Raw genomic sequence first — 144179 nt, forward strand, 5'->3', positions numbered from 1 at the left:
AAAAATGTAATATGTAAAAATGTAATATTACTTAACATAATTATGATAATAATAATATAACATTACATTGAAGTATAATGTCTGCTTTTCTACTACGTTTCTCTTCTCTTCTTTCCTTTTTTAGTGGTCAGCCGATCGGAGGGGTCACGTGCCCCTCATCCCCCCCCCGTAGTTACGCCACTGGGCGTGTGTACCCTTACTCTTTTCATATAAGAACGACGAGTATCAATTATATAAATATAAAGTATATTTTTACCAGCCACTCCAAAACAAGCAATAGTGTCTCTGTTGATTGCAGCCACAAATGTATTTTGGTCTCCGAAAAGCAAAAGATGTGCAAATAAGATTTAAATTGGTAATTATTTTCCTTCGAAATGCCAAAATCTGAAGTTTTAGAGCTGAATAAAACGCTAGATACACGATTTTTTTACATCATTTTTGCGGACTTATTGGCACGATTGCATAGTGTGCACATCCTAAAAGTTCTCGCAGAATTTACTCTGATTTCAACCATTTGATATGGGCTATTGTTTTCAAACTAAAATGAAAATTTCCAAAATGTTTTAGGCAACTTATTGTTGGTTTTGGGTGGCCCTTTTCGTTTTCTTATAGGTTTACTTTCAGAACAAACGTCGTTGTGTTAGATAACCCAAAAAAGTGCAATATGTGCCTACCTATTACTTCTATTTTATCAGAGCAATTTTCCGTTACTGATAAATCATGCCCTTCCCTCAACTGAATTCATCCAATAATCTTGCCTCTATTCTTGAATCTTGCAGATCTCCACAGCGTGCTGGGGGCAAACTACAATGACTGGTATGTCCGGGTTTTTCATGGCTTCTCTGCTAAAGGACATGAGTTGTGTTCGATTGACCTTTGAGTTGTTTGCAGCAACAAACTCCTTGCTTTGTGAAAAATCGTCTCAAATATCAGGAAGAAATTGGAATCTTAATATGGGGCACCGAGTGTAAACCAATGTACCTAAAAAAAAACCATGCGATTCTTATTTTGTTACAAAATAAATGGACAGTCATGGTTTTATAACACGGTCAATAGACAATCATAATTTTGTTACGAAACTGACTCTCAACGGGGGCCGATGTGTGTGTGTGTGTGGGGGGGGGGTTGGATGTGAGGGCGCTTTTTGTAAATGAAATAGTAATGCAGCTTTTAGAATGCATGAATTGTTCACCCCGTAAAATAATCTTGACTTCTTTTTCTGGAGGAATATATCACGCATAGGCAAGGGCCACTTTTTTGTGCTTGTTAAATTGTTCGTAGAACAAAATTCCCGCAATTTTGATTTTAGAAGACCTTTTACTTTGGGGTGGATGGTCAAAGCAGTGATTTAAAAAAAAAAACTCCTCAAAAAAGTTTGGAAATCTGATTTTGATCGATCATCCATCCTCAGTTTTAGTAAATATCAATTTAATTAGATCATCTAATTTCCTTTAAAATGATACCATACATGATATGATTATGGTTCACATTGAGGGGACGTGCCTTGAAATATGGGGCAAGGTCAAAATTCAAAAGTTGCAAAATGACCCAATATTGAAAGTCACTGTTCTTTTATGCGTGGTGATGAGTGAGTTTCTCAGAGGTTTTTTTTAATTGTTTTCATGCACATTAACATCAGCATAAACATGGAATCAAACACACCTCTGCACAATAAAACACATAGCAAATAAACCATATCTACATAAACCACAACAAATCATAAACAAATAAGAAGCAGGGACTTGATTTGAAGGGATTTTCATCTGTATTGACACAGACAAAAGAATAATGTTCCGTATTGACCCTGCATGACTATTTCTGCTCGTTTTGCAGCTTTTCAATTCAGACCTCATTCAACAATTTTGAATCCTGCTCCTTTCGTGATGGCTTGATCATAACAAGCATAATACCATTTAACGAAGATTAAATGATCTTTATAACAATGTCAAATATACATTGTGCAACATTTGGAGTTGAAAGAAATTAATGTCCAAACTCAGATAAAAAAAATGCTCGTTTTGCAGCTTTTCAATTCAGACTTCATCCAGCACTTTAGAATAATGCTTTTTTCCTAATGGAATGATCATAACAACCATGGTGTCAGTTTAAAGAGAACTAAACAATCTTTAAAACATGCATTGTGTAAAATTGAGAGTTTGAAGAAATTTATTGCCAAACTCAGAATTCGTAACTTTTTTTAGGGTTTATATATTGAAACATATGGAAAAAAATGAGGGTTTTCATAAACAAAAATCAGCATATACTAGATATTTTAGAAACAATTTGATATCAGTTAAAATCTACTGTTCTTTCTCTCTTATTTTATTAGACACAACAACAGTAGAAACTACACTGGCAGATACAACAACTCAAGAAACAACACAAGCAACTACAACAGCTGATAGAACAACTGAAGACGGATCTACACCACCTGTCACAACAACTGAAAAATCTACGACAGCTGATACAACAACACAAGAAACTACACCAGCTGATACAACAACTGTTGAAACTACAACGGCTGATACAACAATAGTAGAAACTACACCAGCTGATACAACAACTGAAGAAACTACAACGGCTGATACAAAAGTAGTAGAAACTACAACAGTCGATACAACAACTGAAGAAACTACGACATCTGATACAACAACTGAAGAAGCTACGACATCTGATGCAACAACTGTAGACACTACGTTAGCTGACACAACAACTGAAGAAACTATACCGGCTGATACCACAACACAAGAAACTACACCAGCTGATACAACAGCGGCTAATCCAACAATAGTAGAAACTACACCAGTCGATACAACAACTAAAGAAACTACGACATCTGATGCAACAACTGTAGAAACTACGTCAGCTGACACAACAAATGAAGAAACTACACCGGCTGATACAACAACACAAGAAACTACAGCAGCTGATACAACAACTGTTGAAACTACATCAGCTGACACAACAACTGAAGAAACTACACCGGCTGATACAACAGCACAAAAAACTACACCAGCTGATACAACAAGTGAAGAAACTTCACAAGCCGATACAACACAAGAAACTACACCAGCTGATACAACAACTGAAGAAACTACACAAGCCGATACAACACAAGAAACTACACCAGCTGATACAACAACTGAAGAAACTACGACATCTGATGCAACAACTGTAGACACTAAAGAAGCTTACACAACGACTGAAGAAACAACTTTAGCTGATACAACAACTGTAGACAATACACCAGCTGATGCAATAACTGAAGAAACTAACCAAGCCGATACAACTGAACAAACTACAAAATCTGATGCAACAAATGTAGACACTACATCAGCTGACACAATAACTGAAGAAACTACACCGGCTGATACAACAGCACAAGAAACTACACTAGCTGATACAACAAGTGAAGAAACTACACAAGCCGAAACAACACAAGAAACTTCACCAGCTGATACAACAAGTGAAGAAACTACACAAGCCGATACAACACAAGAAACTACACCAGCTGATACAACAACTGAAGAAACTACTCAAGCCGATACAACACAAGAAACTACACCAGCTGATACACCAACTGAAGAAACTACGACATCTGATGCAACAACTGTAGACACTACAGAAGCTTACACAACGACTGAAGAAACAACTTTAGCTGATACAACAACTGTAGACACTACACCAGCTGATACAACAACTGTTGAAACTACAACGGCTGTTACAACAATAGTAGAAACTACACCAGCTGATACAACAACTGAAGAAACTACAACGGCTGATACAAAAATAGTAGAAACTACAACAGTCGATACAACAACTGAAGAAACTACGACATCTGATACAACAACTGAAGAAGCTACGACATCTGATGCAACAACTGTAGACACTACGTTAGCTGACACAACAACTGAAGAAACTATACCGGCTGATACCACAACACAAGAAACTACACAGGCTGATACAACAGCGGCTAATCCAACAATAGTAGAAACTACACCAGTCGATACAACAACTAAAGAAACTACGACATCTGATGCAACAACTGTAGAAACTACGTCAGCTGACACAACAAATGAAGAAACTACACCGGCTGATACAACAACACAAGAAACTACACCAGCTGATACAACAACTGTTGAAACTACATCAGCTGACACAACAACTGAAAAAACTACACCGGCTGATACAACAGCACAAAAAACTACACCAGCTGATACAACAAGTGAAGAAACTTCACAAGCCGATACAACACAAGAAACTACACCAGCTGATACAACAACTGAAGAAACTACACAAGCCGATACAACACAAGAAACTACACCAGCTGATACAACAACTGAAGAAACTACGACATCTGATGCAACAACTGTAGACACTACAGAAGCTTACACAACGACTGAAGAAACAACTTTAGCTGATACAACAACTGTAGACAATACACCAGCTGATGCAATAACTGAAGAAACTAACCAAGCCGATACAACTGAACAAACTACAAAATCTGATGCAACAAATGTAGACACTACATCAGCTGACACAACAACTGAAGAAACTACACCGGCTGATACAACAGCACAAGAAACTACACTAGCTGATACAACAAGTAAAGAAACTACACAAGCCGATACAACACAAGAAACTTTACCAGCTGATACAACAAGTGAAGAAACTACACAAGCCGATACAACACAAGAAACTACACCAGCTGATACAACAACTGAAGAAACTACAAAAGCCGATACAACACAAGAAACTACACCAGCTGATACAACAACTGAAGAAACTACGACATCTGATGCAACAACTGTAGACACTACAGAAGCTTACACAACGACTGAAGAAACAACTTTAGCTGATACAACAACTGTAGACAATACACCAGCTGATGCAATAACTGAAGAAACTAACCAAGCCGATACAACTGAACAAACTACAAAATCTGATGCAACAAATGTAGACACTACATCAGCTGACACAACAACTGAAGAAACTACACCGGCTGATACAACAGCACAAGAAACTACACTAGCTGATACAACAAGTGAAGAAACTACACAAGCCGAAACAACACAAGAAACTTCACCAGCTGATACAACAAGTGAAGAAACTACACAAGCCGATACAACACAAGAAACTACACCAGCTGATACAACAACTGAAGAAACTACTCAAGCCGATACAACACAAGAAACTACACCAGCTGATACACCAACTGAAGAAACTACGACATCTGATGCAACAACTGTAGACACTACAGAAGCTTACACAACGATTGAAGAAACAACTTTAGCTGATACAACAACTGTAGACACTACACCAGCTGATACAACAACTGTTGAAACTACAACGGCTGATACAACAATAGTAGAAACTACACCAGCTGATACAACAACTGAAGAAACTACAACGGCTGATACAAAAATAGTAGAAACTACAACAGTCGATACAACAACTGAAGAAACTACGACATCTGATACAACAACTGAAGAAGCTACGACATCTGATGCAACAACTGTAGACACTACGTTAGCTGACACAACAACTGAAGAAACTATACCGGCTGATACCACAACACAAGAAACTACACAGGCTGATACAACAGCGGCTAATCCAACAATAGTAGAAACTACACCAGTCGATACAACAACTAAAGAAACTACGACATCTGATGCAACAACTGTAGAAACTACGTCAGCTGACACAACAAATGAAGAAACTACACCGGCTGATACAACAACACAAGAAACTACACCAGCTGATACAACAACTGTTGAAACTACATCAGCTGACACAACAACTGAAGAAACTACACCGGCTGATACAACAGCACAAAAAACTACACCAGCTGATACAACAAGTGAAGAAACTTCACAAGCCGATACAACACAAGAAACTACACCAGCTGATACAACAACTGAAGAAACTACGACATCTGATGCAACAACTGTAGACACTACAGAAGCTTACACAACGACTGAAGAAACAACTTTAGCTGATACAACAACTGTAGACAATACACCAGCTGATGCAATAACTGAAGAAACTAACCAAGCCGATACAACTGAACAAACTACAAAATCTGATGCAACAAATGTAGACACTACATCAGCTGACACAACAACTGAAGAAACTACACCGGCTGATACAACAGCACAAGAAACTACACTAGCTGATACAACAAGTAAAGAAACTACACAAGCCGATACAACACAAGAAACTTTACCAGCTGATACAACAAGTGAAGAAACTACACAAGCCGATACAACACAAGAAACTACACCAGCTGATACAACAACTAAAGAAACTACAAAAGCCGATACAACACAAGAAACTACACCAGCTGATACAACAACTGAAGAAACTACGACATCTGATGCAACAACTGTAGACACTACAGAAGCTTACACAACGACTGAAGAAACAACTTTAGCTGATACAACAACTGTAGACAATACACCAGCTGATACAATAACTGAAGAAACTAACCAAGCCGATACAACTGAACAAACTACAAAATCTGATGCAACAAATGTAGACACTACATCAGCTGACACAACAACTGAAGAAACTACACCGGCTGATACAACAGCACAAGAAACTACACTAGCTGATACAACAAGTGAAGAAACTACACAAGCCGAAACAACACAAGAAACTTCACCAGGTGATACAACAAGTGAAGAAACTACACAAGCCGATACAACACAAGAAAATACACCAGCTGATACAACAACTGAAGAAACTACTCAAGCCGATACAACACAAGAAACTACACCAGCTGATACACCAACTGAAGAAACTACGACATCTGATGCAACAACTGTAGACACTACAGAAGCTTACACAACGACTGAAGAAACAACTTTAGCTGATACAACAACTGTAGACACTACACCATCTGATACAACAACTGAAGAAACTACACTAGCCGATACAATTGAAGAAACCACGACATCTGATGCAACAACTGTAGAAACTCCGTCAGCTGACACAACAAATGAAGAAACTACACCGGCTGATACAACAATTGTTGAAACTACAACGGCTGATACAACAATAGTAGAAACTACACCGGCTGATACGACAACTGTTGAAGCTGCAACGACTGACACAACAATAGTAGAAACTACACCAGTCGATAAAACAACTGAAGAAACGACGAAATCCGATGCAACAACTGAAGAAACTACAGAAGCTTACAAAACGACTGAAGAAACAACTTTTGCTGATACAACAACTGTAGACACTACATCAGCTGATACAACAACTGAAGCAACTACACAAGCCGATACAACTGAAGAAACGACGACATCTGATGCAACAACTGTAGACACTACGTCAGCTGACACAACAAATGAAGAAACTACACCAGCTGATACAACAACACAAAAAACTACACCAGCTGATACAACAACTGTTGAAACTACAGCGGCTGATACAACTGAAGAAACTACGACATCTGATGCATCAACTGAAGAAACTATGACATCTGATGCAACAACTGTATATCCTACATCAGCTGACACAACAACTGAAGAAACTACAACGGCTGATACAACAACACAAGAAACTACACCAGCTGATACAACAACTGAAAAAACTACGATATCTGATGCAACAAATGTAGACACTACAGAAACTTACACAACGACTGAAAAAAAAACTTTAGCTGATACAACAACTGTAGACACTACACCAGCTGATACAACAACTGAAAAAACTACACCGGCTAAAACATCAACACAAGAAACTTCACCGGCTGATACAACAACTGAAGAAACTACACAAGCCGATACAACACAAGAAACTACACCAGCTGATACAACAAATGAAGAAACTACTACATCTGATGCAACAACTGTAGACACTACGTCAGCTGACACAACAAATGAAGAAATTACAACGGCTGATACAACAATAGTAGAAACTACACCAGCTGATACAACAACTGAAGAAACTACAACGGCTGATACAATAGTAGAAACTACACCAGTCGATACAACAACTGAAGAAACTACGACATCTGATGCAACATCTGAAGAAACTATGATATCTGATGCAACAACTGTATACACTACTGCAGCTGACACAGCAACTAGAGAAACTACACTAGCTGATACAACAACTGTAGACACTACAGCAGCTGACACAATGACTGAAGAAACTATGACATCTGATGCTACAATTGAAACTACGACATTTGATGCAACAACTGAAGAAACTACAACGGCTGATACAGCAAAAGTAGATACTACACCAGCAGATACAACACAAGACACTACACCAGCTGATAAAACAACTGTAGAAACTACACAAGCCGATACAACTGAAGAAACTGCGACATCTGATGCAACAACTGTATACACTACAGCTGCTGATACCACAACTGAAGAAACTACACAAGCCGATACAACTGAAGAAACTACGACATTTGCTGCAACAACTGTAGACAGTACATCAGCTGATACAACAACTGTTGAAACTACAACGGCTGATACAACAATAGTAGAAACTACACCAGTCGATACAACAACTGAAGAAACTACGACATCTGATGCAACAGCTGAAGAAACTACAGAAGCTTACACAACGACTGAAGAAACAACTTTAGCCAACTCGACAACTGAAGAAACTACAACGGCTGATACAACAACACAAGAAATTACACCAGCTGATACAAGAACTATAGACACTACGTCAGCTGACATAACAAATCAAGAAACTATTTTAGCTTATACAACAACTGTAGACACAACACCAGCTGATACAACAACTGAAGAAACTACACAAGCTGATACAACTGAAGAAACTACGACATCTGATGCAACAACTGTAGATACTACATCAGCTGACACAACAACTGAAGAAACTACACCGGCGGATACAACAACACAAGAAACTACACCGGTTGATACAAAAATAGTAGAAACTACACCAGCTGATACAACAACTGTTGAAGCTACAACGGCTGATACAACAATAGTAGAAACTACACCGGCTGATACAACAACAAAAGAAAATACACCAGCTGATACAACAACTGAAGAAACTACACCGGCTGATACAACACAAGAAACTGCACCGGCTGATACAACAACTGAAGAAACTACACAAGCCGATACAACACAACAAACTACACCAGCTGATACAACAAATGAAGAAACTACTACATCTGATGCAACAAATGTAGACACTACGTCAGCTGACACAACAAATGAAGAAATTACAACGGCTGATACAACAATAGTAGAAACTACACCAGCTGATACAACAACTGAAGAAACTGCACCAGCTGATACAACAACTGAAGAAACTACAACGGCTGATACAATAGTAGAAACTACACCAGTCGATACAACAACTGAAGAAACTACGACATCTGATGCAACATCTGAAGAAATTAAGATATCTGATGCATCAACTGTATACACTACTGCAGATGACACAATAACTGAAGAAACTACACCGGCTGGTACAACAACACAAGAAACTACACCAGCTGATACAACAACTGAAGAAACTACACAAGCCGATACAACACAAGGAACTAAACCAGTCGATACAACAACTGAAGAAACTACGACATCGGATGCAACAACTGTAGACACTATGTCATCTGACACAACAAATGAAGAAACTACACCGGCTGATACAACAACACAAGAAACTACGCCGGCTGATACAACATTTGTTGAAACTACAACGGCTGATACAACAATAGTAGAAACTACACCAGTCGATACAGCAACTGAAGAAACTACGACATCGGATGCAACAACTGTAGACACTACGTCATCTGACACAACAAATGAAGAAACTACACCGGCTGATACAACACCACAAGAAACTACGCCGGCTGATACAACATTTGTTGAAACTACAACGGCTGATACAACAATAGTAGAAACTACACCAGTCGATACAGCAACTGAAGAAACTACGAGATCTGATGCAACAACTGAAGAAACTATGACATCTGATGCAACAACTGTAGACACTACGTCAGCTGATACAACAACTGAAGAAACTACACAAGCCGATACAACTGAGGAAACTACGACATCTGATGCAACAACTGTAGACACTACATCAGCTGACACAACAACTGAAGAAACTACACCGGCTGATACAACAACAGAAGAAACTACACCGGTTGATACAACAATAGTAGAAACTACACCTGTTGATACAACAACTGTTGAAACTACAACGGCTGATACAACAATGGTAGAAACTACACCAGCTGATACAACAACTGAAGAAACTACAACAGCTGATACAACAATAGTCGAAACTACACCTGCTGATGCAACAACTGTTGAAACTACAACGGCTGATACATCAATAGTAGAAACTACACCGGCTGATACAACAACACAAGAAACTACACCAGCTGATGCAACAACTGTTGTCGCTACAACGGCTGATACAATATTAGAAACTACACCAGCTGATACAACAACTGTAGAAACTACACCGGCTGTTACAACAACACAAGAAACTACACCGGTTGATACAACAATAGTAGAAACTACACCAGCTGATACAACAACTGTTGAAGCTACAACGGCTGATACAACAATAGAAGAAACTACACCGGCTGATATAACAACACAAGAAAATACACCAGCTGATACAACAACTGAAGAAACTGGACCGGCTGATACAACAACACAAGAAACTGCACCGGCTGATACAACAACTGAAGAAACTACACAAGCCGATACAACACAAGAAACTACACCAACTGATACAACAAATGAAGAAACTACTACTTCTGATGCAACAACTGTAGACACTACGTCAGCTGACACAACAAATGAAGAAATTACAACGGCTGATACAACAATAGTAGAAACTACACCAGCTGATACAACAACTGAAGAAACTACAATGGCTGATACAGTAGTAGAAACTACACCAGTCGATACAACAACTGAAGAAACTACGACATCTGATGCAACATCTGAAAAAACTATGATATCTGACGCATCAACTGTATACACTACTGCAGCTGACACAATAACTGAAGAAACTACACCGGCTGATACAACAACACAAGAAACTACACCAGCTGATACAACAACTGAAGAAACTACACAAGCCGATACAACACAAGGAACTACACCAGTCGATACAACAACTGAGGAAACTACGACATCGGATGCAACAACTGTAGAAACTACAGAAGCTCACACAACAAATGAAGAAACTACACCGGCTGATACAACAACACAAGAAACTACACCAGCTGATACAGCAACTGTTGAAACTACAACGGCTGATACAACAATAGTAGAAACTACACCAGCTGATACAACAACTGAAGAAACTACAACGGCTGATACATCAATTGTAGAAACTACACCGGCTGATACAACAACACAAGAAACTACACCAGCTGATGCAACAACTGTTGTCGCTACAACGGCTGATACAACAATAGTAACAATAACTGAAGAAACTACAACATCGGATGCAACAACTGTAGACACTACGTCATCTGACGCAACAAATGAAGAAACTACACCGGCTGATACAACAACACAAGAAACTACGCCGGCTGATACAACATTTGTTGAAACTACAACGGCTGATACAACAATAGTAGAAACTACACCAGTCGATACAGCAACTGAAGAAACTAAGACATCTGATGCAACAACTGAAGAAACTATGACATCTGATGCAACAACTGTAGACACTACGTCAGCTGATACAACAACTGAAGAAACTATACAAGCCGATACAACTGAAGAAACTACGACATCTGATGCAACAACTGTAGACACTACATCAGCTGACACAACAACTGAAAAAACTACACCGGCTGATACAACAACAGAAGAAACTACACCGGTTGACACAACAATAGTAGAAACTACACCAGCTGATGCAACAACTGTTGAAGCTACAACGGCTGATACATCAATAGTAGAAACTACACCGGCTGATACAACAACACAAGAAACTACACCAGCTGATGCAACAACTGTTGTCGCTACAACGGCTGATACAATATTAGAAACTACACCAGCTGATACAACAACTGTAGAAACTACACCGGCTGTTACAACAACACAAGAAACTACACCGGTTGATACAACAATAGTAGAAACTACACCAGCTGATACAACAACTGTTGAAGCTACAACGGCTGATACAACAATAGAAGAAACTACACCGGCTGATATAACAACACAAGAAAATACACCAGCTGATACAACAACTGAAGAAACTGGACCGGCTGATACAACAACACAAGAAACTGCACCGGCTGATACAACAACTGAAGAAACTACACAAGCCGATACAACACAAGAAACTACACCAACTGATACAACAAATGAAGAAATTACTACTTCTGATGCAACAACTGTAGACACTACGTCAGCTGACACAACAAATGAAGAAATTACAACGGCTGATACAACAATAGTAGAAACTACACCAGCTGATACAACAACTGAAGAAACTACAATGGCTGATACAGTAGTAGAAACTACACCAGTCGATACAACAACTGAAGAAACTACGACATCTGATGCAACATCTGAAAAAACTATGATATCTGATGCATCAACTGTATACACTACTGCAGCTGACACAATAACTGAAGAAACTACACCGGCTGATACAACAACACAAGAAACTACACCAGCTGATACAACAACTGAAGAAACTACACAAGCCGATACAACACAAGGAACTACACCAGTCGATACAACAACTGAGGAAACTACGACATCGGATGCAACAACTGTAGAAACTACAGAAGCTCACACAACAAATGAAGAAACTACACCGGCTGATACAACAACACAAGAAACTACACCAGCTGATACAGCAACTGTTGAAACTACAACGGCTGATACAACAATAGTAGAAACTACACCAGCTGATACAACAACTGAAGAAACTACAACGGCTGATACATCAATTGTAGAAACTACACCGGCTGATACAACAACACAAGAAACTACACCAGCTGATGCAACAACTGTTGTCGCTACAACGGCTGATACAACAATAGTAACAATAACTGAAGAAACTACAACATCGGATGCAACAACTGTAGACACTACGTCATCTGACGCAACAAATGAAGAAACTACACCGGCTGATACAACAACACAAGAAACTACGCCGGCTGATACAACATTTGTTGAAACTACAACGGCTGATACAACAATAGTAGAAACTACACCAGTCGATACAGCAACTGAAGAAACTAAGACATCTGATGCAACAACTGAAAAAACTATGACATCTGATGCAACAACTGTAGACACTACGTCAGCTGATACAACAACTGAAGAAACTATACAAGCCGATACAACTGAAGAAACTACGACATCTGATGCAACAACTGTAGACACTACATCAGCTGACACAACAACTGAAAAAACTACACCGGCTGATACAACAACAGAAGAAACTACACCGGTTGATACAACAATAGTAGAAACTACACCAGCTGATACAACAACTGTTGAAGCTACAACGGCTGATACAACAATAGTAGAAACTACACCGGCTGATACAACAACACAAGAAACTACACCAGCTGATACAACAACTGTTGAAGCTATAATGGCTGATACAACAATAGTAGAAACTACACCAGCTGATACAACAACTGAAGAAACTACAACGGCTGATACAACAATAGTAGAAACTACACCGGCTGATGCAACAACTGTTGAAACTACAACGGCTGATACAACAACACAAGAAACTACACCGGCTGATACAACAACTGAAGAAACTACACAAGCCGATACAACACAAGAAACTACACCAACTGATACAACAAATGAAGAAACTACTACTTCTGATGCAACAACTGTAGACACTACGTCAGCTGACACAACAAATGAAGAAATTACAACGGCTGATACAACAATAGTAGAAACTACACCAGCTGATACAACAACTGAAGAAACTACAATGGCTGATACAGTAGTAGAAACTACACCAGTCGATACAACAACTGAAGAAACTACGACATCTGATGCAACATCTGAAAAAACTATGATATCTGATGCATCAACTGTATACACTACTGCAGCTGACACAATAACTGAAGAAACTACACCGGCTGATACAACAACACAAGAAACTACACCAGCTGATACAACAACTGAAGAAACTACACAAGCCGATACAACACAAGGAACTACACCAGTCGATACAACAACTGAGGAAACTACGACATCGGATGCAACAACTGTAGAACCTGCAGAAGCTCACACAACAAATGAAGAAACTACACCGGCTGATACAACAACACAAGAAACTACACCAGCTGATACAGCAACTGTTGAAACTACAACGGCTGATACAACAATAGTAGAAACTACACCAGCTGATACAACAACTGAAGAAACTACAACGGCTGATACATCAATTGTAGAAACTACACCGGCTGATACAACAACACAAGAAACTACACCAGCTGATGCAACAACTGTTGTCGCTACAACGGCTGATACAACAATAGTAACAATAACTGAAGAAACTACAACATCGGATGCAACAACTGTAGACACTACGTCATCTGACGCAACAAATGAAGAAACTACACCGGCTGATACAACAACACAAGAAACTACGCCGGCTGATACAACATTTGTTGAAACTACAACGGCTGATACAACAATAGTAGAAACTACACCAGTCGATACAGCAACTGAAGAAACTAAGACATCTGATGCAACAACTGAAGAAACTATGACATCTGATGCAACAACTGTAGACACTACGTCAGCTGATACAACAACTGAAGAAACTATACAAGCCGATACAACTGAAGAAACTACGACATCTGATGCAACAACTGTAGACACTACATCAGCTGACACAACAACTGAAAAAACTACACCGGCTGATACAACAACAGAAGAAACTACACCGGTTGATACAACAATAGTAGAAACTACACCAGCTGATGCAACAACTGTTGAAGCTACAACGGCTGATACAACAATAGTAGAAACTACACCGGCTGATACAACAACACAAGAAACTACACCAGCTGATACAACAACTGTTGAAGCTATAATGGCTGATACAACAATAGTAGAAACTACACCAGCTGATACAACAACTGAAGAAACTACAACGGCTGATACAACAATAGTAGAAACTACACCGGCTGATGCAACAACTGTTGAAACTACAACGGCTGATACATCAATAGTAGAAACTACACCAGTCGATACAACAACTGAAGAAACTACGACCTATGATGCAACAACTGAAGAAACTACAGAAGCTCACACAACGACTGAAGAAACAACTTTAGCCGACACAACAACTGAAGAAATTACAACGGCTGATACAACAACACAAGAAAGTACACCAGCTGATACAACAACTGAAGAAGCTACAACGGCTGATACAACAATAGTAGAAACTACAACGGCTGATACAACAATAGTAGAAACTACAACGGCTGATACAACAATAGTAGAAACTACACCGGCTGATGCAACAACTGTTGAAACTACAACGGCTGATACATCAATTGTAGAAACTACACCGGCTGATACAACAACACAAGAAACTACACCAGCTGATGCAACAACTGTTGTCGCTACAACGGCTGATACAACAATAGTAACAATAACTGAAGAAACTACGACATCGGATGCAACAACTGTAGACACTACGTCATCTGATGCAACAAAAGAAGAAACTACACCGGCTGATACAACAACACAAGAAACTACGCCGGCTGATACAACATTTGTTGAAACTACAACGGCTGATACAACAATAGTAGAAACTACACCAGTCGATACAGCAACTGAAGAAACTAAGACCTCTGATGCAACAACTGAAGAAACTATGACATCTGATGCAACAACTGTAGACACTACGTCAGCTGATACAACAACTGAAGAAACTACACAAGCCGATACAACTGAAGAAACTACGACATCTGATGCAACAACTGTAGACACTACATCAGCCGACACAACAACTGAAGAAACTACACCGGCTGATACAACAACAGAAGAAACTACACCGGTTGATACAACAATAGTAGAAACTACACCAGCTGATACAACAACTGAAGAAACTACAACGGCTGATACAACAATAGTAGAAACTTCACCAGTCGATACAACAACTAAAGAAACTACGACATCTGATGCAACAACTGTAGACACTACATCAGCTGACACAACAACTGAAGAAACTACAACGGCTGATACAACAACACAAGAAAGTACACCAGCTGATACAACAACTGAAGAAGCTACAACGGCTGATACAACAATAGTAGAAACTATAACGGCTGATACAACAATAGTAGAAACTACAACGGCTGATACAACAATAGTAGAAACTACAACGGCTGATACATCAATTGTAGAAACTACACCGGCTGATACAACAACACAAGAAACTACACCAGCTGATGCAACAACTGTTGTCGCTACAACGGCTGATACAACAATAGTAACAATAACTGAAGAAACTACGACATCGGATGCAACAACTGTAGACACAACACCAGCTGATACAACAACTGAAGAAACTACACAAGCCGATACAACTGAAGGAACTAAGACATCTGATACAACAACTTTTGAAACTACAACGGCTGATACAACAATGGTAGAAACTACAGCAGTCGATACAACAACTGAAGAAACTACGACATCTGATACAACAACTGAAGAAACTACACAAGCCGATACAACTGAAGGAACTAAGACATCTGATACAACAACTTTTGAAACTACAACGGCTGATACAACAATGGTAGAAACAACTTTAGGTGATACAACAACTGTAGACACTACACCAGCTAATACAATAATTAAGGAAACCACACAAGCCGATACAACTGAAGAAACTACGACATCTGATGTAACAACTGTAGACACTACACCAGCTGATACAACAACTAAAGAAACTACACAAGCCGATACAACTGAAGAAACTACGATATCTGATGCAACAACTGTAGACACTACATCAGCTGACAAAACAACTGAAGAAACTACACCGGCTGATACAACAACACGAGAAACTACACCGGCTGATACAACAATAGTAGAAACTACACCAGCTGATACAACAACTGTTGAAGCTACAACGGCTGCTACAACACTAGTAGAAACTACACCGGCTGATACGATAATACAAGAAACTACACCAGCTGATACAACAACTGTTGAAGCTACAATGGCTGATACAACAATAGTAGAACCTACACCAGCTGATACAACAACTGAAGAAACTACAGAGGCTTACACAACAACTGAAGAAACTACAGAGGCTTACACAACGAATGAAGAAACAACTTTAGCTGACACAACAACTGAAGAAACTACAACGGCTGATACAACAACACAAGAAACTACACCAGCTGATACAACAACTGAAGAAACTACGACATCTGATGCAACAACTGTAGACACTACAGAAGCTTACACAACGACTGAAGAAACAACTTTAGCTGTAACAATAGCTGTAGACACTACACCAGCTGATACAACAACTGAAGAAACTATAAAAGCCGATACAACTGAAGAAACCACGACATCTGATGCAGCAACTGTAGACACTACATCAGCTGACACAACAACTGAAGAAACTACACCGGCTGGTACAACAACACAAGAAATAACACCAGCTGATACAACAACTGAAGAAACTACACAAGCCGATACAACACAAGAAACTACACCAGCTGATACAACTGAAGAAACTACGACATCTGATGCAACAACTGTAGACTCTACGTCAGTTGACACAACAACTGAAGAAACTACACCGGCTGATACAACAACACAAGAAACTACACCAGCTGATACAACAACTATTGAAACTACAACGGCTGATACAACAATAGTAGAAACTACACCAGCTGATACAACAACTGAAGAAACTACAACGGCTGATACAACAATAGTAGAAACTTCACCAGTCGATACAACAACTGAAGAAACTACGACATCTGATGCAACAACTGTAGACACTACATCAGCTGACACAACAACTGAAGAAACTACACCGGCTGATACAACAACCCAAGAAACAACACAAGCCGATACAACAACTGAACAAGCTACGACATCTGATGCAACAACTCTAGACACTACAGAAGCTTACACAACGACTGAAGAAACTACTTTAGCTGATACAACAACTCTAGACACTACAAGAGCTGACACAACAACTGAAGAAACTACACCAGCTGATACAACAACTGAAGAAACTACAACGGCTGATAGATCAGTAGTAGAAACTACACCAGCCGATACAACAACTGAAGAAGCTACACCAGCCGATACAACATTAGAAACTATACCAGCTGATACAACAACACAAGAAACTATACCGGCTGATACTACAACAGAAGAAACTACACCAGCTGATACAACAATTTACATAGGTAAAAAGGGGCACTGATACGAAAAACGGCACCTAAGAAATTTGGCACTTGCATACGGCATAAAACGGATCCCTCCCAGGTAGTAGGGGCACATGACATGCTCGTGAGGGGCACTTTTGGGAGTAAAAAGGTGCACTGATATAACAAAGGGAACCTACATGGTAAGGGAGCGCCTGCTAGGACACGAACCGGGTTCTTCTCAGGTCAAAGGGGCACAGAAGACGTCCTTAAGGGAGAATTATTTGTTTAAATTTGGCACTGATACGAGATTTGGCACTTGCTAATACATAAAACGGGTCATTATCAGGTTTAAAGCGCACAGAAAACGTCCTGTAGTGGCCTATAATCCAGGCAGAGCCTGCAGTTATTGGCCTTGCCGTTATGCTGAACGTAAATAGATTTCTGCTCTTTTTAGGCATTTTACTGTCATGAATATTTCTAGTATGTTAAACATTTTTACTTACAAACATTACGAAGGCAAGTTTTTTTGGGGGGCACTAATTTATTAACTAATTAGTATGTGATTTTTGTTTGTAATATTGTTACCGAGGTATCATTTTTTCCCCTCTTATAGAAAACTGTGACATAGATGCAATTCCTTTCTCAAATCAAACAACATCTGATTCTCTGGACCATGATGCAAGTATCGTTATAGCCTGTGACATTGGCTACTCTACCGGTATGGGTATTGAAACAGAGCTTCTGTGTGATAACGGGACCCTTTCTGCACCTGTTCCTGTCTGTTATGGTAAGATCTTATCAATCTTAGATAAATCTGCCAATTCAGTAGAATTTATCAATTCAGACAAACTAGATTTTCAAACTGGCTTTTTTGAATGTGCCATGATCTGACTTGATGGGGTTGTGAAATTAAGAACTGAGTATTTTTTTTTTACTTTAGTCATTTTAAGGATTAATTTCTAAAAGGTTTTGCTCTTTTTAGGCATCTTACTGTTATGAATATTTCTAGTATGTTACAATATTTTCTGTTCAAATATTCCAAAGGCACTTTTTTTTTTTGGGGGGGGGCTCTAACTGATTGAATAATAATTGTTTTTTGTGTTGGTAATGTTGTTACCGTGGTGTCATTTTTTCCCCTCTTATAGAAAACTGTGACATAGATGCAATTCCTTTCTCAAATCAAACAACATCTGATTCTCTGGACCATGATGCAAGTATCGTTATAGCCTGTGACATTGGCTACTCTACCGGTATGGGTATTGAAACAGAGCTCATGTGTGATAACGGGACCCTTTCTGCACCTGTTCCTGTCTGTTATGGTATGATCCCATCAATCTTGGATAAACGTGCCAATTCACAATAATTAATTAATTTAGATAATCTAGATTTTGAAACTGGCTTTTTTGAATGTGCCATTTTGATTTGATGGGGTTGTGAGATTAAGAACTGAGTATTTTATTTTACTTTACTCATTTTAAGGATTATTTTCTAATAGATTTCTGCTCTTTTTAGGCATTTTACTGTCATGAATATTTCTAGTATGTTAAACATTTTTACTTACAAACATTACGAAGGCAAGTTTTTTTGGGGGGCTCTAATTTATTAACTAATTAGTATGTCATTTTTGTTTGTAATATTGTTACCGAGGTATCCTTTTTTCCCCTCTTATAGAAAACTGTGACATAAATGCAATTCCTTTCTCAAATCAAACAACATCTGATTCTCTGGACCATGATGCAAGTATCGTTTTAGCCTGTGACATTGGCTACTCTACCGGTATGGGTATTGAAACAGAGCTTCTGTGTGATAATGGGACCCTTTCTGCACCTGTTCCTGTCTGTTATGGTAAGATCTTATCAATCTTAGATAAATCTGCCAATTCAGTAGAATTTATCAATTCAGACAAACTAGATATTCAAACTGGCTTTTTTTAATATGCCATTCTGACTTGATGGGGTTGTGAAATTAAGAACTGAGTAATTTCTTACTTTGCTCATATAAAAGTTTAATTACTAAAATATTCTTGCTCTTTTTAGTCATTTTACTGTCGTGAATATTTCTAGTATGTTAAACATTGTTTCTTACAAACATTACGAAGGCAAGTTTTTTAGGGGGGGGGGCACTAATTTATTAACTAATTAGTATGTCATTTTTGTCTCACCTGCGAAGCAGAGTGAGACTATAGGCGCCGCTTTTCCGACGGCGGCGGCGGCGGCGGCGTCAACATCTAATCTTAACCTGAGGTAAGTTTTTGAAATGACATCATAACTTAGAAAGTATATGGCCCTAGTTCATGAAACTAGCCATAAGGTTAATCAAGTATTACTGAACATCCAATTAAAGTTTCATGTCACATGACCAAGGTCAAAGGTCATTAAGGGTCAATGAACTTAGACCATGTTGGAGGAATCAACATTGAAATCTTAACCTGAGGTTAAGTTTTTGAAATGTCATCATAACTTAGAAAATATATGGACCTAGTTCATGAAACTTGGACATAAGGTTAATCAAGTATCACTGAACATCCTGCATGAGTTTCACGTCACATGACCAAGGTCAAAGGTCATTCAGGGTCAATGAACTTTGGCCGAATTGGGGATATCTGTTGAATTCCCATCATAACTTTGAAAGTTTATAGATCTGATTCATGAAACTTGGACATAATAGTAACCAAGCATCACTGAATATTTTGTGCAAGTTTCAGGCCTAATGATTAAGGTCAAAGGTCATTTAGGGTCAATGAACTTTGGCCGAATCGGGGGTATCTGTTGAATTACCATCATAACTTTGAAAGTTTATTAGTCTAGTTCATTAAACTTGGACATATGAGTAATCAAATATCACTGAACATCCTGTGCGCGTTTCAGGTCACATGACCAAGGTCAAAGGTCAATGAACTTTGGCCGAATTGGGTGTATCAGTTGAATTACCATCAAAACTTTGAAAGTTTATGGATCTGATTCATGAAACTTGTACATAAGAGTAATCAAGTATCACTGAACATCCTGTGCGAGTTTCAGGTCACATGATCAAGGTCAAAGGTCATGTAAGGTCAATGAACTTTGGCCATGTTGGGGTTTTTTGTTGAACAACCATCATATCTCTGTAAGTTTATTGGTCTAGTTCATAAAAATTGGACATAAGAGTAACCATGTATCACTGAACATCTTGGGCGAGTTAGAGTAGTATTCAAAGTCAGCACTGCTGCTATATTGAACCGCGTGATGCAGGTGAGACGGCCAGAGGCATTCCACTTGTTGTTTGTAATATTGCTACCGAGGTATCCTTTTTTCCCCTCTTATAGAAAACTGTGACATAGATGCAATTCCTTTCTCAAATCAAACAACTTCATATTCTCTGGACCATGATGCAAGTATCGTTATAGCCTGTGACATTGGCTACTCTACCGGTATGGGTATTGAAACAGAGCTCATGTGTGATAACGGGACCCTTTCTGCACCTGTTCCTGTCTGTTATGGTAAGATCTTATCAATCTTAGATAAATCTGCCAGTTCAGTAGAATTTATCAATTCAGACAAACTAGATTTTCAAACTGGCTTTTTTGAATGTGCCATTCTGACTTGATGGGGTTGTGAAATTAAGAACTGAGTAATTTCTTACTTTGCTCATATAAAAGTTTAATTACCAAAATATTCTTGCTCTTTTTAGTCATTTTACAGTCGTGGAATTTCTAGTATGTTAAACATTGTTTCTTACAAACATTACGAAGGCAAGTTTTTTTGGGGGGCATTAATTTATTAACTAATTAGTATGTCATTTTTGTTTGTAATATTGCTACCGAGGTATCCTTTTTTCCCCTCTTATAGAAAACTGTGACATAGATGCAATTCTTTTCTCAAATCAAACAACTTCATATTCTCTGGACCATGATGCAAGTATCGTTATAGCCTGTGACATTGGCTACTCTACCGGTATGGGTATTGAAACAGAGCTCATGTGTGATAACGGGACCCTTTCCGCACCTGTTCCTGTCTGTTATGGTATGATCCTATCAATCTTGGATAAATGTGCCAATTCACAATAATTAATTAATTAAGACAATCTAGATTTTCAAACTGGCTTTTTTTAATGTGCCATTTTGATTTGATGGGGTTGTGAAATTAAGAACTGAGTATTTCATTTTACTTTACTCATTTTAAGGATTATTTTCTAATAGATTTCTGCTCTTTTTAGGCATTTTACTGTCATGAATATTTCTAGTATGTTAAACATTTTTACTTACAAACATTACCAAGGCAATTTTTTTGGGGGGCACTAATTTATTAACTAATTAGTATGTCATTTTTGTTTGTAATATTGTTACCGAGGTATCCTTTTTTCCCCTCTTATAGAAAACTGTGAAATAGATGCAATTCCTTTCTCGAATCAAACAATGGCTGATTCGTTGGACCATGATGCAAGTATCGTTATAGCCTGTGACATTGGCTACTCTACCGATATGGGTATTGAAACAGAGCTCATGTGTGATAACGGGACCCTTTCTGCACCTGTTCCTGTCTGTTATGGTAAGATCCTATCAATCTTAGATAGATCTGCTAATTCGGAAGAATTAATTAATTTAGACAATCTAGATTTTCAAAATGGCTTTTGAGAATGTGCCATTTTGATTTGATGGGGTTGTGAAATTAAAAACTGAGTATTTTTTTATGTCTGATCTCGCGAACACTACGCATTGTGGCTGCGTAGGTGGCTGCTAGCGCTGCCACAATGAGTAGTATTTGCGAGATCAGACGTATCGCTTGCGTTCAGCATAACAGCAAAGACAATAACTGCAGCCTCCCCGTAGATTATAGGCTAGTCCTTCAGTGGCATATCTTGAAGAAATAAAAATGGCACTTATATGATAAAGGGCACTTGGTAACACCTAAAACGGGTCCTCTTTCGATTAAAGGGGCACAGTACATATTCGTGAGGGGGCATTAAAAAGGACACTTTTCAGTACTTCAAAAAGTGTGTGCATCCTCTACTTCTTATACTACTACTAGTACTAGTACTACGGTACTTCTACTACTACTACTACTACTAGTTTTTCTTCGACCTGTAATCTCTATTGTTTCAATGACTGTTTTAGATAATGATGTATGTGACTTGGGAATCGATGACTGTGACATCAATGCACGTTGTGTAAACAGCATTGGAAGCTTCATGTGTGAGTGCAATGATGGATATCAAGGCAGCGGAACCATCTGTTCTGGTAAATACGCTTGTTATGTATATATTTTCCTTTTCCTTATCATAAAACAGTTTGGAAATTGAAAATAATTAAATAGATATATTGTAAATGATGATGAATGTCTCAAAACATTAATCTGTGCACACACTGGCAGATGCTATGTAAATTAACTGGTTTCAATTGGATCCAGGTTGGTAACTGGAAAATTTCCGATTGGAAACCAATTGGAAATCCTTTCCAGTTACCCAACTAGATCCAGATAGGATTTCCAGTTACCCAACTGGTTCCAGTTTTATTTCCAGTTACCCAACTGGTTCCAATTAGAATTCATTTCGAGTTACATATCTTTCAAGTTAGAAGTCATTTTCTCCAGTTACCCAATTGGTTCCAGTTAGGATTTCGAGTTAGGATTTCCAGTTGCCCAACTGGTTCCAGTTAGGATTTTCAGCTACACAACTGGTTCCAGTAAGAAATCATTTCCAGTTGGAAGTAATTTCCAGTAACCCAACTGGTTCCAGTTAGGATTTCCAGTTGCCCAACTGGTTCCAGTTAGGATTTCTAGTTACCCAGTTGGTTCCAGTTAGAAATCATTTCCAGTTACCCAACTGGTTTCAACTGGAAATTGTTGAATTCCAGTTAAAACCAATTGATCCAGTTGAAACCATTGAAACCATGGAAACCAGTTGGAATCCAACTGGTTTCAATTGGCCTTTGCCCCCAGGATCGCCGGCCCTGCATCCTCTACTTCTTATACTACTACTATACTACTAATAATAATTATACTATTGGTACTACTATACCACCACTATTACTACTACTACTTCTACTACTACTACTACTACTACTACTACTACTACTACTACTGCTACTGCTACTACTTTTTCTTCTATATGTAATCTCTATTGTTTCAATGACTGTTTTAGATAATGATGAATGTGATTTGGGGATCGATGACTGTGACGTCAATGCACGTTGTGTAAACAGCATTGGAAGCTTTACGTGTGTGTGCAATGATGGATACCAAGGCAGCGGAACAATATGTTTTGGTAAATGAGCGTGTTATTTCTATATCTTCCTTTTCTTTGTCATTAGAATGTTCCCCCCCCCCCCGCGACGGACGGAAGAACATAGTAAATGTATTAAAAATGCCAGTCAAATGACAATGACAGCTAAAACTACATCTTTGTCGAAAATTTGTGAACCCGAACACAGCAAAACAGTAGTTTCGTCCTTAGTTTCCGAGCTAACGACAAAATGCCTATATTTGATTCAATATTTTTCGACAAAGACTTCTTGGATATTATTTGTCATGACAATAGATTTTCTAGGTTCTTGAATACGCCTTGCGTCTTGGAGTGAAAATTCCGAATTGGTATCATCACGAATACTTAATCACATAACAATCAATTTGTAATTATCATAATGATAATGATCAATGATGTTCATTAATCATTATCATGATGATTATTAATATGACTTAATATTAATAATAGTTATAGCGATGATAATTACCACTGATGACAATGGCCAGTGAGGGGGTATACTGGAGTTCTTTTTCAAGCAACTGTGCTTATGGCCGTCCCCCGACATGCAATGATTAATATTTTTATCATTGTTAACTCATTTGTGTTGTATACACAGAAATAATCAATCGTTAAAAGTTTGTATATGCTCATGGATAGTAACGATCATTTATCGATTTTCATAATTATTATAATAATTCATTTTATTAATGATGACAATAGATAATAATAATCATAAAATACTCCATATTCATATCTTGTTTATGTTTATGATGGGCTGTTACTCAGATCATATACCACACAATCATAACTATCACAATAAAATTTAGATATCAACGAATGTACAACGGGCATCGATGGCTGTGATGTAAACGCCCGGTGTGTGAACATTATAGGAAGTTATACCTGTGAATGCCAAGCTGGATATGATGGCGATGGATTTTCGGTGTTTGCAATGGTGATTATTTTTCTCATTCATAATTATGTTATTATAGTTGCTTTATCTAGCGCGTAGCAAAACAGCCTTTGATATAAAGTAGAAAATAAATTCTTGGAAGTCCCTCATGTAATACCTTGGTCACATTTGCTCTACGGCGGCCGTATGGCGAGTCGAAAACAGTCGCTTTATTCATTTTGATTCAAACCACCCAATATGTAGCTGGTACAATTTTTTTTTTAAACGGCTGTTTTCCACCCTCCGTACGGCCGCCGTAGAATAAGGGCTTAGACGTACATACACTCCAATACCCTGTCTTTGAACCCCATTCACACCATTCCTTGGGTCATAATGGAACCTCTTTTATTTCATCTCCCATACCAAGTTCCATTTTGAGGACATTTTCCCTTTCTCATTGAGTGCTGACCAAACCAGCCACCCTCTCCTTTCCCGTCGGTAAAAAAAAATATCAATTTAATGTCATTTATGCCTGCTAGCACCCCGTTAAAAATGTATTCAAAAATAAATAAAGCGAATTATGTCCAATAAACACTACGCTGCTTTCCTATTGGTAAAATATTGTAGAATGTGTAACAAATAATCTTGTAGGTTTTAGTAGTTAGGACAAATTCTCACTTCCTCCTCGGCTATGGGCCCATGGATGCACATTCTTTCTTTCCTCCGGTTTGTTTTGGGAAAGTATAGCTATATCGGAATCTCTTCTGAAATGACAGAATGTAAAGCAGATTCTTTGGGTTTCAGTGGATAGCACAAACTATCCCTTACTAAGCGACAGGCATGTGATTTTGCATGCTTTCTTTACTAATATTCGCTCGGGGAAAATATAGCTACTTCTGATTATCGTCTGGGAATTGATAGTTGTTCCGTCACTTTCATCTACTGACTATTTGCTTTATTTCATAATTTACTGTTTAGAGCGTATTTACATCGATTATGGCTCCGGGCCTGACCGGTCACTAGGATATGTTCAATACAGCTATCTAGCGTGGTTTACTGTAAGACTGGATACAGGGTTTCCTATCAGCAATGGTCAACTATACACCTATATAACAGTGAGTATCAAAGTACGATATAACGGTGTGGTGGTGCAACATTTCATTCAAGTACTTTGTATCTCAGCCGGGGGGGGGGGGGGTAGGGGTTAAGATTGAGGCGCTCTCACAGACCCAGTGTTGCCGGGGTGAGAAAAAAAGTCTGATGTTCCCCATCCCGCTCGGGATGAAACTTAATTATTTGACCATATACATAGGTCACTAGAACCTTATTCCTGATATACATGGGATAGGGTTTGGCACCAATTAACAGAGCTTGTGCATTATTAAGAGTGTGGCTCCCCCTTATGCCGTGGCTCTTGAGGAATGCAACTTTTTTTTGTAGTTAACAGGTAGAATGCACATACCACGATCGATGACCCCACCACACTTCGTCCATCCATCTCCCAGTAAAATACCTTGGACGAGAATATTGAATAGCTTTAAGATTTTCAAGTAAAACACTCTCCCCCCCCCCCCAAAAAAAAAAGATAACGAAAAATTACGGTCTTATTTTTCGGTTTCATCTCATCATTACAGTGTACATCAACAGGCATGATACATTTTTCGAACTACTATCCACGCAGCTATCACCTGTACAAGTACATCAACCCGTCCTTATATCACCTTTTTGATATCTACCGCGATCCATCTATTGCGGTATTCGGTGCACCAGTCGACTTTTACCGCGGTAATCCAAGAATATATTATCAGGTAAGTTATGCAATTACATCTTTCGAATTAGTATCCAAGTAGCTAAAACTGTACAAGTACGTCCACATTTCGTCATATTGAGCATTATTTTTGTATATCTACCGCGAGTCATCTCTCGTGCTATCTGGGGCACCGGTAACTCAGAGGGCATCTGGCCGCGTAGCGGTCGGGAGCCCATAATCGTACGTGCATTTGTCTATGGCTCACGGAGAAGCGTGGAGTATGGTCAAAATAATTCTCTGAATATAAAATTCTAACAAAAATCAAGCACTTACGACGATTATATGGATGAAGGTCTAACGAGTGGCGGTTTCCCGACATCGAGGCACAGACTGGAACATCAAAAAAAACGAAGAAGTTCTGTCGCGGTAGCTCCCCTTCTTTCAAAATTCAAAACAAAATGGCCGATCAAGACCGGTACCGAGGCTGTTGCGCACGCGTATAGCCCCAGTCTTGATCGGCCATTTTGTTTTGAATTTTGAAAGAAGGGGAGCTACCGCGACAGAACTTCTTCGTTTTTTTGATGTTCCAGTCTGTGCCTCGATGTCGGGAAACCGCCACTCGTTAGACCTGCATCCATATAATCGTCGTAATTGCTTGATTTTTGTTAGAAATTTATATTCAGAGAAATATTTTGACCATACTTCACGCTTCTCCGTGAGCCATAGACAAATGCACGGACGACTCTTGGCTCCCGACCGCTACGCGGCCGGGAGCCATCTGGGTTAGGGCACCGGTTGACTTTATACTAGTGGTGGGCAAATGACAAAATAAAACATAAAAACGGGTGCATGTAATGGAGATTTGGGCTCTGAACACAAATCCGACAACTATTTTGACCTACGATGTGGTTTTATATTGGTTCCCGCCATTTTTGTGAACAATGGCGGGAAAATTGTCGGAACACAGATCCGACAACTATTTTGACCTACGATGTAGGTCACAATTCCGTTTGACACAGCGTTAAAACGAGCATTTCTGCGCACAAATTTCTGCGAGCTTTACAAAAATGGACATTGCTCGCTCAAGTGAAACATACTGTCAGAACTTTATCTTTCATTGGATAGATGAGACTCAAACTCAAGAAAACATCAAGATTTTTTCAAAGTGTAAACTTATTTTTGATACGCACGGTAGTGTTAATGTCTACCAAATCGCAATAAAAACATGGTTAGACAAATAACAAGCCATAGTTTCATAAATGTAATATTATTTTGCAGTCAATTTTCAGTCATTTTTACAAAATAAATACCGAAAGTGTTATTGTTGACTGAAAATGGACAGTAAAAAAGACCAAAAAGGTCTGTTTTATATATTGTTAGACTTAGTGGCCATACAAAACATACATTTAGACAAATAACAAATCACATGCATGCAAATGAATAAGTAATGTTTTACGTACGAAAATTGTGATCTGGGGGCAATTTCCATCAAAAATGGTAAAAAATGCTGGGTTTTTCCCCCAACAAAAATCATCATTCAAAATGACGAAACTGATCTGATTCATGAATTTTGTACTCGAAGACCATGGACACTTAAAGTTATACATATTGCAAGCCTTATTTGTATAAATGCTTAAGGATTTACATGTGAAAACACTGATTTGGGAGGAATTCGGCGGCCATTTTGAAAAATCACTCGGAACCAATATCAGACGTATTCTAAAACAAACAAAAACACCTTATAGATTTGTGTTCAGCAGCTAAACTGGCAACATAATCCATTCGTTTGAAATTAATTTTTCCAAAAAAAGGCTTCATTTGCCCACCCCTATTTATACCCAAGGATCTCTTATCAGGTGAGATTTTCAGGTATATATTTTGAAACAGTTTCCGCACATCTACAACCTGTACTTAGCCAGTCATTAGTATGAGCAAATAATACTAGTAGGGCTAAGTGACGAATCAAAATAGGTTTACACATTACCTTAATGACAAAGTCACCACGGTAGAAAGTTGTTAACGAAGTATTTGTTTGTATAATATCCGTTGTTAATGCAAGAAAATAGTTTGATTTATGACAGACTTATAAATTGAGTATCCGTCTTGTGTTGATAGTATTTACTATTTTCATTAATAAACACAAACTATGATAATCACTCACTGATTCAATGAAAAAAATTAGTATGAAAAGTTTTGTTCATCTTTCCCCCAAGTTTTCTATCATCGCGTCATACAACACACCAATGCTCAAAGTAGCCTGCATTACTAGATGCAGATTTTGCCATGCCCTTAAAGTACTTACTTGTTATTTTCCTTATTTCTTATATATGGTTTGCTATCCATTAAATGGTACAGAAATTGAGAATCTGTATTGGACTTTGGTTGAAAGTGAACGGGGAAGCTCTGTGAAATGAGTCAGGTCAAATGGAGCCAATAACCCTCACCAAGCACGTTTAAGTACTTTTCGGCTCGGTTCTCTGTTTGCATATATCAAACGGGTTTACAGAGCATTTTAAACTAAACATAACAAGTCTTTTATCATGGAACTGGCATTTGATATCGTGTTCAAACACTGCATCGAAGCACTGGCGAATCCATTGGAAGAGGGGGGGGGGGTAGGGGTTCTCGCCCCCGTTTGATACGCAAGTGTTATATCTATGCATATACAAAAAAAAGGAAAATCTGAACACTTGATTTATTACTGTAGGCCTAACGATAGATTTTGAAGCTTTATTGGAGGTTTTTAAAATTCTTTTGAGAAAAGAAATGTAGTGCGTTCCCCATTTTGTGTTCACCACTTTCTTTCTTTCAATGGGGGAGGGGCCCCAACGAAGCACATTACGTTAAGGTCGTCTCCCCAAAATGGCAAACAAATCCCCCCCCCCCCGTGAGATCCCGGGTCTATTACTCTGCGTTAACATGTCAACTAAACCCTTTCAACATGTTCAATTTAAAGCAAATGATTTGTTCGGTCTGAAGTGCTTTCGATATGATTTCCGCAAGTGAATTAAAGTCAATGAAGACTACTGCAGTGTTGTGTGATGCATATGGTTGGGATTTCCACCATTTTTTAACGCTGCGTGAAGTTAATATTGAAACGCAGAACTACTACTAATTCAATCTTCGAACACTGTAAAAACTGCGGTGTTAAAACTGACACCAATTGGTGTTAATAGAGGACCAGACCCTGAGGTGTTCAAATTACACTCTATAGATTAACATAACCAAAGAATGTAAATGTAACAACAAAAGGTGTTGTAATAACACCACAATTTTTGCTGTGAAGAATGGATAGGATTCACTGGAAACAATGATATACATCAAATCAGCCGACATGTTTGTATTTCCTAATAACGGGACCACACCAATTTAGCGGTTAAAATATTTTTCCCAAAATTGCGAAGTTGAATCTAAAAATGGGAAGTTTGTTATAAATACAAGTGAAAAGAAAAGAATCAGTTAATGATATTGATAATGATTTGGCCAAAATTCATCCAGAATAATAGTTTTGTGTATATTCTACACGTCAAAATCAATATGATCATTATTATTTATTTAGTATTCGTTCGATTGTTCTTATAACCATCTCATACATGTATTATTATTATATATTATGATTAAATTTCCACTACTGTCAGTATCATTATCAGTATTAATACTATTATTATTGCTACCATTATCGTAACTATTTATTTTCTTTATCATTATCGGATTTATTGTTAATGTTATCATTAAAAAAATCCCATCGATTGGTAGGTATACGACATCAACAGGGGGTACGGAAACTCAGCTGCTCTTCTCGCAGCGGTACAAGAAAGACTGTATACATCTCTGTCACTTCCGGCAGGGTTAGAGTCCTTCCGGTTCATCAATGGAATCAACTTCATTTGCAAGGTCACGTGGCAAAATTTGCAACCTCAGGGATCGGTGCCAGGACAGGAGGTAAAGTGGAAATTGTATGTAATTTATATATACTATTTTACACAATGTGTATTTGGTATCATTCAAAAGATTTATATAATTCTCTAAAATAATATTATGCTTGTTATGATCATGCCATCACGAAAAGAGCAGTGTTGGACGAGGTCTGAATTGAAAGGCTGCAAGACGAGCAGAAATATCCATGTAGGGTCAATTAAGAACATGATTCTTTTGCCTGTGTCAATAGAGATAAAATCCATTCAAATCAAACCCCGCTTCTTCATGTCTGATATTTTGTTGTGGTTTAGGCAGTGACGGTTCTGTGAGATAACATGGTTTAAAATACCCATGCATATTTGTCTGTTTGTTATTTGTTTGCTTGTGCAGAGGTGTGTTCAATTTCATGTTAATGTTAATCTTTAGGTGCATGAAAAGAAAAGAAACCGCCGAGAAATTCACTCGACACCACGGAAAAAACAGTGACCTTCAACATGTTCAATATTGTGTCATTTTGCAACTTTTGAATTTTGACCTTGGCCCACATTTCACTCAAGGCACTGCGCCTCCATGTGAACCATAATCATATCATGTAGGGTGTCATTTACAAAAAAAAAACATTAAATGGTATATTTGTATTAATCACACATTGATATTCACTAACACCGAGGAGGGATTATCAAGTCAGATTTCCAAACTTTGAGGAGTTTATATAAACATGTATAATTATGCTACTATGGTATCTGTCGGATTAAACAGGACTTGTCGGATAAAATGTCCGACAAGTCCTTTCATCCTTTCAATTGGGCTATTCACATGGCGCATAATGTTTTGTTAGCCATGCCCGGAGTTGCTAGCTTCTATCGCGCCCCTAACGTCCCTCATTGTTCTTCGAATGTAATAGGCCTATTCAAAAATATATATACATGTATGTGATTTTGCTCCTATATAATTAATCATTCTCATCTTTGCAGAATATCAAGTGTCATTGAAGCTAGTTTAAACACTATACACTCAAGGAAGACTGACTAAGTTTTTCTTGGGTTTGTTGGTCACACAGTTTGATATTATTGGGGGGGATTGCCAAAGTTTAATATAAGACCAAGAAAAGAGTGATATTCAAAATTAGATGTGTATTTGGAAAAGGCAAAGACTCTGCCTCACAATTATACCACACCGTTTCCTTGAATTTTTGGATTATTACTCTACTGGTGAAATAGGAAAGGAGGAAATAGTTCTACCAATTTGAAAATCGATGGTCCCATCACTGTTAAAGAAAAGAAGGGGGGGGGGTAAACCAACACCAACTAGACAGGTGTCCCTGGGGGACTACTCCCTGAAGTTTTGAAATCACACCCTTAACATAACACCAAAGGGTATGAGTATAAGTAACAACTTCAGGAGTTGTAATAACATCCATGGATGTTGAGCTAATACTGAAAATTAAACACCGGAGTATCACGACTGGTGAAGTTCTCTATACACAACTAAAACTCCGGTGTTGATTTGCCACCAACCCGGAATCTATGTCCACACCAGAGAAGTGTTAAACAACACCAGTTTGGTTTCGGTCTAACACTGGATATGTGTTTATACAACACCAATTAATAATAAAACGGCATTGGTTTGATTCTAAACTGGTGGTGTTTCGTTACTTCTCCGGTATGGACATACGTTCCTGGCTTTTGGTAAATCGACAATTAGGGAGTTTTTGCAGCGTATACACACCGGATAGCACCACAGTTTTTTTTTCTGCGATCGACCAAGCTTCGTCCCATTCGTTTTTAATATGGGGCGATCAATTCCAAGTCTACTTTTGGTCCCTAAATCATTTATATATCTGGCTTTCATTGCAAATTTGCAATTAATTTATGATCATGCTTCTTGCAACAAGGACTTTAATCTGATTTGCCACTGCTAATATAGATCTATTAACGGTAACATAATCTTTTCGACTGATAGCACTTCTTTTCCTTGCAACGCCCCCTTAGACTGTAACCTACCAAGCTATTCTTTTCACTGACGGAAGGAGAAGTGGTGTTCTGATGATGTACCAGGGAGGCAGTTTCAACTGGAATCCATTCTCTAAGTCAGTACGGGCTAGAATCGGTGTCAGCACCAGGCATGATTGGTACAACGTCTATGAAGGAAACTCTCTAGCTGTACTGTATGAAAGCTATCGTCCTGATCTTAGAGTTGGCAACACTGGTCTTCTGGTAAGAAATAGGTTCCTACTTACATTTTAGGTTTCCGTCTTACAAAAATTCGCAATATATCTGACCAACCGCGATCTACTTCAACCTCTATCATTCATGTTAATACAAGATGATTTTTAGATAAGATGTATACTCATGCATTCATGAATGTTGTTTTGATATCTGTGAGGGCCCCTCTTAGTTTAAAAAGGACATGTGCGAATTCCCTGGAAGAGGGGGGGGGGGGGTATGATATTGATGTATATCGTTTAGGTTGATCAGATCAATCGCAGCTTTAGGTAAGACGGGGTCGTTGTTTAAGCGCGTCGTTTTAGCAACAATTTGTTTAAATATTCAACCGTGTAACTTTTTAAAAATTATTTAGGCCTATTAAGCAACTTGTTTAAAAGTTTGAACAACTTGTTAAAACCTTCTACGTTTAGAAAAGTTCATTAAATGACAGTGGTATTACCAGTCTCATTCGATTTTTTGACATTATATCGATATCACGGCATGAAATATAAATTTTATTAACCCTCCTAAACAGTCTTATAAACACAACATCTTTATCTCAAAATCTGTCCGTTTAGATCCCATTGAAGTGACTAGGGACAACCTAATGATTATCTGTGACGTAAAATGCATTTCCTAGATCAGTTATATAAATATATACAAGTAAAATGAAATATGTAGGGCGCTGTAAAAGTCTTTAGGCCCTAGAAGGAGCAGCAGCAGCAGCAGCAGTAGTAGTAGTAGTAGTAGTAGTAGTAGTGGTAGTTATAGATGTATAGCAGTAATAATAGTGGTGGTAGTAGTAATGATAGTATTAGTGGTATTAACAGTCAGATGATAGAAGAATTAGGTAGTATTAGTAGTAGTAGTAGTAGTAGTAGTAGTAATAGTAATAGTAATATCAGTAGTATTAACAGTAGTGGTGGTGATAGTAGTAATAATAATAGTAGCAGTCCTACAGTAGGCTATATAGGGGAAATACGGGGAATAATTGTAGTAGCACCTACACCAGTGGTAACAGGCGAAAGTTGTGAGTGATAATGTACATGTACATCATTGTGACAATAATGCTAAATGGTTCTGGAGAAAATGTTTCCCAAACGAATCGTTTTCAAATTACGACTTGCAAAGTCCAGTCGCCTGTCGTTCCCAATCTGCAGAGGCATAGGAGTACAGGCTTTTGTTCACATAGGCCCTTTTCTTTGGAATGATCTTCCCCCGTATATCCGATAATACATTTCGGCTTTTATGCTTCAAATTCCTAATTGACTTACAAATAGGCCTACTCCTTCCTTAGTTTATCATTACACAGACTTTTCTTTAGTTCTCTCTCGCCCCTTCTCTCCCTCTTTCATTCCGCCTTTACATTCTACAGAGTGAATGTAGGGCATTATAAATCAAATATAGCTATCATTATTACCTCTAACTGAACAGGGCAGAGACATCTACCGTCTTGATTCGAACCCTGACTGGTACATCAACCCGCGCCGATACTGTCAAGATTGGTACAGTGATGATCTGAGCAGGCCATCATGGGCACCGTGGGCAGAGCCCTGCCCCTGTACTCGCTGGCAGGCCAGGATCGATGGAAGGTTTACTCGCTGCAACTACCCTATCTATGGCTACGGCTATGGCTATGGTTATGGCTATGGCTACGGTTACGGCTACGGCTATGGACTTCCTAGTTATTATTATGGTGAGCAGTCTCGGCAGTGTATTTCCGTTTCGTTGCATTAATTTTTGGAATTTAGACATTCCTTCATTATACCTTTACGTGAGTCATTAATAGTCCTTCTTGTAAGATATCATATTCCTCAGACTTGAAATATATCATTTTCCACGAAAGTCCTAGCGATTATGTCGTTAGTAGAAACAGCATTTACGAGCAGTTTAGCTGCATCCCGAGGGAGGGGGGCACTTCCATTGACGAGTGGATATCATGCGCAACCAAGGGGTCTCGAATAGCACCGTAAACACGTATTTTCCATATTTTGAAAATGCATCCCTTAACAATTATTGGTGTGTGAAACCCTACCGTTAACGATATTATTGGTGAGTATTAAACCCCTAAACAAGTACAGCGATTTTTCAATTGTTTTGTCACGGACGTCGGTCTTCATTGGGTTTAGTACAGTCCCACCTCCCACACCTCGCGCAGATCGTATCTAAACACTTAGTGTTGACTATTGGGGCAAAGGCCTTTACAAAACATTTTAGTTTTTTATACCCTCGCAAATTTGACCCTAAACACCTACCTACCTTTAATTTCCTAGCGAAAATAGATACTTTTTTTCCTTCATTATTTTAGCGTTTTTTACATCCTTATTACGTTAACTACGTAACGTGCCATATCTTGACAAAGACACCCTTTTTACGTGTTTTCTGTTTTCTTATCCTCTCGTCAATGCAAGTCCCCCCCCCCCGGGGGAGCTGCATCCAACGTCTAAACGTAGCCCTTGTCTTGAACTCGACATTATTATTACTATATGAACATTAACATTCTTAACCCTGTCAAAATTAAAGTGGACCGGACGATCAGGGCTTTAATCAATCAAATGCCATCAAGACCACGACTTTAATTGGCCTCAAGCCCCCTCACTTTAGATTTGTCCAATGCTCCCATTTGATTTTCTCCCTGGTGCTGTAATAGAAATTTGTCCTATAGAAGTGTGGGCTTGTCCTCAAACTAATATCGCTATTGTTTATATGTATTTTATCATATCTTATGTCCTATTAACAGACAGTAGAGGGACTACCTGCTACCAGCCTCGATGGCCCATATTTGGAGGTGGATACAGATGTACCTATGAGTTCTCTGCTTTGATCAGGGGCTATAGAAGTCTTTGGCGGTCCAGCCACTACCAAGCAGTAATGCCATCGAACGCTAGATTCTTTTCATTCTTCTATTACTCCCTTAGTTACTATTATGCATGGATTGGTGAGTTAACATGTACGTGCTGAGCGTTATGGTCTGGTGAATTGGACTTTGAGAGGGTTGAAAGTTCGATTCCCAGGCCATGGCTTAATTTCTTTCAGCGAGCAATTGATCCGCATTGAGCTGACAAGTGAGACAAATGGGTGCCCTGCAGGATTAATTCCTTATGCACGAAACGCTCTTAGCAGCTGGAGCAAATGTCGAGATAATGATATAAAGTGCGCCATGAATTACATGTAGGCAACTAATCAACGCCTTCTAAATTCTGTATATTATTATTATTATGTACCATGACCATGAAGAGGTAGTTTCATCGGCGGAACTCGCTCCAGACCGTCAGAAGCTATGGCATGCCATAGGTGGGTTTGGAATCTTTCATTTTTCACGGGGTTGTAGCATTGCCGTCACAAATACTTTCGGTGAATCTCTTGAACAGTGTCACTGCGCCATGGTTCTCAATTAAGTCGACGTGTGGTGATTCAGGGAGGGAGGGGGGGGGGGGTGGTAATATATATATATATATATATATATATATATATATATATATATATATATATATATATATAATTTTATATATATATATTGATTTTTTATACGAGGTCATCTTCAATTCAGCTTAATTCCGTGCATTCATTTCCTCTCCATCAATGTATCCTATCATAGAGCTTCTCTGTCCAATCCAATCCAAAAGTCATTTGATATAGCGCCTTTTCCTTTCGGTTACAAAGCGCTGTAATAGCTCCATGATCCTATTCAGTAGTTAATTATGATGTAATTGCCATTTTATATAGAGAGAGATGTCTTACCACGGTTCTACTGCTGTGGACTTGCTGGTGGAAACTTCTGTAGGCTTTACGAGCGACGTCGTCCACGGGCTCACTGCTTTGGATATAGGCGACCATGGTGGGGTATGTATATGTCACCGAACTGAAAAAATAATAAATCATAAATCTTACTATTGTATCATCTCCATTATTATTTTAATCCGCTTTCACAAAACACGTAATACATAGGAACGACGTCTCCAAGAGAACCGTATAAAAATATCATTTTCCTGTCATCGGATTCTTACTTGCCGCTTGCCCGCAAATAGGGATCGTGTATGCATCTTCTTCACTCCTTGGGCAGCATCAAAATAAAAAAAATGCAATGAAAGCAAAAGATACCATAATGTACATAAATCTTACAAAATTATATGCAGAAATATTAACCAAGACCTTTGCATGACTTAAACTATTGTAAAGCTAAGGGAAAATATCGCATACAACATTTTTATTTTCATTTACGATCATGAAAATTTGGCAGTAAGGAAAAAAATATGGATACTTGTTACAGAAAAAAATGCTTAATTTCTATAATGAATTAACTATTAACTAATCAGATTAAATGAGTTCATTAGCTTTACGCTGGTTTTCCAAATTACGAATTGGTCCTCAGTGATGTCTCCATAGAAGCAGACAGCATTTAGATTTGTGACATTCATTTGACAGACTTGATAACGAATGATGAACCCAAGTAACAGTCACTCAAGTGGCTTCAAGCCTCTATGTCATTGGATACGTTTTGTGACTGAAAGCTTTGTAAATAATGGTGATTATTAAACATTGAATAATTTTGCATTTTTCCCCGATTTCTTGGTAAATTTTATAGGATGGTTTTGGGGTGACCCGCATATCAATACTCTGGATGGGAGGAAATACACATTCAACGGCCTTGGTGAATACATTACGATGTCTTACAGTCACGGGGATCCATTCCTTTTACAATCAAGAACTGGCAAGGCTTTTAACAACAGTGAACCCGTTGAGCACGGAACGGTCTTCATAGGGTTCGCTGCTACACAAGATGTCACAAAGGTAGGTGGAATGCGGAATTCATTTCATACAGTTTATTCAATACGAGAACAAATGTGAGAAGTCAAGGATGAATTTGATGTAGCCCACTTTCACATTGTCAGTGGCACATAAAATAAATGTGAGGATTGTTATTGATTCCTTATTAAAGTTTAAAGCGAGGAAAAAGCCCAATACCATGCTAGAAAAAGTCCGGCTCTATAATTTTTTATTATACAGTTGATTTATACGTTTGACTGTACAAGTTAACTTTGCATTCTTTTTTATTTCAATGCGTCTTGAGTACTGTGTAATGTGGATTTGTAGTCACACTCTTATCATTAATATTGACCAGGTTGAATTCCAGCTGAACGACAACAGGACAGAAATGAGTATTCTTGTTAATGGTTCCTCCATTAATATGACAGATTTCCTAAGCGGTAAGCATCGAATAATGAAGATGATGATAATGATGACATGATAATGATTGAGATGACGATGATCGTGGTGATAATGACATCATGTACATATGACAGTCTAGTTCCTCCACAGATTTCCTAATGTATTTATTGAAGTTTGATTAAGAGGATAATGGTGGTGGTGGTTGTGGTGGTGATAATTCTGGTAAGGTGAATGCTAATGACGAGCCTGAAATTGATAATGATGTCTTACCATGCAATAAATGGTCGCTCCATTAACATGGGAGCTTTCCTAATTGTTTGAATCGAATATGAATTCATACTGTACATCTTAACAGGGGAGGAATTCTCCGAAGGTAGGGGGGACAACGGTCTGGCAAATTTGACAAGCAAAAAAAAAGGCTATTACCTAAAATTTAAGGTCATTTCTACGAAAATATATTTGACAAGCCAAAAAAAAAAAAAAAGTCATCTCGTCCGAAAACGCACGTTTTATTCACAGTTTGAGTGATAAATTACTCAGCATCACCAAAGACCCAAAATAGTAGGGGGGACATTTGATATTGTGTCCCCCCCTACTCTTTTGAATAGGGGGGGACACGTCCCCCTGTCCCCCTGGGATTTCCGCCCATGCATCATAACAACAACTGCATTCTTTTGATAGGAGCTTTGAAAACATCTGATTGAAAGGCTGAGACAATTCTAACGACATAACAGTGACGTTGATGATGACGATATTGATGGCCGTGGTAGTGGTACTTTAAGTGCTGATGATCGTGTTGGTGATTATGATGGTGATATGCGGATGGTGGCTAAGCTGGTGTTACGAAATGTAATAAGTATTAGAGCTGATCAAAGCGTTTAACAGATACAAAATAATTTAAATGATACATCTCAAAATTATTATTGAAAATAATCAGAATGCCCCAAGAGTAGATATGCACCCGACTACAAATGCCAAATTATCAATCTCTCTATGTTCATACCTAGATGGATATGACTCACAGGATCCGACTTTCATCTTATCCTCGGATAATGAGACCGAATCCGAGGATGAGATCAAGGTCACCGCTCTCTTTCAACCAGAAGGCTATTCGAGCACGTCCTTTACAGTGACCTATAAGAATGGGATCTTGGATATTGGCGTCATGGTTCCGCCCGAGTATTCTGAAAACGCAACAGGGAGGGGCCTGCTTGGTAAGCGATCTACACTGACCCATTCGTCAGCGATAGTTTTAACCCTAATTCACGTAATTACCATAACGATGTGAGATGTAAGAAACAACAACAGTTCGACACCAACATAATTAAGACAAACTAATTATTTTCCACTTTCTCTCAATATTTTTTGTCTCGCCTATGTAGCAGAGTGAGACTACAGGCGTCGCTTTTCCGACGGTGGCGGCGGCGTCAACACCAAACCTTAACCAAAGGTTAAGTTTTTGAAATGACAGCGATCTAGTTCATGAAACTTGGCCATAGGGTTAAGCAAGTATTACTAAACATCTTGTCTGAGTTTCAGGTAACATGGCTAAGGTAAAAGGTCATTTAGGGTCAATGAACTTTGGCTAAATCGGGGGTATCTGTTGAATTACCATCATAACTTTGAGAGTTTATGAATCTGATTCATGACACTTGGACAAAAGTTTGATCAAGTATCACTGAACATCCTGTGCCAATTTTAAGTCACATGACCAAGGTAAAAGGTCGATGAACTTTGGCCATATCTCAGGTATCTGTTGCATTACCATCATCACTTTGACAATTTAAGGATGTGATTCATGAAACTTGGAAATTAGAGTAATCAAGTATCACTGAACATCCTGTGCGAGTTTCAGGTCACATGACCAAGGTCAAAGCTCAGATAAGGTCAATGAACTTTGGCCACGTTGTGGGTATTTTTTGTATTACAATCATAACTCTTTAAATATATCTAGCTCATAAAAATTGGACATAAGAGTAATCAAGTATCACAAAACATCCTGTGAGAGTTTCAGGTCACATGACCAAATTCAAAGGCCGTTTTGGGTCATTGCACTTTGGCCATTTCGGAGGTAATTGTTATATTGCTGTCATAACACTTACTTTAAAAGTGTATAGATATAGTTTATAAAATGTGGATATAGGGTTAATCAAGTATCACTGACAAGTCTTACGTCGTATGATCAAGGTCAAATGTCATTTATTGTCAAGGAACGTAGTATTATATGAATGGTCTTTTTGTGAATAATAATTTTATAGTAGTTTTTGAAGTCAGCAATGCTGCTATATTGAATCGCGTGATGCATGTGAGACTGCCAGAGCAGAAGCGCTCAACTTGTTTAATTTTATCAGTTTCTAATTATAATTATAATTACCTTAATTAATAAAAAAAATGGGGATGAATCATAACAACAAGCCCAGTTTACCTGTTTCAAACGAACATGGTGTTCCGCAGAAGTCGAACGGTATCTGCACGGGGTTCAATAAAGCCGCTTATTCCATTTAGAAGTGCCTTTCGAGTCGAATCCCCAGTCTTTCCGGTAGAACGTTAGAACTCGTCAAAATCTCTGTGCGATTATGTATGTGTAGTTTCTGCATGATGCCAAAGTGATCGGGCCAAAATTACCGATGTCGTCGGATGGATCTGAATCAGAAGCGAGGGTTTTGCCCCCACCCAGTCAATTTCAATTTTTGCAGAATCCCATTCATGATCCATCTGGGCTAAGGGCCAAAATGTTTTGTTTTTTTGATACATTATAAGACACCCTTTAAACCTTTTAATTTGAAAGATAGGAGGTCGGAAAAGTCGTCTCGGGGACAGGGACATACAGGAACCATGAAGATGATGTACGTTCGAGCGGCTTTGTAGTAGGCCAACGTGCATGGGGATCGACATATTTTTTTTCAAACGAAAGAATGCGGCAATGGCTTTTTGCATCGTCAATGGTATCCACACAGCAGTGTTTTGAGAATTCCAAAAAGTTTTGGTAATAGAGTTTTCTTCTTCTGGTGATGCTTTGTGCATTGAAATTGCTCTATGGATCTTACGGGTTTTTCTTGCCACTTGATTCGGGTTTGGGGTCCGGACAACGCATTGTTTCTCCTCTTCTGTAACAAACTGTTCATGCGAGAAGATGAATAACATGCTTTGTTATTCATCTCCTGAAGTCATGAATAACATGTTTTATCTGACCTCGGCTCTCGCGGCCCTTTCTCGATCGAAGGCCAGGCCATGGTGTAACGGAGACAAGAGTCCCCTTAATCCAGTGCAATCGTATCATTCATATATTCACTGAAGGAATTTAGAGAAGGCTCTAATTGGAAAAAAACGGAAGGGACAAGACCGCGGAGATTTGTTTGACTGCCATGGCCAAGTGAAGGCAACGGTCATTTGCAAATTTGTTTTAATGAATGATGACGCGGATTTTTCCCCAAAGGTTTTGTCGAGCACAAACAAATTTGGAGCTGATATATTCTTTTCTTTTTACCCAACTTTACGTACATTTTCTCAGGTAATGTCAATGGGGATAAAACAGATGATTTTCTTTTACGGAATGGAACGTTACTTACCGATCAGCCCGGGAGAAATCTAACAGAAGAAGAAATATACCAATTTGGACAATCATGTAAGTTATCAGGTTTTATTGCCACACGTATATTTATTCGTCAAGCAGATGATGATGTTAATGATTATTGTTGATGAAGATGATAATCATGGCGATAATGATTAAGATGATGATAATATTTTTAATGAGGATGAGGATGGTAAGGATGATGACGATGTTGAAGACGATAATAAAAATGATATTGCTAATGGTGATTATATTGACGATGACGATGATAATCATGATGCATGGAAATGATTATTGATTCCGTGATTAATGATGGAGATAATGATGACGACGATGATGATGGTAAGATATAATAATAATGGCATTTAATTTCAAGACTGTTCGCAGCAAGTGCTGAATTGCACAAAACTTTTGCATAAAAACAATATAAAACATAACAGTATCAAAATAGTATTATACAAATATACAAGCATGAAAAATGTACACGTTGAGGTTGATATGAATCAACATATTTTTTTTTCAAATATAAGTAATTGCAGAAGTTTCAAAAGTTGCATAAGATATAGTATACGAGAAAGCGGATTGCACTGTTAGAAAATTTATCCTTAAACTAAAAGAAGTTCCTGCAGCAGAGTCTCGAAAACACCTGTAATCTTACAGGAAATTGGTATTTGGTGTGTGTAATCTTACAAATTTCCTTAAATAAAACACTCTTTTCCCCTTTTTCTAACAGACCTGTTCTGTTAAATTGCAGAAAAATTCCTGTTTCATGAATTTAAAGAATGATTCTGGTATTGCTTTCTGCAAAATCTTCTTTTATTTTTCTGTAAAATCAGGGTTTTTTAACAGTGTGGGAGGATTTATTGTGTAAGTAAATTGGATTGGATGAATTTGACTTGAGGAAAATGGAAGACCTAATGCCAATGATAGCCTTTCAAGAATCGAAACAGATATAACACTGAACAGAGTTCTTTCTCTACTCCTAAAGGGATGATAACGGAGAACGAGTCATTGTTTGAATACGGTGATAGGGACTGGAGTTACTATAACCCAAGTAACTACACACCAATATTCTTAGACGCCCTGCTCGCCCTCGACCAAGACAGGACCAATGAGGCCCGGGAGACTTGCGGGGATGACGAAGCGTGCCTCTTCGACTTCCTCGCCGTCAACCCCGAATTGGGAATGCAGACGATGGACACCGGGAACCAACTTGACAACGAACTCCTAAACCTTGGTGAGGTTTGTCATCGCTCTCATTAACCCCCAATAATGAATATTATCTTTCATTCGTGTTTTTTCTAACATTGCTTTTGTTATTTGTTAAATCTATTACAGTATTTTTTATGATTTCGTTATATTGATTGTTTCACATTTAACTGACACCTTAGAAAACCACAAAGACATCATAGTTGCCACTGAAAATGGGCAATTAGCCGTAATTTTCCTAATTCCATGCATACTTTTAATTTGTAATTTTATATAAATTTTCATCTTTGGGAAATAAATAACAGCAACTAACACCGATAGCCTTGGAATATATTGAGACATGACATTATGATTACATGACTTGGTATTTCTTAAAACGGAATCGAAATATTTTTAATGCGAATTTGAGTAACATTGTAGATTATAATAAACTGAACAATTGCATTTTTCTTTTTTGTAACTTTATAGATAATTTCCCTCCGAACATAACAAGCGTCACAGAACCTACGGAAACAGATGCACTACAGGAGGATGACGTTCTCTTTGTTCAAGTGGGCGTGAACGTTACCTTAGAGATTACTGCACATGACCCTGACGATGATGATGACGTATACTTTACTTTCAACGATACAACTCCGGATGGCGCCAATATCAGCGCAGGTGAGATTTTCACACGTGTGAATACGTGTGTGAGTTTTATTGTTTCTTACATTCCTTCTATCGCCTGGATAATGGTTTAGAGTTTTAATGACAGATTAAAAGATATGTTTTAGTTACATGAGTAAAGTGAAGATGAAATTATTACGCATGCTCTATCATTTCTCTCTCTCTTCCCTATTCTGTCTCTCTTTATTTTTACCCCCTTCTTTTCGATATCTTTCGACCTTCTCTCTCTCCATCTCTCTTTTGTCTTCCTTTTTGTATCTGTCATCTCCATCTTGCCGTTATGGCTCACCCTTTTCTATATCGAGTCGCTCTCTCCTACCCTCTCTCCTCTTTTTGGTCGTCCCTCTCTGACTCCGTTTCGCTGCTGTTTCCTCTTTACTTAACACTTTCTCTCATCCCATATCTCCCCTTATCTCTCACTTGCTTCCCTACCCCTTCTTTTTACCACTTCCATAGATGGCATATTCACCTGGACACCCACTAATCTGAACGTCTCCTCCATTGAGATCATCGCCATGGACAACCGAGGTGCAGAGACTTCCCTCTCCTACAAGGTCCTCATCTGTCAATGCGAGAACGATGGCCAATGCGACTTCGAGAGCCAGGCCGAGGGACAGGACCTCAATGCCAATGGCTTTGCTGTAAGTATATTCATAGATGGCTGAGCGGGGGGGGGGGGGGGCACAGGAAATGTTAACTGAACACGAACAGTAGGCCCAGTCTCATCTTTCGATTCGTAGTATTGACACAAGTCTTAAATAACGCATTCCTGTGACATCAGGTATTGCCAGTTGTAACAGAGCCTCTGTTAGCGCATTTTCTGTCGTTAGCGCCATCAACGTTTTTTTTTGCGATCGGTACTGATCTGCTAACGCTGAACAAGTGATATGGGTACTGAAGACTTTTAGTGCATTCCAGATGACGAGATAATACGATGAGAAGACGAGTAAAGTGACGAAAAGAATAGTTGTTGGAACTCTGAAAGCAGACTTGTTAAGGACCATTTTCCACGGTTAAAGAACAATTACTCTCTATATTCATATACACTTCTCCCAAACAAGCTGTCTTTGAAAGCTTGTCGTCTTGCCTTGTCCTAAAGAAGTCAACCAGCCGAGTTCCAAAAATCGTAATTTTGTCTTCTAAACTAGAACAAGTCGAGTTGTCCATTTTTTTTTCATTACCATTCACAGTAAAATACGTATTTCATTTGCATGTATGATATTCTTGAACAATCGTTAACTATTCATTAAACACACATAGTTGACACTTTTTCACCAATTTGTCATGAAATAAGTTCACTCAAAGCATTAACATTAAAAGAGCATATAAATGAGCGGGGTTTCTTTTTTTAAACATAAATGTAATGACATTACAGGTGGTCACGTGCAACTGCACTAATGGGTGGTCAGGTGACCACTGTGACGTAGACTACGATGCATGTGAGGACAGCGGGTCTTGTTATGAGGGGGTTATCTGCTACGATGAGCCCCCGTCCTCAGAGGAAGAATTCAGATGCGGGTCATGCCCGCTTCAGCTGACAGGCAACGGGAGTATCTGCTTCGGTGAGTTATAGGAAAACCCAACCTATAAGGGAAAAGTTGTTTTTAGTTGAAAATGGAGAAAAATACAGAGACAGATAGGTGAAGTTTGAATAATATTGGATTATCTTTTTTAAGATTCATTAGTTTTTAAACAGTTGTAGCGCAATGTAATCATTGCATGGACGTTGACTTACAAATGCCTACATCGGTGATGTCAAAGTGGTCAGAATGTCGTTTTTTCCCCAAAGTTTTACTTCAAATTTACTTCATAAAACGATGTGCTATTTGTGTTTTCCAGTATTTCCATGTGAATCGATACTCGTGATAAAATCACAAATGCGTGATGAATAAGTACACAGCCCATATTGCAATTTTTTTTAAATTGATAAACATTTAGCTCTCGCCATGCGTAATGTATAATTAATTTCCTTTGTCCAAAAATGTTTTACAATTGTATACAGTAATAATATTTCCTCAAACTTTCCATCTTCATTTGTTTAGACATCAACGAATGTGCTGAAAATGACACCAACGACTGTGACCAGACTTGTGAAAATGATTTGGGTTCGTACACATGCTCTTGTAAACCAGGCTATAGGCTTGGCCTTGATCAACGTTCGTGTATTGGTAAGTCAATGTATGTGAGTCTGTAGGCATAAACCTGGTGTGAATTGGGTAGAATAGAGTGTGTGTGCGTGTGTTTTGGTACGTAGGTGTGTGTGGGTCAGTTGATTGGTGGGTAGATTTGTGTGTGTGAGTGAGTGCATGCACACAAATTTGCGAGTGTGGGTGTAGTGTATGACAGTGTGGAATGAAAATGTCCATTTGCGTTTTTTTTTGTTATTTTAACTGTATGACATTGAAATTGACTAACAAAGCTTTAAAAATGTGGGAAGTATAGAATAGAAGGAAAGGCCACTCCAAAATGAAATATATGTATATATATATATATATATATTAGCAAACAGAAACTAAAAGAAAAACAAATCGTCTTTGCCGTCGTTGTAGTTGCAATAGATAGTACAATAGTAGTCGTAGTATTAGTAGTAGAAGTAGTAATCGTGGTGGTGGTGGTAGTAGTAGTAGAAGTAGTAGTAGTAGTAGTAATAGTAGTAGTAGTAGTAGTAGTAGTAGTAGTAGTAGTAGTAGTAGTAGTAGTAGTAGTAGTAGAAGAAGTTGCGGTTAGTAGTAACAGTATTAGTCGAAGTAGTCATAGTAGTTGTAGTAGTAGTAGTAGTAGTCATGGTAGTAGTAGTAGTAGTAGTAGTAGTAGTAGTAGTAGTAGAAGTAGAAGTAGAAGTAGAAGAAGAAGAAGAAGAAGAAGTAGTAGTAGTAGTAGTAGTAGAATTTATAGTACAATAGTCGACGTAGTATAAGTTACTATGATTAGTAAACGACAAAAGAATATATGTTACATATCGGATTATTCTAATGATGATATAACAATACTAATAATGGTAATTATAATAGTAAATATTAATAATCATGAGATTGATAGTGAAATTAATATTGAAATGATTACAATTACGACAATAATTGACAATGATGCCCTTACCGTGACAGTATTTTTAATACTTTATTTCTTTAGAGATATTCTGTACTGAGGAACTAATGAATTCCACGGGATCTGAAAACTGTACTTGCGCGTCAGGCTTTGAACTCATAAATGGATCGTGTACAGGTAAAACGTTTGATCATGTGGCAGTCACAACGATTTATCTTACTACGGGTCTATAAAAAGTATCACACCCTTTCCAATGACACCCATTGATCAATTTGGTTTTAATGTTATTGTGTTGACTGTGGCATCACTGTAGGCTTATATCTTAAAGGACAAGTCCACCCCAACAAAAACTTGATTTGAATAAAAAGAGAAAAATTCAACAAGCATAACACTGAAGATTTCATCAAAATCGAATATAAAATAAGAAAGTTATGAAATTTTGAACTTTCGCTTATTTTCAACAAAATAGTTATATGAACGAGCCAGTTACATCCAAATGAGAGAGTTGATGACATCACTCACTATTTCTTTTGTATTTTATTATATGAAATATGACTCTCTCATTTGGATGTAACTGGCTCGTTCATATAACTATTCTGTTAAAAATAAGCAAAACTTTGAAACGTCATAACTTTCTTATTTTACATCCGATTTTGATGAAATTTTCAGCATTGTGATTGTCTGATTTTTCTCTATTGATTCAAATCAATATTTTTCTGAGGTGGACTTGACCTTGAATTTTAGCAGTTTGTGATAATTATTTTGATATTAAAACGCGAAACAGTGATTATTGAATATGTTTTTTAGGTAATTCCTTATTGCAAAATTATAGAGCAAATATTTGATCTTTAAAATTGAAATTGAAACTTCATTTACCACCATCTTCATGAAAACATGCAGATCATGAAATGTGATTATTTTAATAGGCTATACGATAACGTAAGTTACAATATATTTACGAGAATGGTGAAAGGATCACTAAAAAGTTGCAAGAACTCATAGATTTTACTGATAAATTAGGATTCCACATATTAAATAAGGTACATATTATATCATTATCGGCTAGTTTGATTACGATGATAAGCTAAGTACAGTATAGGAAGGAACAGAATAACAAGAGTCCAGGATGTGCACTAGATTAGTTCTCAGTTCTTGTTCATAAAGACCTGTTTTAATAACAAATGCGCACTATACAGAACAAGATTACCACAGCCAAGAAAGTCAAATGTTTTCAGTATATTTACACTTTTAATGAGAATTTGCTGTTATAGCAGGTCTTATGAAGTGGGCACCTGAATTTTGAATTCTTCATTTTACTAGTAACATATTTCCACTGAACCAAAAAAAAACTATAAAGGATTGAATTCCACTTTCATGCTATGTATTTTCAGATTTTGATGAATGCAATGCTGGTGTAGACGAGTGTCCACCTGACATATCCACGTGTAACAACCTACCAGGAGATTATAATTGTACTTGTCATTCTGGATATGAAAACATGTCCCCAAATAAGTGTGAAGGTAAAATTAGTACCAAAATTCATTATCTTATTTAGTTTGTTTTATAATTCATTTACTACTTATTTCATTTATCTACTGATTGATCTATTCATTTATTTTATTCATCTCTTCAGTTTTGTATCTATCTATCAATCTACTTATTCATGAATTTATTTTGTACAGATTTGCTTTTTCTATCACGTATTTATTCAATTTATCATTTATTCGCAAGATGGCATATTCATTCGAGTGTTATTTGTTTGTATTTAAAAACAGACAGCGCGATGTTTGTAAGCTTTACAAGGAGTTGTTGTTAATTTACTCTCTGATATTCAATTAGATATCAACGAATGTGAACTTAACATGGATAATTGCAACAGGACTGAATTCGATTGTGTTAACATACTCGGTAACTTTTCATGCGTCTGCAAGGAAAATACAACAGAAGTCGATGGAGTTTGTCTGGGTAAGAAAAATACTTTCTTATATTTTAAATTTGTCACTTTACATTTCGTGTTTAAATAATAAAAATTATAATAAAGAATGATTTACAGGTACTAAAACAGAAAAATTCGTACTTTTTATACCTTTTCTTTACACAGGCATCGTCTCCAACTCTCACCCTGGTCTTACTTTCTTTATACAACATTGTGTTTCTTTCTTCTTATTAACTTGTTTGTTACTCTGTATTCTGTATGTACTTGAACTGCCAAATGAAAACAAACAACAATATTAATGATGATGACAATGGCAATTATGATACTATTACTAATTACAATGATAATGTTACTAATGAATGAATCTGTAGTATTCTTGTTGATTGTATGAAATAGGTGCATTGACGCTGTCACTCAACGTTCGTTTTTCATTTATCAACGGGCTAAGCGCTGTTACCTACCCAGATACAATTGGCTCCCTGGAAAATCAGCAGATATTGGCGCGAGATGTAAGTTTCTTGGAAAGACGTAATTTTACACAATCTGGTTAAAATTCACGTTGCCTACGCGCACGTGATATATATCGCGTTATCTCATTGGGCAACACCGCGTCCAATAACGTGAGGGGCATTAATTGCAGCGCGAGAATATGAGAGCTAAAAGTCAAAATCAGACTTAATTTTTTGTGTAAATCACTCCATGGGCCCGTTGCAGAAAGAATCAAGTTTATGTGCAAAATAATAGTTATAATATTAATAATGATAAATTGTAATTTCCTAATAGGTTAATTTCATCAGTTGAACATCAAACTTCCATCAGATTTTTCTAATGGGGTTTTTGTTTGAACAGGTTCTCTTTGCAAAGAGAAGTGCAATGAACTGACACAAAAAATCTAATTTAAGTTGTAACCAATCAACAGCACATATTTGGGACAGTCTGATTTTCTAAATTGTGTATAAAAATGTTGATTTTTTTCTCATTTATGGGAATCACCCAAAGCTAGTATGTTGAAAACCCATCCATGATATTTTCAGTCATACTCATTTTTGTTTTAGTATTGGAATAGTAAGCTAACTGTGCAATATAAATGTTATTTTTATCATTATTGTTATTATGATACATTTATTCGAATATCAATATAATTGAAATACAAAAGGAATAATGTTCTTTTTTCTCTCTCATATGTTCATCATTCTATTTTAAAGCATTATATATTTCATGCATTGATTTTCATCCGAAAAAAATATCAAAAGCAAGATAGGAATAATAATTTGCCTTCAAACTTTCATCGTGACCCAAGTTAATCGTTTCCCGAAAACAAAATTAAAAATAAAATAATATATGAAACTGATTTGAATAAGTACTGTAGTTCGTTTCATCAACAATTATCATGATGAGATGTTGGAAGAAAGTTATTATTCGCAATTGTTTTGGCCATGTTTGGTGTGTGAAATACATCCATCAAAGCTTCCTGCAAGTCTCGAAGATCAGAATGATACATATTTCTTAAATCAAATTATTCTCTCTTTGTTACTTCTAAGGTCTTGCGTTACCTCAACACATCATCAGAACTAAGCGAAGACACGTTGCAGGCTGTATCTGTGCGGAACTACAGCTTGGCAGGAAGTTCTCTTCTGATTTCCTTCCGGGTTGACATAAAACCAGACTCGTCACTGACCGAATCTAATCTGGAAAATATTTTCATGGAACTTCTTCCGAGTTCACGGCTTATTGAACCAAACCATTTAGTTACGCCCGAGGGTAGGTATTCCCAGAATGTTTCCGACGCAGAACTCTCCAGCCCAAGTTTTCAAAATTAATCTTAAGCTTTAAAATGTTTCAATAAATAATGGTGTTGATTATGTATATTTTTTTAATTGTATAAATGTCTAATTTTGTTATTGATTGATTTTAGAGGAAATAAACAGAATAGAGGAGAGCGAGACATAGATCAATTAAGCACAATGAATGTTGCATTATACCAGGCTATAGATTATCATCATAGTAATGTTTATTTTTTTCTTTATCCTCTTGATTCTTCTTCATTTTTTTAAATCCTCTTCTTCCTTTTCTCCTTCTTCTCTCCCACGTCATATTCCTCTTCACCATCTTCATCATCATCACCACCACCATTATCATCATCATAATCTACGTTATCATCATCATCACAATCAACAACATCATCATCATCACCACCATCATCATCATCATCATAACTTACCAACTTCACCTTCTCCTTTTTTACAGATATCAATGAATGTGAGCTATCTACGGATGTGTGTGGTAACGGTAACTGTACAAATACAGACGGTAGCTATTTTTGTACCTGTCCTGAAGGCTTCCAACTCGGAAACGGGGATGCTTCTTGCATAGGTTGGTAAAAGAGTCGCCAGATATAGATCTTTATTATATAAACCGTGAATACCCCCTAGCATAAACCGAAAATGTAGATATCAAAATATTCTAAATAGCTTTGTGCATAACGGTTGAATACTCATAGAAGTATCAATTAATCTCACTCTAGGCTTGTTAGTTGCGGCTACTTATTATTCAAACGGTTGATAATTAATGAATTCTACTGCGATACATCATTGCAGTAAAGTCTTTTCCAAGTTGCGGCTGACCGTATACTCCTCTATTGCGTTGGCGCATCGTGGTCTAGTGGTTCTGACTCTCGCTATCCAATTCAAACAGAAAATTTATCCACACAGTTTTGCACTCGACCCAGGTGAGGAAAATAAGAAACGGCAGGAAGAAATTCTTCTAAAAGCTGTGCGCACCAGAATCGGTAGTCTAGCTTAGCCGCTGTAGCATGGGAGTGGCTTGAGCATCTTGCAAGGTGGATACGTGCGCTATGCAAATCCTATATAATTAATGTCTGAGGAGGCGGCTCCCGCCTGACCTGAATCTAATGCTTCTAGCCCTATGATAACCAATATTCATGATATGATGCCATTAGATTTTTCAAGAGTAGACAAACTTATATTCGCTTTTCATTAAGTAATGGTTAAATTCTTCCCTTTTTAATTATTTATTTTTTGTTCTGTTTTAGATATCAATGAGTGTCTCAGAGATCATGAATGCAACCAAACGTGTATCAACTCACCTGGAAATTACTCGTGTTCTTGTAATCCTGGCTTTGAGCTCGATAAAGATGGGTTTACATGCAGTGGTATGTTTCGTTTACATAACATGCTCCGTTACCTTACCTTACCGTTGCTCCTTCTCTTTCAAGAGCCTGGATGTCATCACTGGCAGATCCAGGGGAGGGGGGCTAAGGCCGCCCGTGCCTCCCCCTTTTGAGACGCACAATCAAAATTTGTAATGTTAAAATGCCGCCGTTATAAAACAAGTATGCCCACCCCTTTGAAAGCGAGGGCCTTTTGTTTTTTTGCTTGTCAAATTTTCGTAGGAAAAAAAAATGTGTGCCCCTCCCCCTTTGAAAAATCTTCGATCCGCCCCTAGATGTCAATGTTTTTTTCACATTTCTCTGTCAAGTGCAATCTCTCAGGAGAAATTTTCAAAGAAATTGTAATAACATTCGATATGAACAATTCATCCTATGGAGTTCTAACGATTAATAGTAATGTATCTATACGGCAATCTGCTTCATGAAAATGCCAACAAGCTCACTGCGATAAAAACATTACAGTTTGCCTTCTTTCTAAACCATTTGTGCGTTTAGATAAATTACCAGTAAGCGAACCTCCAAACCAACTTGTTTGAGTTACCAAGTGGTTATTGTTGTCTCGGTTTTAGGACATTCTGAAGCACTTTTACTGCAAATCGATTGGTTGAAAAATGTATCTTATTAGAAAAAGATAAAATGCTCATTTTTTTTCTTTCTTTCCTTAGATACCAATGAATGCAATGCAACAGACGTGTGTAGTAACGGGAATTGTACAAATACATATGGTAGCTACTATTGCACTTGTGATGATGGTTTCACTGGAACTGGAAATGATTCTTGTACAGGTAATGATTTTCCTTGTATGTATTTCTACTTACATTACTTACATTACTTAAATTATGATATCACTACTACTACTACTACTACTACTGCTACTATCACTACTACAACTATTACTACAACAACAACAACAACAACAACAACAACTACTACTACTACTTTTACCTAGTGACTGCTACTGCTTTACTACTACTACTACTACTACTACTACTACTAGCACTACTACTGCTGCTACTACTACTACCACTACTGGTTGTACGAGTACTGTACGATTTACCTGCTACTTTAAACTTGTTCCATCTACTTCTCTTTCTTCTTCCTCTTTAAGTCTTATTTCTTTGTCTTCTTGTTGTCGTTTGTGTTTGGCATTTTTTTTCTTCTTTTCTTCCTTTTTATTATTCCTCTTTTTTATTTTGCCTTTTCGCTTTTTTCTTCTGCTTCATCATCTTCTTTCCCTACTCATCTTTCTCTTCCTTTTTTCTTCTTTCACTCATTTTTCTTTCCTGCTTCCTGTCCATATTCTGCACTTCTCGTGTGCTTTCCTGTTCTGTTCGACTCTAACGATCTTACGTTCCTTTTTTTACGTATGTAGAAATTGATGAGTGTGAATCGAACCCTTGCCAAAATGGAGCGACTTGCATAGACGGGGTCAACATGTATAACTGTACCTGCGCACCTGGTTATACTGGAACCAATTGCACAATGGGTAATTTGACAGAAAAAAGTAGTATTGGAATCTTGAGATCACTTTGATGGAGAGTTTAGGAGATTTTAACTTCTTCATTTGAACTAAAATAAGAATGTGGCTATAAGTACGTGTACCTTTCTTCCAGGCAAGGTAAAATGTCTTTAAAAAGGGATCGGCGTCAGCATGACATTCTGATTCATTGCCTTTTATTTTAGTATTTCTTGATGATACGCTAGAGGTGACCCTGTATTATGAGAGTGACCAAGGTTAATCAAGATCAGAGCAAGATAATGTCTGATTTGTATGTATTTTTGCACTTTGTTTATTGGAATTTAGCTTAGAATACTCTAAATTGAAAAGGTTACATAATGATGTCGGTAATCACTATGTTAGTTACATTATAGTTAAAGTCCGGGTAATATAGTGCACCATTAAATGGGCAACTACATAGTCAGAAATGTTGTACATGCATTACACTATTATTAGTATAATCATTGTTATCATTATCATTATTACTAATATTGTTCTCATTATTAGCATTATCATCATTTCCATCATCACTACTATTATCATTATTGTCTTTATTATTGTTGCAAAATTGCATCTTATTCATGATATAATGTCTATTACTTTTTTTTTCTGAAAGAAATAATCTCCACAACCAGCACCACAGAGGGCCAGTCAGCTACAATTACAACAAAACTAAGCACAACTCCTCCAGAAGATAGTGGGTCGACAACTACTTCTGTTTCTGATTCTATCACCAATCCAACGACGATCGCTTCACCAGGTATGTTCAGCAGGGAAAATCGATTAAGAAAACTTATATCAACACATTTTGTATTTATGTTTCTGCCGTTAAATTAACAAGTGGAATGCCTTTGGCAGTCTCGCCTGCACTACGCGATTTAATATAGCAGCAGTGCATACTTTGAAAATAGCTGATGAATGATTATTCACAAAAGAAAAGATAATGAAATACTATGTCCAATCACTCGAAATGGCCTTTGACCATGATCATGTGACCTAAGGACGTATGCAAAACAATCATTCAAACTTGATTACCCTCATGTTTCATGAACTATACCATATAAATAGTCTAAGTAATGATGCCAATTCAACAAATACCCCACACATGGTCAAAGTTCATTGACCTTATAAGACCTTTGGTCTTGATCACGTGACCTAAAACGCACAGACGATGTTAAGGGATGCATGGTTGTTAACCACCACCACAGAGGGCCCGTCAGTTCCAACTACCTTACAACCTAGCACAACCTAACACAAGGTCTACAACTATTCCTGTTTCTGATTCTATCACTCATTCATCAACTATCACCTCACCTGGTATGTTCAGAAGGGATATCAATTAAGAACATTTTTTTTTTGTAACATTTTTGCCTCACCTGAGACTTGTGACGTATGCATTTGTACTTTAGATAATTATTGACTGCAGCACATAAATTTCCTAGAAATTCTTATTACACGCAATTTCGACTATAAAAGGGCAAATCACACTTCCTTATGGTAAGGAAATAAAAGTTGCATGAACTTTAATGGTAATAATACTCATCATGTGTAAAATTTCGAAAAGAAAATTACTCAAAGTAATGGTTATTTTCATCAAACTTATATCGATTTTTCACTTGAACTGTTCATGGGTCCGTGGTATGTGTGGTATTTAATGAAAACATGATTGTAGAATCCTGATTATCTACTCTGTAAATTTTTCTGAAACAAAACGCTGATTTGATTATCCATGAGCAGCAGGGATGGATCCAGCTCTTGCCAATAGAAAGGGCGGGGGGACATTTTCAGCCATATTCTTCCGATCGGCCTAATAGTCACTTCTAAGCTCTATTTTTAAAATTAATATACATGTAAATATATAATAAATTCAAACGCCTTATTTAAATAGTGCGAGGCGCGAACCATTTTTTTCAAGTATTTGTGCTAAAATTTCAATATTCTAGGCAATGTTTGTGATCCTAGACCATGGGTATCCGATGATTTACTGCGAGCGCGAAGCGCGATCAGAATTTTTTTTTTATATACGTTTTGATCTCACCCCAAAATGATCTGTTCCCGACCTTGCAGTTAGCCATGTAGACGTTACATATTTAAACAATCAAACAAAGTGCCAGCTTAAAATTTGCATCTTTTTACCTGAGGATGGATATCCTAAGCGCTGGTTTAATCATGAAAAGTACATAACAAAAATATTCTGACCATAAAACATGATTTTTTTTTACAGGGCACTTTTTAAAAATGAATTTGTAAATGAAACAAAAAATGAAAGTTCGATTACCGAGCTGTAATGTGCCTTGTATATTGGCTTAAAATTTTGGTAATTTAAACTTCATATTGAACAAGATATGTAAATCTTCTAAAAGGCAATGCAAGCGCGAAGCGCGAGCGAAAATTTTATATAGTGACTATAATATAGTGACTATAATATAATCAATTTTTTTCAAATTATTTTCCAAGTCTTCCCCCTCATCTTATTGTATTCATTCGTTTCCCTCCTCTTATGTTTCCCCTATTTGTTTCTCCTCTCCCTTTTCCTTCTTTTTCCTTTTTCTTTCTTTCCCCATCTTTTTTCTTTTTTGTGCTCCGCCAATAGGGGGGGGGGGGTCCTCGGACCCCTGGATCCGCCTATGAGCAGTACCAGCCCGTCACAGAGGACAATGATGCTTGAGTATTACAATTGTTATCTATCTTGTTTATTAGAAACGTTCGTGAGCATCATAAGGATTAGTATCACAGCCAACAGACGAAATGGTGAAGTGCTTGTATTCACAGAAGAACTCAATGATCGGTCTACGGCGGCTTTTATGGATTTGGAAGATGTCTTTTGCGGTGCGGTGAGGAAATCCATATTTATTCTTGTGTTTTATTGCTTTTTGAAATCGCTTAATGTGATGAGATCAGGTTAAATCGGAATAAATAAGATAAATAGATTATACTTTACTTATTTGATTTGAATATTTTTGCTGTGCTCGGTATATGCCTATATGCTTCGTGAAATAGAGACACTATTGAAAAGCGTAATCATCGGGACAGATTTTTAAATCCATTTAGAAGACAGTATATATTTAGAAGTAGCAAAGTTAGATTCGATTGCATTCTACTAACTATCTACTAACTTTCATATCCTAAATTAAATTTATAATTGACAGGTCTCAACGCATTTGAATGAAACTTTGAATTCAGCTCTGCTCATTAGTATCACATGTGAGGTAATCTCTTTCCGAAATGGTAGTGTGATCGGTGATCTTCGAATCGGGCTTGGTGCACTATCTCAGGATTCTGCTGATAGTCTTGCTGAATCAGCCGCTGACATATCACTGGCGAATGAGACATTACCCTATCTCGGTGGTTCTCTTTACGTTGAAGAGCTAGCCGTAGACAGTAAGTACACGTTAAAGAAAACACAACTGTTTTGTTAAAATAAGTCATTATTTGACTCAAAGTGAAAAAAGTGATAAGAATTTGCTTATCAAAGACTGTTTGTAAGGAAATAACCTTTTTAAGAGATTGTATACCTCCAATATGTTACTTTTAGTGTTTTCAATTCTATACCCTCCCGCCCCACCCCCCCCCTTTCCTAACATCGAACTATAGTAGGCACTGAAGACAACAAACACACAGACAACATAAAATGTTATGTTATTATTTTTGCCATGTTTCATTAGATTCGGATAATTGTGAGAATAACCCCTGTAGAAATGGAGGGAACTGCACGGATGAATTCAGCACGTATAGTTGCGCATGCCCAGAGGATTACACAGGGAAGAACTGTTCAACATGTAAGCATGAATTGGTTTCTTTAGAATGCATTCACAGTCATTAATCTTTTGGTAATATTGCAAAATAAGAAAGTTATGGCAACCTAGCCTTCACGAACAATATGTCCTATTATCACTACAACTATTTTTCATCCTTGATAATCGTAAAATTTCGAATTCTTATCAAAGAATATCAAATTTAAAATTCTCCATTGATCATCAGTATCCCTCAATGTGTCTTGCTTGTTCACTTATACTTTAAGATTAATTTTGAAATCCCAAGTAAGTAGGGTATAATGCAAAGAATTAGGGAAACATAGTTATTTCCCATTACATGATTACCTGTTCTACACTAGCGTACCTACGGGGGGGGGGGGGGCGGGGGGCAGTCTGCCCCCCCTTGATGAGTCACAACCCATGCAGGAGACGTATCCCTGACACCCTGACGAGCTTGTAGAGACCTTCAAGGGAAACATAAATATTTCCCATTACATGATTACCTGTTCTACCTTGCAAGCGTTGTCTCACAATTCAGGGCATTAGTGCTTGTAGGGGTGAGCGCCAACCTCATTGTGGGCGTTATCTGTGCCTTACTCCCATGGAGTTTGTACTGTTTAGCTAGGATTTTTATTTCGTCATGGTATTACTGAGTTGTAATAATATGAATCACAATAATTTCCATTTTTCATTGGTCGAGCAGTTTCACACTCATGAACATAATGATTATTACGTTGAAGTTTCACAGGTAATACATCATTTTTAACGCAATATTTTCTGATTCATTTATCCCCATAGTCTCTGGTAGGACTGGCCTATCACCTGGTGCTATTGTTGGAATCATACTTGGTGCTATGTCGGGAGCTCTGATATTCGTTATCTGCGCATGTTTAATAATGGTCCAGAAAGTCCGTCGTAATCAGGCAAATAGGATGGTGATGGGGTAAGTTATATTTGTATGATTAATTGAAAAAGGCTAATAAGTATTGACATTTTTGTTGTCTACTTCTTGCAGTGATAAAAGTGATGCCGTTGACTTAAGGTTTTATCTGTTTTGAATTGGTCAGAGGCCGGATCCTAATTAAATGATTGGCTGAATTCTATCACGTGATCACCATTTACATGTATAAAAGCGAAAAGAAATATTGTCTAATGACCGGTACTAATGGCTAGTTTTATTTACTGGTCATGGTTTTGAGATGAGGATCATATACCAAAAATGATAAAGCTACGCGTCACTAGATCATAAAACAAATAATGCACACAATTTGACTCGGGCAATACAATAATAATAACCCTAAGCCTAAATGTTGGAAAGTGTAAAAAGTACCCTTTGGTGCCTTCGACGATGTGTAGTATTTTGTGTTATGAATTAAGAAACGGCAAATTTATATGCATGTATACATAAATGGAATCGACCTTTCAAATGTAACTCATCAGGATGCAGAAGTCTAGCAACTACCGCATCTCAGACCACCGGCGTATATTCGGTGACCTATGGTCGGATCGTTCATCAGACGATTACTCGATTGAAACTTCTCTCGATCGTCGACAGTATGATATCGGTAGGGCTGTTGATCGGATAAGACGATATCAAGGCATGGATAACCCCGAAAGTGAAATAAGTTATTATCGGGTAAGAATATCGTTTTTTTATTCTTTTGTACCCCATTCTCTCCCCTCATGTTCTCTCTCTCTATTTCATTCACTCTCTTTACTGGTTTATATTCATATATACATAACAAAAAAAGTAAGTCCCCCCTTGAACAAACATCAATGATTTCCAAACCAATGCGAGTTTTTGATATATTTTTTACATGAGCGTGTAGGTTATTTTATAAGCTACCATCTGAGTAAATGTTATTGACATATTTTACGTCATGCATCAGTGAGCACCGTCAGAAGGCAAAAATGTAACTTTTCAAAAGTAACAAGCCAAATATCATTACTTTGATTCCATTTTATTGGAACTGATTCCACATTCTCATCATGAAAAATAGCCAAAAGGCTTGTAAAAGGTACTTTCTAAAAGACGATACAACTTTTTTGGCTAGATTTTATGGTTGAATAAACACAAGTCCAAATTTGCTATAATTGGATTTTTTACACATTTTTTATCATAAATGTTGGAATATGATCACAGTTAATTTTAGGAAGAGTATCTTCACCAATTTTCATCGTTTCACGGTTCAATGAACATTTATTGAAAACAAAAAAAAAAATGCGATTTTCAAATATCATAGGCAAGTATTGTTTCATTTTGGTAACTGAAACTGATCTTTTATCAACTTTTTTGTTATGTTCATGACCAATTAACATGCTTCAATGGTTAAAATGCGTTTAATTAAACATTCACGCTTGAATGAACATGTGGAATGTGATTAGCTCTTTTTTACGTTATTGGAAAAAATGCAATCTGTAACTTTGGATATCTGTCACAAACCTCCTTGTATGATTCATTTTATTTGATTTTTATGAAAATCCTGAAGTTTAATGCATCAGTGAGCACACAATATTCGAAAATTATGCAAATGAGAAGAACGTTCAAGGCCTTGGCCCCACTCTGTGCCGTATCGAATTGTTATTTTGGTGTGCGTGCCTTTTGGATAGTGTTTCTCTGAAGCCATATGCGAAGTTTTATGAAATAACTGTTGGCAGAAGTAACAAAAACCGTTCATGAAACAAAACCTTATTTCAAATTTGTTATAATTTTGACTTTCTCTCTCATAGACTTGTGTAGATTATGGGTGCATATGTTTAAGAATAAGTAACCCCTTTATATTCAATATGGTGGAACTTTTTTCAAGGCTGTCTTTAGCAATGTCATTAGGCAGTAATGTTTTCAACCTATGGGCAGAATTCTGTGCAAAAAATAAATCGATTTGTTTATTTATGGATGAGTGAGCACGCATCAAAGTGGGAAATTGGCTATTTTGAATGCCACAGACTCATTTTAAAGGGTAATAAGGTGAATATTGGGAGCAAATTAGGTTGCAAATGTGACTTTAATTGCTGTTGTTTTTATCATCCATCATTTCTATCACCAAACACTTTCTGAACTTTTAACATTTTCATGGTTGAGCGAGCACATTCGAAAACTTAGGAATTAAAACTCATTAAACTGCTTAAATGTATTCTTTTCCTAACAATTTCTCATGATCAGTTTAATTTATGGAGAAATCACGAGTGGGTCTAGAATTTAAAAATGGGGGAGAGGTCTATGATCGGGGGAGCAAGTTGTAGAGGATACTACCAAAAAAACCTGTGATGATAGGGTCACAATACAGGGGCCGCAGAACGGTTTTCAAAGTGTGAGGCAGTGGCTTAGCCAAAATTGGGATGGGGCTGACTACGCAAAAAATCACAATCATATGGTCATTTTTACATTTTTGGAAAAAGAGTGGGGGCCCCCAGCCCCCACCCCGCTTCTGCGGCCCCTGCAATATTGTGCTCACTCAACCATGAACATACGATATCAAAATTGTGTGTGGAGTGGCTAAATGATGGATAGTAAAACAGCATTAACACCATAAAATACATCTTACACAACTTTTGCCCAACTTTGTATTTGCACAATCTGAAAAACGACTCTTGTCACTTTCAAAAATGGTCATTTTTAATTCAATCTTTAAGTACTCATGCATGACTCAACCGATCAATGTAGTTTTTCTCCAGGAGTTGCCTAATGAGTGTAGAAAACCACCTAGGAAATATCATACCTCAAAATGATTCCGTTCAAAAGTTACAGCAATTTGATTTAGGGGGACTTACTTTTTTGCTGTGTATAGTTGAATTTGCATTGAATATTCATTCATTCCATTCTTTTTAAAATACTGGCACAATCATTACAAACAATGTACATGCATAAATAATGTTTGTTATTTTCAAAAGACCGAAAATGGAATTGGAGAACCTTTTGAAAAGCCTTATATGGCTTTGCGAAATAACAGTTCTCACGTAAAATATGTAATTTATTGTGATATGTTATAGAACATAGATTAAACATCAGAAAGTTTATGGATTAACAAGAAATAAGGAACAAAAAGACAAAGAAACAATGAACAAGGTAAAAAATACAATGGCCGGGTAAATTATCTTTGATATTCTGAATAGTTTTAGCCATTTCTACACAGTTAAATTCGATTCTAATTAGCTCATAATTAATCAGTTAAAATAAATCTTACTTATTCATAGTAAATCTTGAGGTATCGAATTGTGATATCGAGATAAATAATTATATAGCGGAATAAAGATATTTCACCGCAGGAAATCTAAAATAAGTTACTTTCTGAAGCACCTGATATCATTTTTCCAAAGCTGAAAATTATGATAATGCATAATTACTTGTGAATCAACTAAATTACATGTATATGTACTGCTAGCCCTGGCACTTTTGTGTGTTTTAGGAAGTCTTTTATATCTAATTCGTCAGACACATGTATTTGCTTGAAGTATATATTCATATGTATTTAATCATGTAGTTGATCAATAAGAATAAACACTCTAGAACCACAACCCCCCCCCCCCCCCCTCCTATCATAATGTGAGAACTGGGCAAATAGTTGAAATGTTGACTGTAGATGCACGTGAGTAAACATTGCATAAGTATGCTATTGTCAATTTTTTTTTTCAATCTCTTGGCAATTCCTTTTTATTTTAATTATTACCTTCTATTTGTTTTTTTCAATGAACAGAGATCCGGTGGTTTAGATAACTTTGTTCTACCATATGTAGCTGATGGAGAAAGAAGCAGTGCCAGCGGTGAGGTAAGCATCCTCTCACCCGTTACCCCCATGTTCGCCATAAGGTTTGAATATTTAAATTCATTAGGGGTATATATATATATATATATATATATATATATATATATATATATATATTTGATTTGATTTTATTTATTTCTGCATTCACATCAATTTCAGAATTACAAAATACATATATATACAATATTTTCAAAGGTAATACATGATTATAACAAAATAATAACAGTCGCATAGTATAAATATTGTAAATAAATATCAACAAAAAAAGATGTGTCATATATTTTTACAAAACAAGATTATAAATGAATGCATGAGACCGCCATCGTGAGCGATATATATAATCAATCCTTTACAATTACATGTATATAGTTATCAGAATTACAAAATATCTTGAGGCAGTATATGGGAGCGTCTTTTTTCCCTTAGAAACAGATTTGTAGCATGAACTTTGTAAGTAGTCAATGAAAAAAATATAATTTTATTGGATAAAACTACAGGATCAATAAATCAAAATACTGAATTATGGGTAATAAAGGAACAAAAGCAATACTTAGGGCCTGGCCGATGTCATTACTAAGGACCTATATATTATCTTTTTTCTTGCCTTTTCTTCCACTTAAAAAACCCATTTTGTTTGTTTTAACCTGTCCTTCTTATTCATTATTTGTTTACTATTTTTTGTTTACAGAGCGCCGTTGAACGGAACCCGTTAAGCAACAGCTACTATTAAAACGTCCAAGCACTATTTATTATTTTGACTCTGTTTGATTTGCACTCAACTCAGATAAAGAATTAAGGTATGAATGGATAATTATTTTTTCCGCTATTCTAATCATCAAAAATTAAAAACGGAACTCGGCCCCGTGGTTCGGTTTAAGAAGAAAAAAAAACGAAATCACAACCATGCTGTGATTTCGTTTTGATAGATTAAAAACAAAAATAATATATCAGAAATACTTTTGGACTTTTTTTTTCATTTCTCATTGTAATTTCTATTGTATTTTTTGTATAAAAAATAAAATCAGAACATGGTTTGAGCTCTGTGGTTCTGTTTGTAAAAAACGCACAATTCAAATCGCAACACGCTTTTCGCTCTGTGATTCTGGGTTTCGACAATCACATCGCAAACATCAAAATTGTTGTCGGCTCTCTGATTTGTTTTTATTCGCCAATATTAAAGAGCGCTATCTACGTCATAAAAATGTTGAAAGCGCCATGTTTCCTAGTTATCTTTAAGTATAAAACCACATTTCTAGCCTATACATACTGGCAAACTTTGGGTGTCGATCTGCATTCATGGTTGGGGGCTGTTTTGTTCTCTTGTGCCTTTTTTTTTCTTTTTTAAATATTTTTTTTAGTTAGGATGGAGGTCAGTGGCGCAATGAATAAAGTTTTAGGGGCAAGACATGACATAAAGGCCTAAATTAATATTTAAAAATTCTGTAAGGAAAGCAACCGAGTCAACAATAACACTTTAAATAGATAAACCATTTTTTGCAACTGATTTTTATATGATGTATGTTTTAAACATCATGTCAAAATCCGTCATAACATATTTATTTGTGTGTAGAAAAAAAAATCTTTTTGTGACTCGCTCGCCTTCCTCACTGCAATAAAATTAATTTTGCCTATTGTCATATCTTACCCAGAAAACTTTAGACTCATATTGCCATTGACCTACGCCCTATTACAAAATGACACAAAAAATGGGAAAAAACCCTCACAAGAGAACAAAACAGTGCCCAATCATGAATACAGATCGACACCCATAGCTTGCCAGTATATACATGCTATAGCGGTGGTTTACTTTGAATTCTATCAAAATAATGTAGAAATATTTTGGTGAAGTAGATGACGCTCTTAATATTGATGAACGAGAAGCAAATCAGAGAGCCGACGACAATTTTGATGTTTGCGACGCGATCGTCCCAACAGAACCACAGAGCGGAAAGCGTGTTGCGATTTGCATTGTGTTCTGATTTTGTTTGATATATATATAAAAAACAATAGGTTAAAATGAGAAATGAGAAATAAGTCCAAAAGTATTTCTGATTTTTTGGTTTCTAATTTTCATCTACAAAACGAAATCACAACACGGTGATTTCATTTTTGTGTTTTCAAAAACCGAACCACGGGTCTGAATTCAGTGTTTGCTTTTTTGATGATTGAAATTGAGAAACAAATTATTCATTCTTACCTTGATTATAAGGTGAATGTGTACCCGACAGGATTGTTTCCGTGATCGTACTGAGTAATGGAAACAGCCGACCTAAAGCCGGGGTAATTATAACAGTGCGCCACGGAATAGATTATCATCTACAATGGCCCTATACAAATGCCTACTAGTTGTCACCCAGATCGATATTAGATCTGTTCTAATCATCCTCGAATAAATCTGCTTTGTAAGCCTAATATTTCTAAGTAAATTCATTAAACAATTTATATTTTGTCGTATTGGTGCAGGAACGTCCTTCCGCAATGCGCGAAGGTATGGTACCATGGGTGTTTCTCAGTGCAACAATACGACGTATTATTGAATTATGATTATAATTCGAAAAATCACCATTTTGTATTTACAAAATGTTATATTAAGAAGGAAACAATGCATTGGTGGAGTTTGAGCTTTTTACATATTTTTTGTCATTTTTTAACTATAGTTACTTACGTGATGAATTCACCGTTTTTATTAAGTGTTTTGTGTATTCGGAATGTTAAGGTACATGTATGTATCATACAAAAAAAACATGTTACATAGATGTAATGTTTTACCTTTTTACATAAAGTACATTATTTTGCACATTATAAAGAGAATAATAAATAATAATCTTAGAATAGGGTATGGCAATCTCTATATCATACAATACAAGTTGACGAAAAGGACCTCATTATCAGGGGAGAGTTTCATTAAAATTTGTTGAACGATAAGTTGTCATATCTGACAACTTTCTTTGAATTTTATTGGCTGAGAACCACAGTTTTTGCAAAAACTGTGGGATAAAAAACCCGAGAAGTCCTTTCATGAAACGCTTCTCAAGAGTAATTAATAAATTTCGCGATAAATTATTCAATATTCCTTTCAATTAAGAACGATTCATAGATGTGTGATAATATATCATTGTCATTTTAAATATTTAGTTTAGTTCCATTATGGAAGATCAATTAACCAAGGCTCTGATATCAAATTTTAATTGAATATGCAAAGCTAAGCGTATCTATAATTATGTTGTACACAAACCATACATATAATTAATGGATATAATTAATGAAGGCTATCTTCTTGTCTGGCCAGGGGCGAATACTTACTGAGTGCGCCTCACCGGCGACTGACTGGAATACTCCCCAGGGAGTCGAGGATGTGCACACATTGTGTGCGGAAATGACTGATTAAATCCGATGATCGGGGTAATAATATATCTGTAAAGCGCTATATAAAAACGGATTATTATTATTATCATTATTATCATAATTTGATTTCTACATCACATTATCAAAAATGTACATGTATTTCAGTAATGTTTGCTATTTAATAAGTTTCAGATACAGTACTAGATAAACCAGCCTATTAATGGCATATACAGTTCGATTCCCAGGCTAAGGTAACTAAAAAAAAATCGATACATAAATTGAATGGACCGGAAGTCTCGACAATCTTTTTGTTATTTTAGATAGGGGTGTAGACGTGTACACCTAATGTGCAGATGGACACACCAAATGTGTTTTTTTTTCTTTATGTGAGAGAGAGAAGTTGGATTTTGGATGGGGATACGCACTTGATTATGATTATATTGATAATACTTTGTCTTTCAAACTGATCCTCTGTAACATGAATTGTCTTCATCTGAAATTTTAATTACGTTTAATTTTTAAGTTTTTAAGTTTTACTGTAAGTGCTTGACCAGGTGGGTGATGTGTTGGTGTGTGTGTATATCAGTGAATGTGAAAGTAAAACTTGGAGGTAAGAAATCTTTTTTGTATACATCATTTATTTATCGCAGAACCACATATATCATTGTTACCTCTACCTTATATGATACTTTGGGTAATTACTAGCACTACCAATTAGAGTAGGGTTGGTTTAGGTGTCTGCGCATATGTATGTATGTATGTGACTGAGAGTGTGATTACATACATAAGTTCACGTGCTTAGACGCGAATGTATATATGAATCAATACCTTATATATGTATTATTTTGAGATATATATATTATACATTTTGAGATATATGTATTATACAACACACATAACCCAATATGTCTACATACTTTCAAAAAATGTTCGTAATAGAAATCTGCGTAAACTTAATTAATTTTAATAGCTATTGGATAATCCTAATTAAACATTACCGATGTCAAACATCTTCTTTTAAGATATACCTCTATTTAGTAAATTAATCCAAATATATGCATATTACATGTAAAGCCATTATGTCTTTTACATCTTCAGATACCTGAAGAAGGCCGAACTAAATGGCCGAAAACTTGTATTAATAAAATTTGAAGAAATCCAGGCTACGTCTCTAGCTTCAATGCTTTTTTGAGCTTCTTCGCCAATATATTACTCACTGAAGCACCCACGCAATGTTTAGGTCCTTGCTCATCACAATTATATATATATATATGATTCTTGTTTATTGTTTTTTTCACATTGAATGAAATGAATAGAATTGAATACAGGTCATCATGAAATATCATGTTTTAAGTGCGCGCCCATTTAATAACATACGAACACCGCTCTATTCTGTAAATCCCACTATTAATATGCCAGTGTGTAGTATTATATATACAATTTATAACACTCGTAATCGTGAGCTGTTGCTTTCGAATGGAGTAATTTGTACGCCAACATAATGATACCAATAGAAGATGTTTGTTTGTATACTTGTAATGTAAAACGTGCAAATCAATATCCATTACTCTGAAAGTACAAAAATCAATTTATGAAGGTTTATTAAGGTTCCATATTTATTTTACTCAGAGAGCAATATAATTGAAATATATCAAGAAGAATACATCTGTGGTGATCTCCTTTTGGTAATGTTGTTGTTTTATTTGCGCGGTTTGTTGAAGTGAACAACAATGCATTGTGCATTTTATAATCAGCTGGTTTAAGGTTTTATTTTAGGGGGATGGTTCACACAAAACGGTGTTATCGGGATTAAAAAACCACCAAGTCTATGGTTACACTTCGTATTTCCGAAGCTTCGTAATTCCGAAGGTTCTTTATTCCGAAGGTTCGTAATTCCGAAACACGTAAAAGGGTTCGTTAATCCGAACATTTGTGGCGTAATTCCGACGATTCGTTATTCCGAAGGTTCGATAATCCGAAAACGAAATAAGGTTCGTTGTTCCGAAGGTTCGTTAATCCGAAAACGAAATAAGGTTCGTTGTTCCGAAGGTTCGTTAATCCGAAAACGAAAAAAGGTTCGTTATTCCGAAGGTTCGTTGATCCGAAAACGAAATAAGGTTCGTTTTTCCGAAGGTTCGTTAATCCGAAAACGAAATAAGGTTCGTTAATCCGAAAACAAAATAAGGTTCGTTTTTCCGAAGGTTCGTTAATCCGAAAACGAAATAAGGTTCGTTAATCCGAAAACAAAATAAGGTTCGTTAATCCGAAAACAAAATAAGGTTCGTTAATCCGAAAAATGAAAACCGGGAAAGCAGAGGCAGAGGCAAGGGAGGGGGGCGGGGGACACTGTTGCCGTTCAATTATCATATGAGGATGGGAAGGCAAGGGCGGCCGAACGAATTTTCGTTGGGGGTAAAGCCAAAAAATGAAACTCATACGTCAAAATTGGGACTGTGGTGATATTTTCACCTTAAGATTATCATCTGCTTGAAGTCATTGTCTGTTTGATAGTGATTAAGTAGAGAATAACTTTTTTGAAGTGACTTCTTATTATGGCAAAATGTATATTTAGGCTTTATTTTTCGGGAGAGAGTATAATGAGCGAGCGGCTTGGTAAAACAAATTCAAAGGTGAAGTTGTATAACGTTTTTTGTGGTCAGTTATTCTTAAAATGGCATTATTGCGAGGTGTTGCGAGCGTGAATCACAAGCTAAACTTTAGGTTATTTCAATAAAAAATGAAAATTAGTTTTTAAAAATCCGAGCAGATTTCTGCTGTCATTAAAAAGATGTGCATCTAACTAAAGAATTAACACGAGCGCAAAACGCGAGCCTAAACATACTGACCAGAAAAGGAACCTGTTAAAGAAAGCATTTAGTGACCTCTTTAGGATGCATATTTCACCAATCGAATGAGAGTGCGAAGCGCAAGCTGAAAATTTTCAATATTCCAGCCTGAAAACTTAATTTAACTTGTATACTTAAAAAAGAGTATTTTATTTCGAAAAAACATGAAAAACGGCATATTTATTTTTGAAAAAGGAACTTTCCCATTTTGGAAAATATTAATTCCCCTGTTTTTTATTTCATCTTTGATGCCCCTGCCTCCCTCCCGGCGGATCCAACTTTCGTCAAATAGAGGGGGGGGGGGCAATTTTTTTAGCCATATTTTCCTTGATCGGCAGTTTAAAGTTGATTTTTGTTTGTTTCTTTGAAAGGGTAGTCCTAACAGTCAATAATTAGCTTTATCCTTATAAAATAAAGTAAATATGTAATAACATGATAAACCCTTTTTCAATAATGCGAGCGCGAGCTATATTTTTGTTAATATGATGGGCAATATGTTTGTGATCTTCAAAGCGAGATGCCTATGTAACTAAATTTAGATAATAACTGCTAGCAAGAAGCGCGAACAGCATTTTTAAATATATAAGCTCTGATCTGATCTAAAGGGGACATTTTAAGAACTTTTTGCAGTTAGCCATGAAGACGATGCGTGTTTTAGCAAATGGCGGCGGAACGTTTTTTTTTTTTGGGGGGGGGGGCAAAGTAAAAAAAAAAGGGGCCGATAGGGGCAATTTGGTGCAAACGGATATTTTCACCATTAGATTATCATCTGTGTAAAGAGGTTGTGTGTTTTTGTAGTAACTAAATTGAGCACAATTTTTTAAGTGATCACTAAACATGCTAAAGTTATATATTTACGTTTCATTTCTGCGAGCGTAGAGAGCAAGCGGTTTGGGGGGAAAAGTCAAATCTGAAGATGTAAAATTCACCTTTTTGGTCAATACTGTGAAAAGGGCATCCTTGTGAGATGTTGCGAGCGAATCACGTGCTCAAACTTTTGGAAATTTCATGTGGGCCTAGAATGATGATATTGATATAGATATCATTTACCCAGGGAAGCCAATTCAGTTCTGAAAACTAATTCTCCCAGCTATTATTATTTTTTTTTACAAGAATGCTATAGAATGTCCAGTTTTCAGGTTGGAAAATCGGAAAAATTTGGCTCACGTTTCTCGCTCGCATCAAGTATTGTTTATTGAGGAACTCATTCTATTCCTGGTTACAAAAAAGAAGTATGAAATGTCCAGTTTTCAGGTTGGAATATCACAAATTTTAAGCTTGCGGTTCGCGCTCTCATTATATAGTTCGTGAGATATATATTCAATTCATGAGTCACTAAATGCAGTCCTTAAAAGATTACTTTCTGGAGACTGTTGCATAAAAGTTTTTACCTGAGAAAACTCTGGTAAAAACTGAAAACTAAGGTTAGTCTGATTTCCGCCAATTACTTTAGCACAGGGCAAAAACTCCTGTAAAAACAACCTGAGTTTTCTCAGGTAAAAAGTTTCATGCAACGGGCCCCAGGTCAGTATATAAACAAATTACAACTCGCCCTCGCATTAATTCTTTAGAAAGATACACATCTTTCTCACGATTACAAAAAATGCTCCGAATGCTCACTTCACCGTTTTGTTACATGAAATGTCTACTAGTTTCAGCTTGCGATTCGCGCTTTCAACATCTCACAAGGATCATTATTAGTATTATTTTTATTTTTATTACCAGCAGAAGCTGTTATTAAAAATGACATTCCCTCCAATACAAATCCTATTATCTAGAGGTTGCTCGCACGCTTCCAACACACTTGATCCCCTGCATCTTTAATTAAACCATTTGCTTATATTCAGCAATTGCTCAGATAAAATCGAAATTAGCCTATGCTTGATCAGGGCGCCATTCTTAATGAAATACATGCTTTGGCCCCAACACACGCATGTATCATCGATCGTTATTACTATCATTGCATAATATCGTGTAATCTTGTAATGACAACATCGTTTTTGTTACCAAAATGAATTATTTTCATTTTCGGAAATACGAACCTTATTTAATTTTCGGATTAACGAACCTTATTTCGTTTTCGGATTAACGAACCTTATTTTGTTTTCGGATTAACGAACCTTATTTCGTTTTCGGATTAACGAACCTTCGGAATTACGAACCTTATTTCTTTTTCGGATTAACGAACCTTCGGAATTACGAACCTTATTTTGTTTTCGGATTAACGAACCTTCGGAATTACGAACCTTATTTCGTTTTCGGATTAACGAACCTTCGGAACAACGAACCTTATTTCGTTTTCGGATTGACGAACCTTCGGAATTACGAACCTTCGGAAATACGAACCTTCGGAATAACCGAACCTTCGGAATTACGAAGCTTCGGAATTACGGTTGTATGCGCAAGTCTATGATCAAGCCCAGAGACATTAAAGATTACCCTTGAGAATGGTTAATACATGTATTTTAGTATTCATTTTAGAAGTATTTAGTTTTCGAAAGGGAGTTGGGCATGTTGGGGGGGGGGGGGCTGGTCACGGACCACAAACATCCATATTGTTAAGTACCATCTTCATCTCTATCATCCTATTATCATCATCATCATATCACCATCATCACCACCATTATCATCATCATCAACATCCTATCGTCATCATCACCACCACCGTCATCATCGAATCATCAGTTTGATCACACACCAACTTGCTTCTAAATACCCGGAATAGGAATGACATCTCCCATTAAATATCCAATTGGGCATGGCATAATCATATTGGAAAAAAAAATTCCATTAGTTTAATTATGTGGTCAACCAACCTGGGCATTTTTATTTATCCAGTGTGATGAAGATTTTGCCCATCCTAAAGTAATTGCTGCTTTTCTTTTAACGTTACTGGACAATATGCTTCCCGCAATGGGTAAAATACGGCCCCAATTGGTTGGACACATACCCCCGTGCTGGTTAAAACTTTACCCAATATAAAATCTGATTTTGATCGATAATTTCTCCTCGGTTTTAGTGAATACTATTATTTAATTGATACCAATGGATAAATCATTGGATTCTATTTAAAATGATACCCTACATGATATGATTGTCGTTCGCCGGTCGTTCGCAATGAGATGCAGTGCCTTGAAAGGTGGGGCAAGGTCAAAATTCGATAGTTGTAAAATGACACAATATTGAAAGTCACTGTTCCTTTTTTTCACGGTGATAAGTGAGTTTCTCAGCGGTTTCTTTTGTTTTTATGCACCTTAACGTCAACACTGTGAGGGAATATAATCAAATGTCATGAATGTCAACTCCATATATCATGATGGTTGGTTAAGTTATGGATCTACATGTATTTTTTTTTTTGGCTTTCAAGGAAAAGATCATGAGTTGAATTGAAATAAAATATAATATTGCTTGTTGCGTTTGGCAGAAGACTTGGCCCTGAGTCAGGGATGGAAGCAGGAATGTCCAAGGAGGGGGGGGGGGCAAATTTTTCGGAGGAACAAGCAAAGAAAAAGTCTTGAACCACACAAATAAAGGATATTTCGCACTCGAAATAAATTTGACAAGCAAAAAAAAAAGTCTTCAATAATACCTCCGTTTAGTAGGAAAAACTCTTTTTTATTTTAAAATTGACATCAGTAAAAAAGGGAAAAATATCGTAGATATATTTTATAACATGGGGTAGCTGCTCGAATATAACGTTACAAATAAACGTTTACAAATTCCACCCACTTTTTAGGCTTATTACATAAATAAATATGATAATAATTTTTTCATTATTTTCTAATACCCTTTTTCAGAAAGGAATATCGACAAGTTTCATTTTGCGCTTAGGAAGAGTAATATGAAGATAGTAATCATTTTTATATGATGACAAAATTTTCTTATGCCTAGAATGTCCCGGTCCTAGGTCAAAATAATTATAAAAATATCAGCTCGTGCTTCGCAGTCGCATCATTTATAGATTGCTATCCACTTCATAATTTTCCTATAAACAGTGCTTCAAATAGTGCTCAATTGCCATTTTCATACCGTAATATCAAATATTTTCAGCTAAAAAATGAAACGCAGTCATTATTCCAAGATTCTGTCTAACTCTAAAACACGCACACGCATGTTCATTTAGATACACAGCTTAAACTTTTTTTAAAACGTGCTAAAATTATCCAGTTTCTGATCAAAATACAAAAAAAATCTGCTTGCCCTATGCACTCTCATTAGGGGAAAAATGGCCTCCCCAAAAACCGCCCCACCCCTATCGGCGGAAGGTGGATCCGCCCTTACATTAACTTGTCCGATTTACGAGTATACATTCTCCAGACAAGAGATGACATTCGTTTGTGGTATGTTATTTTTCTTCAGCTGGAATTAAAGGGATGGTCCGCGCTGAAAATATGTACAGTATATCTAAATGAAAATAAATAGTAAAATTTACACAGCAAAATGCTGAAAATTGTCATCAAAATCGGATAACAAATAACGAAGTTATTGAACTTTAAAGTTTATCAATATTTTGTGAAAACAGTTTTGTGATCATCGTCATGAATATTCATTAGGTAAGCTGATGATGCCACATCCCACTTTCCTTTTTCTTAAGTTATTACATGAAATCAAATGTTTCATTTTTTCATACCTCTGTCTCCCTTATGGTGAAATAATATGTGGCAATAAGGTAATACATAACTAATGCACTTAATGCAGAAAAGAATAAGTGAGGATGTGACATCATCAGCCCACCTACTAAATATTAATAAAAACATGCCTAGAACTGTTTCACAGGAATAATGCGAACCTTCCAAAATTCAATAACTTTGTTATTTATCCGATTTTGACAAATTTTCAGAATTTCGCTCAGTGAGGTTTACTCTATTTATTGAGATATAAATATTTCCAGCCTGGACCACCCCTTTAATAGGAATAAATTCTAATCCGGAAATGAAATACCATTCAAAGTGCTATTTACTTATTCTTCATGCCCTTTTACCCGTTTAGGGAAGTATAATACTATTCAACGCGCTACGTCAATTAAAAAAAGATCATGTCATGAATTCTATTGGCCAACTACTCTCTCGGGCAGTCACACGAACAAAATGGGTGCCAAATCGACCGACGGTGTGCCACTGAAAATAATGTCATAGCTTTGATCGGTCAGGAGTCGGCTTCGGTAATGTGACCGGCAGCGGCAAGTTCACCGACCAATTCTGTTGATTGTTGGGAAATGGTCTATAACATAAATTAATCACACGCGCTCCTGCTCTTCATTCGGGGTAGATGTTTAGCACAAACCTTGGAAATTAAAGTCAAGAAAAACTTTTCTATTACAAATTCGGTAAGTATGCTAGTCTGACATACATAAAATTAATAGAATAGTTTCTGTTCTCTGTTTTTCTATTGCGTTATGCAAATCATATGTCATACTTTTTTATTCATGATAAAAAATATGATTTCGTTGAGATACAAGAAAACCCAAACCTACGCAACATTTGTTTTCTTATAGTATTCTTCATTGAATAATAGTTTTTTGAGCTGGAATACATACCCTGTATACCAATTTTCCTATTTATTGTCTCAATATGTTGAGCCTACTTTTATCATGAAGACGTTTTATTAAGAAGTTTTTTTCTGAATGCGAATTATTTTGAGCAGGCAGAATAAAATGATTTATTGGACGTGACGACGTATGCTAAGGTACTTCTGGCTCACTGTAAATTTGTCAAGTTATTGTCGCAATCTCGGTATAGTTTTTTTATTCTCACATGACAATGTCGAATCACATTTATTTTATTTGATAATCAGTTCGCTACCAATTGCGAAATATTGGTTTTATTAGGAAACACTTGTTTCGACCGCAGAAGAATTGTTTCACATTTTAATTTCGTCCCGTCTCGATTTCGGAAACTCCCTTTTGTTCAATCTACCCCAGAATCAGTTAGTCAAAGTTCAGAAACTTCAAAATGCTGCCGCTCGCCTCTATCCACCAGGCGAGCTCACATTACTCTTATTTTAAGATTCTTACATTGGCTCCCTGTAAAACAACGTATTATGTTCAAGATGTTGTTGTTAACTTTCCACTGTGTCCATTGCTCTCCCCAGTACCTCATTCATGTCATTTCACTGATCAAAAGTTATACCCCTTCAATCCTTACGTTCCTCCTTTTCCAATTCTCTTGTTACCCCTAAAGTTTCCAAAGCCTGGGGGAAAAGATCATTTGTTTACTCATCCTCTAAGTTTATATGGAATAGTCTCCCTGAAAACATCAAACAGTACGTGACCTTTGAAACTTTCAAACATTACCTTAAAACATTTATCTCCAATTCTTCTCAATTTCTTATACAATTTCCCCAAAAGCGCCTTGAGCACTCTACAGCATGTACAGAGTGTATTTGACGCGATATAAGTCTAATTATTAGTATTTTTATTATTATTAAGGGACACAAAGAAGCAGCGAAGCTTATCGTTTCAAAATTGGTATTCGAAGTCCAATTCAAAATCCGATTTCAAATTGTTGTCTGAATTCTCAAAGTTAAGGTATTAATTGAGAACCATTTTTGTTTTTTATTTAGTTCAATACTCATATTTGTATATATCTGATGTCACGGTGGCTAGCTTAATGTCTTTGAACTGTCTGCGAAAAGAACAAATTTATGATAAATGGCAACGAAAATGAAGATCATTTACATATAAGGGAAGAGGACCAAGGATTGAAACCAGTTGTACGCCTTCTAACACTGTTTTGAAATCAAAATTACATGAATAATAAAGGAAATGTTGTTTTTATTTTTTAAATAATTGTGTATTAATTTAGGGCAATTACCTCGTATTCCAATAAAAATAGAAAACAACTTACTGAGCTGTATGTTATAATCAAAATCCTTTTTCGGTCCATACATACTTCTAGCGTTAATTCATAAATCTAATGCGCATTATTTTTTTATATTATTAAAATAAGCTTTCAGAGCATCGGAGGTACAATTTTTATTTTTAATCATTTTTTTATTGATTAAGTATATATTTCTAATCGAAATATGTAGTTCTCCAGCATTTTGGAGAAACACGATTGTAATGAAATCGGTCAGTAATTTCAGAATATTTTTTTTGTTCAGACTTATGATACTTTATGTACGTGAAATATTAATGGGCGTTTCCACGGTCAGTCGCATATACGCTTTTATTTTTACAGGGGGAATTTTTCTGTCAGGTTTATTCTGTCGATTTATCCTGACAACTGTGGCTTCAAAACAGCTGTAGTCTCTGAATCGTTAATATATGTTTTTTTTTTCTTTCATGTAGGTGACATCATTTTCCTTCTAAGATTCTTACTTTTACACCGTAAGTCGGCATGATGGTTTAGAAAATACTGTTGCACGGAGTAGACTTTCTTCACTGACGCACTGCCCAGCGGAACAGTTGGATAACATATTATATTTAACTTTAAATCGAGAGGCTAACATGAAGGTCAGTGAAGAGATGCAGATACCTGTTAAGGGGGCTGGCCTTTTAAGAACAATGTGGGTGACGATCTCTTTTCTCCTCATGGTGAGTCTTACTTTAATTTCACTAATTTGTCTGTGGTTAAAATAATATGTAGACGCATATGTGTACTTGTGTGTGTGTTCGTGAGATAGGGTGAGAGTGTGTTCGAGTGTACGTGCGTTTTGAGATTTTTAATGACATTTATCCGCTTGATATGCTTAGTTACGTTTGAGTCTTACATGTACCTTAAATGCTATCATCCGAAAAATGTGGCCAACAATGGCGCGGTGGGGCGCGGCTCGAACTTCGAACCTCCGTATCAGATTACTACACGTAGCCGGGTTACAGACGCACTTTATATGCATAATTCAATGCTTTTCGTGTATTTCAGAGAGGTATTTTGGCCTGGAGTTGGTATGATTTCAATATGTAGGGTAAAATCATTGAAACTGAATATTTCAAAATTCGTTAGAATCTATATTGAAAGGCACGTATGCTTCATAGGGTTTGGTAAAACATCATTTTATGCCAGCCATCTTTTTCTATATTCTAGTGAATTTGAATTGTTTAATTTTTGGTTCATATGTGTTTTAAAGTTCAAATTGAGTCCTGATGACAAATTAGGCTAAAATCCTAATCTTCTTTCTGAGTTCTTGGGGTAGATTTTAATCTTAGAAGATTGAATACTTGCAAGTCTCAGTTAGAAAAAAACATACCATGTGCGCTAGCTGTGCATGAGACGAGGCGGGGTGGAGATGAGGTAGGTGAGGTGTGATATCAGATTTGGGATTAAAATCAGCAGATTCATCATTGCTGATCCTCATTGGCGGCGGAAGTAAAACAAAAATATTTGGGGACAGAGACAGGTAAAAAAAATGACTACCAAAAAAAGGTATCAACCAAAATTCAAGGAGGGACCACCAAATTTTTTTTGACAAGCAAAAAAAAAGGTTCTCAACAAAAAAATTAGGGGTGGGGGACTACTCCCACCTCAAATTTAAGGGGATACCTGCCCCCCCCCCCGTCCCTCTTTTGATGCGTTTTACCTTTTCCATGTGTGTGAATAATCTAATTCATTTCTAACCGTAGATCACGTTCAGTGAAGTGAGTAAAAATAATTGGTTTTAACCGTGCTTCATAGCTAATATTCAAGAATGGCATATGATTATAACTTTTATTACAAAATGACCAGCATCTTGCCAAAAATCACGAAAAATTATGCATTTTTTACTACGTCCTAGAAACTTGACTAAGTGCCTAGAAACTTTACTAAGTGCCTCTCTTGAAATGCATTCATATTTTTCATATTTGAGTAGACATTTAGGGGCATGAAATAAAATGAAACTACAAAATGTGTAAATACATTGCGAGTCAGAAAAAAATATTACGCCTTTTAAAATAAGTATTTCCAAAAGAAAATTTGGGATTCAGAGAGAATTTCTAGCATGTATGGATAGAAAAAAATATTCCTTTGTCACTTGGTAAAATTTGTTTCAGTGTTGCTGTTATGGTTGAGTGCACTACAGCTATTGTTTAAAAAAGTGTCAAAACCCAGTTGCTCCAAGTCAAGTGATACCTATTGAAACAGAGACAAAGGCATTCACACAAAAAATGAGCGTAAAGTTCATCCATATGTTTTATAAATCAGGAAAAAGAAACGAGAGAACCAGTAAATCACTAAATTATCTTCACTGAAAAATTCGATTTAATTGCTATTTTGGCCACAACTTTGACAAAGCTTCCCGCCTTCAATCTTCCACATGTTGCCCATTTCTCTTAATGCACTTTTTAGCTCGATGGAATATTGCTGCCATAGCCCTGCAAAGCACTGGCGGATCCCCTTTTTGAGAGGCACCATGAGAATTGCAATGTAAAAGTGCCGTTAAAACAGAGGTGTCCCCCCACACCTATTTTTTTGTGAAGACCCTTTTTTTGCGTGGATGAAATACCATTTTTTTTTATACCCCACCCCCCGTTCGAAAAATCCTGCTGCGAATTGTCTGCCTCTCTTCTTCTGGGGGTACCTGAAGTAAAAAGTGTACAGCACCCCAAAACCTGCAGACTAATCTGATGGATGACTTGCAGCAGCGCTTCATCTGAGCAACATGAGGAAGATTTAAGGCGAGAAACTTTGTTTTAGTAATTTACTCACTCATATATTGCTAATAATGTGATGTTTTTATTTTTGTTTTGAATAGATAAAATTGAACTTGAATATGAGACGCGTTCTAGAAAAATGTGCAGGTAGATATAGTTATTGCATTTTTTGTTGGTAACTGGACAATTGCTTCCCTGACTGACAATTGAATAGTTTATTTGCAAAAGGGGTTCGATCACGTAAGACCACTCTGAGAAAATCAAGCTTTTTTTTATAGTATCTTATATTGCTATATTCTCATGCGAAACCAAATTGTGATGATATACTCCCCTATCTTGTGAACATAAAATTGGGTATAAAAAACGAAATCGACCCGCCTTCTTACTTTTTAAATATTGTAAGCAAAAATACCATTGTGGATCTAGCCCATTTTGCAAACAAACTGAAATGGATCTTACCCCTTTGAATAAAAAAAGGGATTTTTCTTTGTTTTTTTTTATTCACGTTTTAAGTGGAATGTATCAACTTTCCTTTCCTACCATCAAAGTAACTAAATATCTTGTCTTTGAGAAAGAACCCCCCAAAATGTTATGAAAAATTGATCTAATCCATTTTTTTGCAAATGAGCTCTTTAGAAGAGATAGTTTGCAAAAGGAATTAGATTCATTTAGACCGTTCCAAATTTTTTTTTTTCTCTATTGCAATATTCGTATCCGAAACTAAATTGTCATGATACTCTACTGTGTGAACATTAAATTGGGTGTAAACGAAATCTGCCTGTCTTCATACTTTGTAAAATATTTGTTTTCTTTTCAAACGTTACCTCTGTGGATCTTGCCCCATTTGCAAACAAACTGAAATGATCTAACCTTTTCTGATTTTTTTTTTCTTTGCCATTTTTATTCATTTTTTTATCGTTTCAACTTCTCTTTGGTGTCATGACTCCTACAGAGTTGACCAAAAAAATAGAGAAAGATTTTATTTTTAAAATGTATTTAACCCCGTTTGTATTGAGCTTTTTAATTGCTACGCAAAATGCGACAAATGCTCCGCCGATAATTGGTCTGCTGATATTCACTCCGCTGTCAATTGCTCCACTACACATAAAATTGGGATATTTTTACGTTTTGTAACAATTATCAGGATGCGGGGGTAAATGTACAATAAATGCAAGCGCGAAGCACTTGTTTTCATAATTATACTGACCAGAAAAGAAGTATCTTAAGGACCGTGTTGAGAAATTCATGAAGAGGATATGTGATCTCACTAATCAAATAATGCAAGCGCAAAGTGCAAGCTGATTTTACGTAAAGTATGCAGACATGAAATTTGACATTTTAAATATTTTAAATCCGTATGTACATAATGGAAAAATCACGAGACAAAATACTGAAAACTAGAATTTGGCGCCCAACCGTTTCGAGTAATGCGGCACCCCTATAGCCTGAAATCTAAAGTATGAATAATGTATAGCGCCACAATGTTATGAATACACTCCTTAACCCATTATTTTAGGTAATTTTTGCGTTTATAATTGAACTACTTTAATGTAACTTGGTTTCGGGTCAATACTGGATGCATATTATGAAAGCTGAGAGATTGAATTGCTCGCTTACAGATTGATGGAAGTTATTTGAAAAAAAAGATTAAGCAGAGTTTCGAAAGGAGAATTTTTTGTTTGCTATCAACTAGGAACAAGGGCGGTGGAGATAATGTTAAAACAAAGTATACCATACAATATACAATATTAATCAACGCAAATGTCAGCGGAGCAAATGTCGACAGAGCAATTGTCGGCGTAACATTTGTCACGGAGCAATTGTCGGCTGCGCAAATATCGGCGGAGCAATTGTCGACGCAGCCAATTTCAGCGCAGCAACTGACGGTGGAGCAAATGTCGGCGGAGCATTTATCCGAATCAATAGTCGGCGAAGCATTTGTGTCATTTTGCGTAGCGATTGTCGGCGGATCAGGTGTCGGCGGAACAATTGTCAGTCACCCACTTACGTAACTTTACATTTTGGTAAAAGAAATTTATTACCAAAAGGTGCCGATAGTGCATCTATGCCAGGCAGATGATGTTTTATTCCCCTAAATGTGCATGTATAACATGATGCACCTGCAGATTTTTTGCAATATGCACATTTTGGTAATAAAAAATAGATATGACGGTCATTTTGGAGTAAAGATTGATAATTATGGTATTGGGTTAAAGACAAAGTAAGGGGAAGTAAAAAAGTAGTATGTGTCCCCGCATAGGGGCCGGGTTGATTTTCTTTTTTTATATTCTCGAATATTTAAACAGGGTGTCCTGATCAGCATAAAAAACATACAATATACAAAAAACATAGTAACAGGACATTATGAGATAGGGAAAGAGGAACAAATACAAAGTAAAAATACGAAAAGGTATGCTACGAGATACAGATGGCAAGATACATGATATAAATATGCAAAATATTAACATTAAAAGCTGCCTCAGGGCTCTGTGATTATATTAAAAAAAACATTTAAAAAAGATGAAAGGTCGTTAAAACATAAGGCAATGTATTTTTCTACGTCAAATGACATTTCGTCCAATGACCGTGCTGCTTGGTTCAATATAATTTCGTTAGAAGGCCAATCCGTCCGACGGTCAGTGATTATAAGAGCCACTTCGTCCATTACCCATTTGGCGTAAAGTCCCACTTGGTCTCGATCTAATAACCGTTATGCCTATTGGGGGGAAGACGCGAATCCAGGGGCTGAATGCCTTCGGTAAAAACAGTGGAAGAAAATAAACACACAAAATAGGATGAACAACCACTATTTAGACACACAAAAAAAACGATTTATTAGCCTGATTTTGATAATCGTCTCTGCGACATAGTCAGCTTATGCACAGTTATCTGCAATCTCATCACTTTTTTCTGTGTTGCAATATGTATTCTCCTTATGAATATAACATCATGTAAAAGTAGTCCATAAAGTAATATGAAACCAAGAAAACTAAGTCTCATAATCTTGCGAATTTAACAATATGAGTATGAATATGAACATCTACATATCAGAGGTTTAACTCTTATCATTTTTAAGAACAACAAAACAAAATTTATGTCTATTTTTTTATTTTTCCCATTCCTTTTACGTTTTATTTGTGTGGTATTTTTTAAGTTATCCAATGAATGCAATCGAATATTGAAGATTACGTTATTTAAATTGCTTCGGTTGATTTTTTTTTCACTGACGTTAGGAGGTGTATTTTATGACCCTGATATTGACTTATAAAGTGTGCAATATAAATATTCTTTGGAGAGCTGGATTGATATTTTCCCCGAGAGGTTCTGATGGAAAATATTATCATGGGGGATAGTGTAAATCCTTCATGCGGTCCAAAGAATGTTATTTTACACACCCCTTCAGTCAATATCTGGTAGATCTACAATAAGCCTTGAATGGCGAAGTTGATACTTCCGTGTTATTCGTCGTAACGTCTGTGGTTTTAATTCAGAAATATCAACCCAGTCAAAACCCTCATTCACAATCAACGGATCTTCTTTCTGAAATATGAGTAAAGTCCAAGACTGTTGGAAATAAGGCTTTTTGGGAAATGGCACCAAAATTATGGTACGATCTGCTCCATAATAAAAGATCAACAACATATTTCAACAGATTCAAATCTGTATTAAAGACATATCTCTTTAAGAAACACATGTAATAGCCTTATAAAAACAAAAACAATAATTCTACACGCATAGGAACTATTTATATGGTAGGCCTGTTAAGCGACTATAAGAACTGTTCATTATTATATTATATTAGTAGGCCCTATTATTATCATCATCACTATGATTATTTATACAACACATACAGAGATCTCTGACAGCTGATTGGATCAATGCACGTCACATGACATTCAGATGAATCATCTATAGCATGCTTAGATATGAAAGCCGTGCTATAGTCGACTATAGCACGCTGAAGTAAATGAGCCAGCACTGCAAGATCCCAGGGCACACTAAATCCATGAACACACCCTTTACAAATTAAGTGAATTAGCTGTATACGCGCATACGTAACCACCCTTTTCGCATCTCCGACCGATGCATGTTGCTAAGCTGAACACAATGCGCGTACGTACGTTGCTAAGCTAATCATTCCGAGGGTGCGGCTGCGTGCCTAGACGACGCGCTTTAAATAGTGCAGTCTTGGTTTTATCTCGTTTTTACTTTTCCAATATCAACTTTAATTTTCATGAGGACTAGGCCTACTCGAGACTATTCTAGAAGATTCTACCAACTTGAATTAAATATTTATGGAACGAAATTCGAGAGTTTATTATTATTGTACAACGCCTACTTAGCTTGTTGTACGCGATCAAATGGGAGACTGAATGTCACACATTCGTACCGTTGCACACAAGACGTACCATCCAAAATGTACCGTCCAAAATGTACCATTGCACTGCTTTAAGAGGTGACGTCACAATGCGATTTCCTTGAATAAGGAAAAGGTAATACAATGCGCGTATAGCCCGCTGGCTAAATGTGCAATGTTGTCCAAGATCATGTGCGCTTGTCGCTTTTGGTCCCGGTTTGTGGGATTTTGCTTTTCGCTTTCAATATTTTGCTCCCTATTCATAGATTACTGGAGGAAAAAACTCTTCTTTTTTTCATATTTTTCGCTAGATTCCGAGGCGTTGTACAACACAAATAGCGAATATTCTTATTCGTGCTAACGCCTCGTTGAATAGAGCATCTTTCTTTCACCTCATGCGAAATCTCGCACCATCACACTTATGCCTATTTGCTATTTGTATAAAGTTTGACTTGGTATTGGAAAATTTGTGTTATGAGTTTGAAATGGATTACCTTATAAAATTTGTTAACAAATTGCACTTCATGGATCTGTGACTTTATGAATGTATGTTGGAAGTAGGCCTACCGCGGTACTTGAAACTACTATTACTGGAGTAAATCTACTGCTGCTCATAAGACAACGTTAAAGCAAAATAAGACCTTACGCACATAGTCATACAATCATGTATAGACTAGCCTATCTAGATCTAGTCCTAACTTAGATCTAGACCTAATACAGTGGCGGATCTAGACCTAATACAGTGGCGGATCCAGATGGGGGCGCCCCGGGCGCGCCCCCCCCTAGTATTTTTTTGGATGGTTATATTTACTGGATTGGTACAATGTAGTCAATTTCAAGGGCTAGATCTAGTCAAAACTATATTTTAACTTACGCTCATGGCCTTTGTGTTCGCACAAATGCACCTCTGTCATACCGTATTGCAATATGTAAATTCCGGAATTCCAGGGCGCGCAAGTCGATTGGTTGGAAAGTTGCACCACTTGTAATCGGGAGTTGCAGTGCAGTGACCAGTGTGAAGATGTTGGATTGGATATCATTTTTCCCGAAATTTTGTGTTTTTTGTAACATGCGTTTGTCCGTCTTTATGGCAAATACATGTAAATTGTAAGTAACAGATCGCGAGAGAAAGTGTCAACGATGCGAATGATAATGTCTATCCCCGAGATTATTCTTCACTAAAAGATGAAGCCCTATATCGGGCGCCACGTGCGCAGCATTATCATTCTGCCTTGGTCATGTACGTTTTCACTGAAATGTATAGGTCAGACATATTTGTATTTAATGTAAACTAACTTTTACACTTTCTGGTAGATTCATAGGCATATTATCAAGGGCGCCCCAACTAAGTTTCGCCGAAGCAATCATTCCAACGAATTATTATCAAGGATCAAAATTGTATATTCTCAATCACCAGTCGACCCGACTCCGCGTTTGCTGTGTATAGGCAGCTATATGTCAGCGTAAGGAGCGAAGATTTTATGTGACGGGGGGGGGGGGGGGGGTGGGGTTGGGGGGGGGGAGAATAAAAATGCTTTCGTGCTGGGGAAAAACGTCCCGAGGACACATTGTGTATTGCTAAAAAGTATAAATTGTGACATTAACCCCCCTTACCACAGTTTTAATGTTTGATAATCTATAGGTTTGCTGATTACAATATATCGATTACAAGTCTCAGTTTCGTATCATTTAAATTTGACGTTTCAATCACACGATGCAAGCAAGTGAAGAGCCTTTGCCAAATGTATGTTTTGAATGACCGCTTATACGGTGTGTGACTGGAAACCAGCTCCTAAATGAGTCAGTATGTGTCTTTTATTCATGAAGTTACAGTGATTTAAGTGTGCATTTTTCTTCTAAAGGTGCTCTCAAAATACGACTTTTGGACATGATTTTTTGAAAAAGTCCTTGCCGTGGGAGGGGGGAACCCCCTCCCACACCCTCCCCCCGCTCGGTCGCTTCGCTCCCTCGCCGCTGGCGCCCCCCCCCCTATTTAAAAATCCTGGATCCGCCCCTGTAATATAGCCTATATCTAGATCCATACTACATGTAGTAGTCTAAACTGTAAGCTATAGGTGTTGTATAAAACAAATATTCAATGTTGATGAGTGCGATCGTTCCGAATATTACATGAGTGTGCAAGTTGAAAAGTCTGTTGAAACGAATGTAATATCGGAACGTCGCACGAATATTGTAAACCGCCTACTTAGCTTGTTGTACGCGAGCAAATGGGAGGCTGAATGTCAAACATTCGTACCGTTGCACAAAAGACGTACCATCCAAAATGTACCGTTGCACGGCTTAAGGAATGACGTCACAATACAATTTAATTAATTGTGCTCAGTAAAAATGAAGGTGCAATACGCGTATAAGCCTGCTGGCTAAATACGCAATGCTACCCAACGTCATGTGCGGGATTTTCCTTTTTGCTTTCAATATTTTTGCTTCCTTTTCATAGATTACTGCAGGAAAAAACTCTTGTTTTTTATATTTTCGCTAAATTCCGAGGCACTCATGCCAATTTGCTATTTGTATACTATTGCACGAGAGCGCGCCATGCACGTAGAAAAAAAATATAAGCCAATTCATTGAAAGTGACCAGCTGGGAAAATATACAGATTTTGATCTTATCACGTGATGCGCTCCCGCGCTCTATGGACCAATCGCGCTTGGTCATCCGTTTTTTGCTATCTAGTATTGAAATATAAACCAAAGCAGAACAATGTATTTTAGATATTTAATGTTTTAGAGGAGCTATAGTTTTTGTACTCGTTTGTCGTGAATATTGTGCGGTTTTCTTTTAAATTAATATTTGCTTATTGCAAAGTGGCTATTCAACAAAATGGGCCTTAGACGAAGTGGCTTTTGGAAAAAGTGAATCTTATACGAAGTGCCTTTGCTCTTAGACAGAGTGGCTATTGGACGAAATGGACAAAAAAAAACAATGAATGAGTACAGACATCTGAGCGAATAATCCCTGAAGTTACCAGAAAGTGTCGTCAATGTCATGGACATTTCGGTAAATTATCATCACGTTTGATTACCAAAATAGGTATGGAATATTTTGGTAAATTGCACGTAACAAGAATTGTAGGATTAAAATTTTTTTCAGTAGAAATGAGTTGACAATCATCTTGATATGAAGTCGTGAATATCATAGAGGATAGCTTTTAACATTTGAGTAATAACAGAAATAAATATACAGTCCGTATGATATTTATTAGGGGTTGAAAGCTTAAAATAAAACAGGCATCATATAAAACAACAAAATGACACAGATTATCTACTCCAAATTTCATTTACTTTACTTAGTTTACTTTTCTAGGGGCCAATCCGAAAAACACCAATTACTTTTATTCAACCTGAATATGAGGGATCGCACAGTTCCGAAACAGGCCCGTTGTACAGTTTGCGTGCATTTTCCTCTCATGCTTTTGGTTGTTGGAAAAAAATATTGCCATCTTATTTCAAATTTCTGCTAACATGTTACCATTGACAGAAACAATTCAACTTTCAAGCAAGCAGACCGGCAATTGAAAAATCAGGAAAATCAAGAACGGATCCGGGGGGGGGGAACATTTCAGATCGGCCAATGCTTTAGTATCCGAAAATGTTGTTTTCAATTCACACATCCATGGGTGGATCCAGGGAGACAAAATAATGCCGGGACAACCCCCCCCAAAAAAAAATAGAAGAAAGGAGATAAGTAAAAGAAGGGGAAGGGGGAAGAAAAATGATAATAATGATAAGATGATGATGATGATGATGATGATGATGATGATGATGATGATGATGATGATGATGATGATGATGAAAAAAGAGGAAGAAATGGGGGAGGAGAATACAAAATATATTTTAGCTCGGGTTTCGTGCATATCATTGTTTTGTAAGATACGCATCTCATGGAACTACATGATTACAACATACGCCGAAAATATGGAAGTACGAAATTGGACCAATTTATTCGGGACGGTTTTGTTCTTGGTTTACGCATTCGATCTCTGAGCGCGATTCTTGACGAAAATATAATTTAAAAAATAACAATATACATATATGCGTACCAAGTTATTTGAGACAGGTGCGTGAGAACCACTACAGGTGGTATCGTATTTAACGTACCGTTTTGAATGACATACAAAATATGATATATTGAAGAGGGAAAGGAATAGAGAAAGAACAAACCCACAAATATTTTTTATCTTCTTACATATAGGGGCTGACAAAAAAAAGTCAGGACGCAATATGAAGATATGAAAGGATATAATTACCCAGACCTTGACCCCGCACAGTCCCTAAAGAGGGAGGGGATTCCTGCGGGTCACAGTTTATTCAGTTCGCTTTTTGCCTCCAGGCACGGTTGACGCCAAACAAATATGATAATAATAATAATAACAACAATAAGCCGTTACGAAAATGAATAGGAATAAATAGCGGGAGGAATTTTTAGCGTCACACCCTTCTCTGTGTGTAGTGAAAAGAGGGTAGATCGCAGCTTAATTACGACGTTGGCAGACACAGCGCTTATAGGATGTATGTAAACAACAAGTGCTCCCTATGAAATTTATAAACTGATCTCAGCCTCCAGGTATCTGTTGCGTAAATAAGTTTCAACAATTGGCATAATCTTGGTTGCCAGAGTTTCTATTTATTTGCCAGAGTTTTTTATGGCAAAAGTTTTATGCAGCAACGGGCCCCAGATGTTTTTTTTTTTTACCAACTGCATGGCCAGGATTTAATTCACAGGGGCGGTAGGTGCGTTTGAAGCGTACCAACATTCATCACAAATCCAGATGACGTCATCTTTTGATTGGTTACTTTAAACCTATCTGTGAAGAGACGAATTACGCAAAATACTATGGAATATTATTATAATGTTTTGGGGGTGTAACTTTAAGATGTGCGAAAGTCTCGGTTTGTGCTTTCACGTGTATAAAAGGTGTGTATGAAACCGAGAAATATAATCATATGACATCAAAATGACAACTTCCTTTAAAAAATACTTGCTTATCTATTTACGTAATTATTTCCCCCAAACGGTTACCCAAAATTGATGTTTTTTTTTCTTTGAAAAACAACAAATAAAAACAACAATTAAATAATACGAGCGCGAAGCGCGAACAAAACATATTCATATTTTGATCTGAGAACTGGATAATCTAAGCACATTTTGAATCGAGAACACGTAGCCCATATCACTAAACTGTTTTATATTTAAACGTAGAATATCGGCGTTCTGTACACACTTTTTACATAATGAAGATCAATAATGCCAGCTCGAAGCGCAAGCTGAAAACATTTGTATTCCGATCTGAAAAGGGGTCGATTTAAGCACTATTTCAAGCAATGTGTAGGAACATTGTGAACTGGGTGTGGATCACACTTAATAAATGATGCGAGCGAGAGGCGCGATATTCTGTTATTATTGTTATTTTGACCTAGGACCGAGACATCCTATGGACATTTTCTCTTTGTACGAACCATTGGCGGCGGAAGCCAAAAATTTTAGGAGGGGACAACCCAAGAAAAAAAATTGACAAGCAAAAAAAAAAAAGAAAAAAGGTTCTCAACCTAAAAATTTTAGGGGAGACGCGTAGGAAAATAAATTGACAAGCAAAAAAAAAAAAAAAAAAAAAAAGGTCATCAACTACAAATTTAGGGGGGGACCGTCCCCCCTCCTCAAATTTAGGGGGGACACGTCCCGCTTCCGCCGCCTATGGTACGAACACAATGACAATCTTTTTATTACTCCTAAGTGCAAGATTAAACTTATTGATATTCTATTGATGAAAATGCTACTATTATTACTCATTAATCCAATATGCTTGATGAGAGCGTGGAATTTGTTAATACTTGAAAACTGGATGTTTTAAGCATTTGAAATCATGAATATGACTCATGGGTTAAGAAGTTTTAACAATTAATGCGAGCGCAAATCGCGAGACGAATTTCTTTCATAAAGTGTAATGGAAAGGGGATTTTAAGTAGCTTGTTATAGAATTAATATATATATGTAGATATACAAAACTTGCCAATCAAAATGCGAGAGCGTAGCGCTAGTTGATAGGCCTACGTTTTGACAATTATATCTAAAAAGGAATATCTTACGCTCCTGTGTGTAACCTCTTGAAATCATGCGCTATCAATTGGAGTTTTTTTACATTATACTCGGGAATCGTTTTTTTTTTTCATGTAATTTACCTAACCGTGCATATTAAAGGCATGATCATGCGCGCCCCCAAACGGTGCGCTGGGATGACATATGACTCCGGGGTAAAAAGATGACCGCATTTTCGGGTGATAATTATGTCAAGCAAAATAGATTGAAGAGAGAGAGGGGAAGAGGGAAAGAGTTCATGACCCGAAAATATTTCGGTCATTGCTAAATCTTTGTCTTCCGACGTTTAGGGGGCGACAAAGGAATTGTGACGATCTATACGGTATTAAGATATGAATGGATATAATCACCCAGACCCTGACCCCGCACAGTCTTTTTACAGGTAGGATAGTCATGTGGGTCACAGTGATTCCATTCGCTTTTCGCCAAAAAGCCATATTACTCTGATGAATAGGAATAAACAGCGGGAGGAATTTTTAGCATCACACCCTTCTCTGTGCATAGGAAAAAGGGGCAAGATCGTTGAAAAATAATTATTATTGGCAGACGCAGCGCTCATAGTATGTGTGCAAAATATCCCCCGAGACCCCAAAGTGTCTTTTGTGTTTTTTATTAACAGAATATTACTGCCATTATCTCGTTCTATGAAGTGTCCATTCTGCCTTCTGAATACATAGCATGACGAGTGCTCTCTTCAACTGAGTTCTAAGGGGCCTCTTGCACAAACGTGTGTAAGTGTCAATGTCATAATTTTGTTTGCCAGAGTTTTTTTTCGTGGCAAGGTTTTATGAAACGGGTCCCTGATGTCGTTTTATCCAACTGCGCAGACAGGTTTTCATTTTAGAGGGGCGGTAAGTTGGCTTGAAGCGTACCAACAATCACAGATCACGAGAAGCGCGCTCCTTAGAGCGGGAGAGCGCAGTGAAGGAGTTTTGATCGTCCTGCGCGAAGCGCGAATTATTCGATGCCTCTACAAATTCAAATCAAAGGAAGGCGGGTTTTTTCACGCCTCTAGTACCCTAATCAATTGACTTGCTGTGATTTAGACACTTGTTTCGAAATAAAATATTAACACGCAAAAAGAGATAAGGTTTAGGAAAATGAATTAATTCATCTACCAGCACCAAGCGTTTGAGCTAAAACGCTTTAATAAATTTTGAGAAAAAAAAGGCATGACAATTTTGGATGTAAGTGAACTGGAAACGAATATGCTTTTAACCTGAAATAACCATAGCTAGATTCTAATTCTGTACGGTCGTGATCAGCGATAGTCTGGTAAATATGATCAAAATTATTGCATGACCGTCAAGTTGGGTATGACTGCGATTTTTTTTGCTGGAAGTTGTAGTATGGGGTGTCTACTTTAAGAATCCGACGTTGTCACCTGGGCACCCTTGGGCATTTTTTTTATTGACGTCATAAGACACCTTTTCACATAACTCTTTAATATGAATCTCATATTTAATGGAATAAACATGTCATGTTTGGTATCAAATTAAAGCTAATGAAAAATGAAATATGAATTTACTTATCATTGGGCATTTAAAGCACGCAAAGCTCAGGTAAAGGTTATTTAAGGTCATAAAAGGTCAAATTGCCTTGCAAATGTAAGAAATACATATGAGGAACCTATCATGTTTAAGATGCTTAAGTTGAGGGTGTGTATATCAAGAATCCAACCGTTGCTTCTTTGGCATTATGATGAATTCTATTTTTGTGACCTCATAAAGCACACCAGCGTTCTTACATTCTAAATGACATTTAGCGGAGTAAACATAATTATCATGTTTGATATAAAATTAAATCAAATTCAAAATAAAACCCACAAATATGAATTATTAGGCCTTTACTTTTTTCAGGACAATTATAGTTCATTCTAAGGTTATAGAATGTCAAACTGGGCTAGAATTGTAATTAATGGAACATATAATGTGGAATATCTCGTGGTTGGTTGAGGGTATGTGTATCAAGAATGTGACGAGTTCTACCTCTTTTTTCTGACGTCACGAACCACTCCTAATTTTCACATATACAGTGTATATGGCCTTTGAGTAAATGTGACAGAAAGTGACACTTTATAGATTAACGCTAACGTGTTTGGTATTAAGTTAAGCCTGTGGCAAGTAAAATGCAATTATTAAAGTTATCAGACATCAAATTAATGACAAGATCACCTAAAATGCAGTAATGTTAATGGTAGGTCAAATGATGTCAGGTACCGTAACAAGACTTTAATCAAAACATGTAACGTAAGTTCGGTATTATATCGCCAATTTTCTTACATGAAATAAAACTACACAGTGTTTTTTTTTTTGTTAATAATCAAGGACCGATTTATATACAGTAAATAATGCATTGCACACAATTTCCGGTTAAGATCAATCATGACACCTCAGAAAATTTGAACACAAATTCACATTTTAGACAAGTATCCAATTAGACAAATTTGACATTTTCCATCATTCTAACTCCACTACATTTTGTTCTCTAATTCATTTTCCAGACTGATTTTCATCACTTCAGTATCAACTGCATGTTCAGTTTTCCTTTTATTTAGAATGACACAATGTTATTTACATACGATAAACGATAAAGTGGCAAATGCAGTTCGGATAACTATTCTTTGGGAGTAATTAATGTGCTATGAACAGGTACAGGAGTGTCCTCCCAATTTATATTTCCCATCCATACATGGGAGGCAAGTTGCAGAGGAGTCATTCTGATCATTTGCTCTCCAGATGAAGCTCATGGGGAAGAGCACCTTTGATAATCATGCTCTTTTACTGACTTGTCAGTTGGGGGAAGGCTCATGATCTTTGGGGCATCTGTCTTCTTGCTAAATAATGTGAAGTAGTACTAGGTGATTTTAGAGAGACCATTAAGAAAGAAATGGTATATATATTACACCTTTAATTGATCCAGTCCACTTCTTCAGCATCGAACTTTATATATTAAGATTTTATTCGAGCAGCAAGTTTAAAGTGGAAAAATTTACCTTGTCAAATCGACATAACACGGTATCACAACCTGAAAGGGTATTATCTGTGCAAATCTAGCATGTTTCTCCAAACTTCAATGCAATACCTTTTATGTCAATTACTTTTCCACTAGTATGAAAAAGACTTGTAAACCCAAAATGAGAACCCTGGTAGAACAGAAATGATAGCATCGTCAAAATTATACATGCATCTACTGCCATTATCTACAGAAGATAGCTGATTGCATATGAAACATGACATTTTGCCTACCCGTACTTGTTCATGACGCAGTGGTTGTTCCCAATAAATTTAAAGAACTCCCTTGTTGATACAAGTCAGCGCCACCCTGTTCTATAACTTTTAAGAAGTAATGCAGTTGTTGGTCGGCCGTCGAATCACGTATTTCATAATTTATACTGCAAGTGTGAATCAAGGTAACACAGATCTGACAACGACATGTAGCTGAGTTTGTTGTAGACAGCTGGCAGCCGTCTGTTTCGAGGATTTTTTAAACATTTTTTAAAATATTTTTCTCGTACACAGACGGCTCGCTATCGTGCAGCCTCCATAGGGGATTTGCAATGCAAACTCCCCCCGTCGGGGCTCTTCAATTTTTGTCTTTAATGAATAAAATTTTTGAAAATTAACGTGACCAAAATGCAACTTTTTATATTCTCTCTTGGCATTAATTTCCAAAAAACAGAGAAAAATGATCTTAAAAGGAACAAAAACAGTGACTTACCTTGGCTGTCGCGCAAATTCACTTCCCTGTTTTATCCGATCTTAAGTATATAAATATGTATAGGCTATCCATTGAGTCCCTTGTACAGATCGCGCTAAAACTTCGGTCTCTGTTGGTGAGTGAAGCCAACGGAGTTCAGCTGAACAACCAACAAAACAGAGACCGAAGCTGTTGGTCTTAGGTTGTTGGTGAATGGGAATCCTATGACCATCTGGTCGAAGAAGTATGGTAGAATGGGTGGTTGTGCGAGGAATATAACAGGACATGGTGTAAAATGTTTAATCGGTGTAGATTATTTGGAATTCAATGGAATGAGTTGATAGAAAATGATAAATTAAACGTTTTGTATAAAATCTTGTGAAAGTCGACCGATCATCAACGTTTCATGCGCGAAAATGACCTAAAGGTCACCTCTAAATGTGCTTAATTTTGTTGTAACCTTTATGTACATTTCAATTTCCATAAGCATTACTCGGATACAAAACATATTTTTATTTTGTACACTAGATAAGTCATAATTAAGAGGCTGACTTATGTAAAAAGGATGGCGTGATTTATGACGTATGAAGTAGCCGAACTTCGTCAGATTCATCTGCACATCCTCAACATAGCTTTCAGCCAAAAATAGACCCAGATAAATAATGTCCAACTTGTTTGTATTCCAAACATGACATATTCCACATTATTTGCTTCATTACTTGCATTTATGACCCAATTTGACCTTTTATGACCTTACGTAACCTCCCTGGACACGTTTTAATGCGTAGCGATTCATATTGTGTGGATTATTTTTAACAAATAATTAATAAAAATTATTATTATCTTATTTAATGTGATTTTAAACATGATATGTTTATTCCGCTAAATACAAAAGTCGTATTGAAGAAGAATGTAGCTGAAAATTGGGTGTGGTTTATGACGTCAGAAAAATAAAATTCCTCAAGATGCCAAGGTAGCATCCATCTGATTCTTAATATTCACATGCTCAAACTTATCCTTTGCAAAAAGAAATGCATATAACAAAGGCGGATCCAGGGGAGCCGAGGGGCCCGCCCCCCCCCCCCCCATTGGCGGAGCAAAAAAAAAGAAGAAGAGACAAGAGAGGGGGAAAAAGTAGGGGAAACATAACGAGAGGAAGACGAGTGAATAATTTTAGAATCTTTCATGTCGGGATAAAAAAAATCAATATGGAGCTTAAAATACAAAAATTTTGAAGTCAATATACAAAACATATTTCAGCTCGGAAATTGAACTTTCACTATTTTGTTTGATTTACTAATTGATTTTTAAAAAGTGCTCTGTAAAAATGTATGTTTTATGATCTGAATATTAACATTTTCTGCTTGCGATGCGCGCTCGCAAAATTTGATTTGTAAGGTACCTATTATTTTCCTGTATTCCATGAATATATCAATATGTCCATATGCTTGTCAGATTGTCAAAACTCATCAGCTAGCGCTTCACGCTCGCAATTTGATTGGTGAGTTATGTATATCTCAATATTAATTCTAAAACAAAATATTTAAAGTCCCCATATGATGACACTTTATCAAAGGTTTTCGCTCGCAATTTCCACTCGCATTGATTGTTGAAAAATATTAACTCATGCATCTTATTCATAATTACAAACGTGCTTTAATGTAGTTTTCAGGCCATAATATCAAAAGATTTCGCGCTCTCACGCTTGGGAAGAGAAATAGGAAGATAGTCAACATTTTCATATGATGACACAATGTCCTTATAGAATGTCCCGCTCCTATGCCAAAACTCAAAGTAACAGTAATTAAACATATCAGCTGTTTTATTAACTGTGATCCATATTAACCTCACAAGTGCTTGACATACAGAGCTTGAATAGACCCCTTTTTACAGATCGGAATATCATATATTTTTAGTTCGCGCTTTGCGTTCGCTTTATTGATTTTCATGATAAGAAAGGTATTAAGATTACCCAAATTCTAGGACGAAATCTGAAATACGCGTTTATTCAGATACACATGTTGTACTCTATTCAAATCATTATCCAGTTTCAGATCACACTATTACAAATTGTCTGTTTGCACTTTGCGCTCGCAATAGTAATGTAGGAAAATTTTTAATTACTCATCCTTTTCATGATTTACAAAACATGAATAGAGTGTCCAGAAATTTTCCGCTAGCGCTTCGCGCTCGCATCAATACATCTACTTATCATTTTCACGATTACAAAAGTGCTTAGAATTTCCATTCTTCAGATAGAAATGTCAAAAATTTCAGCTCGCGCTTCTGCACTCGCATTATTTGATAGTAAAAATATCTAACGTTTTCATAGCTAACAAGCAGCTGTTCACCGATCCCTTTTTTTGATCAGATCAAAACGTATATTAAAAACAAATTTTAGAAATCTGTTCGCGCTTTGCGCTCGCATTATTAATGTAGGAAGATTTCCAATTACTCAATCTTTTCATGATTTACAAAATATGAATAGAGTGTCCAGAATTTTTTTCCGCTCGAGCTTCGTGCTCGCATCAATTGTTTAGTTATATACTTATCCTTTCAACGATTAAAAAAGTGCTTAAAATTTCCATTCTTCAGGACTGGTAGAAATGTCAACTTTTTCTGCTCTCGCTTCGCGCCCACATTATTTGATAATTAAAATATGTAACGTCTTCATGGCTTACAAGCAGCTGTTAACAGATCCCTTTTTTATCAGTTCAAATCGTATATTAAGAATAAATTTTTAAAAAATCTGCTCTTGCTTTGCGCTCGCATTATCAATATAGGAAGATATTTCCAGCTATTCATCCTTTATATGATTAACAAAATATGAATAAAGTGTCCCATTTTAAGGTTTAGATCTCAAACTTTTCTGCTCGCGTTTCGCGCTCGCATCAATTATTTAGTTACATACTCATCCTTTTCAATTCTTCAGGTAAAAATTTCAAAGTTTTCAGCTCGAGCTTCGTGCTTGCATTATTTGATAGTTAAAATATATAAAGTCTTCATGGCTAATAAGCTGCCGTTAACAGATCCCTTTTTTCAGATCAATACTTATATTATAAATTTCTGTTCAAGCTTCTCGCTCGCAACAATTATTTAGTTGGATAGACATCTCGTTTAGGATCATAAACATTGACCAAAATTATTCAGTTATATACTTATCATTTCCACGATTACAAAAAGTGAGCTTAGAATTTCCATTCTTCAGGTAAAAATGTTAACATTTTTAGCTCTCGCTTCGCCTCGTTTAGGATCACAAACATTGCCCAAAATGTTTGAAAATCAAGACAAAATACATAAAATAAACAAAAAGCTCGTGCTTTGCGCTCGCAGTTTTTAAATAAGGGTTATATTATGTATATATCTATATATATATATATATATATATATATATATATATATATATATATATATATATATATATATATATATATATATATATATACAAAGCTTAGAAGTGCCTATTAGGACTACCCCTTCAAAGAAAGAAACAAAAATTAACTTCAAGCAGCCGATTGGGGGAAAATTGGCTGGAAAAAAATTCCGCCCTCCCCCCCCCAATTTGGCGAAGGCTGGATCCGCCCCTGTATAATATTACTTGTTTGTATTTAAAGCATAATATGTTCGGCATTATATGCCTTACTTATATTTGTAAAGCTATGTGGCCTTTTATGACGTAAAGGGACCTAAAACTGACCTATGCGTGCTTTAAATGCCCAATGATTAATAAATTCACATTTTATTTTTCATTAGCTTTAATTTGATACTAAACATAACATGTTTATTCCTTAAAATATGAAATTCATATTTAAGAGTTGTGTGAAAAATTTGGCGTGGCTTATGATGTCAATAACAAAAAATAGCCAAGGGTGCATAGGAGGCACCCGTCGCATTCTTGGTGTAGACACCCTATGATACAACTTAAAGCAAAAAAAATCGCAGTCATACCAAACGTGACGGTTATGTTGGGGTTCTACTTGACTACGAGTGAACTGCATTGAAATAATGCTTCATTAAAAAATCATTTCATTTTTTTTTGTCTGACAATCTATGTTAGTGGGAGGGGATTAAAAAAATGACATGACTTATTCGTGCAGTCCTAAGAATTGATCATCCACGCACCATGTCCGAATAATAAAAGATTTGCCATTGCGATGATGAAAAGAAATAATTCCATCAATGGAAGGAATTTTTACCGTTACACCCTTCTTTGTGTGTTAGAAAAAAGGGGAAAGGTTGTTCACAAAAAATGAACTTCACAGAGGCGTCTCTGAAAGAATGTGCGCACAAACAACCCCCTTCTTTGTCAAAATATCTATTAAAAAAGGTGTGCCTTTCTTTGATATTAAAAGGGCGCCTACCGACTTATCTATGTCTAATGCCCCTTCGGCATTCCCTTTACTTTTATGATTTCTTCCAAACAAGAAGCTCATTTTCAGCTTGAATATTCGTAAGTTCAGGTTCAACTCCCGGCCTAAATTTTGTCAGTTATTTAATAACTTTTCTTAATGGGTTGGTGATAAAGGGGGCAGGGGACGACTGCCCCTGTCATTTACAAAAGGTGGAAGGGAAAGGAGATCTTTAGAAAAACGGAGAAAAGAAAAGAGAGAAAAAAACGGAGATCCTAGTACCTTAACTCTATATTACCACTGTAATTCAATATAAGGAAAATAGATTCGTCTCTCCCCCGCCTCCCCCCAAAAAAAAAAATACCATGGTGCCCGCCCCTTGTCTAAGAGTAGGATTTGTATCGTTTCTACATTTAACTGTACCTTACCCTCCCCCCCCAAAAAAAAAAACACACACACACACAAGAAGAGCCACGGTATTTTTTCTGAGGGAGGGAGGGGGGGGAGAAGACATAATTGGGAACCCCCCCACTGAATAATAAATAGGTGTATAATAGAGTTACACGACCCTTAACCCACGAGAGCGTTTCAAAGAAAAGACTTGTCGGATGAACCCCCCCTGTCCTTTCATGTAACGCTCACCCGACGCCTTCTTTTGTGTGTTTTTTAGCAGACATGCATATAGGGTACATGAGAGCAATTAATCCGCGCCCAGAGCGTAAGTAAAGATCACATGACTTAACTGATTAAAACAGATAGAAAGAGATAGAGAGACGGGAAAAACGGAGGGGTAAATTTCAGGCTTCGTAGAATATTAATGAAAACAAATCAAATGGAAATACAAATACACGGGTCGTCATTATTGTTGTCATTGTTGGTGACTCTGTCTACAATTGCCGAATCGGTTTCAAAATCCTTGCCAGATGAGCGATGGTGGATACATTATTTTATTGTTATAATTAGTGTTATTTAGGGGAGGACAAAACCGAGATATACCGCACAATTGATAGACGCTAGAGGCAAACCAAGATTTGGGAAGAGTTCAATAGAGGGCTCAAGAGTTTTTTCTGTCCAAATCCTTAACCAAAATAGTCCCATTTGAAGAATATTGAAGTAGTTTGGTTACAGCTGCAATCGCTGCCAAACCTTATATTTATTTCTCTTGCCCACATGTCAACATACATGTAATCCAGTTTATTAGATTCATGTCTTTAGCCCGTGGGGCCACTTACATTGACGAGTGGATACCATGCGCGACCAAAAAAAAAACACATAAAAAGGATGTCCTTTTCGCGATAGGGCACGTTACGTACATAACGTGATAAAGGTGTCAAAAACACAAAAATAATGAAAAAGGGGGATCTATTTCGCTAGGAAAATTACGTGTTTAGGGTCGATTTTGCGGGGATGATCAAATAGAATTAAAATGTTTTATAAAGGATGTCCTTTTTGCCCCAACACTACGTGTTTAGAGTCCTATTTGCGCGAGGTGTAGAAGGTGGGTTCGTACTAAACCAAATAAGGTAAAGCCGACGACCGAAGGACCCGTAACAATAAAACATTCCTGTACTTGTTTAGGGGTCCATTTCAGGGAATATTTGCCAAGAGTATCGTTTTGTTTCCAATACTTGTAAAGGGTAAGGTTTCACACGCCAATACTTGTTAAGGGGTGCATTTTCAGAATATGGAAATTACATGTTTAGGGTGCTTTTCAAGACCCCATGGTCGCGCATGGTATCCACTCGTGAATGGAAGTGGCCCCCCGCGTCTTAGAAGAGGTGTGCCGAATTAGCAAAGACAGGAATGTGCATTTCCTAATGGGCTCGTATGCCATGTGTCACAGATATATATAGAGAGAGGAAAGTATTTTATATGGCGATACACACATAAAAACAAATCGTTCAGAAATTGAAATGTTACAAGTTAGATCAAGTTTTAATTCAAGAAGACAAATCGTCTAGTCTAAACTTGTAAATTCAAATCAATGTAAATCACATAATATAAAACGTATATGATTATAATATACGTTGACAACAAATGATTCTGAAAATCGGAAATAATTAGAAAACTTAATTGATTGTGCTTCTAAGGGTCTTCATTTCATAGCAAAGTATTCAATTTCTATATAAAAAAATCCACAGTGATGATCTTGGCTTAATTTAAGTGAAATATAATTGACCAGTTCATATGTTCTTGGATCTTGAAAACCGCGAATGGAAATGTGTCGTTCTAAGAGGTAGCTGGTCCTCGTAAACGCTAGACTATTTGTGTCCGTTGATCAAGTTCTTATATCCAGTGCCTTTTGATTACGGCCAATGTCTCTTATCAATACGATGATGGCTTAAAAAGCCAACCTATGCATATACAGCTGTAAAGAAATCACGGGGCAAAAATAAGCAAGGGTATTAAGAATTAAAATTCCCCATGTCAATCATTTCATAAAAGTATATATTTCCATTTTTAAAGCCTGATCACGTATAGTATTCATGCGTGCATATTTGATGAAATTCAACTGTACGAGTTTGAATAATTCCTTCCTTATACAGGTCAAGTATAATAGCAACAATAAATCATAAATCCAATGTTCACAAAAGCCGCTTTAAAACCAGGCATATAATTAAAACTGTTTTGAAAATAATAAATCTTCAGACCACCCTTCTCATAACGATTCAATAACAAAAGAATTATTGTGATTTTGAAATACAGTGAAGAAAATCAAATGACATATTTGGTTCCAAAATACAAAATGTCAGCCATCAAAACTTTAATATAAAGTGGTCGATTTAGTTACAAAAAGTAAATGACGACTCCTCTAAATTTGTCAAAAGAGGGCGTTTTCTCACTAAATGTAATTCCCTAAAATCACCCTCTTGCACGGAATGAAACACAATTATCCATAAAAAGTCTAATATCCATGATAAAAATATCAAGGAAATAATTGTCAAGTCAAAGACCCATAAAAACAAGGAATATGCAATGTTGTATCTCGAACTTTTGTGAAAGTAACCAGAAATACCGTGATTTACGAGGGCATGCAACAGAATTGTATCAAAAGTTCAATGTAAAATAACGGAGAGGAACAAATTTGTCGTAAGAGTCTTGCACGTAAACTTTAATATTCATCTCAAAGTGACCTTTGACCAAAATGACCATGTGACACAATAACATGCAGGTCTCCTTAGTAAATTAACAAGCCAAATTTGGGTTAAAAGTGGCCTTACAGTGGTGGAGTTTTGTCATAACAATGACCTCAAAATGCCCTTTGACCTTACCATGTGACCTCCGACTGAAAAATAACATGCAGGTCCCCTAAGTAATTTCCTTCAGCGAGAAACTGGTTCACAATGTGCTGCACTCAACCCAGGTGAGGTAAATGGGTACCGGTAGGAAGTAATTCCTTAAAAAGCTGTGTGCGCTATGAACGCCTAGCTTAGCCGGGTAATATAGGAGCGCCTTGAGCACCTAACAAGGTGGATATGTGCACAATATAAATACCCTATATTATTATCTACCAAATTTTGTTGAAAAGTGACTTACGGTTGCGGAGTAATATGTCATGTTTGTGACGAACGGACGGACGACTTTTGGATCCTCTGGAGGTTGAGGCAAAAATGATTAAGAATAGATTTCAAAACGGTTTTATAATGCTCATATCTCTGTCGGGAGGGGTGGGGGCATCTTGGAGAAGACGTTTGCTGTAATTTGTTTGTGATTTTCCTGAATGCGTTAATTCAAACATTTTGTATGGATGTCATTAATTGTATTTTGTGTATAATCATGTTTGTATGTGATTGTTTATTTAATAAGCAAGTAAAAATGTATTATTATTATTATTATTATAAGTAGTAGTAGTAGTAGTAGTAGTAGTAGTAGTAGTAGTAGCAGTAGTAGTAGTAGTATAGTAGTAATATCAATATGATAACTTTCAGTATTTCAAATACCTGTAGACCTGTAACTTCTTGCAATAACTGTTATGAACAACTCAAGTGTTTTGTTTTATTTGTCATACATTTAAATATTTACATATTATTCTATGTAAACAGCATTGATTGTTGCAGTAAATATACCTTTTCCTTTAACCATTGGGTTAAGTCCTGTAAAAACCACCCCTTACTGGGCGTCGTGGCGCTCGTTTGTAATCCGGACTACGTGGGGGAAGTTACAAATTGATGCGGAGGTTCGAACCCTGGTCACATGTTTCGGAAAGAGACGCTTAAGAGTCGGTCCAATAAACAGTCATATCTGATTGATACAAATCTGTAAAAACTCAATAACAAACACTCACACACACACACACCCCTACTCCTCCCAAAAGGTTGTAAGAATTTTTTTTCCCCAATGCATCAATAGTTATCATGATTATGATCAACATTTTGATTAGCCATTTTCTGAAAGTCATTGGGATTACAAAATTCAGATGTATTTTTCATAAAGAAAAACATGCTCACTAATTGATGCACCGTTTACAAGCGGGAAAATAAATCATATACATGTACATAGATTTGGCTTCCTGCGAAAATTAAATTGCCAGATTAGCTTACGTTTTGAGAATAACATTAATATGAATTTGTCAGTGATTTTGTTTAACATTTCTATCGTAAAATGTAAATGTATGTAGGTGAATAAGTGTGTGTGTGAGTGTGCCTAGGTGTGTAAGGGTGTGTGCATATGTGTAGTAGCGTAATGAGTCATTTTTTAAGTTACCTCGGGGGGGGGGGGGGGGGGGAGGAACATCCCCCACTACATCTATGTCAAAATATAATGAGTGTGTGAATGTGCTCTCTTCGTTTCCTGATACGTTCCCGTTCAAGAAAAAACTCGACGAGTGCCCTTTTAAAATCTAAATCAAGCTCATTTCCAGCCCAAACAATGTAATATCCTGCTATATAAGATGATTTATAACGTGTTGGTCACATTTTAATATCTGCAACATTTCGGAGGTTAAATATCCCATTAATTTTCATTCAGCATACGAATTTTAAATTCGAGAAAGATATGATTTGAAATAGGTGCCTATGTTTAATATCTTATCAGAGAATTTTCTCACAAAATAAGCAGGCCTTTCGTCAACAGAATTCACCTGATATTCTTACTTCTATTATATATGTACTTCAATCTTACAGATCTCTACACCGTGCTGGGCGCAAACTACAGGTAAGTCAGTATTTTATGGCTTCTCTGTTGAAAATAAAATCCTATTGCGTTTGATTACCCGGGATTGACCTCGGAGGTTTTTTTTTTTTTTTTTTGCAGTCGCGAACCCCTTGGTTTGTGAAAAATAGTCTCCAATATCACCCATAAATTGGAATCAAAATTTGGTGCGCCAAAACCCTGAAAATCGTTATTTCCTATGAAATCAATTGGCAGTCATACTTTGTTATTCAATCAATTGGCAGTAAGGATTTTGTTTGAAAACTGACTGTCAACAGGAGCAGATCCGGGAGGGGGATGTGCGGCGCTTTCCGTACATTATTTAAAAATGTAATGATGCAGCATTAAAAATTATTGTGTACCTCGTAAAATGAGCGATCATGAATTCTTCTTATTTTTTTGGGGGGGGGAGGGGGGAGGTTGGGGAGGGAGTCGGGGCTTGTCCAACTAACTTTTCGGGGAATTCGCAACCTATAAAAGTCCGACCCTGCATCCGTGCATGATCAATTGTGTTTTTCTTTTAGATAATATAGTTGTTTCTTCTAAATAATTTTGTGACAAAGTCATTTCCATCGATTGATTTTATCAATTTGTCGGACTATTAGAAGTTTCATTGATATTGTATAGTATGTATATCTCATACTGAAGTATACAAACACACTTGATTTTCTTTTTTTTCTTACGCCCTCAGCGAATTTCTTCCAAATACTTATGTTGGTCATTTCGGATCGATTTTTGGCAATTTACATATAGCTTACCACGCTCCAAAAAAATCCATCATTGCTTTCAGGCGACTTGTTACTTTGGGATAATAGGTCACATCGATGTTTATCTTTTTTAATCCTAAGAATCACGTTGATTGTTCTCGATTTAAATCTGATTCTCAAATACATTTTTTTTGAAAAGGTAATTATGAAAATATGCAAGAATTGTGTTTTTGTTGAATATTTTTAAAAATTAGTCTATAATTTGTCTATAAAATAGATGTTTTGGTACATTGGCGTAAATCGAGGGGGTGAACCTAATCTTTAGGGTGATAATCTATTGTTTAATCCAGATCCAATCGAATAGTGTGACGTCATGGATTAATAATTGTACATTTATATTGCACGATGTCCATGCTTAACTGCCCATTATATTACAATACGTTTATTATTATTACCCCGGCTATAGCTTATAGGTGATCTGAAATTTGAGGTATTTTTTCCGGCCGGGTACCCATTCACCTCACCTAGGTTAAGGTGAATTGACCTAAATTTGTCGCTGATGGAAAACACGCCGTGGTTGGGAATGGAACCTACGTCCGCAAGATTGAAAGACGAGAGTTTTAACCACTAGACTACGACGCCTCCACAATTCCCGCCAGTGTTCTTGTAACAATTTGAAACTATTTAGACCTACTGTTCTTTCTTTAATTTTCTTTTAATGCAGCCAGTGCGGTTTTTTATACAACAGAAGGCACCAATTACACACATTTACAATTTATACAGCGCATTATCATGCTCAAAGAGCTTTACAATATAATAATAATAATAATATAGGGTATTTATATTGCGCACATATCCACCTTGTTATAAGTGTTCAAGGCGCTCCTATATTACCCGGCTAAGCTAGGCGTTCATAGCGCACGCAGCTCTTTGAGGAATTTATTCCTACCGGTGCCCATTTACCTTACCTGGGTTGAGTGCAGCACACTGTGGATCAGTTTCTTGCTGAAGAAAATTACGCCATGGCTGGGATTCGAACACATGGCCTTCTGTTTCAAAGTCCGAAGACTAATCCACTGGGCCACAACGCTCCATATATAAGAAAATGAGAAAAATGAAAAAAGATTCTGTTCTCCAAGTGTTTACATAGATATGATATAGGGGTATATTAGTGAGAAAACAAATGTGTTTTTAGCTTGTTTTTGAATACCCGTGATAAGGGGCATGAACGATAGATATTGGAGACTAATCCAGATAATGGAACCAGTGAAACTAATACATTGCTGCCCTTTCTTGGAGTTCATTTAAGGAATTTGTAAACGAAGGATCTGATCTAGAACGTAATAAATGATGAGATTGTTGGTTTGGAGAAAATAAGCAAGAAATAAGTTGTAGTGTAGGTTATTTAAGGACATGCTCACAAAGAAAACAATTTTATAAGTATTTCTTTTTCGGACAAATCAGGTGATATGGAAGGCACAACATCCGGGGATTTCACAACTGAAAGCTTCACAACGACGGTTGCCATTACTATGACAACAACTAAAACGCCTACTACCACAGGTTTGTTAATGCTCCTCCTTTTTCTCTTTCTTCATATTAATCTTTATCTCTATTTCTCTCCTCGCTCTTTGTACATGTACCTCACGGATTCACTCTCTAAGGCCATTGCTGTTTACCCATCCACCCATCTATCTGTCTATCTATACATGTAGATTTTTCAATTCATTAATGTGTTGTTCGAAAGAGTTTTGTGCCCCCTACATAAAAAAATGCTGTAAGTTTTGAACGGAAAGAGATTTTGAGATATAATATTTCGTAGATTTTTTTTTTACACACATTATGCAACTCTTGTGAAAAAAATAATTAGATTTGTAGGTTGGGGCATGCATGAGTATAATCAAAGATTAAATAAAAAATGATGATTTTTTTAAAGTCACTAGGTGTCGTTTTTCAGATTATGTAAGTGCGGGGTTAGGCGAAGATTGTTTTTTTTTGTGTGTGTGTGTGCATTTTATAATACTTATGATGTTTCACTATCCATTCCATACAAAAGTTTGATAACGTATGCTCATGGTTGAGTGAGCCCCAAAACATTGGAACATAATCATATAGGTTTATGGCAGTACCCTCTTAAACATAAAACACGTGTCAAAAATTATAAATGTAAGTGTCTCCCCTCTCACAATTGAACAGTTCTCCTCCTCATTTTCGAATTCTGTATCCATATGTGATTAGTCCATAAAAACTGATCCTGAGAAATTGTTAGGAAAAGCATGAATTATACAATATAAAAGTATTCATTCATAAATAGTTTTAGGAAAAGGATAACTTTATACAATATAAAGAATATTCATTCATAAATAGTTTTCAAGTTTTTTCCCTCAACCAATAAGTGTAAAAAAAATCGGAAAGTATGTTTGTCGATAAAATGATGAATGATAAAAAATGACAGCAATTAAGTTACATTTGAAACAGAATGTCCTCCACAGACTGTTCATTTCATGAAAAAATGAGTCTGTGACATTCCCCCCTCCCCTTCTTAAAAACCAAATGAAATGAAAAAAAAGCAAGACGGTTTGTGACACATATCCATAGTAAGAAATTGCATTTTTCCAAAAACGTAAAAAAATATTCACATTTCTCATGTTCATTCATTTATGAATGTTTGATAAAATGCCTTAGAATCACTGACGCCTGTTAATTAGTCATGAGCATAACGAAAAAGAAAGTTGAGATAGTTTCAGTTCCCAAAATGAAACAATACTTGCCTAGGACATTTGAAAATCATATTTTTCACTAAAGTTTTCAATAAATTGTTCATTGAATCGATAAATTATGAATATTTTTATGATACTACTACTACTACTTTTACTCCTGCAATTATATTTCTCCTGCTGCTGCTGCTGCTACTACTACTACTAATACTTCTTCTACTACTACTACTTCTGCTGCTACTTCTACTACTACTGCAACAACAAAAACAACAACTACTACTACTACCAATACTACTACTACTACTAATGCTGCTACTACTACTACTAATATTACTAATATTACTTCTACCAGTACTACTACTACTACCGCTACCAGCACAAAAAGCACTACTACTCTAACCACTTCTACGTTTAATACTATTACTACTACTACTAGGACTACATGTACTAATACTACTACTGCTATTACTTCTAATAGTAATAACTTTACTCCTTCGATTCTACGGCAACTGCCGACACTATTTTTGCTACTACTACAACTGCTGCTGCTACTGCTACTACTTTCTCTATTAATTCTTATACTTTTACTATTACTACTACCCGCATTACTACAACTTATATTTGTTCTTCTAGTACTACCACGACGACTACTGCTAATACTTATTCGTCTTCTTCTACTAATAGTACTACTACTACTTTAAGTACTACTACTACTACTACTACTACTACTACTACTACTTAGTCTTCTTCTACTACTACTACTACTACTACTGCTACTACAGTTTTCAAATCCCGTGTAATTCATCATTTCTTCAGTACAGAATATATCTAAAGAAAAAAGTACTGTCATGGTAAGGGCATTATTGTCAACTATTGTCGTAATTGTAACCATTTCACTATAGATCTCATGGTTATTAATATTTGTAGTAATTAACATTATTAGTATTATTATATCATCATTAAAATCATCCGATTTTTAATATGTATTTTTTTGTCGTTTGGGAATCATAACTTCTACTACGAGTATATAGTACTATAAATTATACTACATGTACTTAAGTTCTTCATCTCTTCTACTACTACTACTTCTAATATTGCTATTACTACCACTACTACTTTTACTTTATACTACTACTACCAGTACTATTGTACTCTTACTATTGCTACTACTACTTTAATCCTGCTATTGTATTTCTCGTGCTACTGCTGCTGCTGCTGCTGCTACTACTAATAATAATATTACTACTACTTCTACGACTACTACTACTACTTTTACTCCTGCTATTGTATTTGTATTTCTCCTGCTACTGCTGCTGCTGCTGCTACTACTACCACTACATGTACTACTGCTAGTAGTACTACTTCTTCGACTGCTACATTTACTCTCTCTATTCTTCTTCTCATGATGCTGCTATTTTCACTTATGCAACTACTACTACTACTACTTCTACCTTCACTCTGTATTTTTTTCAATGATGGATTTAGGTTCTAGTGAATGTGCATTGTGGAGCGATGAATGTGACGTCAATGCACGATGTGAAGACAGCACTTTTAGCTACGAGTGTATTTGCAATGACGGATATGAAGGCAGCGGAACAATCTGTTCTGGTAAATACATTTGTTACTGATATCTTTTCATTCTACTTGTCATCCGTGAGTTTCGCCCCGCGACGTACGACTGCTTCAAGAACACAGTAAATGTACTGAACTTGTATGTCAAATGAAAATTAACAGTTGCGAGTTATTTGTCGGAAATTGGTGAACCCGAAGAGCAATTTCTTACTAAATTTCGGAACTGACAACAAAATCTCTTTGTGTATTTTTGTCAAGGATTAAACTGCTGTTATTGTTAAAAAATTTTTGACGAAGTTTTGACAAAGAGTTATTGGATGTTATTTGTCATGGCGGACTTTTGAAAATACATTTTCTAGGTTCTTGAATACGTCTTTCATCCTGAAGCGAAAACTCCGAGTTGATATGATCATGAAGTTGACAACATGAACCGTAATCATCATAACAATAATTAACTATCTTAAATTATCATTATCATGATGATTATTTGATTTAACATTAATAATGATGAAAACGATGAAAATTACCGTTGATGACATTGGCCAGTGAAGGCCGTATACTTCAAGCCACTGTGTTTACGGCTAACGCCGGCGTTTAATGATTACTATTTTACAACTATATATTTTGTGTTGTATATGTTTAATTGATGTACGGAAATAATCAATCACTCCATGTTTATGTACAATAATTGATAATAATAAACATAACAGAAGAACGACATTAGAATGGTCTAATAACAATAATACGTACAGTGTATAATGATGAGATAATCATTATATTTCATTTTATTAATAATGCCCAAAGATTGTAATTATAATTATAACAATACTACACATGGATAGTATTTTTTTGTTGTTGTTTTATGGGCGATTACTCAGACAATCATACATTATTACAATGAATTCAGATATCAACGAATGTACAGCGGGCACCCATGACTGTGATGAAAACGCCCAATGTGTGAACAACATAGGAAATTATACGTGTGTATGCCTAGCTGGATTTACAGGCAATGGATTTTCCTGCGTTGGTAAGAACGATTCTATTGTATTTCTTCCCAAATAATATGCCCTTAACATGGTAGCCTTGATAATGTGAAAAAACTATATCAATAGTCATAAGGTTCAATTTACCCAGGGTAGTCACTCCAGTTAAGCAACTGCTCTACCAGTGATCCCTGCATAACCTAATGAACAAATCAGGCTTAAATCAAGAGTGTCTGAAAAATTATCGCCAACTATCAAACTTGTCCTTTAAAGGTAAACTACTGGAAAGAGTTGTTTTCTCAGAGTTAACATCTTATTTACAAGAGAAAGAGGGTTGGTTTTACCCATGTCAATCCCAGTTCACGCCTGGTCATAGTGCAAAGACCTTTAAACTTAATGCTTTCTTTCGACGAATGGGTAATAGTAACATTACGGCTCTTTCTTATGTTTGATATGAGTTTAGCATTTTTCTAATTGAAAGGTTTAACTCAAGGGGACTTCATATCCTATCTATCAGAATGATCTCAACATGATAGAATCGGTAGTTCTATCTCAGGTTTAACTACTATTGATGTACCCCAGGGCTCTATAGGAGGTCCACTGCTCTGTTCCCTCTATATGCAACCAATCACCAAGATATTTCTGAAACATGGCATAAATCCCATCGTTATGTCGATGACATACAACTCTATTTGTCATTTCGACCTACAATGTCGTCACCGACCTCAGCTATCACAAAACTTGAAACATGCCTTCAATACCTTGAAACATGGCTTGTATCGAATCGCCTGAAACTGAATTATGATAAACCAGAATTGCCAATACTTTGATCAACGTTTATGCCTAGAAAAATTGACTCATGTCACTTTTATTTTAATTTTTGATTTTTTTTAAACTCTTGTATCACTCCGTCCAAAACAGCCCGTAATCTTGGGGTTATATTTGATGAGGAAATGTCTTTTCGAAATCATATCCCTCAAGTCCTATGCTATTAGGATAAAGGTTATATTAACCGTTGATGCTGATGAAATCGATGTTATTATAACAGTATTAATCATTACTATACTCCTACAGCATTACTATGGGTTGAATAGATCTTTTTATTGCGTTTGTATTCGAAAATAATATTTACGCCTTTTCTGATTATTTTATTCAAATGGGCATGAGAAAAAATATCAGGTGATAATGATGATGATTATGAAAATTGGTGATATAATAATGATATATATTATATAGATAGCCAAGAGCGATAGCCAAGCGCGATTGGTTCCATAGCGCGTCACGTGATATGATCGAAATCAATGTATTTTCCCTGCCGGTCCACCTTTGATGAATATATGAATATATTTTGTTATGCGTATGTCGCCCTCTTGTGGATTATATGTTACTATGCATTATCAACCTGCCTTGGGTCCTGCACCTGGACTGGACTCGAACTTAGATTTAGATCTTGGGCTAGGCCTAAACAAAGATGATTTGATTAGGAAGGGGTCATTCACTGCTTTAGACTAACGTTACATAGATATTTATACATGTAGATCAAGATCTAACGTTAGATCTATACCAGTTCAATCACCGTGGATATCATAAACAACAGGTTGCACGCATCGTTTGGCCTAACTTTATCTTCATCATTAGAGGCTATCTAATATTATATTGAATGATGGGATGTGTAAAAAAAAATCTTTGGAGGTGATCATATCAAATACAACCCCTCGGGAAAGTACAAATCCGGCGGTCCGAAGAATGTTTATATTACACACCCCATCAGTCAATATCTGTATAATATTTCACTGATTATGTTTTATGTGCTAGTGGTACTATATACATGTACGACAAACCATAATGAATATTATTATCATGATTATCACTAATTCAATCAGATATCAACGAATGTACATCAGGCCTCCATGGCTGTGATGTAAAAGCCCAGTGTGTGAACAGCATAGGAAGTTATACGTGTGTATGCCAAGATGGATATACTGGCAATGGATTTTCTTGCAATGGTGATTATATTTCTCATTTACAATATTAATAATTATACTTGCCATATATACATGTAGCGCTTAACAAAGCAACGTTTGATCTGAAATGGAATGTAAAAAAGAAAATCGAGAAAGTTCTTTGTGTAAAGATATTTACATTCTTATACTAAAGTCTGTCTTCGAAACAGATTCACACAATCCCTTGGGTCATTAAGTCTCCATTTTGCCAATTCCCATAACAAGTTTTTTCTGTTTAACACCTTTTCCCTGGCTTTATCATGAAAAATTCTGACCAAAATAAACGCCCCATCCCTTTCCGTTGATAGAAAACATATTTTGAATGCCATTTGTTGCTGCTACCATACCGGGAACCAACATTCAGTTGTTACAGTAACAATAATGTATTCAAAATGAATGTAACAAATCAATGTCCAACAAATACAACGCTGCTTTCGTATTCATATCGGAGAATATAGAGCAAATAATCCCTTTTTGTCGTTAGTTCTCCTCAATTATTGGCCAATGGATGAACCATCTTTCGTGTAACCTCAGATTCGTTTTGGGAAGCTATAGTTACATCTGAATCTCTTCTGAAATGATATAATATAAAACAAATAATCCTCTTTTGTTTTCAGTAGATAGCACAAACAGTAAATTTCTTGACGATCGGTGTGTCAATTTACACGCTTTCTTTCCTAATATTCACTTTGGGAAAATATAGCTACAGCTAACTATCGTCTCAGAAATGGTAGTTGTTTCATCACTTGCATCTGCTAATTATTTGTTTTATTCTTTGATTTACTGTCTAGAGCGTATTTACATCGAATATGGCTCCGGGCCTGACCGGTCACTAGGATATGTTCAATACAGCTTTCTAGCGTGGTTTACTGTAAGACTAGATACAGGGTTTCCTATCAGCAATGGTCAACTATACACCTATATAACAGTGAGTATTATATTACGTGCAAGAATATTGCTACATCTGAATTTCTTCGGAAATGATAGAAATAAAACAAATAGTTATTGCATAACAGTGTGCTGGTACCACATTTCAGTCCAGTCGCTTGAATCTCGGTCTCGAGAGGGGGAGAGGGTAGAGATTGTGGCGTTCTCATACGACGATGCTATCCGGGTTAAAAACTGGGTCTTGTGTCCCACATCCCGTTCGGGTAAAAACTGAAATAGACCGGAATATGTTCCCATGTAACTATATCTAGGTTAGATAAGACCTTATTACTGGTCATTCTTTTATACACAGAACGAGGTTTAGCACAAACAGATCCTAAGCTTATCTAAGAGTGTGGCTACCCCTATGGCGTGGCGCTTGAGGAATACAACCCTTAGTGGAACTAACGGGTAAAATGCATGATAGATAACCCAACCGCAATTCCTCCATCCATCTCTAAATACTAGACCTTGTACGATGATAATAATAATGCAAATAATAATGTGACTTGCAAAGCTGCGCCAAATCCATTCTGTAGAGTGCTCAACTGGACGCATAAAGAGCTATTAAAGAGTTAAATAATAAAAACAAGTTTAAAGAATATTTTTGAAAATTTAGACAGAGGGAGAGAAGGCTATTCCACAAAGTGGGGCATGCAAAAGCAAATGTTCTCCCCCCCTCCAGTTTTTGAAACTTTTGGAATAACAAGGAAGCCAAAAGTGGATGAGCGCAAAGACCTGCTTGATCTGTAGTAATCGATAAATGAAAGACTGTATTGTGGGTCTGATCCAAGAATACTATGAAAAGCAAGCAACAAAATCTTAAAGATAATCCGATTTTTTATAAGGAGCCAAGATGGGAGTGATATGAGGGCGTTTACTAGACAAAGTGACAATGCGAGCTGCTGCATTCTGAATCTTCTGAAGCTTATATAACTGAGCCTGCGGTAAATTAAACAAAATGATATTACAAAAATCAAGGCATGTACTCTTTTTTCGGTTGCGGACTTAAAATATTTCCGGATAAGTAGGTTGCGAAGATTATACCGAACTAATTTGCAGATATATGAAATTTTGGAAGACATTGTTATATGTGAATCAAAAGTAACTCCAAGGTTACGGCAAGTCTGAGACAAATTAATTGTGTGGTCAGAAAAGGAAATGAATTGGCATCAATTTTGTTGAGCTGCATTCAAGAGCCAAACATAAGAAGTTCAAGTAAAGCACTTTCCCTTCAGTGAAATTTAGATACGAAAAAAATGACGGTCTTATTCTTCTGATTCATCTCATTATTACAGTTTACATCAACGGGCATGATTCATTTCTCGAAGTACTATCCACATAGCTATAACCTGTTCAAGTACATCAATCCGTCGTTATATTACTTTTATGATATCTACTTCGATCCATCTATTGCGGTATTCGGTGCACCGGTCGACCTTAACCTTGGTAATCCAAAGATCTATTATGAGGTAAGTTATTCAGGTACATCTTTCGAACTACAATTAACGTAGCTAAAGACTGTTTAAGTACATTAACGTCAGTCTTTCGTTCTTAAAGACCAAGTTGCATATAGCCATTGATCCTCACGCATCAACACGGCAATGCCGGCATGATCCGGGGAGGCCCGGGAACGTTTTGCCCCTGATTAAGCGTCGACGAGCGTTGATGACGGCACACAAGGCATCTTCACAAGGATCTACACGGACTATGCCGACAGAGTACGTCGTCTACACTGATCATCCGGTCGTCAACTTGGACTAACATGTCAGCTACACGGACCAACACGTCAGCAAATACGGACCAATACGTCAGCTACACGGACCAACACGTCAGCTACACGGACTATCCCGGATAGCCTATCTACCCGACAGTCCACGGATTTTTACTGTCAAAAACTGCCGTGTTGGCCTCCCGGACGTTCAAGGACCTGTTACACGGACCGACATGGACCTTCAAGAATGTCCAAGGCGCCAACACGGATCTCTCCCCGGACCACCCCGGATCAGATCCGGGATGGTCCGGGGTGGTTCGGGGTCTATATCTGACTGGGGCTTAAGCATTTTTGTATTTACCAGTAGCCATTTCTGTGCACCGTCGACCTTTACCGCGGTAATAAAAGTACCTGCTATCAGGAAGGTTATTCAGATCGGCCTGCATCTTTCGAAATACTATACACACACATATAACCTCGACATCACCAGTTATTCGTATGTTCAAATAGTAATAGTAAGGCTCAGTAGCAAATCAGAGTAGGTTTCGTTTACACATTACCTAATGGCAAAGTCACCATGGTAGAAAGTTGTTAACATTTTTTTTGTAATTTCTGGTAATGATGCAATTTTAATTTATGCAAAAAATATAGAATTGGGTATCAGTCTTGTGCTAATAATATTTTTGCTAAAGATTTTTTTATTGATAAACATAACCATGCTAATCACTGGTTCATTGAAAACGGGACTGATACAATGAGCGTCAATTATCTCCCCCAATGTTTTGATATATGAAAAAGCCTTAATAAAAAAGTACCCAATTTCACATGCATATTTTTCCGTGTCCATTTCTGTCTCGCCAGCGTAGTAGAGCCGCGAGACTATAAGCCCAGCCTTTTCGACGGCGGCGACGTCAAGTCTTAACAGAATGTTAAGTTTTGTTAAGTTTTTGAAATGACAACATAACTGAGAAAGTATATGGACCTAGTTCATGAAACTTGGATATGAGGTCAATCAAATATTAACATCCTGCCCAAGTTTCATGGTCACGTGATTAAGGTCAAAATTTGCTTAGGGTCAATGAACTTTGACCATGTTTGCGGAATCAATATCAAAATCTTAGGTCAAGGTCAAGTTTTTAAAATGTCATCATAACTTAAAAAGTGTATTGACCTAGTCCATGTTACTTGGCCATAAGGGCAATTAACCAATATATATAAATACATATATATGTATATGCATATATATATATATATATATAGTTTCAGGTCACATGACCAAGGTCAAAGGTCATTTTGGGGAAAAAATAGACTGGCCATGTTGGGGGTATTTGTGGAATTACCATTATAACTTTGAAAGTTTATGGATCTGGTTAAAAAAACATAAACATAAGAGTAATGAGGTACATGTAACAGTGAACATTCTGTGCGAGTTTCACGTCATATGATCAAGGTCAAAGGTCATGTAAGGTCATTGAACTTTGGCCATGTTGGGAGTATTTGTTGAATTACCTTCATAACTCTGAAAGTGTATTAATGTAGTTCATAAATTTTGGATACAAGAGTGATCGAATATCGCCGAACATCCTGTATGAGTTTCAGCTCACATGGCCAAAGTCAAAGGTCATGTAAGGTCAATGAACTTCGGTCATGTTGGATGAAATCGTTTAATTGCCGTTACAACTTTGATAGTTTATGAATAAAGTTTATGAATGTATACATGAGGGTTATTACGTAATTTGACAAGTTTTAGGTTACATGATCAAGGTCAAATGTCAATGAACGTGGTATTGTATCATATGAATCGTGTTTTTGTGAATAATTACTTTATAGTAATATTCAAAGTCAGCACTGCTGCTATATTGAATCGCGTTATGCAGGCAATACTGCCAGGGGCGCTCCATTTGTTCTGATTTATTGTTTCCTTATTTTATGGTTTGTTATTTCCCCAAAATGGTACAGAATTTGATAATATATATTGGAGTTTGATTGAAAATGAATCAAGAAATTCCATGACAGAAGTCGGGTGAAATAAAGTCAATAACCCGGAGCGAGTTCATTTAAATGCTTCTCGGCTCAGATAGATCCTTGGTCTATTATTGTGTCGCATAAATGTCAGGTCTACCCTTTAATCATAATAATAATAATGCATAACATTAATAAGGCGCTTAATACTGTTGTTTCTAAACGCACTGTGTTCTGTTAATGGTTTGTACTTGGGTTAAAAAAGTGGTAGGGGAAAATGACACAGCTAATACAACTATACTAATAATAACAAAGCTGTCCTGCCGAGTTACTACGGGAGTCACCACAAACAGAAACAGAATAATGAAAAAAAAAATAAAACCTCCAATTGACCGACCCACAACTGTGAATCCTCTATTAAACAGGTAGGTTTTGAGTAGGGTTTTGAATTGATTCACAGGCTTGGCATTAAGAATGTAAGATGGTAGCTTATTCCAAAGGGAAGGGGAAGTTGAAGAAAAAGCGCGGTCACCATATTTTGTAGAGGTTGGAGGTACAGGAGTTAAGTGCATTGTAGACGATGAACAAAGAGGTCTTGAGGAGGTACTAGAGCGTAAGGAAATGAGATCTGTAAAATATTTTGGGGCTTGGCCATTGAGAAATTTGTAGGTGAGAAGGAGAACTTTGAAGGAAATACGGTGATGTATGGGGAGCCAATGAAGAGAACGCAGAATCCGTTCAAAGCAAATAATTCGTTCGATCTGAAGTGCTTTCGATCCGGAAGTGAACTGAAGTCAAAGAAGACTACTGTAGTATTTTGTCATACTATGGGTGGGATTCTTCTTTTATTTTTAACTTCGTGCAAATTTGATGTATAATTAATTAGCATAAGTAGTGAGTATTATTATTTCCTACCATTATTGCGATCATTTCATTACTATTAATATCATTATCATTGTTTTTTTTTCTTATTGTTAATGTTATTATTACAATTCCAATCGTATGGTAGGTATACGACATCAACAGGGGGTACGGAAACTCAGCTGCTCTTCTCGCAGCGGTACAACAAAGACTCTATGCATCTCTGTCACTTCCGGCAGGGTTGGAGTCATTCCAGTTTATCAATGGAATCAACTTCATCTGCAAGATTACGTGGGAAAATGTGCAACCTCAGGGATCGATGGCAGGACAGGAGGTAAAATGGAAATATATTTTTTTTTATTTCCACAGGGCCATTTTCAGGACCATCAATGACTCTGAGTTGATCCAGAGGTATAATGCAATGCTTTGTTTAATAGGCAATCACATTATTCAAAAGAATTGCGTTATGTTTGGAGCCCTCTTAAACTCCTATTCCGCCCCAACGCTCCTCCCTGTTCTTCAAAAGTTGGGCTTTATTCTGCTCCTGATGAATCATTCCCAGCTTCTGTAGAATATTAACCCTAAGAGGACCGGGCTATTTGAGATTTATTGATTGACCCCCCCCCCTTCCGATCTCGGCCGCTGTTTGCACGATAGCGCCGAAATTTGGCACGCACTTTCTATCTCACATAAACTACAGACCACTTTAAAAACAATTTGAAAATAATTATTTTTATTTATTATAAATAAGATATGCAAATTTATCAAAGAAACACATTTGCATAGTCAGCACCCAATTTTATTTTTTTTTCAGATGTCATATTCTTAATCTAATTCAAATTTTTCCACCAAGAAAAAAAATGCAAAAGTCAATTTTTGTCTATTTGTATTTCCTTGTTTTATTTTTGTATGTATTTCTTTGATTTTTTATCTTTTGTTTTTCATTGTTCCATTGTTTCTCAATGGAAATTATGAGAGTCCCTTTAAAAACTAAATTGAACCCTAACGTATTTAAGCAGACCCGTCAGAATGAAAAATAGTCAGCCGATATGAATTTCATCTCCCATAGAATTTAGTATCAAAAGTTGAGCGAGATTTTACATTAAAAAATCCTTGAATTTTGCGGCGCTATCTTTTTGAGTTTTAGAAATATCGCGCCAAACGTTGAGAAGGTGGAGTGGGGCGTTAGGGTAATTAAATATTTTTGACTGATTACTGAGATCTCATGCTTTTGCAAGAATTTAATCTGATTTAATACAGCTAAACTTGGTCTATCAACGGCAACCACATTCCCCCCCCCCCAATTGATTGCAAATCCGTTTCTTACAACACCCTTAGACTGTAACCTACCAAGCTGTTCTCTTCACTGACGGAAGAAGAAGTGGTGTTCTGACAATGTACCAGGGAGGCAGTTTCAACTGGAATCCACTCTCTAAGTCAGTACCGGCTAAAATTGGTTTCAGCACCAAGCATAATTGGTATAACGTCTTTGAAGGAAACTTTCTTTCTGTACTGTATGAAAGCTATCGCCCTGATCAAAGAATTGGCAACACTGGTCTTATGGTAAAGTATAGGTTCCTATATTTTCTTATATTTTAGTGTACCGTCTACAGAAATCCGTCAACTGCAACATCCATCTTTCATCTTAATACAAAATGTTTTCCAGATATGATGTATACTCTTACATCCATTCATCGAGTAGTGTGTGTGTGTCCTTCTTAATTAAAAAAAATGAAGTTAAAGATAAAATATCTTTAAGTAGTTGGGGATCTGTTTCGATCTAGACTTTCGAATGTTAAAAGTGCCTAAGTACTGGCAGAGATCTTAACAGTCTCATTTTATTTCACCACACGTCTCACGATTTGTCTGCGATCCGATTTTTGATAAAACGTAATGCAATTTGATTTTAATATCGAATCATGGAATATCTTAGTGTGTAATGCTCTAAATCATCGTACGAATACATTATTAGGTTCAAATCAGTGACTATGAAATGATCATTATTAGATTAAAAGTGAATTTAGTATCCAGTTGTAACGACGCCATATCAATCATGCTATTGGCTACGATTAGAAACTAATTTGGGCTTATCATGCAAATTGGCTACATTAGTATTTTCTAGGTTATTTTGAATCTCAACTAGAAAGATATTTTTCATTCACATATTCAGAAAATTAGCAAAATGCGATTTGTTCCAAAATCGGATTGTGGACCAGACCTGAGGTGTATGGTGGCCTTAGCAATTGTATTGATATCACAAAATCAAATATCAAATTCATTAACCCTCCCCCTGAATGATCTTATAAACAAAATAGAAATTTATCTCAAAATCTTTTTAAGTCCATTTGAATCCCTTTGAGTGTGGTTTATGACGACATTACGATTATAAATGAAGTGAAATATATTTCCCAGAATAGTTATATATAAATAAAAGGCAACATGGAGGCCGCTACAGGCCAAGATCCTTATTGAAACTTCACAGCAACAACTGTGGTGTTAACCGGTGTACATAGAGGAACACTCCAATTATTTTACACCGGTGTTAAATTGGTGGTGTTAGTTTTACACCTATAGGTGTTATTACAACATCTTTGGTTGTTACATTTACACTCTTTGGTGTTATGTTCAATCTTTAGGGTGTAATTTTTTTCACCTCAGGGTGTGGTCCTCTGTTAACACCAATGGGTATCAGTTTTAACACCACAGCTTTTACAGTGAGTAAACATTCTAGAAATATTCCATACGAAAAAGCGCCAAAATTACATGTACACCCCATTCCCATTGCAAAAATCGAGAACTTATGTCACACAAAGTTACGCACAACTTTATGCACAACGGGAATATGTTCTTTGACCCTTAATTTACAGTGTTAAAAACAAAGGTGGATATCATGAATCTCATATAACACTAAAAGGTTATAATAAGTAGTAGGCCTAATAACATTTTTAAATGTATTGAAATTTGCGTTCAGATGCTGATTAACAACAAGAATATAAAAAAAATGGTCATGAATTTATGGACCCCAAATACATATTCGCGTATAGGCCTATAAAGTTGTAATGTATCTCGTGCTAGCTTTATCATCTGATCGATCATACCTCGTAATATTTTGAAAGGATGTTAGTCTAAACTAGAAAACATTCCACAAATTGCTTGTTAATGACCAATATTTAAATGATTAATGACATTTCGTTTTCACGATAACATCACGGTCCGATAGTAAGATCGCGCGGCTATATTTATTAATGCAGTATCAATAACATTGTGTCAATTACGTAACTAATGCGATAATGTCAAGAATAGTTTACACTGTCATCACGATTTTTTGTGCAAGGGGTGCAAAGTATTCATATTGGCAAAGGTCAAATAATGATGTTTAGGGGGAAATTCATGGAAAATGTTTAAAAAATCGCACTTATTTTTACCTCAGCATTTTCTGTTCACTAAAAATTGAAAATAGTGTAGTGATGGTGGTATTACTAGTTGTAGTAGTAGTCGTAGTAATAGTAGTAGTAGTTGTAGTATTAGTAGTGGTAGTAGTATATCAGTAGTAGTAGTAGTAGTAGTAGTAGTAATAGTAGTAGTATAGTAGAAGTAGTAGAAATGGTGATAGCAGTAGTAGCAGAAGTCGTAGTAGTGGTAGTAGTAGCAGTAGTAGTAGTAGTAGTAGTAGTAGTGGTAGTAGTAGTAGTAGTAGCAGTAGAAGTAGAAGTAGGCACCGGCGGATCCCCATTGAGAAGCAAAATTGGAATTTGAGATGGAAAAATGCCATTGTATACTGGAGTGTGCTCGCACCCACTGTTTCTTTTTTCTTTTTTTTTTGCTTGTCAATTTTTTTCGAGGACGAAATATCATTAATTTTGGTTAAAAACATTTTTTAAAATTTCCTTTTCTTTTTTTTTTTTTACTTTTCCTCGGAAAAAAGTGCCCCGCCCCTTGGAAAATCCCGAATCCACCCCTTGTAGTAGGTCTAGTAGTAGTAAACAGAAGAAGCAGGGGGAGTAGTGGTAGTAGTACCTGTGTTAACAGGCAATAGTTGTGAGTGATAACATGACTAAAATACTATCCCTAGTCAGCAAGGTCAGATTCATCCGTTGGTATATAACCATAGCTGTTCCTAAATCTGCAAATCTGCATGGGGGTCATATTGGAATTGGTTTTCCCTGGTTATCCGAGGATGCACTTCTGTACCCATATTTAAAGATAAACAGAATCCAATGAAATTACCACCAAAGTGTGCGTATGTACAGATAAAATAATATGTGCCAAATAGTTCTGGATGAAAATGCAAAATTGCTGAGAAATTAACAAAATAAACAAGGAATTTAATTAAATGTCGTGTCCCACATATGCTTTTCTGTGTTAGATATCATCAGAATTATCGATTTGGAGTTAATCTTTCACGATTTTACAAATATTAGTTTACATTAATGTACCAGATCTAGATGTATGATAATAGTTTGATAATTAACCTTGATTTAAAAGACCTCATGAAATAAATGTTTGCTGCAACTACTGTATTTTTCCCTTTAAACATTCATTTAATGCTTCATATTTTAATGACACTTGGGCCTACTCCTTTAGTTTAATTATCACTGCGTAACATTTATTCATTCCTCTCTTACCTTCTCTCCCTCTTGTATTCCGTCTTACATTCTGCAGAGTGAATTTAAGGCATCATAAATTGAATATAATTGATATTATCAGTATTATTTATTAATGTACAGGGCAGAGATATCTACCGTCTTGATGTGAACCCCGATTGGTACATCAACCCACGCCGATACTGTCAAGATTGGTACAGCGATGATCTGAGCAGGGTATCCTTTGCACCGTGGGCAGAGCCATGCCCCTGTACTCGCTGGCAGGCCCGAATTGATAGAAGGTTTACTCGTTGCAACTTCCCTTTTTATGGATATGGCAGCGGTTACGTCTATGGACTCCCTAATTATTATTTAGGTGAGCAGTATATTTTTCTTTCTGTTTCTTGTAATGAAGACATTCCTTTATTATATTATAAGTGGGTCTTTTCATATTCCTTCTTGTAAGAAATCTCTTCCTCAGACTTGAGAGATATCGTGTACGATTCTACCGGAACATCCTGGACGATCATGTCGTTAGTAGACGCAGCAGAAGCGCAGTTTTGCTGCATTTAACGACATCCCTATTCTAATCTTAGCCCTTGAACTCGACCTTTACCATATGCAAATTCAAAATCTCAACCCTGTTAAAGTGAAAATGGACCGGATGCTAAACTACTTTAGAACATGGCTTATTTTAATCAAATGCCATCAAGCTCACGGTTTTATTGATTGGCCTCATGCCCCCTCACTTTAAGTACAATGCTCCCATTTGATTTTCTCCCAGGTGTTGTCCTATATAGAAAAATCAGCTTTTCCTCAAAATATATAACTAAATGTGTTAGCCTGGATGACAAAGTGCAATACCACAGTTTTAATGAGATACTAATAACGTTATGAGTCGATCATTTCTATTTTGTCATAATTATGTCCTATTAACAGACAGTATAGGGACTACCTGTTACCAGCCTCGAAGGCCCAGATTTTTTATTGGAGGTGGATACAGATGTACCTATGAATTTTCTGCTTTGATCAGGGGCTATAGAGGCCTTTGGCGGTCCAGCCACTACCAAGCAGTCATGCCACCGAACGCTAGATTCTTCTCATTCTTCTATTTCTCCCTTAGTTACTATTATGCATGGATAGGTGAGTTTGCATGTACAGCTTGGGCGAAGCCACATCATAAATGTGCGCCGTTGAACAAGGAGTTTTGGCTCTGCGACCTCCGAAGATTTAAGAACAGAGAAGATGTACTATGAAATGCTTTTGGCGATAAAGAACATTCAAGAAGGCTTTGTCGAAATTTGGTGAATAAAAACAGCAGTTTAGTCCTTGACTCTGGACAGGCGATATATTTGTAATTTTTCATCAGCTCCAAAGCTTAACCCTAATTCTCCCGGGGGGGGGGGGGGCCATAATGCCCCCCCCCTCAACAATTTTCGCGATATATCTGCTGCGCGAAATTTTTTCACCTCGCAGCTCACTGACTTTTTACATTCAAGTCTCGCGCAAATTTTGAGACCAAAGTTGTGAAGCCCGGGTACGCGGTTAAGACATCAAGCAACATTATGCAAGTGCATGTCAGACCCAAAATTGCTCATAAACGTGGTTTCATGTACAAATCCAATGTAAATTGCGTATTTAGCCAAAATTCATAAATGTATCATTATTTCTACTTTTACTGATTAAACTTAATTAATTTTGCCTTGTTTATGATCAGAATTATGTCTGGAACAATTTCCATTGAAAAAACAATAAAAAACAAAAAGTAAAAAACATGGAAATACTTAAGAAATTCATAAAACAATAAAATACATAAGAAATTTATTTCCCAACCAAAGTTTTTTTGAATTACGATTGTTAAGAATGCTACAAAGAAAATTTTTACCAAAAATTAGCATTCTAGAAGCTTTATTTAGTGAATAAGAGCAAAAAGTATGATTTATGCATAAATTAGCAAAATTAATTCATATAAAAAAAAAATCTCATTATTTTGGAAAATTTTACCGTACAGCCTTGTAGATTACATCGCACACTACCAGTGTGCAAATTTTTGCGTCGCTCGCGCGATCGGCGGCCGAGATCTTAAGGGGGGGGGGCATAATGCCCCCCCCCCCGGGAATGACAAGAATCAAAATACCCCGGGAGATTTAGGGTTAAGACAAAAATGCTGTTCAGCTTCACAATTTTTGTTTTCTTTCATAGAAAGATTTCATTTAAAATCAAACACGAAAGCAATTCAATTTACAGAAAAATCATGAAGCGAATTTTTCGACGATGACCTTATAGCTGATTCTTTGTCATTTGGTGGGTATTTTCAGTGCATGTACTTTGTTTTTAAATACTCCGTAATAGACTGTGGGATGGTCGCTAAAATTGTGACTTTCCGTGGGGCGGCAAATACAACCACGGTTCTTGGACATGAAAATATGTAAAATATTATGAGTGAATACATGCACAATGTTGCCATCGGTAAATTCTGCTCCTGACCTCAAAATTAAAATAATAATATGCAAAATCGTACCATTGATTCGACTGGAAATTCCGCCATTCACCCCGTGTGTTAAGGACTTCCGTGAACGCACACAAGCGTGCACAATGCATGTAACCTCGTTCGCGTTTTATATTTTTTATTCGCTGTACATGATATACGTTATAATACAGAATGTACGATGGCGGATAAGATGTCGTCGTCTTCGTCGTGTTTTGACAGCGAAAATGACGATTTATCACTAGCAAATATATGCTACATGCACATCTTACCCAAGGAAAGAGGGCCAGTAAATTCCTTTCAAGTAAAGAGCTAGAACAAATTTAAGCCTTTGCTGCATTCGTTGATGTAGACTACCTGGGACTTCAGAATAAAAATAGCTATTCGTGCAGCAGAGAAGTTTGCGATTGACTTGCATGCAGCCCAGCCCCAGCAGACCAGCCCGACGTCCGACTAGCATTTCAGCAAGATCCGAATGGATCAAAATAAATATAGATGTTTGATGTAGGCCTACTGCGTTTACATCTTGCCCAGAGCCAGGTCAAACATCGTTCGTATATCACCAGTATTGAGCAATCAAGCGATCGAAGGTAATTTGTTTTCACTTTGTGCTCTTGCATTTCACTCTCTGCAAAAGTGAAGCGGTGCAAACTTTGATTTTTGAATAGGTCTACATCTAGATTTCTTGATTGAGTCGATGAATAATGTGACTCATGACTTACTTCGTCTTCTATTCATAGGCTTGTAAATGTGGCGGTGAAGTAAGTCATGACATGAGTCACATTATGTATCGATTTAATTAAGAAATCTAGACCTATACAAAAATCATCAAAGCTTGTACTGCTTCACTTTTGCAGAGAATGAAATGCAAAAGCACAAAGTGAAACAATTTTGGCATGGACAAAGATCGCTATAACAAGGATCACCATCTCAAAATCATCCTCTGTATCTTTTACACCTTCGATAGCTTGATTGCTGGAATGCTGGTGATACGAACGATGTTTGACCTGGCTCTGAGCAAGATGTAACGCGTTACATATATAACGTTAGTTTGATCCATTCGGTTCTTGCTGCAATGCTGGTCGGGATGGGCAGGAGCGTTACGGGTCGGTGGCCATGCAGGAGGGGAGAGCAACAAAATCTCCGGTCTTATCAGTGGCAGATCCATGATTTTCCAAAAGGGGGCTAATTTTTCAGAGGAAAGTTTCGACCAGCCCCCCCCCCAAAAAAAAAAAAGTTTTTTCAACCAATTGACAAGCAAAAAAAAATTTTAATAAAGGTTTTCACCCACAAATGAAGTATATTTCGTACACGAAAAAAGGGTCTTCAATTTCAAAAGAGGGGGCACACCTTTGTTTTAATGGCATATTTACATTACAAATTTTAGTATTTTGTTTCTCAAAGGGGGGGGGGGCAGGCAATGGTGTCATGAGGCAACATTTTGAGGGGCGATATGGTGTATCGGGTAAAAAAAAACAATGCAAGTGAGCAAAAAATTTTAAATTTTTATTACAAAAATCCAATTTCAGATTTTGACATAATGTAAAAGAAGATAACATATTTTTCACCCTTCTCTCTTTCCTTTTCCTTTTTTTTCTTGGTCTGTACGCCACGGTAAACAAGATTTTGTTTATGATTTTGCATGCTTATTTAAAAAAAAATAAAATCACCTTTTCATGACAATCTATCTGTTCTTCTTTCTTTCCTTTTTCAGTTCCTCTTTTTCCCCTTTCCCTTTCATTCTCCCCCTTTTCTTTTTTCCCCTTTCATTCTCCCCCTTTTCTTTTTTTCCCCTTTAAGTTCCCGGTGAACTCCGCCAGGGGGGATAGCTTGCCCCCCCCTGCACTGTTAAGCCACTGCTCCCTGGGATGGACCGGGTTGCATGCAAGTCAATCGCAAACTTCTCTGCTGCACGAATAGCTATTTTTATTCTGAAGTCCCAGGTAGTCTACATCAACGAATGCAGCAAAGGCTTAAATTTGTTCTAGCTCTTTACTTGAAAGGAATTTACTGGCCCTCTTTCCTTGGGTAAGACGTGCATGTAGCATATATTTGCTAGTGATAAATCGTCATTTTCGCTGTCAAAACACGACGAAGGCGACGACATCTTATCCACCATCGTATATTCTGTATATAACGTATCATGTACAGCGAATAAAAAAAAATAAAACGCGAACGAGGTTACATGCATTGTGCACGCTTGCGCGCGTTCACGGAAGTCCTTAACACACGGGGTGAATGGCGGAGTTTCCAGTCGAATCAATGGTACGATTTTGCATATTATTATTTTAATTTTGAGGTCAGGAGCAGAATTTACCGATGGCAACATTGTGCATGTATTCACTCATAATATTTTACATATTTTCATGTCCAAGAACCGTGGTTGTATTTGCCGCCCCACGGAAATGAAAAACTAGAGACATTTTCCTTGTCCATCCCACAGTCTATAAGTCACGGAGCGGAAACATACTATGTGTGCGCTACCATTATTCTTAAAGAAACTTTTCAATCGTAACTTTATTCCTTTAGTTTAGTACCTCTTTTTCAGAAGTCTCTAAGCGCTGTACAGTAAATGTAGCATAATTACCCTTGGCTTAGCAGGTCGTTTCCGGGAACCTTCGGTAGGATTTGAACCCACGACACTCTCATTAAGAGATACTAAGTCAAAGCCACTACACCATGATGCTCCCATGTTATCAATACCTAGGTCCATCTACATGTAACTGGTTTCAATAATATTTAGAATGTAGACGGCCAGCAATATGAAAGTTGGGTCATTTATGCGCATCGAATAACAATCAAATCTAAACATGCTAAAAGGGAGCTCGATGTTAAACGGATGGTCCAGGCTGGAGATATTTGTATTAAAAAAATCACAGAGCATAATGCTGAGAAATATAATCAAAATCGGAAAACAAATAACTAATTTATTGCATTTCAAAGATTTGCATTATTCCGGTGAAATAGTTCTAGGCATGTCTTCATGAATATTCATTTGAAGGGCTGATGATATCGTATCCCCATTTGTTCTTTTTTATTTCATTTATGAAATTAGGTTTATTCGAAGTATTTTTCTACCAGGAACGAAAAACAATTGAATTGACAACTGATGAAATTCCTTAGTTAATTATTGTCGCAACTTATTTCATCATAATGGCATTTATACATTTCAAAAAATATGAAAAAAATATGATTTCATGTAATAACATAAGACAAGGGAAAGTGGGTATGTGACATCATCAGCCAACCTAATGAATAGTCATTACGATATGCATATATCTATTTTCACAAAATATTGATAAACTTAGAAATTCAATGACTTCTTTATTCATTATTCGCTTTTGATGAAATTTTCAGCATTTTGCTTTGTGACTTTTACTCTATTTATTTAGATGTAAATATTTTCATCCCGCACAATTCCTTTAATGGATTTTAAAAATATTTTTTTGTTTATGTATAGATAAAACTAATTCAACATTGTCCTTGAATTCCAAACTTTAATTTCTTTTTTATATATTCATATTGTATTAGTTAATCAGTATTTATCTTAAATTACATAGAGAGAGAGATGTCTTACCACGGTTCTACTGCTGTGGACTTGCTGGTGGAGATTTCTGTAGACTTTACGAGCGACGTCGTCCACGGGCTCACTGCTTCGGTTACAGACGACCATGGATGGGTAAGAAATATCACCGAACTTAAATCATGATTAACAGTGATACTAAATTATTATATTATCAGATGCGACAGCTTATAGTAGTAGATGTAGTACGCCGAGTAAGTAAGTCTTTTAAATTTTTGTTGGAATGCTCCCCGGGGAGTGAAGAAAGTGCATACTTTGTGTTTGGACATGCCTGGGTCAGATGACTGGAAGAATAATTTGTAAAGCGCTTAGAGATGTCGTTCAGATGTATTAAGTGTTAGGTTTATACAAACGGGACATTTATATTTCACCACAGTATACGTGATTGACTTCTTTATCTTTATTGTGTTGTTATTATTAAACAGCGGGGAATGAATCCAGCAGTTACGTCCTGAACTCTGGACAAACTGCATAACAAGAATTTTAATCAGCTCCGAATTTTGTGACGAAAATGCTGCACCATTTATCGACAAATACCTCCCATCGAAGCTTTGTCATTTGACCAGCATTTCAATACATACACCCTGTTCTTGAATCCAAAGTGCATCGCCTAGCGAAGGTTCCAGACCCTCATATAGAAGCAGACAGCGTTAATGTGGTGACGTTGATTGGATAAAGTTGATCAAGAATGATGAACCCAAGTTACAGACATCCAAGTGCCCTCAAGCCTTGATGGGATTGGGTACGTTTGTCGACTGGTAGCTTTGTTAATGAAGGTAATTCTTGAAAAGAGTATTTTGGTACATTTCTCTCTAAATTTTTATCAAAATTTCAGGATGGTTTTGGGGAGATCCGCATATCAATACTCTGGATGGGAGGAAATACACCTTCAACGGCCTTGGTGAATACATTACGATGTCTTACAGTCACGGTGATCCATTCGTTTTACAATCAAGAACTGGCAAGGCTTTTAACAACAGTGAACCCGTTGAACACGGAACGGTCTTCATAGGGTTCGCTGCTACACAAGATATCACAAGGGTAGGTGGAGTGCGGAATTCATTTCATACAGATTATTCAATACAAGAACTAATGTGAGAGGTCAAGGATGAATTTGGTGTAGCCAAATTTGATATGACCTATTCAGTGGCGCATAAAACAAATGTGAGAATTGTTAATGATAGTATGAATTTTCAAAAGGAATTTTCATTGGTTTATGGTTATCCAAAACCGATTGTTTTTATTAAGGTTTAAAGCATGCAAAAAGTCCCAATTTCATGCTCCACAAAGCTTACCGATATATCGTACAGTTGATTGATGAATGTAACTTTGCATTTTTTTGTATTTCCTTGCGTCTTGAGAACTGTACAACGTGGATAATTAATCGCACTATTATCCTTAATATTGATCAGGTTGAATTCCAGCTGAACGACAACAGGACAGAAATGAGTATTCTTGTTAATGGTTCCTCGATTAATATGACAGATTTGCTAGACGGTAAGCATAGAATATTTAAGATTGATGATGATGATGATGACGACGACGATGGTGATGATGGTGATGATGATGATGATGATAAAACCGATGATCGTTGCCGCGACGATTATGACATCTCACGATCTAGTTAATGGTTTCTCTATTAATATGGCAAACTATATAAAGTATTTCTTGTAGTTTGATTAATGTGATGATAATCATAATGTTGCTGTTGGTGGTGGTGGTAGTGGTAATGATGCTGGTGAATGATAATTAGGATCGAGAAAGTGAGGATGATGTCTAAGCACGCATTTAATGGTTTCTCCATTAATATGTAAGATTTCCTAAACGTAAACAAATCAAACATGAATTAATATTGTACATCATAACAATAACTGTTATTATTTTGATAGAAGCTTTGCAAATATCTGATTGATGGACTGAAATAACATTAATGATATTACGGTGATGATAAGATGGGTGATGAGGATAATGACAATGATGGTGAGGATAATCATGATGATGTTGGTGGTGGTGGGGATGATAATGATGATGGCGATAATTTTTTGATGTGGTTGGTGATGACGACGATGATGATTATGATGACCTTGGTACTGGTAGCGGTATTTTAAACTGCTGAGATGGTCGTGTTGGCTGGTGTAAATAATTGTAGACAGTACAACAGTTGATCAAAGCAATAACATAATGAATATAACTTTGAGACTATGCCAACAAATCAAAATGAAAACAAAAATTAAAAGCTCGGTTATATGTACCCTACAACAAATTATACTCCCTTAATCTTTCTATGTTCATACCTAGATGGATATGACTCGCAGGATCCGACTTTCATCTTATCCTCGGATAATGAGACCGAATCCGAGGGTGAGATCAAGGTCACAGCTCTCTTTCAACCAGAAGGCTATTCGAGTACGTCCTTTACAGTGACCTTTACGAATGGAATCTTGGATATAACCGTCATGGTCCCGCCTGAGTATTCTGAGAACGCAACAGGGAGGGGTCTGCTTGGTAAGGCATCTTGTTGGATACATGGGATGATATCCGGAATGATATACCCTTCACATTTTTAATTTGATAGATGGGAGGTCAAAAGATTTGTCTCGGGGATGCGATCGAATGGCTTTGAAGTACGTTTCCAAAACAAAAGAGCGCGGTAATGACGATTTATCCGTCAAAGGTAGCAACATTGTTCGTGAAAATCCCCAATAGTCATGATAGTGTTGCTGATACAGCTTTTTTTCTGGTTACAATTTTTTACAGATTTGACAATAAGGATCAACTTGACTAAAACTTATATGAAACAGTGCTAGTTTCACATATTCAGGGAGGAATTAGTCATCGTTTCACTCGATTTTGAGGAGAAAATTAGAATATTTCATATAATAAAATACATAAGAAATAGCGAGTAGATGACGTCATCAGTCTCCTCATGTGCCAACCGACTAGGATGTGCATATAACTGTTTTGTGAAATTAAGCGAACGTTTAGAATGTCATTACTTTCTAATTTTACATCCGATTTTGATGAATTTTTCAGTGTTATGCTTGTTGGATTTGCCTCTTTGTTCAAATCAACTTTTTGTTGGGGTGGACTTGTTCGTCTCTCTTTTTTTAACGAACTCTTCATGCGATTCATGAATGATGCTCGTCACTTGATCGCAGGCTCTGGCGGGCGATTCTCGTTCGGAGCCGAGCTCTAAACGGGCACTATAGTTTCCTAAGTCTCTGCCATATAATCTCTCCATCCGTAGGTTTCCAAAAATGAATGTTGAATCAGGGAAGGGTGTTAATCAGTGCGAATAGGAGGACGAAATCATTAGCATAAAAAAGATCGACCGTTGCATTAGATGAGTCGTCGGACCGCCATGGCCAACATCGACTCGGCTTCGGTCGTTTGCAAATGATGTACAGTGCATATCCTGTACCCGTATACATGGGAAGCATATATATTTAATGAGAGTACTACATGTACATGTATACAACATATACAACATTTTTTTTTTCTAAAAGTTTTATCAAGCATATTGAGCTAATATTTTCGCATCATACCCTTCTTTTTTGACATCTTTATCAGGTAATGTCAATGGAAATACATCGGATGATTTTCTTTTACGAAATGGAACGTTGCTGACCGATCAACCCGGGAGAAATTTAACAGAAGAAGAAATATTCCAATTTGGACAATCATGTAAGTTCTTAGCTTTTATTGGCACACGTACATTTTATTATCAAGCAGTTGATGATGTTGATGGTGGTGATGATAACGATCACGCTGATGATGATGACGATGATCACAAGGGAGCATCTTGGTCTAGTGGTTAATACTCTCGTCATTCAATCTGAAAGACGTGGGTTCAATGCCAAAGCATGGCGTGTTTTTCTTCTGCAAGAAATTTACCCACATAGTGCTGCACTCAACCCAGGTGAGGTTAATGGCTTCAGGCAAGAAGTAATCCCTAAAATAATGTGAGCACCGGAATTGATAGATTAACTTACCCGGAATAATGTAGAAGCGCGTTGGGCACCTAACAAGGTGGATACGTGCGCTATACAAATCCTATACTAAGTGTATTATTATTGTTCTATAATGATGATGATGATGAAGATGATAAAAAAAATGGTGGTGGTTGTGGTAATAGGGATAATAATGATGACGGCGATGATAAACAATGATATTGTTTTTGTTAATAATGATGATGACGACGATAATATAACAACGAAGACGATTAGGATGCTCATGATGGTAATGGCATGACGATGATAATAATGGTAATGACGATGATGATTATGATAAAGGTATAAGTGATGACAATGCCCTGACGATGACGGCAACCACGTTGATAATGATTATTATGAGAGTAATGATCATGATAATGGTATTAGCGATGACGATGATTTTGACGAAGACGACGATTATGATGATGATGACAATCATCACCTTTCGCAAATCAAAACAACCATTAAACCTTCTTACCTAACTTAACAGAGTTATTTCTTTACTCCTGAAGGGATGATTACGGAGAACGAGTCGCTGTTTGAATACGGTGATAGGGACTGGAGTTACTACAATCCGAGTAACTACACACCAATGTTCTTAGACGCCCTACTCGCCCTTGACCCAGACAGGACCAGAGACGCCCGGGAGACTTGCGGGGATAACGAAGCGTGCCTATTCGACTTCCTCGCTGTCAACCCCGAATTGGGAATGCAGACGATGGACACCGGGAACCAACTTGACAACGATCTTCAAAACCTTGGTGAGATTTGGCATCTCTATCACTAACCCCAAATTATGAATATTATCATATGTTCTGGTTTTCCTCTTACATTGTTTTGTAATTTGTTTGTATTATGTTTATTAACCCATGGCCAACTGGGACCAGATTATACCTGTACAAAGCCTATTAGAATTACAGAATTGTATTGCATTTCAACTGACACTATGGCAGACCAGCAGCAGCATTGGTGTGGGAGCTGAAAATATGGGCTACCAGTTGTATTTTTTTCTTTGCATTCATAGATCCACTTTGTAAGTTTATATCAGTTTTTAGCAATTAACAATGACAACATTGATATCTCAAGCCCTGATAATCACAGGAGCGATAGGAGATCTCCCTAATGTTGAAACAAATTTGAGTAACATTTCTGATTTTAAAATACACGCATGTATTGAAAAATAAATTTTCTTCTGTTTTATAACTTTATAGAAAATTTCCCTCCAAACATAACAAGCGTGACAGAGCTGACAGAAACAGATGGACTTCAAGAGGATGATGTTCTCTTTGTGCAAGTGGGCGTGAACATTACCTTAGAGATTACTGCACAGGACCCTAATGATGAAGACGTATATTTCACTTTCAACGATACAACTCCGGATGGTACAAATATCAGCTCAGGTGAGATTTTCAAGGGTGTGAGTTGATGTTTTATTGTTACTTACTCTCCTTCAATCGCCTAAATAATGGTTTAGAGTTTTAATGACAGGTCATAATATATATAGTTACATAAGTGAAGCGAAGTTTGAATGATTACGCATGCTTTCTTTTTGGTCTTTTTCTCTTTATATTCCATCCCCTTCTTTATGCTTATCGTTATCTTTTAACCTTCTCTCTCCCATCCCTTCTTTGTATTCTCGTTTTGTATCTGTTATCTACCTCTTGTCGTTGTTTCTCACTATTCTCTGTATATTCTATGTATGTTCGTCCCTTTCTGACTTTGCCCGTCTTTCTGCCGTTTCCTCTTTTCTAAACACTTGTTCTCATCCCATATCTCCCCGCATCTCTCACTTTCTTCCCTTCCCTTCTATCTACTACTTTCATAGATGGCATATTCACCTGGATACCTACTGACCTGAACGTCTCCTCCATTGAGATCATCGCCATGGACAACCGAGGCGCGGAGACCTCTTTGTCGTACAATGTCCTCATCTGTCAATGCGAGAACAATGGCGTGTGTGACTTTGAGAGCCAGGCCGAGGGACAGGACCTCAGTGCTAATGGCTTTGCTGTAAGTATAACCAACATGTGAGAAGGAACTAATATTGTTGGATAAATTCGACCGGAAGGCTGTGTCATCCAGACGTTGAGATAGGGGACAAGAAGGCGAGTTCTTGAAACTCAGAATGCAGAAATATGTATAACAAGCAGATAGGATTACGAGCTATAAGAACTGGGCAAGTCAATTGGGAAAAGAAGACAAGACTTAGCCGATTCTAGAGGAAAACGAAAACTCGACTTTTCTATTCTTCTTGTCTCAACAAAATTGCTTTTCCAAGTTTCGACTTGTCTACCTGTCTTTTCCCAAACAAATTGTCTTTCTAAGTTTCAGCTCCTCTGCTCCTGTCTTAAACAAGTCAACAAGCAACCAAAACCCATAATCTTGTCTTCTAATCTAAAATAAGCCGAGTTGTCATGTTTCAACTGGCTTGTCTTTTTATCCAAAGTTTCAACAACCTGTATTTTTGTCCCAAACAAGTTTACCCTATCGCCATGTTACCACCCACAATCAAATTTGTAATTTTCCCTGCAGGTACACTGTTCTTGAACAATCATTAACCATACCTAAAACATACTGAGTTGGATTTTCGGTACTTTATCATTAACTAAGTTCGCTCGAAGCATTCACATTTACAAAGAAGCCGGGGGAGGCACTCCCATTGACGAGTGGATACCATGCGCGACCATAAGGTCTCCAAAAGCACCCTAAACACGTATATTCCATATTCTGAAAATGCACCCCTTAACAAGTATTGGTGTGAAACCCTCCCCTTAACAAGCATTGGAGACAAAACGATACTTTTGGCACGTATTCCCTGAAATGAACCCCTAAACAAGTATGCAGCGACATTTTATTGTTATGTCACGGGCCGTCGGTCTTACCTTTACATATCATTGTAGTCTAGGTGACTGGTGAAAAAAATGTTCAGAAAATGGTAAAAGCATGAAAATTGGCACAAAGGTAGAGTAAGTTATTCTAAACACTTTTAGCAGGGGGTGCCAACGTGAATTTGCCTTATAAAGCAACGGTTGCTAGGCAACATATTTACCTTAGTAACTGAGCTTTATTGGGATTAAGTAGCATTTAATGAGCGATATGTTGCATGAACTTTAATCTAAAGCATGTTCCTTTGTATTTTGTATCAAAACAGCTTTAATCCGTTTATTCATAGCAATGGCTGCCAAGGGACCATTTTCCATAGCAACAAATTGTTTATCATTGTTCAGATGAATATGATCAATATGATCTACTCAGAATAGCTCAGAAATTAAATTTGGCCCATAGATTCCTCATGTGATGATTTTTTCCTTAGGTAGGCCTAATAAGCACCATAGCAACGGTTGCTAGGTAACATTTTTCCATGGTAACCCATTCTTGTAAGGTATTTTTTTTCTTGATCATAATTCATATGAACCATATTTTTTCTTTTAAAGCATTAATACATTAATCACAACAACCCAGGAATAATTATACCATGTATACACACCCATGCAAAGTACTAGATGATAAGTAACAAGTTTTCTGTAGCAACCAATGCTCAAAGGTCTTATGGTAAGACTTTTGATAGAGGTACTAATAGATGCTTAAAAATGTAAGATATTGCACAAATTAAACTACTTCATGATATGGCTCATGTTTCCAAAGACGATGTTTTGGGGTTGCATATTATTTGTATGGTAATGCTTGCTGCATGTTAAAAAAATCACCTTAACACCATTTTTGCTCCCTTGGAAACCATAATCATTATGGATTAAGATAAAAAAAAAACACATGTAAAGATCGGCCATCGATTTAAATTATTTGGTGTCTTTCATAGCAAAGGGTACTTTAATGTATGTTATTTCTATATAATTTAGTTACATATTTATCATTGAATGATAATAGACCTTATGTTTACTTATCTGAGTGATTTACAATGGAGGTATAATTGATGGAATTTGTATCATCAAGAAATAAATGTCTTGAAACCATTGACATTCTGTATTTGTAGCTATGTATTTACCCTATGAATCTCCTTTAAGACCCTGTATAACACGTAAAAATGCATTGGAAAGAATTCCACAAAACCGATATTTAACAAGAGAAGAACAATTAGAACAACAGCTACAAGAGCTCACCAGGAGGTCATGGGTGCTTACATATTAAATATCTCTGATCTTGGAGAGATGAAAAAATGACTGCCAAGAATTGATTGAGTCAACTGAGTTAGAAATTATTTTCGAACACCAAAATCCCGCCGGAAAGTAATTTTCAAATAAGTGCTTGGATACCACTCTATCTCCAGGTAACAATAGTGGTTCTCTTGAAAGCCAACACACTCTGCCTTGGTTTATCCCCTCCCTTTCGAAGCCTGCAATGAAGATCATATTAGCTTTCCATACCGTTTCCGGACTTAATGCCATGTGCAGGAGCTGAATTTGACTTGTCAGTTCCTTCTCCCATGGTTTTGACTTGGTTAATCCTGCAGCTCTGTGATCTGTCATGACGTGAAAGATCCTGCTAGAGTTGATTTTGACCGATCAGTTCCGTTCGGTTTCTAGGCATGTTGGCAGGATCCTGTAGCTATATGATTGATCTATCATGACTCGATCCTGCAGAAGTTGATTTGGACCTGTCCGTTTTGTTTCTAGGTGTTTTGACCTGGATCAATCCTTCAGCTCTAGGATTTATCATCACGTGAAAGATCTCGTTAGAGTTTATTTGGAGCGACCATCAGTTCTGTTTCCAGGCTTGTTGGCCTGGATCCTGCTCCTCCGGGATCTATCATGACTTGAAAGCTCCCGCAGAAGTTGATTTGACCAGTCAGTTCCGATTGCAGATGTTTGGCTGGGATCCTGCAGCTTCATGGATCATTACTTGAAAGATCTTGCAGGATGCAGTATATGCGCAGCTGACTCTTTCACCTACGTATGTGACGCACTTGTGATAGTTGGGGCCCGTTGCAGAAAGAGTTGCGATCAAACGCAACTCAAAAAATCTTGTGCAACTTGATTTTCAGCCAATAAAGCACCCGTGTTCGGGACTTGCATTTAAACGCAACTCTTTCTGCAACAAGGCCAAGGTTGGCTGGACGTGATCAATACTCTGCCACAAAAACCCGGCACAGAACAGTGGCATGAAGTTCTGATATACTTCTTCCTTCCATATACATCCAATACATCTTTGCATGCCCAACTCAGAAATTAATTTGCTGATTGCACTATCACCTAATATAATGTCCTTATGAGGAGAAATGTCTCTTACACTCTGATTGATGAACAATTCATTGTTGATGGTGATGACTGTAACTTACTTGATGTATTCCCCTATTGCCTCTATTATTCTTTGTCGAGCATAATGCATGCTTCACAGTGGTTTTACTTTTCCCTACTTATAATCAATCTGGGCAGTCTTAACCTAAATTTTGGACTAGATATACATGCCCAACTCTGAGGGCATCTGCGACACATGTACGTTCTATTCATTCACTAGAATTGTACCCAAAGTCCCAAACTACTGGAAACTGCACAGCTGTACATTATGTAAATATTTTTTCTTCATTATCTAGATAGAAAATATTATAAAATAAATGACTAAACTGTCCAACATTATAATCAATTAAAAAAAGGAGCAACATACATACAGAAGATGTAGCTCGAACTATTTCAGGTCTGCCGCATATGCTACATAGTGCATATACAGGAAGTGATTCTTGAGGCTGTTTCATGTCTACTGTCTATATATATATATTCAAGTCAGTCAATATGATATAACAATTTTACTGACAAGTGCATTTGCATAACTCGCCATTACTTCCCAAGAAGGCTTGTCATTTAATTGGAGCGATTAGTTAGTATCAATAAAGTTTCAGCTTCCCTTTTCCCTCAAGGTTCGGTGTCTTTCCGAGTGTTCCATGCTACATCTACTACAATACCCTGTTTCGGTTTCATAGCAAGAGAGATCCTATCTGCACATTTAATGACCCAATGATGATTCCTATCTGTGTGTTAGCTTTGTCATGTGTGAGTAAAAAGTATGAAAAAAAATTATGTATATCGAAATTAGGCTTGTTACCTAGATAAGATTAGGCCTACTATGCACACATTATTATTTGGACTGTCTCTGAACTTTTTAGGGATCTGGTATTATATTTTTTCACTCCAGATTCACACTTTGACCAATTTTTAATCACTTTCATCCAAACATTATGTCCAGATGTTGTATTAAGTAATATGATCTATGGTTGCTATGGAAATATGTTGCTTAGCAACTGTTGCTATACTTGGTCGGAATTTTTCTTGATATATGATTGTAAAATGGGAGCTTAGAAGTCAAAATATAGTTTTTTAATTTTAGATAACATCCCAGAAATGGTGGTTGCCAAGGTAAATAAGTTACCTAGCAACTGTTGCTATACGAGAAGAGGTCAGGTTGGCACCCCCTACTAAAAATTTTCGGCACTATTTTCTCTACCTGTCAGCCAAATTTCATGCTTTTACCATAATCTGAACAATTCTTGCTATTTTTTGCACCGATCATCTAGACTATTGGTTTAGTACCGCCCCACCTTCCACACCTCACGCAAATCCCACTCTAAACACGTACCGTAGTAGGGGCGAAAAGAACATCCTTTATAAAACGTTTTATTTATCATCCCCGCAAATTAGACCCTAAACACGTAGCTTTCCTAGCAAAATGGATACCCTTTTTCATTACTTTTTGTGTTATGGATACCCTTATCACGTTACGTACGTAACATGCCCTATCTTGAAAAAGACATCCTTTTTACGTGTTTTGGGGATCGCGCATGTTATCCATTCCGACCACTCGTCAATGTAAGTGCCCCCCCCCCCGGTATAGAAGCCATTTTTTTTACACGAATGTAATGCCACTGCAGGTGGTCACGTGCAACTGCACTGATGGATGGTCAGGTGACCACTGTGACGTAGACTTCGATGCATGTGAGGGCAGCGGGCCCTGCTATGACGGGGTTATCTGCTACGATGAGCCTCCATCTTCGGATGAAGAATACAGATGTGGGCCATGCCCTCCCCTGCTGACGGGCGACGGAAGTAACTGCTACGGTGAGTTAAATGTTGTAAACCCTAGAGTTTACAGCAGCGAAAGCCTTTAAAATGCAGCTCCGATGTAAAACGTGCGATGAAGTGAAGTGGCCGAGTTTTCCGCAACTGTTAAGGAATCCAGGGACTATTTTTATTAATTCATCTTCATATTGGACAAGGGATGAAATCCTCGAACTGAATCATTTCTCTTCTCCTCCCCTTCTCTTTCTATTTTCCTTTTTTGGGGGCGTCCTGGGCACATTCCCCTGTCCAGCCTCTTAAATACACAACTGCAGGATACTTGGGTTTTTTTCAGATAAGGAATTTAGAGATGATTTTAATACATTTTCGTTTGATATTCTTGCAGGTTATTCTTTACATTAGGGCCATCGGAGCCTGAGGGATTGTGATATGGCACAGTGGAGTAGGCAATAGGAATAATCGTGTATGGGGTGAATTTATTTATCAATTTCTGACAATGTTCTATCATTCGGTGTTATATCCGTAGCCAACGTAGTTTGGCGTAACAACCAGTTTACAGAGACTGAAGTTTTGGGTCTAACCATCATCATGCTTATAACTTGATATATTCTGCGTTCTTTTCTCTCTTTTTTTGTTACAAGAGTTCATTTAAAACTATATCCATTGATAATTGTGATTCCTTTTTTTACCTTGATTTGTTTAGATTTCAATGAATGTGCTGATAATGACACAAATAACTGTGATCAGGTTTGTGAAAATGCATTGGGATCCTACACATGTTCTTGTGACACAGGCTATAGGCTTGGCCTTGATCAACGATCATGTATTGGTAAGTTCATGTATGAGTTTGTAAGCGTTGCAGTGGTGTGAATAGGGCAGGATATGATGAGTGTGTGGAAGTGTGTGATGGGTGCGTTGGTGTATGTTTCGGTACGTAGGAGAGGGTGTGTTGGTGTGAGGGTGTGTGTGAACGTGTGTATGACAAAGAGGGGAATTTTGTGGGTGTGTGTGGGTAAGTTGATTGACTGGTGGGTGGATGTGTGTGGGTGAGGGTGTGTGTGTGGGCACATATTTGCGAGTGTGAGTAAAGTGTATGGCAGTGTGGAAATAAAATGTCCATTTGCGGGTTTTGGGGTGGTTTTTGTGATTTTTTTAACTAGATGCCATTAAAATTGATTAACAAAGCTTTTAAAATGTGAAAGATACGGACTGATCAAAGAATAGAATGACAAGCCACAAAAAAAAGTTTAAGCAGATGAAAATAAAAAAAGATTGTCTTCGTCATCGTTGTAAAAGATAGTAGAATTGTAGTAGTAGTAGTAGTATTAGTAGTAGTAGAGTGTGGTAGTAGTAGAAGTAGCAGTAGTAGTAGTAGTAGTAGTTGTTGTAGTAGTTGTAGTAGTAGTAGTAGTTGTAGTAGTAGTAGTAGTAGTAGTAGTAGAAGCAGTGTGGTCGTAGTATAAGTAGTCGTAGTTGCCGTCGTCGTCGTAGTATTAATAATAGCAGCAGCAGAAGTAAAACTTCTTAAAGATCGAAAATATACGTTATAATTGAAATGGTTGCAAATTGGATGATTATAATGATAATATTAATAATAATGTTAACGGTAATTACTATAGTGATATTAATGATAATGATATTAAATATTACTAATCATGAGAACTCAAGAAAACGTTAATGATGTTAATTGATATAACGGTTACAATAACGATACTAGTGGACAATAAAATCCACAACTTGACAGTTCAATTATCTTCGCAATATTATTTTACCTAAATGTACCTTCTTTTACGTTTTTTTTTTCAGAGATATTTTGTACTGAGGAACTAATGAATTCCACTGGATCTGAAAACTGTACTTGCGAGCCAGGCTTTGAACTCATAAATGGATCCTGTATAGGTAAAACGTTAGATCATGTGGCAGTTACAGCAACTACACCTAATCCAGTCCGATCTAACTATCATGGCTATTTCATTATTTTAATGGCACACCATCAGTCTATTTACAATCATTGAAATCATTGGTGGTGATTTTAGCTTGTAACAATGGCAAAATTTCACAAGGCTTCTAGAGGAAAGATAGTTGTTAGTTTTAACAGTTGTATTAATGACAAAATGTTTGATATCAAAGTGCAATCCAGTTTAATTTAATGATTTATTATTTGATAATCCTTATTCCTAATTTGAAGAACAATAATTTGATCTAACTATAAATTAATGGAAGATAAATCGGAACTCGACATAATAGTAAACGGGCTACATAATTATTAGATCGTGATCTTTAAAATATCTGTACCTAGTTGCAGAGAATAGCATATCCATTATTTAAATGTTAAATAAAAGATCACTGCCGAATAAATGCCTTGTTCGTGGGATTTTTAAAAATCTAATCGACGCCTTACACCACTCGGCAATGGCACCTCTGCTAGCTTCATAACGCTGACGGGCTAAGTACGATGCAGGGAGTATGGGAACAAAAGTAGTCCACGATCTGCATTAAAGGACAAGTCCCTCCAAAATGTTAATTGAATGAAAAGAGAAAATCCAACAAAGACTAACACTAAAAAAAATCATTAAAATCGGATGTATAATAAAGTTACGACATTTCAAAGTTTTGCTTAATTTCCCAAAACATGTACATCCCGGTCGGTATGCAATGAAGAGACTGATGACATCATCCACTTACTATTTCTTTTGTATTTCATTTTATGAAATATTTGATTTTCTCCTCATGGATTTGTGAAACAAAGATACATTCCTCCCTGAACATGTGCAACTAGAATGGTTTCATCATTTTACAGTGAGAAACATCACCGATTCTTTCATATCCATACAACTCTTTTGTGAAAAATATATTTTTTTTAATTTCGATTTTGATGAAATTTTCTGCGTTATGCTTGTGCGATTTTTTTTCCTTTAATAATTCAAATCAGTATATTTTGGGGGTTGACTTGAACTTTGAGCCTACATGTACATCTTGTGCAATATCATACTTATATTGAACAATCTAACTCGGAAAAAAGATCTTTAAATAATCAAAAATTCCCCTAAAGATTTTATCCTTTCATTTCATTCTTAGATTTTGATGAATGTCTAGCTGGTGTCGACCAGTGCCCGCCTGATATATCTAGTTGCAACAACATACCAGGAGATCATAATTGCACTTGCCATTCAGGATACGAAAACATGTCCCCAAAAGAGTGTCAAGGTACTGATATCTGTTTTATTTATTTATTTGTCTATCATTCATTTCTTTAATTATTTATGTATCTATTTATGTATTTATTATCTATTCATTTACCTATTTATTTATGGGTTTATTTATTAATATTTTTTATACAGTGGGTATAAAGAAGTTTACTCTTAGATAAAATCCTGTAAAATTATACATTTGTAATATCCTGAGGATTTTTCCACCTTTTAACATTGGTACAAATGACGATATAACTGTCAAAAAAGCATTTCCGCTTGAGTGAGCACCACTTATTGTTTAATTTGACGTAGGTTTTGGACTGTCCCATCAGGCACTGTCCTTGGAATCGCTTGATGTCATATTCATTCTAAAACTGTGTTTTACTCACTGTATTTTAATCAATTTTATGTTTGTAAGTTTTCTATAAACCTGTTTATGAAATACTCTCTTACACTGAAATAGATATTGACGAATGTGAACGTGACTTGGATAATTGCAACAGGACTGAATTCAACTGTGTGAACACACTGGGTAACTTTTCATGCGTATGCAAGGAAGATACAACAGAAATCAATGGAGTTTGTCTAGGTAAGAAAATGCGTTCCTAATAATAGCAATAATAATAAAAGTAATGAATTTAAAAATGAAAGTAATAATAATAACAATAATGACAGTAAAAATGATGAAAATAATAATGACAATGAACATTTCGAGGTATAAAAAACATGATATAAGTACTTTCTATATCTTTTCTATTCCCAGGCAGCCTCTTTAACTCTCATTCAGGTCATATTTTCTTTATCATGTAACACTGTCATTCTTCTTTCTGACCTGTTTGTAATTTTGTATTCTCTACGTATTTGAAATGCCAAATAAAACTATAATAATAATGATAATAACAATAGTAATGATAATGACAATGTTAATAATAATAATTAAATATGTAATATTTTTATTGATTGTATGAAATAGGTGCATTGACATTGTCGCTCAACGCTCGTTTTTCATTTATCAACGGGCTTGGCGTTGTTACCTACCCAGAGACAATTGACTCCCAAGAAAATCAGCAGAAGTTGGCACAAGATGTAAGTTTTTGGAAAGTCGTCATTTCAAAAGCTTTAAATGTTGCAAAAATTGTGCTTACGTGAGAGTTTGAAGAATGTTATTGTTGGCAATTTGCTTTTTGCCATTACTGGTGTGTGAAATACATTAATCAAAGCTTTCTGCAAGTCTCGAAGATCAGAATGATACATATTTTTAAAATCAAATTATTCTCTATTTGTTACTTTTAAGGTCCTGCGTTACCTCAACACCTCATCAGCACTAAGTGAAGATGAGTTGCAGGCTGTATCTGTGCAAAACTACAGCTTGGCAGGAAGTTCTCTTCAGATTTCCTTCCGGGTTGACTTAAAACCCGACTCGCCACTGACCGAATCTGGTCTGGAGAATATTTTCATGGAACTTCTTCCAAGCACACGGCTTATTGAACCGAACCATGAAGTTACGCCTGAGGGTAGGTATTTCAATAATATTGGTCTCGTAGAACTCTCATTCCTACTTTGATATTGATTTCAAGCTTTAACATCTTTCAATAAATTGTAATGATTATATTGTTTTGTATTTTGCCTCAGTGTGTAACTTTGTTAGTTGATTTGATATGAAATAATGAGTGGTGAGAAGAGTGAGATAGATCAACAAAGCACAATGAATGCTATCACTAAAATGTTTTTAGTGTGACATGTTTTTCTTTGTCTTCTCGTTTTTTAGTTCTTTCCACCTTCTCCTATTTTGTTATACCTATATTCTTCCACATTATTATTTTTGTTTCCTTTTCTTCTTCTTCGTCTTATTCTTCTTTCTACTAATCGCCATACTCTTCCTCCTCTTCACCTCTCATTTGTCATCATTATCATCGTCGTAATCATCTTCAATTTTGATATAGTCACCACCATCATAATCAACATCATCACTTCAACCATCATCATTATCATCATCATCATAACTAACTTTACCTTCTCCTTCTTTTACAGATATCAATGAATGTGAGCTATCTACGGATGTGTGTGGTAACGGTAACTGTACAAATACAGACGGTAGCTATTTTTGTACCTGTTCTGAAGGCTTCCAACTCGGAAACGGGGATGCTTCTTGTGTAGGTGGGTAAACGAGTTTCCAGATATAGATCTGTATTATACAAACCATGAATACCCCCTAAAATAAAAGCGACACCATAAATATTGAAAAAAAATCTGAATCACATTGTGCATAACGGTGGAGTACTATTAAAATACTTTGCCATAAATTGATTTCACTCTCAGCATGTTAGATTGCCTATTTAGTTTACAGTGCGTTGATAATTAATACATTTAACTGTTGTATATCATTGCAGTAAAGTCTTTTCCTACTTATGGCTGAAGGTTTTGTCAGTCAAAGGTTCATGCAAATTAATGAAAATAGAATATGTATATAGCTTGTATCAATTTTGAGACGTGCATGGCACTATGTCGTTATCACACTTGCTTTAGCCCAGCTGCCGTCCCCAAAACTCTACTTCTTTAAAATACTTTTACCCTTTCTATTTTCTCCTGTTCGTTCTCCTCTTTTCACTCCTATATATCTTAATGGCGACCCCCTGGTCCCCCCCCCCCACGATGGTACCGGTCTGACCATAATGCTTCCAACCATATCAACCCTATCATTAACCAGTATTCATGATAGGATGAATAGTATAGCTGTACTAGATATACTTTCACTTCTGCTCCTACTGTTACTCAAAGCTTTTCCTCACGGCTTTTCCTCACTTTTTGATTAATGGTAAATCTTTTCTTGATTATTTTTGTTACTGTTTTAGATATCAATGAGTGTCTCGGGGATCATAGATGCAACCAAACTTGTATCAACTCACCGGGGGATTTCTCGTGTTCTTGCAATCCTGGATTTGAGCTTGATGATGATGGTTTTGCATGCATTGGTATGATGTCATTCACATCACAAGATCCGTTGCGATTCGATTTTTAAAGTTATTGGAATAACAATTTATATAAACATTCCAACTTAAGAAATCAAAGTTTCGAAAAGTGCTTTAAATACAATTGGAAGCCCAGTCTGTTTTTTTTTTAATGCCAAGAAAGCAAGCTTACTGCAATAAGAGCAATTTCATTAATCTTGTCCTTAAACAATTCGTACTATTTCAATTTTGAGTGAATAACCAAGTTTAAAAACTCGGTGTGAAAACAATTCCGCCTTTTAAATTGGTTATCATTAATCCACGTTTAGAATACTGAACACTTTGATTACAAATTGAATGACTGAAATCCAGCTTATTTTGCAAAGGAAAATATGTTGTTTTCTTTTATTCCTTAGATACTAATGAATGTAATGCAACAGACGTGTGTAGTAACGGGAACTGTACAAATACATATGGAAGCTACTATTGCACTTGTGATGATGGTTTCATTGGAACTGGAAATGATTCTTGTACAGGTAATGATTTTCAATGTAAGAAATACTAAATGTATTTTTACTTGTACCACTACTACTTCTATTGCTTCCGTTACTTTACTACTTCCACTTAAAATACTATTTCTACTTCTACGATAAGACTGCTACTGGTTGTAAAAGTACGATTTACATCGTATTTTTTAAACTTGTTCTGTCTACTTATCTTTCATCTTCCTCTTTAAGTCTTATTTCTTCGTCTTCTTGTTATCTTTTGTGTTTTTATTTGCTTTGTCTTTCTTCATTTTCTTTCTTTTTCTTATTCCTCTTTTTTCTTATTCTCCTTTTTCTCCCTCTGTTTTCTTCTTTTTTCTTCTTCTTTTTCTTTTACCTGTTTTTCTTCCCTACAAAATGACCTTATATACGTTTTCCTTTTTACGCATGTAGAAATCGATGAGTGCGAATCTGATCCTTGTCAAAATGGAGCGACGTGTACGGATGGGATCAACATGTATAGCTGTACCTGCGCACCTGGTTTTACTGAAACTAATTGCTCAATGGGTAATTTGACCAAAAATAAGTAGTACGGCAATCTTGAGATCAGTTTGAGGGACGAACGTTTCGGGGATCTCACCTTCGTCATATGAATTAAAACAAGGTTTTGGTTAAAAGTAAGAGTACTGCTCTTCCAAGCCAGATATACTTTCTTGATTTGCAACCAGGAGTACGATCAAGCACCTCAATGTGTTTCAAAAAGAAAACTAGATTAACATGAAATTCATTGGTTTGATATATAATAATGTGTTAAAGATGACTCTGATATACATATTAT

At 36.6% G+C, this 144179-nt stretch overlaps 3 protein-coding genes across 5 annotated transcripts in view; all 3 read left to right on the forward strand.

The window, feature by feature from the left end:
- Positions 1-784: 784 nt before the first annotated feature.
- LOC121421979 (mucin-2-like) lies at positions 785-26513 on the forward strand. The gene is made up of 19 exons (XM_041616779.1): positions 785-816; positions 2330-2913; positions 3160-5316; positions 5687-5693; positions 5807-6241; positions 6287-7242; positions 9484-9903; positions 9979-10176; positions 10799-10805; positions 11333-12096; positions 12386-12392; positions 12950-13374; positions 13856-13862; positions 14390-15156; positions 19118-19166; positions 23472-23594; positions 24497-24619; positions 25426-25553; positions 26469-26513. The coding sequence occupies exons 1-19, from the start codon at positions 810-812 to the stop codon at positions 26511-26513; spliced, it is 7209 nt and encodes a 2402-aa protein (XP_041472713.1). The 5' UTR covers positions 785-809.
- A 618-nt stretch (positions 26514-27131) lies between these two features.
- LOC121421770 (mucin-like protein) lies at positions 27132-63111 on the forward strand. 3 transcript variants are annotated; one of them, XM_041616568.1, is made up of 32 exons: positions 27132-27298; positions 30997-31182; positions 33150-33374; positions 34800-35061; positions 36106-36303; positions 37092-37208; positions 37951-38156; positions 38488-38572; positions 39542-39748; positions 42046-42159; positions 43094-43342; positions 43783-43974; positions 44437-44621; positions 45356-45542; positions 46023-46148; positions 47110-47202; positions 48417-48545; positions 48865-48990; positions 49358-49470; positions 50503-50722; positions 51209-51334; positions 52014-52133; positions 52817-52936; positions 53524-53637; positions 54266-54409; positions 56350-56483; positions 56799-57030; positions 57315-57428; positions 58203-58347; positions 58845-59040; positions 62099-62170; positions 62856-63111. In XM_041616568.1, exons 1-32 carry the CDS (start codon positions 27140-27142, stop codon positions 62895-62897), a joined length of 4938 nt encoding a protein of 1645 aa, XP_041472502.1. In that variant the 5' UTR covers positions 27132-27139; the 3' UTR covers positions 62898-63111. The 3 variants fall into 3 exon arrangements, with proteins under 3 accessions (XP_041472502.1, XP_041472504.1, XP_041472503.1); XM_041616570.1 differs by lacking the exon at positions 57315-57428; XM_041616569.1 differs by lacking the exon at positions 47110-47202.
- Positions 63112-103460: 40349 nt separating this feature from the next.
- The window catches only part of LOC121421764 (mucin-like protein), a 50369-nt gene continuing 9650 nt past the window's right edge, over positions 103461-144179 (forward strand). Inside the window, exons 1-29 of the mRNA XM_041616564.1 lie at positions 103461-103867; positions 106507-106629; positions 107501-107623; positions 109463-109585; positions 110374-110510; positions 111808-111981; positions 115195-115380; positions 116385-116609; positions 119774-120005; positions 120569-120772; positions 125680-125796; positions 126536-126741; positions 127113-127197; positions 127999-128205; positions 129271-129384; positions 130205-130453; positions 130904-131092; positions 131518-131702; positions 136570-136756; positions 137421-137546; positions 138524-138616; positions 139796-139924; positions 140372-140497; positions 140882-140994; positions 141203-141422; positions 141940-142065; positions 142761-142880; positions 143273-143392; positions 143795-143908. Of these exons, the coding sequence (XP_041472498.1) occupies positions 103774-103867; positions 106507-106629; positions 107501-107623; positions 109463-109585; positions 110374-110510; positions 111808-111981; positions 115195-115380; positions 116385-116609; positions 119774-120005; positions 120569-120772; positions 125680-125796; positions 126536-126741; positions 127113-127197; positions 127999-128205; positions 129271-129384; positions 130205-130453; positions 130904-131092; positions 131518-131702; positions 136570-136756; positions 137421-137546; positions 138524-138616; positions 139796-139924; positions 140372-140497; positions 140882-140994; positions 141203-141422; positions 141940-142065; positions 142761-142880; positions 143273-143392; positions 143795-143908 (4447 nt within the window). The 5' untranslated portion in view covers positions 103461-103773. The remainder of the gene's footprint in view (positions 103868-106506; positions 106630-107500; positions 107624-109462; positions 109586-110373; positions 110511-111807; positions 111982-115194; positions 115381-116384; positions 116610-119773; positions 120006-120568; positions 120773-125679; positions 125797-126535; positions 126742-127112; positions 127198-127998; positions 128206-129270; positions 129385-130204; positions 130454-130903; positions 131093-131517; positions 131703-136569; positions 136757-137420; positions 137547-138523; positions 138617-139795; positions 139925-140371; positions 140498-140881; positions 140995-141202; positions 141423-141939; positions 142066-142760; positions 142881-143272; positions 143393-143794; positions 143909-144179) is intronic.

This window comes from Lytechinus variegatus, chromosome 9, assembly GCF_018143015.1.
Source record: "Lytechinus variegatus isolate NC3 chromosome 9, Lvar_3.0, whole genome shotgun sequence".
NCBI lineage: Eukaryota > Metazoa > Echinodermata > Echinoidea > Temnopleuroida > Toxopneustidae > Lytechinus > Lytechinus variegatus.

What these genes read in the sequence shown, in the direction of transcription:
- LOC121421979 (XM_041616779.1), top strand. An exon ending in CGGCTGATACAACAACACAA is followed by an intron (nt 2,914 to 3,159) that starts GAAACTACAGCA and finishes GAAACTACGACA; the next exon opens with TCTGATGCAACAACTGTAGA. An exon ending in CTTTTGCTGATACAACAACT is followed by an intron (nt 7,243 to 9,483) that starts GTAGACACTACA and finishes GCTGGTACAACA; the next exon opens with ACACAAGAAACTACACCAGC.
- LOC121421770 (XM_041616568.1), top strand. Translation starts at nt 27,140, where the DNA reads ATGATACATTTTTCGAACTACTATCCACGCAGCTATCACCTGTACAAG. An exon ending in ACTTCCTAGTTATTATTATG is followed by an intron (nt 35,062 to 36,105) that starts GTGAGCAGTCTC and finishes TCCTATTAACAG; the next exon opens with ACAGTAGAGGGACTACCTGC. An exon ending in AAGATGTCTTTTGCGGTGCG is followed by an intron (nt 56,484 to 56,798) that starts GTGAGGAAATCC and finishes TATAATTGACAG; the next exon opens with GTCTCAACGCATTTGAATGA.